The following is a 144,179-nucleotide window of genomic DNA, read 5'->3' on the forward strand; positions in this document are numbered from 1 at the left end:
GGTTCCTGTTTGGGTCGAATTCCTAGGTCTACCCTTGCCCTGCTAGCCTTTCATTGAGTCTATTGCCCAAGCCCTTGGCAAAGTTGTTACCAAGGAGCCTGAGAAATTTTTTAATGCTCGCCCTTAGCGGCGTGTTTGCATTGAAGTTGATCTTTCCAAAGATCTCAAGGATTCTATGGAAATCTAGATTGACACTCAAACCTTCTCACAGAAGGTGCTTTACTTGAACCTACCTAACACATGTTATAGGTGCCAGTCTGCAGAATACAAGATCAGGGATTGCCCTTTGGCTACACCTAGGGTCAAACCCCAGCCTAAAGCGGCGCCTGTCAAATAGGCCAAAGGAAAAAAAAGAAGAATGGGTTATTGTTGGGCACAAGGGCAAGCCTGCCTTGAATCCCTTGGCCCCTAAGCCATCCTATGCAATGATTTCCACAATTCCTCCTATTTCCACAAAAGTAACAACGCTTGCTAGCATGGAGCCACTAGCGGCTTCCATTGCACTTGTTCCGAGGGTTTCGCAGGTTTCAAACCCTGCCGGTTCGCAAGGGATCAAGGCGGCCGTCAGGGCCTCACCCTTGGCTAGGGCTCATACTCCTCTTGCCGTTTCTTCCATAGTACCACCAGCAACAAGGCATTCTCGCAGTCCTCCTAGACATTCAAAGATATCAAGGGTAAAATGATAGGCTGTTAGTCCAGAGGATTTCTCGTCTGACTTCCACCTGATTTCTACCTTTTTGCAGAATAGCTACTCCTCTCTGGAGGACGAGGATGATATGGAAGAGTTCTCATGAACTTCCTTTCATGGAATGTTCGAGGTCTTACAGACCTCCCCAGAAAGTTCTATATTCGGGATACCCGTAATAGACTTGGGAATTTAGATTTTCTTTGCCTGCAAGAAGTTAAGATTTTTGGTTTCATGCTTTCTACTGCATGCCGCATCATTTGGCAGGATAGTGTTATGTTTTCTTCTCAGCATGAAGCTGGCTGAGGTGGTGTAGTTACTCTCCTATCACCTCGCCTTCATTCTACTATTATCTCGCACGGTTCTAACCCCACACACCATATTATTTGGCTTTTTCTCTCTATTAACAATCATTCTTTTGGAGTCATTAATGTTTATGCCTCCAATGATGCTGTGGAAAGGGCACAAATGTGGGTTTGGCTTGTTGACGACTTGCCGCCAGATACTTGGGTCCTGTGTGGGGACTTCAATATGGTTGAAGTGGCTTCTAACAAAGATGGCATTGTGCCTTTCCATTGGACAGCTGGGGAAAGACAAGCCTAGTTTTACATGCGACATAAATTGGGCCTTTTTGATCCCAATACAAACTGTCGCCATGGTAGTGGGGCCTGACACACTTGGTCCAATTTTTGAGCTGGTCCTAACTGCATTTTGAAATGTCTTGATCGTGGTATGATCTCAACGCAATCTCTTTTCTCCTTTTCTGAAGATCGTGATTTGCCTGTCATTCCCCGTACAGATGTGACACTGTCAAACCACTATCCCATTTATTTTGGCATTTCTTGGCAAACAGCTATCCCCAAGGTGGCCAAGTCTCAATTCTTCCTCAACACGTCTATGTTGTTGCATGCTTCCACCATCTCCCACATCCAACGTGTCTGGAACTTGGAGCCATGTCCGCATTCCCATCCAGGTTGGATTCAATGGTGGAATGATGCCATTACCAGAACTGCTTGATTTTTGCACATCTACGGGCATCAGCTGGCTATCTTCAGAAAATAGTCTTATGAAGCCAACACCCTTGCCCTCAAAAAATCCTCTGAATCTCTCACCTTCAACCCCTTTGATGTGGAGTTACAAATTCAGCTTGCCAAGCTTCGCCATGATAAGAAAATTGCTGATAACTATGCTGCCCGAGGAGCCCAAATCAAAGTCCATCTCCACTAGTTGGAGGTTGGCGACAAAGCCTCGAAGGAATTCTTCCAAGCTCTCTGAACCCATCATACCAATGTTGGGATTAAAAAGATAAAACAATGAACTGATGTTCTTTCTAGTCTGCCCAACATCCTACAAGCTTTTGTTCTTCACTATGAGAATGTCTTTGCTTTGTAGGGCAATTCGGTTGTTCAGGAGGAGGCTCTCAGAAAGTGTATTTCTGTTACTCCAAACTGCCTCGTGATTGAGCAATGCAGTTTCTTTCCCTCCAAGACCTTAAAGAGGCATTTTACTCCATGGTGGATGACAAATCCCCTGGGTGTGATGGATTTCCCTGTGAATTTTACAAACATCTTTGGGAGCAAATTGGTCCTAATCTACACAAAATCTATCTTGAAGCATATCATTCTAAAAGCCTAGGAGTGATCATAAATAAAGGCAATATTAAATTCATACCTAAAGCTGGTGATCCTGAGGACATATGCAACTAGAGGCCCATCACCCTCCTGAATGTGTCTTATAAGATCATTGCCAAGGTGCTCTCTCTCAAAATCCACCATATGCTACCTTTAATTGTGCGGCCTGAACAAACTGGCTTCATCAAATCCAGATATATTCTTGACAACGTCATTGCTATCTAGGAAGGTATGGAATGGGCCCGTAAGTCCAAGCAGCAAGCTATCTTTTTAAAGATAGATTTTGCTAAAGCCTATGATCGCATTGAATGGCCTTTCATTTTGGCTATGCTTTAGGCTCTAGGTTTTGGTCCCAATTTCCTTCAGTGCATGGAGATGCTCTTTGGTGATGCTAATGCTTGCATCACCATCAATAATTCACAATCTGAAGCTTTAGGGCTTTTTTGCTCCATTAAGCAAGGTTGTCTGCTAGCTCCAGCCCTTTATGTCCTTTCTACTGAAGGTTTTGGTTATTTACTTGCTCACTCTATGTCTTCAGGACTAGTCCGAGGCATTTCCTTGCCTAATTCTTCCTCCTAGTTAGTCAATGGTCATTTTGCTGATGATTCTTTTCTTACTCTTCTTGAAGATGAAGAAAACATTAAAAATGCTTTAAATTGTCTAGACACTTTTTGTCAAGCCTCTGGCTCTGCCATTCAATGGCATAAAACGCTTTGTTACCGACAGTCTTTCTTGCCAGCTCCACCTTGGTGCAGCCAGTTTCAATGAAAATGGGTTACTCATGGAGAAATCTTCTACTTTCTTGGCGTTCCCTTTTCTTTCCAGGCTTCCCCTATGGAACTTTGGAATGTTGTGCTTGCAAAGATTAGCGAAAGGCTTGATTATTGGATCACTAAGCCGCTTTCTCTTGCTGGTAAATTCCAAATTTGTTCTAAGATTCTAGCTGCCAGCCATGTATACTATTCTTCCTGTTGGGCTCCCTCCAAAGCTTCTTATGTCAAGCTAGAATGTTTGCTCAGAGATTTTCTTTGGGCCTCTGGTTCTAACCATCATGGTTTTCACAGAGTTGCTTGGGATTTCTGTTGTCTCCCAAGGAAATCTGGGGGTCTCGGCCTGCTTTCCACTCGGAACCATGGCCTTGCCCTCTGTGCTAAATGAATTATCAGAGCTATTTCTGGAGATGAAACCTGGAAGATACTAGTAAGGCATTGCATTTCTTTTGGCTTCCCTATTAATAGACCAACGTGGAAGGGGATTGGTTTCCAGAACCTTCTCACTATGCGTGAACTAGTGGTCATACAGGGCTCTTTTGTTATAAAGAGCATCTGGAAAACTTGGAAAGCTATTAAACCTTAGCTTCATTGGGCTGGTGATGAGTTTCGCAATGGGCTATCCTTAAATCAACAGAACATTTGGTGGTCTCCCCTATTTGCCATCCATGGCACTCCTCTTGCCAAGACTCAAGGTGCCAGTGCTTTGCGTTTCTTTAAATGTGGCATCCATACTACCAAGGATATCTTTTCAAGAGTCACCATGAATTTCAGGTCATGGGAGGATATGCAAGTTTAGTACTGCCTTGTTAGTTCCGATCGCCAGACTTTTGACCTTCTGTTGTCTTCCATCTTTGTGCACTTAGTTCATAAAGTGGGGATTTAGTCTGTTTGTCCTTGGTGGCATGATTGGAAGTGGTATCCTGCCACTCCATTTGCCAATTATAAGCCCAACATGGGGTACAGATGGCTTTCGCCCCACCTTCCAATGGTGGACACACTTAATCAACAGTGGCATTTGCAATCTTCGCTTTCTCAATAGAGAAAACATTTTGACATCATTTGGAGTGCCATTACTAAACCTAAGATTGCCCACTTTGCTTGGTGCCTTGCCTTCCAAGTTCTTCCCCTGGGGCCTTGGCTCAAGCACATTGGGCTTCTTGATCTCAGATGCCCCTTCTGTGGTCAACCTAAGTCCTTTTTGCATATTTTTTAGTTTTTCAAGATTGCTCAGAATTATTGGCACTAGATTCATGATTTTTTCAAGCCTTTCAGGCCCAAACCTTTTTCATGTCATATGATCTTGCTGGGTGATTCCCCCAGAATTCCTCGAAAGTTCTCCTAGATTTGGCATACCTTCAGGATGGAAATTTTGTTTTCTCTATGAAAAGATAGGAATGCAATTTTATTCACTCACAGTTTTTTGGATGTTAACATTGCAATGTACACTAAGGCATGCATTTGTAACAATGTCATTATGCAGATACAGGTGCAAGCTAATAAAGTTTCCCTGGAAGTTGCGCACTTACAAGAATTGTTAAATTATTGGGGCAATGCTCCTTGCACCATTGCCAGAGTGCCTCCGGATGCCTCGGTCGATGCCTCTTCGTTTCGCGGTCACCATTCCTGACTCTAGTCCTCTGGCCACCATTCACACACGCCGTGCCCCCAGGGTCCCCGCCACCACTCTCGCAGCGGTGGGCATGGCGGTTGGAGGCACTGCTCCACTTCCCCACCACATGGTGGTTCTGGCTAGTCCCCGACTCCTCCCCCTGGGCGGGCTTCTGGACGGTCCCCGGCTCCTCCCCTTGGACAGGTGCACTCTGGCAAGTTTCCTCGGTTGGCCTTGGCAATTTCTCCTTCGTAACCAGACAAGAAGGATGCTAAGACTACGACTACCCCAGATCCTGCTGATGCTGCTGATGGCTGAACTGTTCCCAGTCTGCCCCACAATCCTACTAATGCGTGGGGATTTCATGATAAAGATGATCCTCCCTCTGTTGGCACTGCCTTGGTAGCTTAAAAGTTTTTTTTTTTGATGAATAGTTAATAGTTTTTGGCTGAGGCCATGTTGTTTTTTCTGGCTTCGGTCATCTGAACTCATTCGCGGGGTGATCCTATATCCCCCAGCCCCTTTTTGTGAATTGTAATCTTAGTAAATTTTATTAATTGAAAAGGACTATTCATCAAAGAAAAAGATATGAAACATATATTTTATGTAATTTATAGGTGAGAAAGAATCTTTTTTTGACCTTAGCTTGCATAATGATGTTATTTTTGAGTCTATTAGGCAAGTTGTTTGAAGACATATTTAGAATGCTGGATGTACTTCTTTGTTTTCAAACAATTATTTCCAGGAAAGTGATATCTTATTCTTGTAATCTGATATAGTTTTTCAGGTGGATATAAATAGTTAAATAATGATGATTCAAAATTTCACTAGATTGATGATAGTATTATAGATGATGCCTCTGCACTCTATATTCATTTGAGGGTAGTCTTTGAGATTCTCATTCCTTATTATAGCATATAAAGAAAGGGTCTTTCGGGTCAAAGTTGTTAGTATGCTATATTGGGCCAATTAATTCATCCTTGTGATTTTGGCATCTCTCTTCATCTTGCTTTTGTGCACTATGGGTATAAAAACAAATACAATTGAACCCACATTATATCATGCAAGGACTCAAAGATTCCATTAAAATGTACAATGATGACAAGGAAGAAGATAAACAAATGAATGACAAAGAAAATAGTAAAAAATTATTTTATACTAATGATGATCAAGGAATGAATTTCAAGGATTTCAAGAATGTAATATCCAACAAGGATCTTATTATCGAAGTGGAACATGGTGAAACTAATAGGATTGATTCCTTCAACGGTTGTAGAAACCTCTAAACAACTTTATTTACATTTTTTCTAATGTAGCTTCCTTTATTGTCAAATAAAATAAGTATTTTATTTTTTGTAAGGTTTTTCACATAAAAAAATATGATTATATTGTAAATATGTATCATACTTGTATCTATTTATCATACTCTTTATAGTTCACAATTTTTGTGGAGAAAGAGTCTTGAATTATTGACTAAATTTATTTATATTAGATCTATAACAGTTTGTTTATCTAATATATCTATTAAAATAATCTTATGAAAATGAAATTTGTTAATTTTGAAAGACATTAAACCTAAATAGAATATAAAAGTAATGCATTAACTAAATTAAAATTCATGTTTGATTGATGATTGTGAAAAACCAATGAATATGGTCATGCATTTTGGAAGAAAACTGAATGTGCAAGTTTATCGATAGTTAAAACAATTAAGAACATTAAAAACCATTTGGAAAAAATAAAAATTAATTTAAACAATATGAAAAGAAAATGATTTCCTTTTTAAAGTATTAAGAATATTCTGCTATAACCTTATCATTGGTGAATATAGGGTTATGAATAGTTAACTTGTGGCTATCTTAATCCTTAATTAAGTCATGCTATTATTATTATATTATTATTTAGGTAGGTAGGTCGGCCTAAGTGTTAGATAGGGTTGTGTCTATACAACATAAGCATAATTAGGTATATATATAGGAGGCTGTGAGTCTTATTTCAGGATCATATTATGAAGTGTGTTCTCATTGAAGATATTTGGAGCTTGTCCCCTCGAAGTTGCCTATTACTCTTAGTTATTATCAAGTATTTTTATAATATTAAATATTATCTCTTCCATTGTGCAAGTTTTCTTGTTACAAGTGGTATTAGAGCATGATCTTGGCACCATCGAGGCTAGATTTTTTCTCAACATCAGAGGTGATTTTGGAAAGAGCACAACTTTTAGATTTTAGCGAGTTTCTTAAATATTTTAAAATACTTTTTGAAGACCATATGAAAGAAGCTATAGTCCAAATTTCAAAGGAATTGGAGAAAATTTGTAAAAAATATTATAGAATTACTATTTCTATACAATTTGTTGAGATCTACAAATGTCTCACCTGCTTTTGAATTGGAGTATAACTTGTATAGAGTTTTTAAATACACAATAGAGGAGCCTACATTTCAAAGCATGAAGAAATTGAAGCAAAAATAAGTAATTTATTAGAAAATTAGGAAATTCTCTCTTAAGGGAGCAAATTTTCTAATTTTTTGGATTTTTTCTAAGGGTATCTTGGCCCTAGTAAGCTACAGTATTAAAAAAAATTTAGATAATTTACATTTCATTTTTATGAATTATTTAAAAAATATTGGTTTCCATCATGATGGGGCCTCCAACAAGAGGAAAAAAGAATGCTACCACATAGAGGAAATCCTTTGATAAGGATTAGGGAACAACATAGGATAGTAATCCCAATGACGAAATAAGTTTGTTCAAGGAAGATTTTAAGATGGATATTTGTGACCTATGAGGAGATATATCAGATATATGAAGCATGTTAAGAACCTATATGAATGAACCAAGGAAGGAGTCTCAAGAAATTAGGGTGAAACCTTCAAGTCAACTAATAATGACACAAATTTTAATACTCCTATGGGATCTAGGAATTTTTTTCCAAAGGTGGATATGCACAAGTTTGATAATAAGAATCCTCTAACATTGATAAACCAAATGGAGATTTTTTTTGAAGTACATCAAACCCCATATGGACAAAAGGTCACGATGGCTTCCTTATATCTAGAACCAAATAAATTCATTTGGTATCTTTGGTTTTGTACTGATTAGAGGAAAAAGGGTCTCAATATATCATGATCAATTTTTAAAGAACTCCAAGCATAATATAGAAATAGTGTGATTGACAACTTAATTAGCTTGCTTATTAAGCTTCAACAAACAAGATCAGTTAAGGATTATATTAAAAAATTCCAAAATCTATCCGTAAGAGTGGATACAATTATAGAGGAGAACTTGAATGATTTGTTCTTGGGTGGTCTCAAGGATCACATTCAACATGAGATATGCATGTTTAGTCCGTTCTTAGTAAGAAGGGTAGAGGAGCATTTCTTGATTCCTAGAAAGAAAGGGGCTAATGTGACAAGAGAAAAAAGGATATTCAACACCTTCTCTTCCTCAACCTACTAGGTTGACTCCACAACAAATTGAAAAGATAAAAAGGGTTATGTTTCAATTGTGATAGTAAATACAGTTGAGGACATAAATGTAGTGAAAATAAATTATTATATATTGAATGTCCAAGTGAGGAAGAAGATGATGAACCCATATTAGAGGAGGATAGGGATTTAAGTGAAGAATCAAATGATTGTCAACTAATCATTTCTTTTAATGCACTTTTAGGTTTTAGTGCACCACAAATTCTCAAGGTAGTGGGTTTCTTAAAGAAGAATAATGTAGCAGTGTTGATCGACTCAGGTAGTACTCATAATTTCATCAAAAACAAGTTGGAAACTCTTCTAAATTTTTTTACTTATCCAACCCTAGAGTTTAAGGTTTTGATTGTAGATGAGGGTACAATTAGTTCTTCAAGGAAGTGTCATAGCATCAAATTATCCATGGGAGATTATCAACTTGATACCTCGATGTATGCAATATCCATGGGTGTAGTGGATATGGTTTTGGGAGTAAATGGCTTCCTACATTGGGAACAATTGAGATGATCTTCCAAGAACTATTCATGAGATTTTAATCAAAAGGAAAGGTAGTGGAGCTAAGGGGGTTGAAGGAAAAATCTCCATAGATGGTAAGCTCTCATCAAATGAAAAACTTTCTTAAGAAAGGAGTGGATAGATTTGTAACCTAGATATGTTCATTAAAATTATCTCAATCTAATGCTCTTACTCATCTATATTTACAAGCAATAATTGATCATCAATCAGTGATTCTTGGAGATATGCCTAAAGAACTTCCTCCTAAGAGGGATCATGACCTTGCCATACAACCGGTTCCAAGGAGCTAGCCAAAAAATATCAGGCCTTATAGGTACCCACATATACAGAAAAGAGTGATAGCGATGGAAATTTGTTTTGAGGGAATGATAGAGGTAGGAACTATCAGGCATAGCTAAATTGCTTACTCCTTGCCTATGGTGATGGTGCATAAGAAGGATGAAACTTGGTGCATGTGTCTAGATTATATAGTTCTCAAAAAGTACACCATTAAAGATAAGTTTCCTATAACATTCATTGATAATTTTCTAGATGAATTAAATGGAGCTATGTATTTTACCAAGTTAGATCTTAGATTGGGTTATCACCAAATTCAAATTAAGGAGGAAGATATTTGTAAGATAATATTTCAAAATAATGAGGGTCATTATGAATTTTTTTATGTCAATTAGTCTTACCAATGCACCATCTACATTCCAAAGTTTGATGAAATCCATTTTTAAGAAGTTCTTGAGAAAGTTTGTGTTAGTGTTCTTTGATGATATATTGATTTATAACAATACTTGGAAAGAACATTTGTAGCATGTAGATCAAGCATTAAAATTACTCAAAGTGTTGGTGTTTGAAAACGTTACCCATTTCCAATTACCCTGATGAGAACAAGATGCATCTAGGGGCAGCTAACTCCCATTATCAACACATCCATTCAGACACCAGGCCAACTATAAGGCATGACCCTTCTTCTACTTCAGGCTCTGCAAAACCTAGGCGGGTAGACCTGTAGATTCTTTATATGGTACCAGTTGTCAAAGCATACACTGAATCTATTATGAAGCAGATAAAAAAACCCTAAATCTTCTACACTCAACCAAGAATCATAAACATGAAATAGCTAAGAACATAACTCATGAAACTGGCAAGCTAAGTGCGGGTTAACATTGAATAGCTTTCAACATAAAAGGGAAAATTGATTTAATATGTTGACAACAGCAAGACCCAAGTATGAACAACAGAACTTAATGATCCTATCTCTGACCAGTGCCTTATCTATTGGGCAATTAAATGAATCATAACCATACATCTCCTGGAAACCTCAAACGTATCTCTACATTAAGATCCCTGATCTATCTTTCACCTTGTGAATAGACATCTGCTACAGAATGAATCTCATACTCAGAAAATCCTATCATGAAATCTGCAAACCCTGTGACAAATATCAAGCAATTACATGGTTCTTTGTTCCATAAGCAAGACATTTTAACCACATACATTTCAAAATGTAATGCAACCTAATTCATGCTCTTTGATCACAAATTAGAAGAAATAACAGAGCCATAATCAGGAGACAAGATTCAAACTGAACTTCAAACTTTTGTTGCACTTTATTTGTTTTCCTTGAAATCAAATACATGAAATGTACAGAAAATAACTCGTAGATCACCTAACAGAAAAGAACTATCTGCCTAAAACTTAAAATGCTGTTCAATACAAGAAGAAATGCTGAAGAATGGTCTCTCAGTGCCAAAACTGGAACCCCTTCAATGGAAGCAAGAAAGAAAGATATAGTAGAGAAAGAATTCCCAGATCTATTCTAAAGATGACAAGTGTCCACTTGAAATTCAATCCTCTGTAACTGAATAACTTCTTCCTTCCATCTCCCATTCTGATTTGATTTTGTTTCATCATTAATCTGTAACAAACTTTGCAAAATATCTTTGCCTAATGATGAAAACCCTTTACTTGCAAAAATATCTGATTTCCCATGAAAAAGCCAGTGAAAATGAGTTTTTACTGAGTAAATCAGAACAAATTCGACCCTAACTGCAATTCCATTTCCTTCTACTGATATCCAGGTCACTATCTTGACAAAAAACAAATCTGAACTTCCTGGTATGAATATGGTTGCACTTTAGATACCTGATAGAAAATATCGTGTAGCTCAAACTGACTGATACCTGTGCAAAAGCCGAATCTAGAATCGGAAATTTTGTCTTCTCCCAATTCCGACGATATATAACATCGCCTATTTTGCCTCCAGGAAACCCCAAAAAAAATCATTTCGAAAATGACTCTTCTGACTGAAAGTTACACCTGCCATTTGATTTTTTATAAAATTTGAAAAATTCTGAAGTATAAACTTAAAAAAATGTCCCATTTGATTTTAAAACTTGACGTGGGCATTTTTAACAAAAAATAATAATAAAATATTATTATTTTTAACTCCACAAATTTTCTTGACCCTTTGAATTCGTGGTCAACCTTGGTTTGACCGGTGCCATGTGTCACTTGCTGATTGGTCTGCCTGATTTGCACCATCCGCCACGTGTCATCACTCCATCGATCCTCGCCATTTCGCCATGGTTATCAAGCGAGCAACTTCCCTCGGCGTCATAGCGACAGCCGCAGGATTGTCCACGTGTCAACATCTTCTCACCCTGATCCACATCACCATTTTTCCGACAGCGTATTCGTTCAAAATGTTTGTCTCTTACCACCTTAAGCAACCGGGTCCCACAACACAGCACACGGCTTCCAAAAGAGCCTCTCTTTAACACACTTAAACAATGCGCAAAGAATTAGATTTAAACAACTAAAACTACTGCCACCCACCCAATGTGGGATAAAGCATTTTGAAATATTTCGCCCTGTAAACACCCTTTTCCTAGCATAGATACTCTCTAATTTGCATTGTGGCTGCCTTCGTATGCCAAAAAAAAAAATCAATCATCACTACATCACCAGGATCAGCCTGTAGACCACTGCAAACCAAAGTAATATCATCTGCCATAATCGTATCGATGTATTGATGATGCTATTGGATCTCCACAGTTGGATCATCAAAAACAAATGTCCCTTTTGCCAATTTAGCAAGACTTTAAAACCTTTGATGGATGCTAAATCACAACCTTGGGTGCTCTCGTATTGAAATCTGACTGCAGGGAGCCGTTAGAGATAAGACGACTGGGCAGGTTTTACATGCATTTGCGGAATGTATGGACAGGAACCAGCAGAAGACTTGCATGTGTTGGCATCAATTTATTTCAAAAACACCTTTTATTGTCTAACATAGGGCTTCCATTATTTGATGTTGATTTCTCACAAGACTACCGACTTCCCTTGTAAAAAATGTAAATGGGTTTGAAAAGTGGCGCTGGCTCTCTTATATCCCTTGTTGCTAATTTCAACGCTCCTCTATCTTGAAGCTGTGAGTTCTCTGCACATTGGCGTCTTTTAAAATTCAGTCAACAGCATATTAATTCTGAAGAAATCACCATCGCAACCAAGACCAGTAAAGAGTACGTTGACAAGCTCTAAATCAAGATGGACGCCGTTATTTTTAACAAAATGAACAAGCTCCCTATTGCATGCTGTGGAGCTGCCTTTTATGTGGCGTGGGGTTTCCTTTTTAATCAGCGCCCTTGGACATTGGGCGTGAGTGCTCCTTAAGTGCGGGCTACTTCCTTTTACATATCGCTGCCTCTACAGCTTGGCTCAGTGTGGAGAGTCTGTTTCAAATCAAAACATTGGTCTCTGCATTTTCATAGCCGAAACCTCCTCCTTTAACTGGCCAACCCCCTTTGGAAAACATGGGCACTTTAACTTATTCTAGCAGCTCTTTCTTTTCATTTCCCTACTGCTTTTAATGAAGACGGGTCCTCCATCTTTATACACTGCCATTTACTCCACAGCTGCCTACTCTGCCTTCTTTAGTGTGGACCTCAAAATTATGAAAGAACCTTTAACTCTGAGCATTATAAGCTCCAATATCACTGACTTTTCTTTTGAATAGCATAATCTGAAGGCATATAATGATGCAAACTTGAAAGCAAGTTCACTAGAATCTATAGTAGGGTTGCCCCATCTGTAAAAATTGCTCTTATATTCTCAACTGGATAATTAATCAATGAACTTAAGTTGCATGGCTCTTTAAACCCTTTCTCACTGGCTGAGATAAATCCTGAAGGTATTGCTTGTCCAACCATTCAAACAACTGATATATCAAATTGATCTTCTGAACGCCTGATACTAACTCAAATCAAATTTGATCATAGACAATCAAATTTAAAAGCTCATTTAAACTCTCTTTTGCAGACTGTCAATTTGGTGTTCGGAGGTCTATTAACTGCCTTTAGAAATTGACCCGAACACCTAATCAGGATCTAAAAGCTGACACACTGATTCTTTTCTCTACATACTTCTACCCTGTCAGATCTCGTCTCATGACGAATTCCTAGTCAAAAGATATTCGCTATTAAAGTTGATCTTTTAGAATTGCCTGCAAGCAAACATGTTAGAAAACACTAAACTGGCTTTGGATTCAGCTCGAAAAATTGGGTAAACTGACACTTGGGAAGACGAAAATTGGGGCATTGGTTCTCTGTCATGAGGAAAATGCACTTCTGTAATTTGGGCTCATGAAGAATCACGGGGCGCAAATGGCGATCAGTCAAAGTTGGCTACCTGGATTTTGCAGATTGGAAACACTGACTGAAAGTGATTTTTGCGAATGGAATTGATTAGGAAAAGTGTGCAAATTGATTCTTCATGACTTAAGAACTAGCATACTTCAAGGATTTCTAGGACACAACACAATGGTACAATCCATTTAGGCTAGCCAATCACACGATCAAAGTTATAACATGCCGAACAGGGGTACGGATCAATCTGAATACCATAGCCGTAACAAAACAATGCAAACTGGGTTTTTGATCATGTTAGCAAACTGATCAAATGGATTCATCAAGGGCTGAAACTTGAAACATGACAAGTATCTGACATCTAAAATGCAACGCAAAAGGAATTTCAACATTTGGGTCAACTGGTCAAAAGTTACAACATGTCAAACAGGGCTTCCCAGAATTATGTGTAAAGTGCATCAGCATGAAAACAGTAACTGACCAACTTTGAGAGATTCAAAACTTAGTCAAACGGACTCGAAATGACTCGAAATCTGAAACATAGGTTTTTGGATATGGATATTAGGTACTCTCAAAGTGGCGAGTTATGATACAATTTTGGACAAAAGATATTCAGGTTCAAACACAACCTCCTGTCGCTGTTTGACACTAGGGCAGAATTGCAAATTTGACAAATGCTTGAAACAGGACTAGGCCAAAAGACTCAGAAAGTCAATCTAACTTTACGAAATTCTTAGGCATGCTGAATGAAAAGTGCTAGAAGCATAAAACACCTCATATGGTTCGAAGGTACAGCCGAGTACAATCTCATTTAAAAGCACTTATAGGGCTAATTTTTCTCAACAGGGTTCAAAATTGACCATGCAATTTTTAGCGCCAACACAAAGATCACCAACTTCACATGAAAGATTAAAGGTGGACCTTAAAAAAGTTAAGGCTATCATGGAATGGCCTATTCCAAACACCATTAAGAAGTTGAGGAGTTTTGTGGGATTGAAAGGGTACTATACAAGATTTGCAAAGAATTATGGTCATATAGCAGCACCATTGACCACTATATTGAAGAAGGATTCTTTTCATTAGAATTAATCTACTAATGTAGTATTTGAGCAATTGAAGGAGGGTATGTGTACAACTCCAATACTTGTATCTCTAAACTTGTGATACTTTTGGAAAGGGGATAGGAGCAATTCGCATGCAAGAAGGTCAAGGAATTTATTTTGAGATTCATTAATTTAAAGGTAAAAAATAGCTCAAATCTATTTATGAGAAGGAAATGGTAGCAATCCTTCACACATTTAAATAGTGGAGACCTTATTTAATGGGTTGACACTTCAAGGTTAAGATAGATCATGATAGTAAAAAATATTTTTTGGAACAAAGACTATCTTCGGAAGAGAAAAAAAAATGGGTCATTAAGATGTTAGGATATGACTTTGAGATTATATATAAGAAAGGGAAGGAAAATATTGTGGCTGATGAACTTTCCGAGAAGGATGAAAAATATGAATCCTTATTGTGCACCCTTTCAATATTACAATCAAATTGGGTGCAAGAAGCCAAAGCAAAGTGGCAAAATGATGTTGCAACAAGTAATCTCATCCAACAAGTAAAAAGTGATCCTAGTAGTTTAGATAATTTTTGTTTAAAAGGAGATATTCTTTGGTATAAAAATCACTTGTATCTCTAAAAGAAGTCCACTCTTAAACACAAGATTCTCATAGAGCTACATGAGTCCCCAGCTAGTGGTCATTTAGGATTTTTGAAGACATATCATCGGGTCAAGAAATATTCTTTTTTGCAAGGGCTAAAAGGTGATATTCAAAAATTATGGTTGAATTTTTGGTTTGTCAAAGAAATAAGGAGCAGGCAATTAAGACACTAGGTCTCTTGCAGCCATTATCTATTCCTAGCTAGTGTTGGGAAGAAGTATCCATGGACTTCATCATAGGACTTCCCAAATCTAAAGATTATAATGTCATCATGGTAGTAGTTGATCACCTCACTGAATATGCACATTTCATTACATTATCACATTTTTTTATAGAAACTACAGTGGAAAAAGTTTTCTTGGAGAATATCCAAAAGCTACATGGTACGCCTAAGGTTATTTTAAGTGATCACGATCCTATCCTTACTAGTCACATTTGGAAAGATTTATTCTCATGATTGGGTACTCAATTGGCTCATATTTTTTCATACCATCCTCAATTAGATGGGTAAAATAAGGTTGTTAATAAATGTTTGGAAGGTTATCTACGTTGTTTCACTTTAGAGAAACAATCTCAATGGGTAGATTGGCTACCTCTTGTAGAATGATGGTACAATACTTCTTTTCATAGCTCATAAAAAATGTCTCCATTTTTGGCACTTTATGGATATCATCCTCCTTCCATCACATCATCATTAAAGGTGTCACAAAGATTTTATGTAGTAGAGGACCAGTTGCTTCATCAACAATAGGTACTTCTAGGACTCAAGAAGAATTTAGTCATGACACAAAATCGAATCAAATAATAGGTGGACCAATATCAAAAGAAATTTTGAAGTTGGGGATTAGGTTTTCTTTAGATTTGAAGCCTTCTAAAAACTCTCAATGAAGTAAATAAAAAGAATAATAAGTTGTCTCCATGATATTATGGACCATACCAAATCATGCAAAAGATTCGTAGTGTTTCCTACAAGCTAGAGTTGCCACGAGCAACAAAGATTCATCTATTTTTTCATGTTTCTTATATCAAGAAGGTGGTTGGGTAGAATAATCCCACTCAAATAGTACTACTAGATCTTGATGAGGAAGGAAGAATAATTTTGGAACCAGAGTGCATTCTTCAAACATGCACAAAGAAGCTAAGGAATAGAATCCTCACCTAGAATCTCATGCAATGGAAGAATTTACTAGTTCAAGAGGCCACATGGGAGGGTGAGGAGTTCATTCAAAAGAATCCACACTGGTTAGCATTGAGGAAAATGCATCTTTGAAGAGAGGGGGCATGCTACACCCTTAATATTGGTGTATATAGGGTTTACAAATAGTCAACTTGTGGCTATCTTAATCCTTAATTAAGTCATGTTATCATTATTATATTATTATTTAGGTATCTAGATCAGCCTAGGTGTTATATAGGATTGTGTCTATTCAACCTAAGCATAATTAGTTAAATATAAGAGGTTGTGGGTCTTATTTCAAGATCATATTCTAAAGAGATATTTGGAGGTTGCCCCCTCAAAGTGGCCTATTACTATCAGTTAAATTATCAAGTATTTTTTATAATAATTCATATTATTTCTTCATTGTGCAAGTTATTTCTTTACATATTCTATGTAGTCTATCTGATATAAGTTGTGCAAATAACATGTGAAGCTACAACTCCTTAGGAGAAATATTTCACATTATGAAACATAAAAGAAAAAACATTTGTACAAAATTAAAAGATGTGCTCAAAATAATTAAAACTAGTGGTTGTGCTTTTTTTGTAGAAAAAAAGGATTGAGAGATCATTTTTTTTTTTTGTAATAATGATATGTAGTTTCCATATTTTATTTGTGGATATATGATTGTTGAGAGTGGAATTATCATTGGTTATGTTTGACATTAATGTTTAGTGATTTATGTTGACATATTTATTTATTATATAGATAATTTATTACTGTTCAATTCAGAGAATGCTTTAGTGGTGATAAATTTTAGTTCACCTATGCTTGTGATCAATATGGGTGGATATTAAAATTGTATACATTCTATATTTTTCATCACTTATGGTTGTGAGAAATTTTGGTTGAGCTATACATATTATGATGCAAACTTTCTATTTCTAGTATTTACTAGTAAACTATCTTCAACAGTGCTCCAATATTTCATTTGGGAAGTTTTGGTGGTGCAAGTTACACTCTCTAATTCAAGATACTTTTTGCAAAAATATATTCTTATGTTCTTGCAGATTTTCTTGAGGATTATTTGCATGTAAGTCTATTTGTTCATTCGATAAAGAAAATGAATCTATTTCTTGAAAGTCTCAATCAAGAAATATATTATTTTAATTATTTACTTATTTTTTAGAGTATTATCAAGTTGATAAATTATTATAAGAGTTATATATGTGGTCTAGCTAACACATATGGTACTGTGAAGTTATTGATTTGAGTAGATATAAGAGAAAAGATCTTAGTAGAATAGATATAGTTGTGATTCAAAAGAAATGCATTGGCATAGTTGATACTTTTAATCTTTTCATCTTAGTTAATTTTTATCTATCATAAATTGATATTTCCCTTTTGATTTATTTCCCTAATTTTAATTGGATTATTGCCCATGTAGGTTTGTTTCCCTTGTTGTAATAGAGAACTAATCTTGAGGTGCATGTCTGAATACATGCATGTATTTCAAACTATACCTTTAACTTGGTTTAATATTTTTTAGTACATAATATTGTGGATTTGATTCCCATTGAGATTATTCCCTCAACTAGATTTTTCTAGATAATAAAGTATTGGTGTTGCATTTTACAGTGTATTTTTATTTAACCTATAGTATATGTGTTAAATTTGATTAGTAATAGTTTACTATTTTAATCTTCTCTCATCTCATTCACATCCCCCAAGTTGCTGTGGTGCATTTTTATTCTTAAAAATTGGTATCAAAGCTAGTGGTCCTCATTTTGAAGCTTAACTGCTTAAGGAGATCTATAATGGCCTTTAAGAATAGTATGAAGATTGATGGAACTAACTATGAACTTTGGAAAGGAAGGGTGATTGCACACTTTATTTGCATGGGTATATTCAAAGGATCCCCACTGAATCCCAAATCTTGAGGAAGAAGATGAAATATAAATGAAGAAATTGTATTCTAATATGATGGCTAAGGAATCCCTACTCAATGCCTTAATTGATACTTAATATATTGATGTGATGGAACATGATATTGTTCATAAAGTTTAGATGAAATTAAAATCACTTATGACTAGAAAAGAAATTCTACAAGAAATCTTATAAATAATAAAAGGAAAGTTGGAATCTATGAGAATTATTGAAATTATGATGTAGCTTAAATTGGAGATGTTGTTCAACTACTGAACTTTTTTACACTTCATAATATTGGTTTGAAGTTATATATAATGTACTTGGCCAACAACAATAGTCACCTTAATCAGAATATTTGAATAACTTGGTGTGTTTGGGTGAAGTAAATGATGAGGCCTGATATTTTTTAAATTAAAAAGAAGCCGAAAATGGGGTCTGACCTTGAAACAAAATGTTGTAAAAAAATTATAGATATAGTAAATATTTAACCTACCCCATTTTTTAATTTTGAAAACCCCCGAAACTAGAGTATCCTAATGTCTAACCATAAAAAAACCCATAACCATAAGCATAATGGTTGGTGCAAGAAGTTGGGTTTCACTTTTGGCCAAAAAATGAAAGTGTTTTTCTTGTTTTTAGATTTTCTTGTCAAATGATGGTAAAATTTGAGGCACTTATAATTTGAATATCATAAAATTTTGGTAATAGAAATAAAAGTGATTAGAGTCTACTTTTTGAATATTTAATTTATTTGAATACTTATATGACATTTTTTTTTTGTTTTGTATCGAACTTTAAAAGTCACGTTTTCAAAATGTCGGTTTAGGACCATACTTGCTTATGTACGAGCACCATAATTTGACACTATACTAAATGAATATTTGTGAATCATTTTAAAATAAGTTACCCATCATGACACAGATTTATGAGAATAATTTACCTTAATTTTAAATTAAAAATTTCATTAATTTTTAATTGACGATTAAGATAATTTCTAAAACCTCTCATGTATAGACACCACAATTTAATAAAAGTCTAACTTCTTTGAATATTTTTTAACTTCAAAAGAATTGTTTGTAGATTGCTGATATGTAAATTAATTTACGAAATATCAAAAATTAAAAGAGGTTTTAAAGTTTTAGTGAATCTCACTATTTTATGTTTAGGTGACACTTTGGATTAATAAAAAATGCAAAAATAGAAAATAAACTCATAACACTATAAAATTTAAATTTCTAAAATTAGAATAGTAAAATATGTAATGGGTCTTCTTTTTGTCAAAAAATATAAAAATTAATATAGTGCTTGAATTGTTGAATAATTTCCTTAGTTAAATTTTGATAGATAAAGGCATAAGCTTGGTCCCACCAAGCTTGTACCAGGCCTTTTCCCAAGGAAAAAATTGATGTGAGTGGGAAATTCATGCCCATGGATTTAGAATTGGGTACAGAACTGATAGTTCAAAAATTAGGTGCCTGATTGTTATTTAGACATTGTAAGAATTAGGCACCCAACAGTTTAAAGTATTGAGTACCCGATTATAAAATTGTGTGCTCTATTATTTAAAAATTGGGTGCCCAATTTATAAATGGGGCACCTGATTCATCCATAGCCTTAAGGTCCCAAAAATTGACCCACAAAATATCAAGCAATCATTCCAATCATTGTTTGACAGTCCCAAGCTGCAATAACAATTTTTTGTTATATTATCTACTTTCTTTTTATCTTTTGCATTTTGTGAGCTCTGATTGATTTGAATTCAAATTTGGTGTAAACATGGGATCAAAACAATGAAGAAAGAAGAAAATAAGAGTTTTGATAGATGAGGAGATTGCAACAAATTGAGAGAAGGAAGCACAATGTCAACAAGAGAGAAGATAAAGAATTAGAGAGTTGAGCAATGTTGGGTCTTCAATTTCAAATATTGTTTTAGAAGATGAGGACATTGAGGATACCACAATGGATGAAGAAGCTAAAGAAGAGAACCCAGTTTGAGATTCAACTGCTCATTCTAATCAAACATTCAATACAAGTGTGTTTCCAAACCTTCGAGTTTATTCTCATGATGAAATTGGTGATTTTGTTGAAGAAGGTTACAATTTAAATGATTTAGGTTTTTTTCATGAGAATATATTGTCAAATGATCATGCACAACAAACTACAATGGAAATGCAAGCCATAAAAGAAATACAAAGAAAAAAGAAAATTAGATTCAAATTCCAAATAAAATTGAAATTGAAATGCCAATTGAAAACCAAAATTATATTAATGTAGACATGCAAACACCGAGTACTAAAGAAACATGTTTGAATGATACTAAAGTGCATGAACATTTCCATTTTTATAATGATTTGCTAGATAATATTCATGGATTGGTTTCATGGAGACAAATTAGGACACATGCTAATAGATTATATAGATAATATTTTTATAATAAGACATTTGGGTTTCAATGTCAATTGATGTTTCAACTAATTAAAATGTCTAAAATGCAAAAAGTAATGAAAATGTAAGGAATGTATGCAGAGCCCAAGATTAAAAGTTGTATCGATTGTTGCTAGTGTCTTAAATGTTATCAGAAAGAGAAGTCACTCTAAAGATAAGAATGTAGCATGATGCGAAATAATAACAACTTTAGTTCAAAAATCAACTTCTGAAAAAAATATTGATTAGTAACATAAGTTGATATTTTAATGCGAGTCATAAAACTTTAGAAAGATTTATAAAGATAAGGGTTAACTATAAATGTGATCCAACAAATAGTTTGTTGAATTGTAGTTGAAGACTCTTGAGATCTGATATGAAATTTACTAGTGAAGTCAAAAGTTTGGTTGAAAGTTTTTTGCATGATAATACTAGTATATCACCTGATTCAAGAGATGTTATTAAATTGAGAGTTGGCAAGAAAATACGTGATCCACATCCTAAAAACCTTTAGGATATGACTCAAACATACTTGTTCAAAAAGGAAAGAAAGATGATAAGGTGTAAACTATTACCATGAGTCAAATATCTTTTGAAAAGTGTAAACCACGATGTGTAAAGATTAACAAGGAAAGAGTCATATGTTTTTGTAAAATTCATGTTAAATTTCATTACCATTATGATGTATTTCAATCTATAAATAGAACCATGTGTAGTAAATAAATGTTGCAGAAATATGGTATAAAAATACCACCTCAAATTATAAAGGGTTTCATATTAGTTTTTTTCTGTAATCCACCCAATGAGAAATATTTTTTTTCTGCATATCTTTCTAGTACATGTGACATGTGTGGCAATCTTGCTTTGTCAGATGAATGTTCACATGAAATTCTTTGACTACTTTTGGAAAACAATTAGTTGATGTAAAAAGAATCAAAACTATTGAATATCCATTTAAGCATGGGAATATTTGAAGAAGGTGTGATTTAGTTACATATAAAGTTAGCTATCATGCATTTAAATGGAGGAGTTCAAGATTGTGATCATACCAAATTATGTTAAATTATCTCAATATGCTAAATGACATGATGGACAATTTTGCATATGTACTTAAATAAGTTTCCAATTGGTACTATACTTTGAGTTGTTGACTTTTTTAAGAACTACACACTTACACCCCAAGATGAAGTATAGGCACAATATTACAATTCAATGCAAGTAGATTTTTTTTTTCATATAGGTTATAGGCATGCACTTCATAGTACAAAAGAGGATCAAAAAATATCTAGAGAGTACCATTTCTATATGAGTGATAATAAACTCCATTCATCTAAGTTTTTCCAATACTACTTTGAGGTCTTTTATGATAATTTAAGAAAGACAAATTCAATCACACAAAATCTAATATGGTCAGATAATTGTATAGGACAATCCAAGAATGATAAAATTTTCTATTGGTTGAGTGGGACACATAGGCAAGCTAATATCCAACTTATGTGGAGTTTTCTTGAGGATGGACATGGTAAAGGAGAACATGATGGTGTTGGTGCATGTGTGAAGAGAGCCCTTTTCCAAGAGAAATTGAAATTTGAGCTAAAAGAAAAATTAAAAAATGCACATGCCATTATGGAATGGTGTATCAAATATTTATAGATAGGATGAAGTTAGAACTCTGAATTTTGTGTTTCTTCTACCTAGTTTGAAGAGAAGAACATCCTTTCAAAATATGACAGTAAGACAATTAGTAGGTAAGATAAATGACATTCATTTAGGAGTTCGATTCTAACACTTGGACTATATGGACTAGGGAGCTTTCTTTTTTTGTTAGTTTTGTCTTGCAGATGAATTGGAAGAATGTGAGAATATAGAATGGTTTGAAGATTTGCAACAAAAATCATTAGCACCTACACACATAGATTGAAGATGATATAATAAATAAAGGCACAAATTTTATGTTTGCATAAGAAGACTATGGTCATATTCTAGACCTCATACAACCTAGCATGTACAATTTAATTAAATTTGTTATGATTGGTATTAAATTTATATTATTTATTTATGTAGATGTCATTAATAATAATCAAGTACATGCAAGTGTACATTATGTTATCTCGTAGGACATGTTTATGTTTCTATTGCACCTGATGATAATGATGAACATGATGAGTATCGACCAGCTAGATGTGTGGAACCTAAGAAAAAATTGAAATGTCATCAAGGAGATGATGATGGTTTTGAGTATCCAATTGGGTGTATCATTGTAGCTGGCACCTCACTACATAGTATACCAAACAAGCATAAATGGTTTACCAATATTTGAAGACTACCTTAGAAAAGAATATTTTACACTATTCTCATTTGGTTGTGGCAACACATGTTAAATTAGAAAGATACAAAGGGAGACCTGCTAATAAGGTACTATGGACAATTTCAATGAAAGAGCATGAGGCAATCATAGATGCATTGAGAAAGAGAGAGGATGCAGATGGTACACTAGGAAGACTATAGAATAAAAACATGTAAGGTTTTTCATTATTCTGCTATTTTTATGTATGTACTTATATAAGTTAAATGTATGAATGTGTTGTCAATAGAAAATTAGAGAACTTATATACATCTTATTTAGGTCTGAAGTACAACTTTTGCAAATTTAAATATTTTTGGTGAATTCAACACCATCTTGTGGAATTACACATAGTGAGTGTGCATTAAACATATTTGCATTATATGGACAGGTCTTATAAATTTATGATTTTACTAACATTTCAACAAAAGTGTTTGTTTTATTTTTTAGCAACTCATTCGAAGAAATGTGTTCAACCAATTTTTTATTTCAATTGAAACATGTTTTGAACATTTAAAAACATGAGTTCACTTCTATTTATGGCCTTCATATTGCATTACATATATATGACTTCACTTATTTTTTAAAAAAAATATATGAGTTCAGTTGTGTAAAATATAGTTCACTTCTATTTATGTCCTATATATTCTTTAAGTACATATATATATGACTTCACTTGTGTTAAATATACGACTTCACTAGATTTTTAAATTGATGACTTTAGTTGTGCAAAATACAAGAGTTCCCTTCTATTTGAAAGTCATTGGTGTGCACTTGATATTAAATTATTTGTCAATTAGTAATGACCTATATTTTTTCATTAATTTGACATTCAAACATACTTAAATTAATGTTCCTACATTTAATTAAAATTATTTATTATTGTTCATATCATATACTTAAAAAATGTGTCATAACATGAATAAAATGTGTCACAATAAACAAAACATGCCATACTTACAACATGATAAGAAAAGATGATATCATACACTAGCATCATAACAAGTCATGAAAAAATATAATACATTCTAATATGTGATAACATGATATATGAAGTAAAAAAATATATAATACATATAACTATCCTAATACAAAATGTATCATAATAAAAAAAATGTATCATTTAAATACAATGTAAAGGTACAAAAATACCTAATCTATCTAATCTACAGTCCTCATTACTCCATACAAAGAGGACTGACTTGGATCATCCTATGTAACACGATGTCTCTAATCAGGTTGGTTGTCATGTGTGACATCTTATGTGGCATCATGAGAAGACAACATGTACATGCTTAATTGAAATGGGTTTCAAAAGCTATGTTGCAAATAAAATTAAATATTTTGTAGCTATTTATAATATTACAATGTGAGATAGGTGTCCCACTATAAGAGGAGGAGGTGCACTATCATAGCTACCAAATGTGGTAGTGGTCAAGTCTTGTAAGAGAATACATACATTTTAAAATTTTGATAAAGATCATAATGGGCTATGTATAAATAACAATACTAACCTCAAAGGATGATGTATGTACCTCCATTTGGCTTAGTCCTATATTCCCATAGACACTCATGTCGACATCCTTTTGAAATCATGGATACATAAACCTTGAGTCAAAATTGTATATACATGAATCAAAAAGTACATAAATAAAAAAGTACATAATTTACACTACAATTTTTTAAAATAAAAGCATATATACCATACTTGAGTACTAGCCAATGTCATAGATGAGTCTAAAGATATGCTTCTACCATAAAGATCACCTAATCTAATGGCCTAGAATTAAATACATAATGATGAATCAGAATTATAGATATAAGTTATTAAGCATACATATGCAACAAAACAATCTTGAAAAAGTGCATATAGTTAGCATTTGAGGTTAAGCCTCACCACTAGAAGCATTGACATGCCTAAGCACTGACATGCCTAAAATGGCCAAAATGTGAAGGACTTGAAAATAGGATATACTTAGGTCTAGATGGAATACTATCATCCATCCCTTATTCATAAAACCAACATACATTATTATACATGAATCAAGGTTGAAGATAAGTTAATAACAATGTGTACATAAAAATAGTAAAAAGTATTTTTCTTAAAAAGTTCATGCTACAGGTATTTGAGACTATGCCTCACTAGTGGATGGATAAGGACCTATAGAAGTATCTAAGTGTGTAACTGATTAAAATCACTATAAAGACAAAAAAATAATAATACATTATCACATGTTATTAAATTCAAGTAGTATAATTCAAAGTGCATACCGTATGATGGATGCCAATGTCTAAAGGTCTCAAAAAAAGACTATACTATCTCCTAGGAGGAACAATATCATCCATCCTTTGTTAATTGAAAATGAACATGCATTATGGTTAATAAAATTAGACATATGTAGAAAGTAAATTATAATGTACTTTATAAATTTTAATTTAATTTTTACCTGTTGTTCATGATTATCTCCATCTCCAAAAAGAAAGTCAACAAATGATGACTCATCAATATCATCACTCGCACCACCATGAGTAGCCCACACCTCATGACCAAAATGACCACACTTGGAAGCATGGCCATCCCATGTTGTATCTGCATAGATCCGGGGGCCTCTGCATACATACCCATAATCGGTACAAATTTATCTAAGGGGATGAATACTGCTCACCTAATCCACTATTGCACTAAATTGTCTAATAGGGGACTCAATGAACTAAAAGAAGATGAAATTTCTTGATGATGGAGAGGTACTAGAACAACTAGTGTAGGAAGAGAAACAAGAGCTTGAGGACATTGGTGATCCCTGGTATTATCACTAAGCTTTTCCTCAAGCCTATCTCAAGGCATCCCTCCACTGACCCCTTGAAATGGTTTTATATCAAAATAATTGGGTTTCAAACCCAATTCAAACTCTTCCTAAAATTTCTTAAGAAATTATATGGGAACCTCATGATTAATGTGTGGTGGATGGTTAAATAGCATTCACGACTGCTTCCAAAAATGTTGTGACATGCGAGGGTGTGTGCACAATCTAATAGCGATATGAGGCTTCTTGTCACTTATATGTTCACATGTCTTTGAGTCTTTAAAATATCTTTTAAATGTCCTTTATTTATTTTTGGTTAATTGACCTATCTATAAAAAAAGTCATCAGAATAAAGGGCATGCATGTTCTTCCTCCATGCTCTAAAGCTATCTATGTCATAGTTTAAGTGCTTTGTAGACTGTACAACACCTTGTGTTGGATACAATTGTTTAATTATGTGTTGTCTTTGATGTTCACAAATGTCATGTCAATTGGCAAACAGAGTCTACCGAGCTCAGTCGGTCAGCAAAGCAATTGCAGTGTCTACCGATCTCTCTCGGGTGTCGAAGGATTCTATGGAAGAAGTTAGTGGTAACTATGCTCACAAGGTTAGCAAAGGAAAGTTGGTACTTACTGAGTTCACTTAATCTCCAAAGGATTTTGCAGAGTTCATAATGTTCATCGAGCTTCAGTCGATTAACACTAGAAATCATTTTTGGAGTAGTGTTTACCAAGCAGGGTCAGCAAATGAAGGATTTCATTATTTTGGGAAATAAAGTTTAATTGTAGCCGACAGAGGTAGTGTTTATTAGTAATTATAAATTATAAGTGAACCGACTTGATAATTTGTAAGCTATATATGAAAAGTCAAGTTGTGAATTCTATGAATGAATGAGCGAGCATGCAAGTGTGTTGATTATGCAAAGAGGAAAGTGTGAGTGAATTTTGGAGAAGGATCAGATATCCTTGAGGAGCAGCAAAGTTTTATTTGATTAGAGAGGATCTAGTGAAATAGAATAGAGATCTATATCAGCAATTCAGTTGCATTTCATTCAAGTCAAGTCATTGTTACTTTCGCATCATTGTAGCAGTGATTTCTAAATCTCTTAACAGAGTTGGTTTAACAACCATTTTGTAAATCCTCTAGCAAGGTGATAGTTCTATTGAATTGTTCTAAAGTACTCTAGCAAGGCCACTCCTAGCAAGGTGATTAAATCATCTAACAAGGTCACATTTAATAGTTTGCTTTGTAACCTTTAACTGGGTTGGCTCCTAATAAAGCTCACTTCAGAAGAGCGAAAATTAGTAGTTAGTTGCTTGGTGGTTTTTCCCATATTGGGTTTCCACGTTAAATTTGGTGTCTCTTGTGTTCATGTGATTTATTTTATGCGTGCATGTTTAAAGATCAAAAATAAGGTAACATACACTACATCTACCAAGTTACAACATTCTTTGTATGGTTACCAAGTGATATTAGTAACTAGTTTTATAAGACCTCATGCTCTACCACAATTCCTCTAGAGTAGGTGGTGTAGGAGGAACAGGTGGTCGTGGAGGTGGGCTGGAGGTGGGGGTGGAGATGGAGGGGATGTGGCTAGGGCTAGGTCCTCACCAAATATGTCATCCATGAAATATAATCTATTGATTGATGGAAGTATAAATAGGATAACAAGATACTGAGAGGGGGGTGAATAAAAATCTTAAGGAATTTTGCTTTTCAACAATTCATTCAGACATTCACTAGTTAACTTATGCATTTGAAAATTGTAATAATAAACTTGTTGTGATATGTAAATTATATGATCTACCACATGCATAAAAATAGACACATAACACAATATGTGTTACCCAGAAACCCTCTAAGGTGAAGGTGAAAATGGGTTGGGGATGATACCCACAAATCTTCACTATTGCAGTAATAAGTTTAACTTTTTAGCATTACAATGTTTGATCATAATATATGATCTACCCTATGATGAGTCTGCCCTATTAATAGCATTTGAGACTACTAGGTCTCACCTTGTTATAGGATTTAACACTTACAATAAATTATGGACTCTTTAAGGACATTTACAAAGATCTGTCAAGACCTCTCTATTAAGAACTAATTTAGTACCTGACTCTTGATAGGTTCTATAAGTTGATTTCATTTCTTCTTCTTGCTAATTGATCCTCTCTTCTAATCTAATAATTCATTTCTTCCCCTTCACTACTCTAATTAGATCACTTGCTCTGTTAAGAGATAGCATAACACTTTCACTGACTTATGATCTGATCTCAATCTTTCACTTCACTATTCACATATTTCTCCTTTTTTTGTTTACAAAGTCTTCTCATCATCCCCTCCATAATAAATATATGATCTAGGTTAAGATTTTCTCTATTTAAAGAGTTTTCTAAAGAGTTTTATAGATGCTTCCATATTTTGCCTCTTCATTAGAATCATTGATCACATAACATAGGGATCTATAATCCACATCATAAACACATAAAACTCTCTCTAACAACCTCTACAAAGATTAATTTTTTCTTCCATGTCATCTTGAAAATAATTTACCTCAAAATCTATATCATTCCTAACTTTCATGTAAACTTTACATTGATTGGTCTTTTCTATTTTTTGATACTCGACTTTGTTGTTTCTCGATGTGTATTGTGCTTGGAACATACTATGTAACTTGACACTTGTATGCTTTGAACATATTGGTTGATGGTGAGCTCAACTTGTATAGAAAATACTCAATGGCCATACGCTTACTTGGCTCCTATACAGTTTAGTATATACATACTTATGTACATAACTCAACCTATATAGAGTAGCTCAGTCGCAGTGATGACCATCTGACTCTGCTAGTAAATGACTAAGTGTTTGACACTAATATTAAGAGATACCAACATAATCTATATATATGTATACAGCATAAAAAATTCAAAAAATTACTATTTAATTAAAATAAATCTTAAACATATAAATCTAATTACATGTCTTTAAAACTATTTAAACATCTTTGAGTACATGTCATAGTTAGGGTAAGGGTTTGCAGTTATGTAATGGAAACTTATTTTGTCATCTAGGTTGGTACTAATGCTTAGTGTTAGGGTTAGGATTTAGGTTATGATTAGGATTTAACATTTAAGTTTATGATTCAAGTTAGTAGTATAGTTAGTGCTATGATTATGCTTAGACTTTTAATTCTAAAGTATTAGGGTTTATATATTATATTTCAATGTTTATATATTTATTTTTATGTGCTTATACTATGTTTTCACTTTATTCACACAAACTTTTCTTTTCTTTATTTAAATATTTCATAAAGTTTTGAATTTGAAAAAATATTGAGATGATTGGATAAGTGGTTTAGAAGATTAATAGATTAATAAAATAAATTATTTGATATTTAAATAAACATTAATAATTAGCACCAAAATTGCATTTTTCACATTTCAAATAGGATGAAGATTCTATCAACCTTGTAAATTTAATATATTTAGTAAACCTAATATTGTGGGTATATCATCCATAATGGATGAGAGATTCACCATAAATAGTATATATTTTAACTTTTGATAAACTCATGGATGTTGTTTCAACCATTGAGGTTTTGGATAATGCATGCCAATGGCTAGTGAAATAAACTTTGATATGATATTTTGGTTAGTGTTTGTGTTTTCATTGATGTCAACCTTAAATCTCATAATTTATATTATAGCATTTGATGATGACAATGACTAAGAATAGTTAACACTAGACATAATTTTTTGGATTAAGGTAAAAATAGGTTTTATAAGGAGATACAAAACCCCAATAAGCTAAAAATATTGAATGACAAATCTAACTTAACAAAGTGAATGAAAAATTATCTAACCCTAGAAATATAAATAACTTGCACATAACTTAAAACCTCTTAAAAATATTGTATTAAATAATTTAATGAAAATCACTCTTAGTTCAGATAAATACTTATATGTTTAGTGCTAGGGTTAGCGTTTAGGTTATGATTACAATAGTAGTTAAGTTTATGATTTGAGTTAGCAGTATAGTTAGTTTTATGATTATGCTTAAACCTTTTGTTCTAAAGAATTAGGTTTTATATTATATTTTAGGTTATGGTTACACTTCATATATGGATTAGGTTTTTAGTTAGGGTTTAAATGAAAAATCTTGAACCTAAATGTTCAATCCCAATTCTATAACCAATAGTCCTAAATATTAAATCTAAATTAAAAAAACCAAACCCTAAATCCTATCCTAAAAGGTATCCTAAATAATGAACCCTAATTATAAATGTGAAACATGAACCCTAATTGCAAATTCTAAATCATAATTGTAACCTTAATCATAAATGTATAACCCTTATAGTCCTAAATGTTAAACCCTGACCCTTTAATACTAAATGTTAAATCCTAATCTCAATTTTTTAAAATGATAATCCTATCTCTATCCCTAAATCCTAAGCCTAATTATAATTTAAAATTTAAAAAAATCCATGATACTAAACATTAAACCCTAATCCTTAATTTTAAATGCTAAACCTTAATCCTAGATTATTAAATCATAATTAGGGTTAGTATTTAAAATTAAGATTAAGATTATGGATTAATTTTTTAAAATTATGATTATAATTAGGGCTTAGAATTTACTTTTTGGGTTAAGATTTTAAATTGTGGAACTTAACATTTACAAAATTTGATTTTACTATTGAGAATTAATATATGTTGTTATGATTTAGGATTTAACATTTTTTATTAAAGTATTTTGATTTAGAATTAAGGTCACAATTTAGCATTTAGGATAAAGGATAGGCTTACATTTTTAATATTATAACCTATAATTTAGTATTAAGGTTAGGATTTAACACTTAAAATACAATTTCAGCATTTGAAATTAGGGATAGGATTATGGTTTGTTGTTGACAACTATGGTTTAGTATTTAGAGTTACAATCATTGTTTAGTATTAGATAATGTTATTTTATTTATTTTAGGTTTAAATGGATTAGGGTTAAGTTTAGGGTATGGATTTACATCAACTTGAAGTCTTTAGTCTTAAAATTAATACAAAGGAGCTCAAGGATAATAGGATTTGAGTGAATTTTTTATATTTTTTGGTTTTCTAAGTTTACAATTTTCAAATTTAGATATATTTTTATAATGAAGTTTATTTTTTATTGTTTTTCCTAATTTGTTAATTTGTGTTTTATTTTAATTATTTTACTTAATGATAGTGTTTATGTTTTCTACTTAAATTTTATGTTTTTAAATTGAAATTGAACCTATAGTTTATCTTTTCTATTAACTATTATACATTTTATATACTAAATTTATCAAAGAAAATAATATTTAAAGTAAATACATGCAAATCTAATTACAGATATAAAACTAATAATCATGAAGAAAACAATAATTTGACTAAATGTTAAAGAAAAAATGAAAAAAAATGAAAAAATTAATATAAAACAAATTGAAATACCTCTAAGAGTGAAAAAAATTGCTTGGGGGGTGGGGGTCGATAGAATGCCTAAAATCGGGTTGCTATCTTCAGAAGTTGCTATCACCAAAATAAATGAAAATAAAATGCCCAAAAAATGGGATATAAGTTTTTACAAATCAGGCAACCAATTTTTAAAATTGAAACAAAATTAGGTACCTAATTTTTAAAATCACATGCTCATTTATGTTTAGTAACGCAATCCATACTCAACATTTGGGAACCCAAAATTTGAAAATGGATTGTGTAACTGATTCATAATGGGTACTCAATTCTTAAAAATAGAGTGTCTAATTTGGAAGAATTCGTATTCCATGAAAAGGACTTCCATAGAATTGAGAATCATCTTCTTGCTATTACCCATAATATATACAAAACTAATAATTACAAAGATTCTAAAAAAGAACCATAAATAAAGGCCACCTAGTCTGAGTGATAAAGAAAAAACAAATAAAAATCCTAATACTCAACAAATATCTAGCTCTCTTTATTCTTCTCCTTCCCCTCTAGCTTGAAAAACAATAGTTGCAATAAGTCACCAATCATAAAACTATACAAGGAACCAATGGTGTACTCTCTTGCCGCAGGAGTAAGTCCTTATTTTTCAGCACAAAGAAGGTGAGATATCTTTATGTTACTCTACACTCTACCCAAAACTTTCTTGAGTAGTACAAGTAGAGGATTAACCTTGTACTAAATATGAGTGGACATGTCATCACCCAAAACTCTAGCATGAAGGTGTCTAAAATAGGTCTCCTATCTTTACAAGTTTCTATCACCAAAACAAATGACAAAAAAATGACAAAAAAAAGGGATATAAGGTTTTACAAATTGGGCAGTTGGTTTTGTTTAAAACGGGGCACCCAAATTTTAAAATTGAAACAAAATCGGGTACCTAATTTTAAAAATCATGTACTCATTTATGTTCACTAACTTGATCCATACACAAGATTTGGGCACCCAAATTTTGAAAATGGATCGAGCTACCGAATCATGATGTGTACTCAATTCTTAGAAATTGGGTGTCTGATTTGGAAGAAGTCTCATTTTGTGAAAAGGACATCTGTAGAATTGAGAATCATCTTCTTGCTCTTACCCATAATATATACAAAACTAGTAATTAGGAAGAGTCCAAAAAATCACCAAAAATAAAGGCCACCTAGGCCGAGTGATAAAGAAAAAAAAAAAAAAAGCCTAATAATCAACAAAGATCTAAATCTTGTTATTCTTCTCCTTCCCTTCTAGCTTGACAAACAGTATTTGCAAGAAGTCATCAACTAGAAAATTGTACAAGGAACCAATGGTGTCCTCTCTTTTTTTCATAGTAAGTTCTTATTTTTTAGCATGAAGAAGGTGATGTGGCTTGATGTTACTCTACACTATACCCAAAAATTTATTGAGTAGTACAAGAAGAAGATTAACCTTGTACTAAATACGAGTGGACATGTCATCACCCATAACCCTCACATGATAATGAAATGTAGATTTTAAATAGTAAAATATTTGTCATTATGGAGACCATTTAATGGCTTAAAAAATACTGGAATGTATGTCCTTGCAATAGATACTTCCTAGGAAGCAAGTCACCCATGAATGCCTAGCCGTCCAAAAAATCATACTGATGAACTAGATTGTGTAGCTTTACCCCAGACAAGAAATTAGGCCTAACTAGTTTTGGAGAAGTCAATTCCAATGGTAACACCAATTGAAGAAAATACATAGTGTTTAAATAGAAAATAGATGTGATATGGGAAGGATAAATAAACCTCTTGGACATTAGTGTGAGAATATCTTTATCAATGACCCTCTAAACTACATGATTCGTTATATCATGTTGCACATTAAAATTGTTGAAGTTGATGAAAGATCAACCCACAACTCCCAAGAGTCATCTGCATGTAAACATCTATCAGAGAAAGAGTGAAGAAAAAGCTATGGAGGCTAGAATTCCCAAATCCATGGATGAGACATTCTTGATGTGCAAAAAGAGAGATCGGTATTATAAAAAATGAATGAATAAAATTAAAAAGAGATCAATCCTTATAAAAGGAGATCAAAACCCTAACATGTAAAACCTAGGTTGCATGATAATAATTAATAAAATAATAAATTATTATATTCCTATAGTTTAGCTTAAGTAAAGTAGAGATAAAAAAAGACTTTAAAATTAAATCAAAATGATTTAATTAATAAGGAAATATCATATTACTCTAACACCAAGTAGCTAAAAACCTAGAAACTATTGTTAAAAGCAAATTAGGTCCCAACAAAAAGGCCTAATGAGGCACCCAAGAACAACCAAATCTTTATAAAGAGAAGAAATAGAGAAAGCCACATGCCAAAAAGAGATGGAAAGAATGTTCCAGAAGGTAGGAACAAAATATGATCATGAAGAACATGACTAAAGCAAGAAGCTGCAAACGCTGCCAAACTACTAATCAGATTAAACAACACTATATATAACATGACTAGATAGAGAAGACTAAGTTTGAAGAGATGATCAATTGAAGATGGAAGGTATATTCATGGCCTCAAAAAATAGGAATGAAATAATGTTTATGTGGTAAATGATCCATCTCACCGAAATGCATAGTTATCCAACCACTACAATCACCTAGTACATAGGATCAAATATTGAATACATAGCTCAGTCCATCAAACCAAGAAAGCAATAGAACCAACATAAACCCCCATAATGTTAAGAGGTAATATATGAACATTGAGACTAAATGCAATATCTCTTGCAAAAAGAAGAATAAGGAACATCAAGAGTGCAAAAGAAGTACAAACAGCTATAATGGCACATGTCATCGATACACCATGAGGTTAATGTAATGGAAGGAACACTCACTTGAAAAAGGAAGATGGTGAATATGGCCAACATGAAACTGCCCAAGAAATTTTATAGTGTCATGCAAGTAAAATAAAAAACAAATGTGCAAAATCCCAAAATGCAATAGAGTGACACTTTATCTTAGTGCGGTTGCAAAAATACTACAAAATAATGTCAAAAAAGGCCAAAAGAGACATAAGGATAATACAATAGATAGTAAAACCCATGAAAAATCATCTAAAAAAAAAAAAAATGATCTCAGGACTTGAAATAAACAAGATATCCATTAGAATGCAAAAATGAAAAAACTTGAATGGGATATGCCTGAAGCAGAATATGGAAAATAGAATGTCTGAAGATATGTCTCATAGAGTGAAAAATAGAAATTATGGCTTTGAAAAACAAAATAGGACAAGTTACTGAGAGGGGAGGGGTGAATCAAGAACTAATAAAACTTTATCTTCTTTCACCAAATAATCCTTTATATAATATTCTGGTCTAATTGCATGCATGGAAGAATGCAATCATTTAAAACATTCATAACACTTTGACACAAGATATGGTGACCCAAAAACCTTTCGAATAGAAAGTAAAACTATGGTAGGGATGATACCCACAAGCTTTAGTACTATAGTATAAAGTTAACCCGTTAAGGCTTACAATTGACTACTTCTAGTGATCTTTCCTATGAGGAGCAATAAGGATTGTAAGATCCACCTTGTTAAACGATTTATGAATATACATGCACTTGGTTAGGAGATTTAGCAAAGACTATTAACTCTACCCTATTAAAGAATTTGACTGATGCACCTATTAGGATGAAACAATGGCTGATCTTTTATCTGCAACTCTGATTAACTAGTTGAGATTCCTTGTATTGCAATGATCACCTGACTATGATACATAAATATCCTTTGTCCCTTATAATACTTGTAGCCTTCTTGAATTTTCACTACTACATATCATATAGTCTTCACATTCATAATTGGATATAGTACAATGCATTACATATATGGGTGAATGCACAAAGTTGGGTCGCAATTCTATGAAACTCAAATTTTCAAAATGAGACCTCTTCAAATATGGGTACCTATTTTTAAAAAATAGGCACCCATATTAGGGTTAGGTACTTGATTCTAAATTTTTAAAATGGGCACCATTTTTTTTCAAAATTGAGTGCATGTTTTTTATTTCAAAAAATTGGTACTCATTTAATAAAAGTAAAAAATAGGTACCCATTTTTCAAAAATTGGGTACTTGTTTCTAAAAATTCATTTTTTTTATTTTTGGGGGAATTTTAAATGTCAATTTCAATTTTTCAAATTTTGATAAAATAAAGAATTTGATTTTTTTATAAATGGGTGCCAATTTCTAAAAAATTCAAAAAGAAATTTTTTTTTTTTTTTGGGGGGGGGGGGGGGGGGCGGGGGTGGGGAGGGGTGATTTTAAATGCTGCTTTTAATTTTTCAAAATAGGTACTCATTTTTTGGATTTCAAATAAAGCATGACCATTTCTTATAGCATGGGGTGGGATTTTTTTCCTACCTCAAATTTTGGTTTGGGAGAGGCCTGGTGAGACCAAGCCTATGCGTTGACCTCTCAACATTTGGCTAAGGCATTGAAATGACAAATTCATGCCTTGCCATAATTTTTAGAGGCTCTTCCCAATCATTTCTTTTATGAAACAAATTCTCATTAGAGCTCTCATTGTCCTAATTTGATAAATATATATTTTATAGTATTATGATTTTATTTACTATTTTTGTAATATTTTCTAATCAAAGGTGGTACCTAAATGTAAAATAGTGAGGTTTACTAAAACTTAAATAACTTTTTAATTTTATGATTTTTCTTAAATTAATTTATATGTCATCAATCTACATATAATTCTTTTGAGGTTTTTTTTTTTTTAATGTGAAATTTTGATGAAATTATGGTGTCCATACATGAGACGTTTCAAAATTTACCTTTATAGCCAATTAACAATTAATAATAAAAAAATTATTCAATGAAAAATTAAGGAAAAATATTATCATCAATCTTTGGAGTGTTGGGTAACTTATTTTAAAAGGATTTTAAAAAATTCATTTATTTGTGTCAAATTATGGTGTTCGTACATGAGTGTGGTATGGTCCCGAAACAAGCATTTTGAAAAAGTGGTTTTTAAAGACCGATACCAAAAAAGAAATCTATCATATGGGTACACAAATAAATTATATATTCAAAATGTAGATCCTGAACACTACAATTTTTATTTTGGAAATTTTTTTTATATTCAATCTCTAAATGCATCAAATTTTGACATCAATTGACAAGAAATTTCAAAAATAGAAAAAACACTTCCACTTTTTTCCCAAATGTGTGACCTAACTTCTTGTACTTACCAATACATAAATCCAAATCATAACTTACTAGAGTTGGATACAATACTAATTTCATCATAATTCACAAAGTCGACCCAACTATTGTAACTTGGGTTCTGAAGAGAAATTCGGTGATGTTTTGATACACGACAAACACTATCAATGCTCAAAAATCTTTGGCACTTTGAACTTGGAGCTCGGTCCATACTAATCACTTCCAAGTAGCTTGAACTTGATCCACACTATGTGACTTGATGAACACTAAGAAACTCAATGGCTGCTAGATCACTCAATTGACATTGCATGACTCAGTCAACACTAGATTCTTATTGTTAACATAGTGAACTCAGTAGATATAGTATAACTTGGTTATCATAACATAGCTCTGTTAACACTATGATCTTCTTCACTTCCACTAAATACCTTGGTAGCCTCTACTATGCTCAATTTTCATTGTACATTATGTTTGAATCTCGGTAGATTCTATGTAGCTCAGTAAACACTACAAAATGACTCAGGTGCTCAGGAGACACTTTGTTCTAATTACTTGGCTTAGGAAAAAATGAATCACTTGGTTCACACTACAAACTGAATGATAGGTTAACAACTATAGAGCTCAATAGCAATGTCATGATAGACAAATTGACCTTCATGTCAAAAATCTTCTTGTTTGGCATTAGTGACAAAAACACTTATCAAACCAAAAATATGAGCTTCAAAACTGTAAGTCAAAATCTTCCTTTAACATAATTATTTGTCTTCAACTTGAATTTGACTTTATGAAGTTATAGCTCAGTAATAGACCTTATTTTTTGATTTTTCAAAATTGCTTTTGTAAAGATATTTTTTGCTTGATAGTACAAGTATCTGTATGATACTATATTACTCACCCATACATATATCTCTCCTACATACATACAACTAGAGTATAGTATACCTTCTTTCTCTTTTTATATTAAACATATTTACTTCTCCCCCTTTCTAACATAAATTCCAAAGGTGTATAATATCTATATATGTTAATATGAAAATGTGACAAGAAATCACAATGTACCTTCAGAATAAGTACCATTGTCTTGTCCCAATTCTCCTATAGTGCTTTGCATATAATGCAATCTCAACTTTTGTTGATAATTTGCTCATGTGATTAGCTATGGAGAAGTTGTTATCATGGATGAGTGTCTTTGCATGTGCAATGTGTTTCTCCAATGCATCCATGTTTGGAAGAATCATGCCCTCAATTTTTGCAAGTGTGGCCTAGATCCTGGCTTCTTTGTTCAATAATTCTACCTATAGATTTGTTAGATATCTAATTTTTGTGTAATGTGCAAAACTATGATTTGGGTCAAGTGATAGTAGGTGTGCACTTGCCTTCATATCTTCATCTATCTTGGATAGTTTATCCTTGATATCCTTTTTCAAGATAGATGTATCACTTAACTTGATAAATAATGAAATAACATTATTAATAGAGGTTTCCAGTGAACCAAGAATACTAGCCAACTCTACTTGATCTATTGTAACTCTCTATGCAACTTGTTCCAACACTCTATTCTTAAATTTTCTATCAGTTCTTTGTAGCAATTTATCCTTTCCATTCACGTCTTCATTGTATTTGTAAAAAATTTATGCTAACTGGTCTAGAATGGGTTGTTTTCCATCAACCTCAATACTCAGAGCATCAATAAATATGCTCTTTATTTCTTCAAGAACTTGATTTTATTTCTTCTTTTCTTCTCTAAGCTTTTTTCTACTAAGCACTCTTCTTTAGTAGTTTACCCATGGTATCCATTTGATCAGGGGTGAGGGTAGAGATATCTCAATTTGGAATAACTATATCTTCATCCAGATGAATTGCTTCTACTTCTTCTTTACCCTTTTCTTTCAAAATGGTAGAAACAATTTGTTTACACTTGTCTAAGACTTTAGTACTTAGTTCAGACTGGTTCTCAACTATCATTGTATAGGCTATGGATACATTTCAAATGGAAATAATTGTACAAATTGATGTACTAGCAACACATGTAGAAATTGTACTAACAACGGGAATACCTTGTTGCTTCTTGGTCAAGCTTGATAATGGAGGACCTTGCTTCTTGACGGATGAAGTGCTAGGAACTTTAGTCAATGTAGCACTCAACTAAATAGATCCAAGGCTTGGTTGGGTGGTTGGTATAGTAGTGGTATCAACAACAAATTCGATGGAAGCTATCTGTAAGCCTAATTGTACTGAGACATTTCTCAGAGAGTAATGAAATGAGGCGATGACTATTGTTGCAATTTTCTCTAAATCAATTTCCTTAATGCTTTGTATCTCTAGAAGGCTTCCTCCAATAGCTTTCTTTTCTTCCTCCTCATTATCTAGATTGACATCATCTAACTCATCATGCTATATTTCTACTTCTTCTTCCTCATCTTCATCATCCTTGTCATCAACATGTACAAAATAGTCATTGGATTTGTGTAACTTATAGATGGTTCTCAATTTAGTAGTAGTTGTCTTCACCACATATTCAATGTCGTTAAGAAATATCATACATTTGTTGAATTTGAGAGTGAACTTCTTCTCATTTTTCTTCGACGATTCCTTCACTTCTTTCTCACTAACATTCGACATGATTTTCTCGGTAATAGACCTTATTTTTTGATTTTTCAAAATTGCTTTTGTAAAGATATTTTCTGCTTGATAGTACAAGTGTCTGTATGATACTATATTACTCACCCATACATATATCTGTCCTATAAACATACAACTAGAGTATAGTATACCTTCTTTATCTTTTTATATTAAACATATTTACTTCTCCCCCTTTCTAACATAAATTCCAAAGGTGTATAATATCTATATATGTTAATATGAAAATGTGACAAGAAATCACAATGTACCTTCAGAATAAGTACCATTGTCTTGTCCCAATTCTCCTATAGTGCTTTGCATATAATGCAATCTCAACTTTTGTTGATAATTTGCTCATGTGATTAGCTATGGAGAAGTTGTTATCATGGATGAGTGTCTTTGCATGTGCAATGTGTTTCTCCAATGCATCCATGTTTGGAAGAATCATGCCCTCAATTTTTGCAAGTGTGGCCTAGATCCTGGCTTCTTTGTTCAATAATTCTACCTATAGATTTGTTAGATATCTAATTTTTGTGTAATGTGCAAAACTATGATTTGGGTCAAGTGATAGTAGGTGTGCACTTGCCTTCATATCTTCATCTATCTTGGACAGTTTATCCTTGATATCCTTTGTCAAGATAGATGTATCACTTAACTTGATAAATAATGAAATAACATTATTAACAGAGGTTTCCAGTGAACCAAGAATACTAGCCAACTCTACTTGATCTATTGTAATTCTCTATGCAACTTGTTCCAACACTCTATTCTTAAATTTTCTATCAGTTCTTTGTAGCAATTTATCCTTTCCATTCAATTCTTCATTGTATTTGTGAAAAATTTATGCTAACTGGTCTAGAATGGGTTGTTTTCCATCAACCTCAATACTCAGAGCATCAATAAATATGCTCTTTATTTCTTCAAGAACTTGATTTTATTTCTTCTTTTCTTCTCTAAGCTTTTTTCTACTAAGAACTCTTCTTTAGAAGTTTACCCATGGTATCCATTTGATCAGGGGTGAGGGTATAGATATCCCAATTTGGAATAACTATATCTTCATCCAGATCAATTGCTTCTACTTCTTCTTTACACTTTTCTTTCAAAATGGTAGAAACAATTTGTTTACACATATCTAAGACTTTAGTACTTAGTTCAGACTGGTTCTCAACTATCATTGTATAGGCTATGGATACATTTCAAATGGAAACAATTGTACAAATTGATGTACTAGCAACACATGTAGAAATTGTACTAACAACGGGAATACCTTGTTGCTTCTTGGTCAAGCTTGATAATGGAGGACCTTGCTTCTTGATGGATGAAGTGCTAGGAACTTTAGTCAATGTAGCACTCAAATGAATAGATCCAAGGCTTGGTTGGGTGCTTGGTATAGTAGTGGTATCAACAACAAAGTCGATGTAAGCTATCTCTAAGCCTGATTGTACTAAGACATTTCTTAGAGAGTGAGGAAATGAGGCCATGACTATTGTTGCAATTTTCTTTAAATCAGTTTCCTTAATTCTTTGTATCTCTAGAAGGCTTCCTCTAATAGCTTCCTTTTCTTCCTCCTCATTATCTAGATTGACATCATCTAACTCATCATGCTATATTTCTACTTCTTCTTCCTCATCTTCATCATCCTTGTCATCAACATGTACAAAATAGTCATTGGGTTTGTGTAACTTATCGATGGTTCTCAATTTAGTATTAGTTGTCTTCACCACATATTCAATGTCGTTAAGAAATATCATACATTTGTTGAATTTGAGAGTGAACTTCTTATCATTTTTCTTCAACGATTTCTTCACTTCTTTCTCACTAACATTCGACATGATTTGCTTCAAATTTTTTGAAAGATGTCTTTGGTAGTCTTTGTTGCACTTTCCCATCTAGGTTTAATCACCTATAAAATTTCATTAGGAATTTGTTGTGCAAGCTCATCCGATGAGTACTTCCATTTCCCCAATCTATACATAAGCATATCCTCAATCTTCTTTTTTAATCACCTATGAAATTTCATTAGGAATTTGTTGTGTAAGCTCATTTGGTGAGTACTTCCATTTCCCCAATTTAGATATAAGCATATCCTCAATCTTCTTTTTCTCTTCTACTTTCCTCGTCTCATACTTAAGAGATTTGAAATTTTCCATCCCAGATCCATCTTCCATTTTCTTCAATTTTTCTTGAAGTGTAGGTGCATCTCTTTTGAAGATAATTTGCTTAGCTTCATCTTCACCTAACTTCACCTTCTTCCTAGACTTGGATGCCCTTCTTGTGAATACAACAAGGGAGGACTTTCCAAGTCTGGTTATGATAACCTTACCTTTCATCCTCATATTTGGAATCCATTGCTTCATCCTCTTCATCATTATCTTCTACATCATCACTTTTTCCCTTGGTAATCATTAGAGGAGAACTTGCTTTCTTTGTGATTTTTAGTAACTTCTCTACTATTTTCCTTCCTTTATTCACTGGTTGAGGTAGCTTGATCTCAAACTCAATTCTTTCCTTTGCCTCATCATAAATTTCAAAATAGGTGGCTTTGGGTTCCATAGGCTCATTGACTAGAGATTTTATGATATCCTTAGTGTCATCGATGTTAACCTCATAATCTAGAGGCTTAACCCATGCCACTCTAGGTTTGACTACCTAAATGTATACTTTTTAATAGTCCACCATGAAATACATATCATCCTTGTAATCTTATACAAGTTTCTGAGGAATCCTAAATCTATTTTTTTATTGTAAATTATTATTACTTATGCTTTATTAAAGTTTTCTAGTTAAATACATTATTTATTAGTTTCTTTTCTAGGAGTAAGTGTACTCTTACATGTTGATTTTTTGACAACAAAAGAGTTTGCACCTACCTTGTCATACTTATCCCCCCATCTACATTAAGAATAATCCACCTTTTGTGGACGTATACTTAGTTGTCATGCTTATCTCTTAGCTCTTCTAAGTCATCCTAGAAGCATCTTAGAGGACTTTATAAATAGGCTCTCCTATTGTATTTTTGTACAAAAATTTAATTTTTAATTGTTGGAATATATTTTCTCTCAAACCATTGAGATTTTCCAAGCCCTAGTTTTCCTTCTTTGGTTTCTCTTTAGCAGGTTATTTGCATGCAAGTGGTCTTGGTGATCTATGAAGTTGGCTTTCACAACTTCTATATGGTATCAAAGAATCCTTGTTGCTTCCTAGTTTGAAGATTTTTGAAGCCATGATTTAGAGACACAAACCCTGGCTTGTTCGAGGTTTTTCTCTTCAATAAGGAGGAAGAGCATTTTTTTGGGGCAAATTTTTTTCAAAAAAAAAGTTTTGTATTTACTCATTTTTTGAGAAAATTTTGTAAAAATATACATACATACATACATACATACATATATCTATATATATATGTGTGTGTGTGTGTGTGTGTGTGTGTGTGTGTGTGTGTTTAACAAAAAATAGTTTTTCAAAAAAAATTAAATTTATCGGCAACTGCCTTTGTCCACTCTAATTTGCTTATGTGCCTAGATCTGTGGCCCTCCACCCCTGTGGTAACTGAGCCCTCACTTCTAGTTGTCATAATTTTTTCTTTCACTAGATTTTTTTTTTGAGCGATTGTCAGTTGATGATCATACGATTGTCAATTTTTTTGTAGTAACTGTAATTTTTTACAGAGCTTGTTTTTGGAGCAGCAGTTTTTTTTGGCCATAACTTGAGCATACGGAGGTCTTTTTCTAATCTAAAAGAAGTGCCAAAAAAATGGTTCTGGGTCGAATATGATGATGATGGTTTCATTTCATTTTGAGTCCATTTGAGCTCCCATTTTTGGTGTTAAAGTAGAGGCTTTAATTTTCTCCTTCTCTACATTTTGAATCTAGGTTCTTTTCTCAGTTTTTGTGCTTTCTAAAGTTCTTTCTTTGGTATTTGAGGGATATTTTTATACATTGTTGGGGGAGAATTTTCTTTTTTGTAATTTACTTTAGAATAGACCCTTCTACTTTCATCTTCTTCTCTCAATGTTGAACCCTTCTATGACCCGGCTAATGCTGCATAGCTATCACACTTGGAAAGCACAAATGGCTAGGCTTCTCATGTCATGAGGCTTATGGTCATGTCTAGATGAGAACCAACATATTATGCAGTGCCCTTTTGAGGTGCTTCAACATAGAAACAAAATGGATGAAGCCATGGGATTGATTGCACTAAACATTTTAGATAGTCTCTTGTTTCACTTGGATGGTTTGACCACTCCTAGGGCTATTTGGACCAAGTTTCACAACTTTTTTGGCATGGTGAATGAGTTCCAGGCACTACAAATTGATGTAAAGTTGACCTCTTTGACACCAACCAACTTCCCCACCATTGAAGACTTCTTGATGAAGTTCAAATCTTTGCGTACAATTTTGCAGGGATGTGGGAAAAACAAAATAGACGACGAGTGTATTTTTTTGATACTATCAAAGTTGTGAGGATTGTATCAGATCTTCTCTTCTACTTTCTACTCCACTATGGATGCCTTGGGTAATAGACATCAAATGCCTTCTTTTGAGACATTTTGTTATTAGTTGACATGAGAACAGGGAAAGATCCAACCAAAGAAAGATACACCAAATACTAATTCTGAACCTCTAGCTAACCATCCCAAGGGTAAAGATTCTTCAAAGTCTACTAAGTCTACCTAAAAGACCAGGAAGAAATCAAGTGAGACCTGCAATTTTTGTGGCAAGGATGGACATCCCGTTTCTAGGTGTTGGAAACATTTGGAGGCTTTAGAGGAAGTCATGAAGGAGCATCATATTTCATCTCCTCATTCAACATCCCCCCCTTATAGGGAAAGGTCATGCTCTCACTGCTTGAGCTATGACTTCTGGGCCTACCTCGATTCTTGATCCTAATGCCTCTCACCATATGACAAATACACGTAAGTTGGTCACCTCACTTGCTCCTTGTGCTACCTCATAAATTTTTTTTGGGAACTCCTCACATCTCTCTAATATGGGTATTGGTTCTGTTGCACTAGCTAGGGGTTCTCTACAGGATGTTCTTTTTGTCCTTGGCATTTTGACAAACCTATTATCCATTTATCAGATTTACCACTCTAGCTCTAGTAAGATAGTTGAGTTCTCACCACATGATGTGGTTATCTAGGACTTACATGATTCTAAGATGATTGTGGCTACTGTTAGTGTTGACTCTACATCTCACCTCTACAGATTTGATGGATTTGAGTCTTTTGATGTCACATGTTCTTGTTTGGTTGCACATGTAGATTCGGTAAGAATACTTTCGCATGAGCATTTTTTCCATGTTAGTTATAGATATCTTTAGTAGATGACCACACAAGCACTTGTTCTTAGGCTTCCCTAGATTTCCTATACAGATGGTGTTTGTCAGGGTTGTGTACTTGGCAAGCAAAATAGGGATTCTTTTCCACTTGGACAAGCCACTCATGCTTTGGCACCTTTGGAGTTGATTCATAGTGATCTTGTGTCATTTCCCACTCCTTTTTCTAGTGCTAGATATGTGCTTACTTTCATTAATGACTTCTTAGAAACACATAGGTGTACATTCTAAAATTTTGATTCATTTTGAGTCTTCAAGACATTTGTGGAGAAGTAATCTAGTCTTTCTATTTGATGAATATGCACAAATAATGGGGTGGAATATGTGCACCAAGCTTTTATGGATTTTTTCTATGAACATGGTCTTCAACATCAATTTTTAGTGTCCTACACCCCCTAGTAGAATGGTGTGGAAGAGAGAAAGAATAGAACACTTTGGGAGATGGCTAATTGTATGATTTGGTCTAGGTCCATGGATTCATGTTTTTGGGTAGAGGTAGTCAATTGTGCCAACTATATTCAAAATTAGATGCCTCACAAGGTGGTTTGACATATGACTCCTAAGGAAGCTTGGTCTCATGCCAAGCCTGATGTATCTTCATTCTGAGTTTTTGGTAGTGTAACATGGGCATTTGTACTTGATGCTTAGAGGAAAGCAATGGAGCGAAAGAGCTCACCCCGAATTTTTGTTGGCTACTACAAGGATGTTAAGTCTTACAAGTTGTTTGATCTTGATTCCAAAGAGGTCCTATTTTGATGGGATGTGTAGTTTGATGAGAGCCTTCCTGCAGTCCATACCCTGCCTCTAGTGCCTCCTTCACTTACCACTCCTCCCTCATCTCTTCTAGTCTCTTCTCTGAATGATGAGGATAATGATCTTGGTGATCCCCATTTACCTCTACAATATGATCCTCCATAGATGCCTGAATGGGCTTTGGCTATAGTTGAGGCTATAGGATCTCTAGTTGGTGACCCTTCCACTTCCTATTGCACCCATTCTCATACTGCAAGCTCAGTCTTCGTTGTCATGCTATTTGTGATGATCCTCAAACATTTGTAGTAGCAGCATGACATTTAGAGTGGGACCATGCCATTGAGGAGGAGTATTCTTCTTTGATGAAGAGTCATACTTGGGATCTTTGTACTCTTCCTAAGGGAAGAAAGCTATTTTGGTGCAAATTGATCTATCGTACTAAGTTTGTTGCTAATGGTTTGATTGATAAGCACAAGGTTCATCTTGTTGTGAAGGGTTTTTCATAGGTTGAGGGTATTCACAACACTAAGAAATTTTCCCCTATCGCCAAGATGAATTCTATTCACCTTGTCTTATCCCTCACAGCTTCACAGGGATGGCCCATTTTTCAGATGGATGTGAAGAGTGCCTTCTTGCATGGTGATCTCACTGAGGAAATTTACATGGATCAGCCTCTAGGATTTTTGTAGGATTACTCCATGGTTTGTAAACTTTGACGCTCATTGTATGGTCTCAAATTGGTCCCTTGAGCTTGTATGAGAAGATGGACTTCTTTCTACTTTCTACAGGCTTCACCCACTACCATTCTGATCCTATGGTGTATATTCAACATCTTAGAGTAGAGATTTTGATACTTTTCCTATATGTTGATGATCTTATCATCATGTGTAGCTCATCCTCTATGCTTTAGGATGTTAAGTGTGCATTGATGGACTAGTTTGAGATGATTGGTCTTGGCCTGCTACACTATTTTCTTGGTCTCTAGATTGCTCTATCCTCTACTAGGATTTTTCTTTATTAGTAGGAGTATCCTCTTGACATGTTTTGATGCTATGACATGCCTAATTGCAAGCTTGCTCCAACACTTTTTCATTTAGGTGTCACCTTGTCTACCTCCTACCCTTCACCTTCAATAGATGCCACTTTGTACTGATAGTTGGTTGGTAGCTTGTTGTACCTGACACACACTCATCCTAATCTCTCCTTTGCAGTTACCCTTGTCTCTTAGTTTTCCCAAGAGCTTCATGAGAGTCATTAGCAAGTTTCCAAGTTCGTTTTGAGATACATCTAGGGCACACTTATGTATGCCATTCATTATACATCAGGGACTCCACACATTGTTGGCTACACTTACTCAGATGATCAAAAGTCTACTTCTAGCTTTTTTTCATGCCTTGACTTTGGTCCTATCACATGGTCATGCAAGAAGCAACATGCTTGTGCACTTTCATCTACAGAGGCTAAGTATAGAGTAGCAGTGCTTATTAGTTAGGGGATTTTATGGCTTTGATAGTTGATGATTGAGTTTTCTTTTCCTCTTGATCATCTCACTATTTTGTGGTGCAATAATCAGAGTGCTATTCATATTTCCTGCAACCTAGTAGAGCATCAGTGCACTAAACACATTGAGTTGCATATGCACTTCATCTGCTAGCTAATCTAGGATGGTTTTATCTCTCTAGAATACATTCCCACTGATGTGCAAGTTGCTGACATCTTTACCAAACCTTTTTCATCACCACGCTATCTTTAGTTGCGATCTATGCTTGGGGTTACAGAAGTTGTCCTTGGGGGGTCTTGTTGAGGCCTTCCTTCAAGTTTTTAGAGGTTGCATTTCTTTGCATTTGTACATGGGTACCTAACATGGGCTTGTTTCCAAGACCCATTATGAATTTCATTGTAGCTATTGTGAACTTAAGTGCATTCCCATAAGTTGTACTTAAGGGGGGGTGTTATTTTAAATTATTATTATTTACGCTTTACTTATGTTTGCTTAGTTAAATGCATTAGTTATTAGTTTTTTATCTAGGAGCAAGCATACTCTTACATGATGGTTTGTTGACAACATAAGGGTTTGCACCTAAATTTTCATACTTATCCTCTCATCTACATGAAGCATAATCCACATTTTGTGGACATATGCTTAGTTTTCATGCTTATCTCCTAATCTTTCCAGCTCATTCTAGAAGCATCCTAGAGGCCTTTATAAATAGGCTCTCCTATTACATTTTTGTACATCAATTTCATTTTTCATTGTTGGAATATATTTTCTCTCACATCATTGAGATTCTCCAAGCCCTAGCTTTCCTTCTTTGGTTTCTTTTCAGTAGCTTATTTTCATGCAAGTGGTCTAGGTGATCTGTGAAGTTGGCTTTCACAAGTTCTACATATTTTGCATATTTTCTTTCAATGTTTCAAAATAGTTATGCATGATGCTATCAAAAATTTCACCCATTTCTTCTATATACTCATCGATCTAATATAAAATGGGAACATCCTTCCTCCATACTACTATACCTTTGGAAGGGAAAAACTTCTAAATAAAGAAGAATAAACATGTTAAAATAGAACCAAACTTACATGGGTTATTCTTTGATCCTCTAATGCTATCCATGTTCTTGTTCAATTGGTTCAACAACAAATCAACAAGGTCAAAGGATAGGTTATTCTTCACTACCTTGTATGCAAGATCAACAACTTCACATGATACACTATTTAACAAACTAGAGTTGTATATCTTGTGTGCAATTGCATGTATGAAAAAATTCAGCTTCATGTCTATTGCACCATTAATCTTCATGCCTCTTCCATCCCACTCGAAAAGAGTTTGCTTGGCCAAATTGACCTAGCATAGGGTTTTTGTTTTCTTAGCTTTTCTTAGCATTAGAATGCAAGTGATTATGTGAATTATTTTTTTTGTGATCTGAATGAGGTGGTCCAACCATAACTGACCATTGTGAACACAACTTAGAAAAAATCTAATCTATTTTTCCTTAAAGTCTCTTGGCATATGTGAAATATGTGTCAAACCCTTGACTTCCAAATGTTGATACTCATGTTTCAATCTACCATCTAGACAATTCTTTGTATGCTTCATTCATCTCTGAGGTTTCAAGTTCTTGAATAGAATAGTAGTAAAATTAATGGATGTCATGCATGAGTAATACCTTTGGTGGAATTTGAGATTGTGCTCCAGCTGGGTTGAGCACCTCTGCAAATACTAGACTGAACTTGAAATTAGGTGCCTTGTAGTCAACTTCATGAACCAACATTTTAGAACCTTTCTTCACTTTGCTACTTGAAGATGCCATGCTTGGTGAAGTTTTTGAAATCTCCAGAATTTTTCAACAAAAAATGTCAAAATTGCTTGGGGGCTTTGAATTCTCTCTTTACAAATATCTCTAGAAATTCATGGTGAAAAAATGCATTTGATTTCTTCCTTTTAATGAATTTCCTCTTTTTAATTGCCATTAATGCTTCATTCTTCATACTCACTTGGTGACAACATGTCCTCAACTTGGTTTAGTCTTTAATGCTTAGAAGATGTCTACAACTTGGTAGAGTCACCATCATTTGGTAGGAACTACTAACTTTTTGTCCATACCTTAAAGCAATATGCAACCCAACCTTGCTTCGTAAGGTCTTGCGACCTGACCTAGCTCAGTAAGGTCTTTTTTTTTCTATCATGCTTGATGATCCCTGTACATCTTGAATGCTGATATGGATCTTTCTTCTTGTTAGTTCGAACTGATGTTAGATTACTTCTTCTAAAGCATAGTTCCTATGATTTCCATAGTGAACTAAGTTGAATTGATTGAGTCACCCAAATCATTGAATTGGGTGTCATTCACTTCATAATCTTGCTTTGCATTCTCTCAAGATTTTGGTGCCCATTTTTGTCTCATATGTTTTTTGATATTGTCAGATTTGGCTTTCTTTTCATCTTCAATTATACCTATGTTCATATAGTTCTTGGCAAGATGTCCAAGTTCTGTACAAATAAAACATCTTTTTGTAATATTTCTTTTCCTCATATGATGTTTCACACAATTTTCTCCAATGTAACTAAATTCAACAAATTCACCATAGTAGTGACATCAACACCATGTATTATAATCTCATCCAACTATTACTTTCATAATTTTTTCAGTTGGGTTCCACTTCTTGGTTTTGCACTCTGAAGATTTGTGTCCTTTCTTTTAATTGTGACATTTACCTTCAAACTTAGGTTTCTCTATGTATTCACTTGATCTATGACTATGTTTATTGTAATTGTAACTCTTTTCATTGAATTTTTATTTTGTATTACTCTAGCATTTTTTTGATGTATGGCCGATCTTACAAAAATGATTGCAAGTAGGCCATTTACTCTTTTGAGCTCCTCGCTGAGATGATTCACCTTCTTCCGTTTATCCTATTCCATATTTTTCTTTTTTTCTACACTAACTTTGTTCATTTAATTTATTCATGTTTTCCTAAGATTTCATTATTCTTTCATAGGTTTTATTTTCAATGCTGAGATCATTCTATTGATTTTCATTCTATGATCTAAGATTTGTAAGCTCTTCATTTGCATTAGTGAGTTGATCAATGAAGTCTATTTGCTAAAGGGATAGTTGTTGAATTTCATTGTTCTTTTCTTTTGCTTTGTCTTTTTAATTCATGACTTCACATAATTTGACTTATTGGATTTCTTTTCCTCTTTTCATCTTTCTAACCTCTTGTTGAGGATTGGAATTATTTTCTAATAGGTTTTTGATTGCTTCACCAGCTTCATGTAAATTTCTTTCTTGACATATGTCTTCAATTATTTCTTTAGTATAGATATTTTCATTCATTTGTACAACAAGATATTTATTTCTTTTCAATTATTGAGAGAGTTACTCATGTTCTTTCTTGAGTTGTCCAATGGCACTTTCTAGATCCAACTTTTCATTATTAATAGCCTTATCTAGCTCGTATACCTCTATTACCTCTAATCTTTCCTCAAGTTGTTAAACTTCTCATGTGAGAACCAAGAAAGCTGTCATACCAATTTTTGGAAATATAAGGTAGGCAAGGTTACTGAGAGGGGAGGGGTAAATCAGGAACTAGTAAAACTTTATCTTATTTCACCAATTAATCTTTCATATAATATTATGATGTAATTGCATGTATGAAAGAATGAAAGCATTTAAAAAATTCATAACAGTTTGACACAAGATATGGTGACCTATAAACCTTTAAAATAGAAACTAAAACTGGGGTGGAGATGATACCCAAAAGCTATAGTACTAGAGTATATAGTTACCTTATTAAGGCTTACAATTGACCACTTCTGGTGATCTTCCCCATTAGGAGAAATAAGGTCTGTGAGGTCCACCTTGTTAAAGGATTTACAAACATACAATAAAGTATGCACTCAATTAAGAGATTTAGCAAAGATTGTTAAGTTTTCCCTATTAAAGGATTTGATTGATGCACCTGTTAGGATGAACCAGTGGTTGATCTCTGATCTACAACTCTAATTTTCAGGCTAAGATTCCTTGTATTAAAAGGATCACCTGACTGTAATAGATAAATGTTTGATGTCCCTTATATTGTTTGTAGCCTTCTTTAATTCACACTGCTACTCATTGTATACTCTTCACATTCATACTTGGATATGATAAAATGCATTACATATATACTAATCTAAATAATAACTTATTGGAGTTGGCTACAATACAAATTTCATCATAATTTAAAAGGTATGCCCAACTACCGTAACTCAGGTTCTAAAGACAAACTCAATGATGTTCTGATACACAAAAAACATTGTCAACATTTGAAAATCATTGGCACTTGGTCCATACTAGTCACTTCTAAGTAACTTGAACTCAGTTAATACTGTGTAACTTAGTGCACACTAAGAAAATTGGTGGCTTCTAAATAACTTAGTTGACACTGCATGACTTGGTCAGCACTAGATTCATATTCTTAACATAGTGAGCACGATAGATATAGTATAACTTGGTTAACATACTATAGCTCGGTTAACGTTGTGATCTTCTTCACTTCCACTGAATAGCTCAGTAGCCTCTAACACACTTGATTTGTAATGTACATTAGGTCTGAAGCTTGATAGACACTGTGTAGCTTGGCAAACACTTTAAACTAACTTAGGTGCCTGGTAGAAACAATGTTATGATTACTTGGCTCAAGAAAAACTGAATCACTTGGTTAACACTACAAACTAAATGATAGGCTTGATAGCAATTGTAGATCTCGGTAGTAATGTAACCATTTGACTAAGTGTTGAGTCATCGATTGACAAATTGACCTTAATTTTAGTAGAAATATCAACCCCATAACTTCCAAGAGTCACTTGCACGCAAAAAACTATTATTGAAAGAGAGAAGAAAAAGTTATGGATGCTAGAATTCCTAGATCCAGAGATGAGACATTCTTGATGAGAAAAAAGAGAGATTTTGTAATGTCCCCACCAATAGGGTTAGTTAGGGACAAGTAATACTTTCAAAATAAATGTTAAAATCATAATAATAATAAAATAACTATATTATTCTACCCTCTAAGTTAACTCCCATCTTAAGGACATCTCTAGATCAAGCTTCTTAGCTCATAGCTACTTCGTCGTCATCCTAGGAGTGCACCCCTTAAGATTCTTCTTGGACAAGCATCCTCTATCCAAGGCTAATGACATATGTGTATGTTTGACAACATCATAATATTCTGGCACGTCAATTATTGGCCATGATGAACAATGGAGATCTTAATATCTCCATGCTCCATGCTTTGATATTGATTTTCATCTGTGATGGACAATGTAGATATTAATATCTCACATGCTCCATGCTTCAAGTTCACATTAATTCTCGGCCATGGTAGATAATGGAGATCTTAATATCTCACATGCTCCATGGTTCAAGTCTCATTAATATCCATGGTGTTAACCCCATGAGCTAAAACAATATTATCCACAAGTATGGTTCATTAATATAAATAAATACATAAATATAATTAAACAAATATAATTCATAAACATACCTTTCTTATCTTCTTCTTTTCCAATATTCACACCCTTTCATAATACAAATCCTTTGAAAAGTCACAACACTTCATAGTTATAATACATTCAAAAAGTCAGAACACTTCATAACTAAAATCCTTTGGAAAAGTCCCACTACTTTATAATTAGAATATTTTTTCAAGAGTTGCAACTATTCATAATTATGACCCTTTCAAAGGTTCACACCCTTTCAATATCATTGACACCTTTTCAAAAAGTCACTTCCTTATTTTCTTCATATTGCTTTCCTCTTCCTTTTTTCTTTTTTGAACTCCTCTCTTCTCCTCCTCCTTTCTTTGTCCTCTCTAAAATAAACTCTCCTCTCTTTAATATCTTAATTTTAAAGAGTCATTTATATTTGTTAAACATCTCTTGACTTTTCATTAGACTTAGTTAATTTATATTATTCAATATTATATTATTTATTTACTTGTGTATTTGTGTTTATTATTATTTATTATTAAATTCTATTTAGAAAATTAACATACTTTCTACAATATTGTCTCTTGTATCTATTTTTATTTCTTTATTTACTCATTGAGATTTTATTATTTTTTAATTATTTTAAATATCATACTAAATATTATTTCATTAATAACGTAAATTAAATAATTGTTATTTCCTAGTTTTATATTTTAGTATCAAGTTTTAATATAACTTTATTATCATTATTTATTTAATAACAATTTATTATCTAACTATTATTAAAATTCTATCTTAAAATGGGGATATGACAGATTTCTATTATCAAAAGTGAATGAATAAAACTAGAAAGAGATCAATCCTTATAAAAGGAGATCAAAACCCTAATAGGTAAAACCTAGGTTGCATGATGATAATTAATAAAATATTTAATTATTATATGCCTAAATTTTAGCTTAAGTAAACTAGAGATAATAAGTGACTTAATAATTAAATCAAAATGATTTAATTAATAAGGAAATATCTTATTACCATAACAAAAACATTGACCAAAGACTTTATCTATAACATGGCCAAAGATTGAATGTTCATCATATTCAATGGCAAGCTTAATTATAGTAATTTATTGTAAAATATCTAGGTGGAACCATCTAAAATCATGACACTTATAAATAACATTTATCATTGCAAAATGTTGTCTATAATCCATCGTTGCAAAGGACCAATAGTTGTCAATTATAGAGAAATAAGGGAATATAGAAAACCCCACATCTAATATAATGGGACACATTTTGAAGATAGTAATTACAAGAGAACATGACATTATTTTATATAAACTCCCATAGCAAGTTTTGTATGGACTGAAACCTATAATGAAACATGCACAAGTTAAAAATCACCAAGATTTGGAGTGAATGAAGGATATACACCATAGTACCATGCAATATATTTTAATTTACAATTTGGTTATGAGGCAATGACATTCACATATTCCACATACTCAGGAGCATATGCAAACTATAGCATACATTTTTTAGATTGTATTTTGAAATTAATGATAAATATTACATATAAAGGAACAAATCATTGACATATATTGAAAGTGATAATTTAAACCCAATATATTTATAATTAAGTACATGCTTACTTGTCATTTATGTCACGCACCAATTTTTTTTTTTTTAAATAGTGTGGAGCTCACTTAAACCATGGATTCACCATGTTTTAGTCCCACAATGCTTTAGAGTGATTGCTACTTTTTTGTATCCTACAAGAAATTCCAAGCACCTTTATTCGAGTAGCATAAATAATGCTTTGTACAATTAAATATGAAGAAAAAACTATTACCCTCCTAAAGTGGACCCACCATACCATGTTGTATAGCCAAAGGGAAAAAACATATGCTTGCAAATAGTAAACCCCAAATAGAGGCAGACACAAACACCTCACACTACAAACTTTTACCATTTCCTACCATGCCTTTTGTAAATAATTGTGATGAGCATTATTTTTTGTTGACCTCCTTGGAAACATATTTAATTTTTATCCTATGTCATATTATTCAACTTATCTTCTATCATATTACCCTCTATATAGGTGTGAGTAATAAAAAAACATTAAATTTGTCTAAGTAACAACCAACTTGTTGCATAATATAATCAAGATTCCAATTCTAATATTTTTTTAGTGGCCTCAATTAGTAGTTGACAATCATTTTCCATATGAATATTAGGGATATAAAGAAACTGAGATAAAATTAGTTTGTGAAAGAAAGCTTGACCTTTTCTATCTATTAGTTATACCTTCTCAAAGGGTTATTTCTTTTGTGACAATAACCTTACCTAGTAAATCATGAGTACACACCCCTTCAATCCTTCCCCTAAGATATTGGGTTCGCTCCTAGGGCACCATCAAAATTAAATTTGACATATGGAATATAGGAACATGACAATTGACATTTTGTGTATCAATTCCACTTTTGGGAATTTTCATGAAAGTACCCAAGGAAGGATTTGAAAGATGGGATTAATCTTTCAAAACTTGATTATCCCATTCAAAAAATAAGTAATATAAAGTTTTTAATTTTTAATTGAATGTTAGAATGGCCTCCAGAGTTGACCATTCAATCACTCTATGAACATGTTGAATGCTATTATTATTCTTGCTTTATATCATCACATTCATTTCCCACCATAACAAAAAAAAAATGTTACTATAGATGCTACTTTCCGTGTGGCAATAAAATATGGATCCTTGTAGAGGAGTGGCCAACCTTTATAGAGGTCCAAATAGAATTCAGTAAAAACATATAAATTCCTAGTTTTGTAAGGACAAATTTCTAACATTCTCGAGAAATATTGACATGAAGAAAAAGATGGTTAGTAGCCTCAATAGAATATTGACATAAAACATAATTAAAAGTGATCATATGTGTACAACTTGTGTAACTTGTCAGTAGTAAGGACACAATTCTTATGCACCATCCGAGTGAATCTCCCATCCTTGGGGGAAAAATGTTTTTCCAACAAAAGACAATTTTTTTTGGAGGTCTCGTAAAAATTTTATTCTTGGATCACCCCATAACCCATTTAAATAAAGTATTTCCTATTTTTGGTAGTGCACAAATCATGTTGTCTTCGAGGTGATTGAAGAACACAATTTTTGTCTTCATGATTTGGCTCAAAAAATTCTTTTGAGATTGATTCATAATTTATCCTAACACATCCTTCCAATTGACCTTTCATGTTGTTATTTCTATTCTTAACACATACTCTACTATATTTTCATCCTAAAAGTATGAAACCATAGGGGAAACCACTTGGAATTATTCATTAGATGGAAAGTTCAAATTCTTTCCAAGAATAAACAAAAAAATATATTTTTCACCATTATGGACTTTTTTTGTAGTGTAAGAGGTCAAATGTCCCTATATGCAACAAGAATATTCTATATAGTGAATCACCTAAGTGGATTTGAAATCTAGTATGAATTTTATAAGATTCTATTGTGTCTGAGCTTGCACATGGTTCCTCAAATTGGTGTTTGAGTTGGATTACATTTTCCACACAACTTTGCCACCAAGGCTAAGTTTCTTTTGGTCAACTAAGCATCCCTTCTTCTCCCACTTTCTTACCATCTTTCATATTGTTTAAAGAAATAAAGGGGAACTTTTTTGACCTTTTTGTATCATGGCATAAAAAATTAGTAATGATTTTCTAAATCAGAGATACAACTATCATAAGGCCCTTCACGAATATGATAAAGTAGTTAGGAATTGTTGATAATACTATTTTGAACAAAAGAATGTTCTCTAGAAGGGAGATCCATCAAGCCTTCCAATAAGAAACTTGAGCCTTAAGCTTTTAACTTATATTACCCTAGTGAGATAGTTTTATATAGCCAATGAAACATCGGATAGCGAGATAAGTATTGGCAAGATCAACTTCTTGGAAGCCAAGATGGTACATAAAATCTCCCTTTAGCAGGTTTAGTATTAAACACAAACACTCTTAATTTTCAAGGATTGATTGAATGCTTAGACACCAAGGAATAGTGGTCAAGCACCAACTTAATTTGTCCAATTTTGCTAATTGTAGCCTACCCAAACAATAGTGTATCATCTACAAATAAAGAGTGTGTTATTGATTTTTATTTATTGATTTATACTAAAATTAGAAAGAAAAAAAAAATTCTTCTTAAATAAATAAATGTTAAAATATTTAATATTTTATATTTGAACAAATATATTTGAAAATATTTAATATTTTAACTATTAGATTTCTCATTCTTGTTTTGTACTACAAAATATCAGTTTTGTAAAATAAGAAAAAGGAAAAGGAAATCTAATTTTTTAGTTTTAAATTCATATATTTATTTAAACTTGGTTATTATTTCAAACTTTCAACATGTTAAGAGAAACTTCACTCCTCTACAATATTTTCCTTAAAATATTCAACTATTAAATAGATAAATAAAAATTAAATATATTAAAATTATAATCCTTGATTCTATTGAATAGAGCTTAGAAGAAATACTATGGAAATTTAAACATCACACTAAGGGACTATTTGTTTGCTGGAATAGGAATAGGAAAATTAGAATTGATTTGGTATTCTTTGTTTGGTTTGCCAAATCAGAATAGAGAATATGGAATTCTATTCCAATTTTACCCCCCAAAAAAGGATTTCAAAAGAAATTTGTTAGGGCCCATTTTTTTATTGGAATATGAATAGGAAAATTAGAATTCATTTGGTATTCTCTATTTGGTCTGCCAAATCAAAATATGGAATATGGAATTATGTTCCAATTTTACCCCCAAAACAAGAATATGTCCATTCCAAAAAAAAGTTTTTATTGGAATTGCTCATTCCTATTCCACATAATACTTTTTGAAATTTTACAATTTTTTAGAGTCCATTATTTGTAGTCTGTGCTCATTCTCGATGCATCATTTTAATTGTTCCCATAGAGGTTGTGGAGTAGGGTTTATGCTCTGGACACATCATTTTCACTATTCCCACCAAGGTTGTGGAGGAGGGTTTATGCTCTAGACTCTAGATTTTGCTTTGTGTGTCATGTGAGTAGTTTGCGTGAAAGACAAGGGTGTGTGGGCTAAGGAGCTGGTGTGATTGACATTTGAGGCACCCAAAAGGTTTTCAAAGGTACCCAAAAAAATTTTACAGACACCCATAGATTGAAGAAAAGAAACCACCACTACAAAAATATTAGACTGGTTTTGCTTCTAAAATGTATGAGAAGGGTTGTTTATTTTATTACAGTTTTTTTTCTTCTTCTCAGCAATAAAAATATCAAAATTTAAACTTAGGATGTCTCATGAATCAACTACTTTATAAATTTCTACTACAAAACCAGAGAACCTAACTATAATAGATGATGAGAACACACCAAAAAAATGAAGAGAATAGATTATAATTATTGTCAATGGGCTGAGGATGGTAACACAAATGGAAACCATTAATATCAAATTTACTAATTACACTTAAAATCTTAGGCTAATGGGAGTAAGAAATAATAGGGCCTTCTTGGTTTATGAGGTATGAAGCATAAGGAGAATGGAAGCTCATGCAGTGAAGGACCCACCTAATATCCTTTCTCTTTCTTCAATTTCTATTTTCCAATCTTTGTCCTTGATCAAAATCACAAGATGGTGCAAATGATGATGCTACAAAATATAAAACAATCTATAGCATTCCAAAGAAAGAGAAAGGAAATATACTATATGTTCTTGAAATGAGGTAGAATAGGATAGTACTACTTTGAATGCTTCTTTGAGCTACCTTAAACTATTATCTCTAATGGCCCTTTGTTTGTAACTATCATTTTATTTGAATCAACTACTTTCCTTAGCTTGAGGGTATTCAGTGTACTACCTTATCTTGTTAGTAATGTGTGTTAGCATGAGGTAAGGGCTAGGTGTTCATGTCGTTCTCTCCTTTCTTCTACCATATCTAGAAGTTGTTCCTGATAAGGCCTGCTACTGTATAGCCTCCTTCTAACTTGATTCTTCACTTTACCATCCTTACAGGAGGATGAGGGTGTTATTTTGGGCCCTTATAATTTCTATCTTTCTCTTCATGCATATTGAAAGAGTTAATTGGAAGAGTTAAAACCCTACCGATCACCCTCCAAATGTGTCTCAAATTTGATAATCTTAGAAGACCCTTCTTTTTCATTCACTACAAGAGATGTTACTTCATCACTAGGTTTTTGCATTGGATGATCACTACCCTTTTTGGTTTTGCATATAATGCCACCCTCTTCTAGTGTATTATTTCTGTGGGAAGATAGTTGCTTCATCAAGCTCCATATGTATGCACTAGATAAATGATGCTCTTCATTGGACTCATCTAGATCTCCTTTTCCTTCATTCAATCTCTGCTTTGAGCGATTCCTCATACTGTAATGGCTAAAACTCAAACAGAAAAATAGGGCATTATTTTTTTATGGCCAATGATCACATTTAGGCCAGAAATTTGCTAGCATAATTAATTAGAAAGATCAACAAAGGTGCATTGTAGAAGAGGGTCATGTTAACCTTGAGCAACAAGTGCTTCATAGAAGTAAATCCACCATCTATTAGGCTAGGTGGGGTCTATTAGGCTAGGTGGGGTAGGAAGGAAACCATAGGAGACTAGTGTAATGAAAAAAATAGTTTAGTAACTAAAAATTACACAACAATATACAATGCTAGCTGGCATTAGGAAGAGCTAGATAGATCTATAAGTAGGCATTTGGAGAGATCCTTAAGACTAGTTATATCTATCATGTAGAATTGGAAAAATAAATAGCTATGGATTTTTATGTTGCCCTCATTTCTCTAGTATTCTCATCATGAAGTAGGATAAAAAATATTTCAGGCGAAGAAAATCTTCTAAAGAATCTAGAAACTTCATAACTCAAAATTTAAATTGAAGACTTGTTTAGGTCTGAGAGTACGTTAGAGGAACTAGAAAGTGTACCAATTCAAATGTCCACCCTTCCTATATAATTTAGAAAAAGAAATAATAGTCTTTTATCTCTTTATTTGAAAAATATTTCATTAGCTATTATAGAAACAAGGGTTACATTTTAGTGTAGTTCCACCACATTTGGGGGTGCTTTTGTTAGGAGTTTGGTAATGTAACTATGCTAGAATTGATAGCTTGTCCAAAAACTATTGTTTATGGATCAGCCAAGCTTTTTAAAAGATGCATGAATAATCTAATAGCTATTGAATGAAGGACTCAATGTATTCAAAGAAAGACTCAATTTATTCAATGAAAGGCTCAATGCTTCTATTTTTCTTGCTGTTAATTTTTCTGATAAAGTCTTTCTAGAGTTGTGTCAATGATTCTCTGTCTGCAAGTTTTCTTAAAAGTATTTCCTTTTACTTTTCTTATGCTTTCTTAGTTAACAAGTGCCTCTATAGGGGGTTCTAACCATGGATCCAATACTCTACAAGTTTAGACTCTGTAAACTTGAGTTCATTTAGGTGAGCTCTGAGCTTGCTAATGCATTGTGTTGCAAAAAGCTTTGAACATAAACCTACAAAATGACACAAGTTTATGCTTCTTCAATACTTCATTATGACTGTGACCAGTCAAAGTATGCTTCTGAAATGTTCTCACAAATATTCTATCTCAAATTGATACTCTTGAAGGGGTATCTTTCTAGAAAAGAAACTAGGTCCCAACTTTATCTGTAGAGTAGGGTCTCAGACCTAACATAATATATCACATGTCAAAATAATGGTGTATGCTTGTATGAAGCTCACCTTTTATGACATGACAAGATAAAATCCATACAAATTTGAATCTGGTATTCAAGAGATTGTTCCTACTTAGGATTACTAGAGTAGCTATATTGTTAGAGTAGTAGTAGTTGTTTCATATTTTATTGTTGTTTAATATGTTATCATCATTTGTGGTGTCCATGGGAGAATAAGTTATAGTAGATGTTGGATGTTGGGAGAAGAAGTTATGCTTCTTTGCTGTCATAATCTTTCTATGTTTGTGTTGTATATTTCTGAAATATGCAATCCATATTGTGGTTCTAGGTATTTTATGGATCCTATTGATGATGTTGAAGTTCAAGGAGCTATTGCTAGGAAGTTGAAGGTCATGTGCTTGCTTGTTTTTTTGCTTGCAACCCTTGCTATGTACATAGTGGCATCTTATGAAGAAGGAAGAAGACAAGGGTGTAAGCATAGAAGAGCTGCTATATTTTAATTCTAGAACAATAATTTGTCATATGTATTCTACAACAAACCTCTTGCAGCAAAACAAATTTAAAATTTTGATAGTTATGATTACAAAAGGAGGTAATAATATCAATGAGAGTTCTGATGGGTTGTTTGTAAAAAGGAAATGATTGTTATCTATACTAGTAAGTAAATAAGATGTAACCTTGACCTAGAGTCCTTTTAACAGAACAAAGGAGACTGTCTAGAAGAGTGAACACAAAAAGCCTTTTGCATGATCTCTGTGAGCTGAGAATTGTGCTTCCCTTTGGAAAGATAACTTATTGGTGAAATGAATAAATTAGCTTTAAGATAGAGTACATTTATGTTATATTTGATTTGAAAATTTACACCAACCATTCTATTCTTACATCTATTAGGAGTACTTGAATTCTAGCATATTTGAGATCCCAGCTAAATTTGTTAACATATGCTCTTAAGTCATTGTGTTGGTTAATGTAGTTAGAATAATATGGGGATTTGGTAGATCTATGTAGCCAAGATGTAGCCCAAAGAAGCTTGTCCTAAAATCATACTCTACTAGTTAAAATTCAAACATCTTGTCAAAAGTAGATAAATTTAAAGATAACCAAATTATGCTTACATTGTAGCCTAAATAAGAACAATAAAAGGGGTACTCTCTTTTATATGTTCCCTTGTATTGATCAGAAAAACTAAAGAGATGAAGGAAAGCATAAAAAACCATACAAATGTTTATATTATTCTGCAATTTTCTGTATTATTCTGTAATATTCTATATTATTATAAACAATCCTCTTCTATATATCAATGGTAATTCCATCACCCTAAAAAAAGTCTTTGGTTGTATATCTCAGCTCCACCTCTTCATTGTTTTGGTAATTTTGGTCTTCAAATAACACAGTCTAATACTCCAATATTTTGTCATAAATTTTCATCTTGTTTTATACATCCAAAAAATTGTTTTCCAACTAACAATTGCTGAAAATGTCATTCACCAATCTCTTGACAACCATTGATGAGTGGCTTCGTGTCACTACTATTGCTTCCATACCTAGAAATATGAAAGTTGTTTGAACTCAAGATATGCAATAAAAATTTCTTGATATACTTCTTGAGAAAGTCACATTAGGAAGAAAAGGAGAACGAGGGGTTTCAAAAAGAAGCTTGGAGCAGCTTTGAAAGGAGGATCAATTTGGATATGAAGATGAATCTTGTAAGAGACAACTTTAATAATAAATTAAAAACATGGAAGCAAGCTTATCGAATGATGAAAGACTTGAGAAATATGAGCAGCTTCGCATGGAATGAAACTACTCAGTGTATGGACACTGATGATGTTGTATGGGAAGAGTTGTTAAAGATAATGTACTCTACACAATATTTATAAGTTAAGTTAAATATCTTTTAATTAATACTAATGAAAGATAAATATATAATACCTTAATTTTGCCTTCATGTAGCAAAAGGATTTCAAGAATGCTAGGGTGTACAAGAGACAACCATTCCTCTATTACAATGACTTAGCAATCATTGTTGGGAATGACATTGTTGATGGAACTATAGTTGCAACAACCCAAGAGAATGAAGATGGCCACCTTTTTGACAAGATGATTGATCTTAATGATGATGGGGGCTTCACTACGCCTATGGATGGAAGTCCTAAATTTGATTAAGGGTTCCTTGGGATGAATGATTCTAGTATGTTTTTTAGACAAAATGCTTCCACACCATCATAAAGCAGGACCAAGAAGAGGAAGGCAAGCATGGCTTCTTCTTTAGATGTGATATGTGAAAGAATACAAGATATATGAGAAGGCATGAGGGAGTCTCAAATAGTAAAAGTTGATAAAGGAGAAATGAAGAAAGATATATAAGCTGCATTTGTAGCCCTCAAGGCCATAGCTAGACTTAGTCAACAAACTTTGATTGTGGCTTATGACACTTTTGTTGAAATCATATTGAAAAGATCACAATTGAAGAAGTAAAGAAGGGAGATTGTTGATAAAAAAAAATTTCAATCATTGTTTTGTCACTAATGTCAAACTTGCTATTTGCTGGAATGCCAATTGCTTATAAGATCCAAGTACTATCACTTAGTTTATTGATGAAGAGGATTTAATCAATAAGATGTAACAAAAGCACCTAAGGGAAAGGCTAAGTTATGGTTTTGTAATGAAGTGCAAGAAAAATGATGTATTGACAATATACTTGAAGATGAAGAGGTTGGCCACACTTAGAAACTTTAAAAGAATAAGTTGTAATAAGGTTGTTCACAAAGCTTGACTAAAGTCATTAGTGGGAGCTGAGCAAGTTAGTTCATGCCGAGCAATTTATCAATAAGTGCCAAGTAAATGAAAAGTCTAGTGTGTGCCAAGTGGAACAAAAGTAGCTGAGTGAAACTAAAGGTGTTGAGCAAGTTCATGTGCTAAGTTAGACATAGGTGTCGAGCATTAGTAAAACTTAGTTGATGCCAAGTAAATCCTCAGTAGGTTCTGAGTAACACAATCTGTGTCAAGTGTTAGAAAGTCAATAGTGTCGGGCTACTACATTATTTGAAAATTCAAAGATTTTGTAGATCTTAGACGACAAGTTTGTTACCTTGAAGTTTGTGAACCAAATGGAAGATAAGGATGCTTAGCTGGTGGCACAAAACTCTAGGAAAACCATTTTTGGGGGAATTTAGGAGGATTCTACATGATGATTCTAGAAGAAACAAGACAAGGGATAGATACATTATATCCCACCTAATCTATTCAAACCCTAAAATAAGAGAGGGAAGAATTGAGTCAGAAAAAGTATTCTAGACTTCTATTTAAGGAGTCATAGGTCACAAAGCAAGAGGTTGGTCAGAGAGAGCATGTAGTGTTGAGGAGAAGGCATTGAGAAGGTAGAAGAGTATAGGGACTCTACTTCAATAGGTGACCACAGAGATGATTGCATTGGCATAATGAGCATGGAGACTCAAGGAGACAAAGCTTGAAAGGAGGACAAGCTATCAAAGCTGCAAAGACTGAAAGCCAAGTAAGTTTGTGAACTAAATTATGATATGAAATCTACAAGCTATGTTGTGAGTTGTATCAGGTCAAAAGCCCTTATTGTTAATCTCTAGCAATTGTAACTGTTAGGAAAAATCTTATGGACTTAGGTTGGTTTAATAGCCATGTTGTAAATCCTTTAATAGGGTGACATTCTAAGTGAATGTTCTAAAGTCCTTTAACGAAGCTCACTTCTAACAGGGTGGTTGAAATCCCTTAAATGGGTCACATTTAATAGTGTTTTCTGTAGCCTTTAATAGGGTAGGCCTTTCATAGGGCATCACTTCAAAAGAGTGAGAAAGGAGTAGTGCATGTTACTAGTAGTTTTTCCTAAATTGGGTTTCCATGTAAATCACTGTGTTATGTGTTGATCTTTCATGTCTTATTCCTATGTGTTTATTTTATAGTGACTTGCTAAGATGAATGTTTAAGCTTGGATGCATTGATAGTTTAATGGGCTCACTATACTTAGTGAAAAAGTTTTATTAGGGCATTTGGACCTTGCATAACTAATTCACTCCCCCTCTTAGTTATTCTAAAGCATTTCTAACAATTGGTATGAGAGCCATCTACTGATTTTATTTTAAGGTACTAGAAGTAGAAAAGATCAAGATGCCCAAGAGAGAAATTCCCAAGATCAACAAGGACAACTTTCCTATATGGAAAAGTTTAATGAAGCTGGATCTTGGATCCATAGGTGATCATGCACAAACCTCAATTAAAGTGGAACATGTTGATCCAGTTGGTGCCCCTACTACTGAAGATATAAAGAAAAAGAAGGAACACAATCAGGCAATGCTGGAGATTGCCTCTGCCCTCAACTATGCTGAATTTGATGACATCAAGGGATGTAACTCTGCATTCACAATATGGAAAACCTTGTTAGATATCTATGGAGGAGATTGGAATGTCCAAAGAGAAGAAAGAGAAATCCTCAGAGGAAATTTTGATGGCATGAGAATGGAGGGAGGTTAGAACATTGCTTAATATACCTCTAGAATAAAGGAATTAGTAAGTGCAATAAGAAGTTTGAGTGGTCAATTAGATGATGACACTATTAATAACAAATTCTTGAGAGCCTTGCTCCCCATCTATGCTATTAGAGTATGATCCATCCAAGAGTTAAGATGTGTACCAGGAAACAATCTAAATTTTGAAGGTATAGTAGAAAAACATACTGCATTTGAGTTATCCAACTATAACTATAAACCTGAGAATGTTGAATCTGCTTTCAAAGCCAAGTTGTTGTTGAAAGATGCTGAAGAATTGAAATCAAAGTAGAAGGGAAGAAAGACAAAATATGCATCCAATGACAACAACATAGATGAAGAAGATGTGGAAGAATTGGAAGCATTATTAGCTAGAACATTTCATAGAGGTAAAGGAAAATTCAAAGGTAAGTTGCCTATCATTTTTTTTAATATCAATGAAGTAGGACATATTGCTGCAAGGTGCGCATAGAAAAAGAGCTGCAGAGAAGGAAACAAGAATAAGAGTAGAAGAGAAAATGATAACAGAGATTACAAAGACAAAGGTAAAAAGTGATACATTGTTGAAGAAGAGGATTCTAATGAAAATAATGATGAGGTAGTTTATGTAGCCATGAAGGATCAGTTAGATGAAGAAGAGCTTACAACACTAGTAACCTATGTAAACAAGAATGACAGATGGATCATAGATAGTGGGTGCTCACATCACATGACAAGAGACAAAAGTAGGTTTGTTAACTTTACTCAGTATGATGGAAATAGTGTTAGATTTGGAAATTATGCTCCATGTCAAATCAAAGGAAAAGGTTCCATTAAGTTTACAAAGAAAACTTCATGTGACAATGCATATTATGTTGAAGGATTGAACTAGAATTTGCTGAGTGTCTCACAATTAGGCAATGTAGGATGCAAAGTAGAATTTGGAAACAAAATTGCAAAAATCTATGACATTGATGGAAATTTGATAGGAAAAGGAGACCAAACTAAAAGTAATCTGTTTTATCTAGATATGGAAGATGCTGCCTATTCTATTGTAAGATTTGATGATGTGTGGTTATGGCATAAAAGGCTATGTCATGTCAACATTTATAATCTGATAATATGTAATGTGGTTAACATTAGCAAAATGAAGAAATTCAAAGGTTTACCCAAATTGAAAAAGCCTTACAATACAATGTGCAAACAATGTCAGCTAGGAAAGATGACCAAGTCAAGTTTCAAAAGAAAAACCTATACTTCCAAGGAAGTACTAGAGTTAGTCCATACTAATTTATGTGGTCCAATAGAAGTGTAAAGCTACAAAGGAGATACATATATAATGTTGTTTGTTGATGACTAAACTAGGATGATGATTATTGTGTTCTTAAAGAAAAAATCTAATGCATTTCAAATGTTTAAGTGGTGCTTGGGTAGGGTTGAGAAGGAAACAGGGAAGTGTCTGAAGTGTCTAAGATTAGACAATGGAGGAGAGTTCACATCAAATAAATTTGAGACATTTTGCAATGACAAAGGAATCAAGAGACAAACATCAGCTTGTAGAAATCCCCCATAGAATGGAATTGTTGAGAGAAGAAACAAATCAGTGATAGACTTTGTTAGAACATTGATGATGGAAAAGAATGTTTCTCTAAAGTACTGGAGAGAATTTGTAAGTACAGCTATCTACACCTTGAATCGAGTGAAAATCAAGAAAGATAAAAATGCAACACCTTTTGAATTATTGTATGGTCACTCACCCAATGTAAATCATTTTAAAGTATTTAGTTGTAAGTGCTATATTCATAAAAAATCTAGAAATGGAAAGTTTGATGCAAAGAGTAATGAAGGTATATTCCTTGGATACTCCATTAGAAGTAAAGCATATAAGTGTTTAAATACTAACACTAACAAAATTGTGGAGAGTGCAAATGTGAACTTTGATGAGCATATAGAAGTTCAAGTTGAAGAATCCAAGAGACTAGAATAATATAGAACCTTTTTATATTTCTATGAAGGAATGTCTACTGAAGAAGAAGTTTTCAATCAAGTTGGGAATCAGCAACAAGTTTTAGTTTCAGGTGAGTCACAACCAGTGAATGTTGAGCTACATTTAGAAGACAATTTGCATAATGAAGTTAATGCACATTCTGATTCTAAAATTAGTACACATGAAAGAGATGTAGAGATACCTAAAAGAGATGTGCATAGTGACTCTAAAGCTGAAAGACCAAACATGGAAACAAGGACAGAACCAAGGTTATCCAAATATGTGAGAAGACATCACCCTATTGAACAAATAATTGGTGACAAGGAAGCTAGACCAATGACGAGGAACAAACTAAGAAATGAATCATGTCTGCTAAGAAAACTTGATCCCAAAATAGTGAAGGATGTACTACTACATGATAACTGGTATAAAGCTATGGAAGAAGAGATTGATCAGATAGAGAAGAACAAAACCTATACTTTAGTTCCTAGACCTGCTGATAAGAATGTGATTGCTACCAAGTGGGTATTTAGAAACAAGTTAGAGGAGAATGGTGAGATCACAAGAAATAAAGCTAGATTAGTTTGTAAAGGTTATGCACAAGAAGAAGGACTGTACTATGGGGAAACATTTGCCCCTGTTGCAAGAATAAGAGTGAAAACTCTACTTGCATATGCTACATAAAAAGGATTTAAAGTCTACCAAATAGATGTAAAATCTGCTTTTCTGAATGGTTTCCTTGAAGAGGAAGTCTATATAGAAAAATCAAAGGGATTTGTTGATAAGAACAAGGATATGGTTTGCAAAGTGCATAAAGTACTCTATAGTTTGAAACAAGTGCCTAGAGCATGGTATGAGAGACTTCACAAATATCTTGTGAAAATAGGATTTGAGAAAATAAATGACAACATCAACCTGTATATAAGGGAAGAAAAAGGTAAAGATATTTTGATATTTGAGATTTTTCTTGATGATATAATATTTAGAGGAAAAGATTTCGTATGAAAACACTTTGTTGATCAGATGATACATGAGTTTGAGATGTCAATGTTTGGAGAAATCAAATTCTTTGTTCGATTGCAGGTACATCAATCGAAGCATGACATATTTGTGACACAATCAAAATATATCAAGGAGATACTCAAAAATTTTGGCATAGAAGATTCAAAACTAGTTAGTACACCAATGTTAATAGGACATAAGTTATCTAAGAATGATGAGTCAGCTGAAGTAAACCAAACAATGTATAGATCAATGATTGGAAAGTTACAATATGTTGTACACAGTAGACCTGACATTGCATTATCTATTGGGATAGTGGAAATATTTTCTACAAACCCAAGAGAAAATCATCTTATGGCTATCAAAAAAATAGAGGTATCTAAAAGGTACAGATGATTTTGGTTTATGCTACAAGAAGACTAAAAAGTTTGATTTAAAGGCCTACACTAATGTAGATTGGGGAGGTAATATAGATGACAAAAAAATGTACCAAGGTAGGATCACTTTTCTTAGGCAAAAGATTAGTCACTTGGACTAGTAAAAAGAAAAGTTTTAAATCATAGTCCAAACTGAAGCTAAGTATCTAGCTACTGCAATCAACTACACCAATATTGTATGGATCAAGCACTTGTTGGAAGGTATGAAGGAAGAGATAACTAAACCTGTGATACTGTATTTTGATAACACATGTGCCATCAACATATCAAAGAATTCTGTGATGCCTACCAAAATGAAGCATATTACAATCAAGTATCACTATGTAAGAGAACTGGTAGAAGACAAGCAAGTTAAGATAGAATATGTTAACACAAAGGAACGAATTGCTGACATCTTCACAAAACCATTACCTAAAGATGCATTTGAATATCTTAGAGGTAAGTTAGGGGTGATACCCCTAACCAAGGCTGCTTAAGTAATAGTAATCATGTCTTGTATCAAATGAGTTGATTGTTGAAATGATATAAGTTGATGCAGACGATACTTACTTTAGGTTTTTCCAAAAGTAATCAAAGTACTAAAATTCCAATAAGTCACAAGCAAGGTGATTGAGGGAGAAGTTAGAGTTCTTATAAAAGCTATACTTGCATGATAAGATGTGAAAACAATATGTCTTTGGCATGTTGTCAAAGAGGGAGATATGAAAATAAGTAGAAACTAATCAAATCTAGAAGATCAAAGGGAGATAGCAAAAATTGATCAAACATGAAGAAGGAGAAATAGCAAAGAAGAAACAACATAGAGGGAGAAATAGTAGAAAATAATAGAAACTAAGAGGGAGAAGTAGAAACAAAGAAATCAAAATGACAAATCTAAGAGGGAGTAGATCAAAGAAATTAATATGTATCAATAAAGAGGGAGATATGAAAGGCAACAAGTTTTCTTTTTCGCATTTAACTTACTATTTTATCCTAGTCAACATTTTGATAACTTGGTTGATCAGTTTGGATTGGTTGATCAGTTTGGTTTTCCATCAATGCCAAAGAGGGAGATTGTTGAAATCAGATTTGAAAGATCATCATCATTGAAGAAGTAAAGAAGGAAGATTTTTGTTAAAGAATGTTTTCAATCATTATTTTGTCACTAATGTCAAAACTACTATTTGCTAGAATGATAATTTCTTATTAGATCCAAGTACTATCACTTAGTTTATTGATGAAGATTATTTAATCAATAAGATGTAACAAAGGCACCTAAGAGAAAGGTTGAGTAATGGTTTTGTAATGAAGTGCAACTATCAATTAAGACAATGGTAAAATGATATATTGACAATATACTTGAAGATGAAGATGTTGGCCACACTTAAAAACTTTAGAAGAATAAGTTGTAATAAGGTTGTCTGCAAAGCTTGACTAAATTCATTAGAGGGAGCCAAGCAAGTTAGTTCATGCCGAGTAGATTATGAGTAAGTGTCGGGCAAATGCAAAGTTTAGTGTGTGCTGAGTGGAATAGAAGGAGCGAAGTGAAATTGATGGTGTCGAGTAAGTTCATGTGCCAAGTTAGACATAGGTGCCGAGCATTAGTAAAACTTAGTTGATGCCAAGTGAATCCTCAGTATGTTTCGAGTAACAAAGTATCTGTTGAGTGTTAGAAAGTCAATAGTGCCAAGCTGGTGCATTATTTGAAAAGTTAAAGATTCACTAGATCTCAGCCGACAAGTTTGTTACCTTGAAGTTTGTGAACTAGATGGAAGATAAGGATGCTTAGTTGGTGGCAAATAATTCTAGGTGAACCATTTTTGGGGGAATTTAGGATGATTCTAGAAGAAACAAGATAAGGGGTAGATACATTGTATCCTACCTAAGAGAGGGAAGAATTGAGTGGGAAAAAGTATTCCACACTTCTATTTAAGGAGACATAGGTCATGAAGCAAGAGGTTGGTCAGAGAGAGAGCATGTAGTGTTGAGGAGAAGGCATTGAGAAGGAAGAAGAGTACAAAGACTCTACTTCAATAGGTGACCACAATGATGATTTCATTGGCATAATGAGCATGGAGACTCAAGGAGACAAAGCTTGAAAGGAGGACAAGTTGTCAGAGCTATAGAGACTGAAAACCAAGCAATTTTGTGAACTAAATTATGATCTAAAATCTGCAAGTTATGTTGTGAGTTGTATCAGGTCAAAAGCCCTTATTGCTACTCTCTAGCAATTGTAATAGTTAGGAAAAATCCTATGGACTTAGGTTAGTTTAATAGCCATGTTATAAATCCTTTAATATTGTGACATTCTGAGTGAATGTTCTAAAGTCCTTTAACCAAGCTCACTTCTAACAGGGTGGTTGAAATCTCTTAACTGGGTCACATTTAACAGTGTGTTTTGTAGCCTTGAATAGGGTGGGCCTTTCACAGGGCATCACTTCAGAAGAGTGAGAAAGGAGTAGCATGTTACTGGTGGTTTTTCCCAAATTGGGTTTCCACATAAATCACTATGTTATGTGTTGATATTTCATGTCTTATTCTTGCATGTTGATTTTATAATGACTTGCTAAGATGAATGTTTAAGCTTCGATGCATGGATAGTTTAATGGGCTCATTATACTTAGTGAAAAAGTTTTATTAGGGCATTTGGACCTTGCTTAACTAATTCAATCCCCCTCTCAGTTATTCTAAAGCATTTCTAACAAATTTTACTTTAGAACCTACAAAATCTTGGGGGTTCTTAGAGATGAGTCCAAATGAGAAAGAAGAGTATGTCCGATATAAATTTGAAGGATTGTAGTGATTTCCCATCATGGCATTCCATGTTTAGTTAATGTTTCCATTTTGACTTTATCACACTTTTGTAATTATGGAAGCTTCAACTATTCTATGCATGATTAGGTTTTCATCTTCTGCTACTATTTTTTATGTATTGGTTTCTTCCAATTATAACTTATTTTCATGATTAGATTCACATTTTTTGCTACTATGTTGTGCATGATAAAATTTTCATCTACTGCTACTATTTGTAGTATTGTTTTCTTCCAATTATATCTGTGAAGTATAATTTTATTTGCATTTGATTACTTTAGTCTATCAAAGGTTTTCAACATGATCAAATTTCTTTAGTCTATGAAATGTTTCCAATTATAACTTGTTTGCATGATCAGATTTTCATATGCTACTACTATTTTGTGCATGATCAAATTTTCATCTGCTACTTCTATTTTGTGCATGCTCAAATTTTCATCTGCTACTACTATTTTTAATGTATAGTTTTCTTCCAATTATATCTATGAAGTACAATTTTATTTGCATTTTATTTCATAAGTCTATCAAATATTTTCAACATGGTAATTTTAGGCATACCCTGTAACTTTTTTCATTTTACACATCTATCTATAGGAGTAAGATGTCTGGAATTTTTTGTTTACATGAAGGAAACAGGGCAACAACTGGGGTATACACTCTTATCTAACTATTTTTTTTATGTGTTTGTGTGAGGAGAATATATATGGCTTATGGTTTAATATACATCTTTGTACAAGTTCTTGCATCTTCACCATTGTTATTTAGTGTTGAATGCTATCATTTATGTGGATTGTGGAAATATGATAATGTTGACTATGCATTAGTTTTGAGCTGGATTTGAATTCTTCATATTTGATTGAGCAAGTGATTGCTAGGGTGAGACCTTGTGCTTTGAAATTGTACTATTTGTTAGTGGTGTTGCTTATGGTTTAATATATGTCATTGTACTAGTTCTTGCATCTTTACCATTATTGTTTAGCATTGAATGCTATCATTTATGTGGATTGTGGAAATCTAATAATGTTAAATATGCATTAGTTTGATTGAGTAGATTATTTATGAGGTGAGACCTAGAGATGTGCGCTTTTCAATTGTACTATTTGTTAGTGATGTTGCTTATGGTTAATATATGTCTTTGTACCAGTTCTTGCATCTTCACCATTTTTGTTTATTTATGTGGATTGTGAAAATGTGATAATGTTAATTATGCATTAGTTTGAGATGGATATGAATTCTTCATATTTGATTAAGCAGATGATTGTTGGGGTGAAACCTTAAGACGTGTGCTTTGCAATTGTACTATTTGTTAGTGATGTTTCTCACCCTTCCTATTTATCTTCAATCTAGTGTTTGATGTATTTATGTAGAGGCTAGAAAGAATTGCTTCCATGTTATCTTGGATGACTGCTCAATGTTCAAAGGTAGTGCTTCAAACTTAGGTGGGTGTTTTAAGAGTCATAACTTTTCACCCCTTTATTTGTACCTTGAAAATCCTAATAGGAGCCTGTATTGACAAAGTATTGGTATAACTTGCATCAACATTTAGAACCAACCCTCTTTTTCACACTCTTCTGGTGAAATTGACTTCTAGGATTTAGAATGACACAAACACATTTGAAGATATGATTTACACGCAATCACACATTTAAATTTTCCCTTCACTGTGGTATTTGTGACTATAAATTTTTCCATCAACACTCTAACTACAATTTTTATATGTCTTTGTGTGAGGAATATAGATATATATATATATATATGGCTTATGGTTTAATATAAGTATGTGTACTAGTTCTTGTGTCTTCACCATTGTTAGTGTTGAACGCTATCATTTTCTCCAAAAATCTAAATGCCTCTAGCAATTTGTTCACACTACAATAGTCATCAATAATAGTTGTATAACTTATACGGTTGGCAATAAGTCAGTGATGTCAACACCCCTCCAGCAAAAACACCATCCTATTATATTATGCTTCTCAATCTCTCCACATCCTATCTTTGCTTTGTGATATATAAAATGCATGCATTGGTATGTTATATATATTATAGAGTGTTCAGGCATTTGTGACAATATATAGTTGAAAGTCACGTGTCATGTGTCAAATGCTATAAGTCACAAGGTATTTGCATCGCTAGCAAGATTCGACTAAGAAGTCACAACATAGTCCATTAAATATAGATATCATAATATATTTTACACTTTTGTAGTAATTTCTCACTATATTTGTTCATTATTTATATAGGGTCGATGGATTTGACAACTTTTCCAATGTGTCGGTGTAGTGTTGGACCTGTAGCAGTGAAGATGTCATGTACAAAGAATAATCTAGCGCGTAGGTTATTGTTTTGTACAGATAAAAGAAAGGTTGTTACTAATCTTTTATTTTTTTATTTGTTATTTTATTATTGTGGAAAACCCTAATGCAGTTTTAGAATATAGGGGGATAATGCCTACAGTTTCTTTGAGTGGGTCAAAGATGGCTCATCTACATCAACCACATCAAAATCTACAAAAGAAGATAGGAAGGGTTGCAAGTTGTGTATTTTGTGAGAAATAAATGCTAGGGAGATTGGTTCCATGGTGAAAACTAAAATCGTGTTTCAATGTAGGCTTAATTCTGTTGTCTTTTTTATAAACACTCTATTAGTGATGGTGATTCTAATTTTAGTAATGAAATAACCATTTTTTTGTAAAGAATCATGGAGACTAAACCTTTTATATCATTTTGTATTAAATGATGAAAAAATTTTACTAATTTCAAGAGTATATTATTGTGTATAACATTTTTATGTTTATATCTATTTATTTAAAAATGTTGAAGTAAATTAATTTCTTATTAATTTCATTTAATAAAATAGAATGAAAAAAAATTATTTAAAAAATATTAATTTCTTATCTAATTTCACTTAATAAAATATAATGAAAAAAAATATTTTCTTTACAATAAATTGAAATAATTAATCAAATATAATACTCTATTAAAATAAATAATATATATTAAAATATAAACTTAACTGTATTCCAATGCCAATTTTGTACAACCTAACAAGGGAGTAACATATTCCCAATCAAATATCAGGTGAACCAAACAGCAATGGGATTGCTCTTTTCCATTCCCATTCCCCATTTCCATTCCTATTCCAATTTTCCATTCTAATTTTCTATTCCTACGACAACAAACAAATGCACTATAAGACTTTTTCTGGACTAAAAGTATTAAATAATCAAAGTTGATTTAATTTTCAACCTTAATTTCTTTCTTAGTATATGATGTTCTAAAAGGACTAAAATTTCCAATGTCTATAATTTACTTCAACACTTGTGCCTTACAGTAAAGATAAAAATTTGTAGTTTGAAAGCAACCTAGAAATTCAAAGCAACCGACATGCCGATGACTTTTCTTCCATTGTATGACTTAATTGTATCTACTGATCTGACATTTTGTCAATAATATCGGGCGGAATGAAAGTTGTTGCAATTTCTAAGAAAAGGGGAATCATTTACTGCATTTCATATGTATGAAAACAACCCAAAGAGCAAGAAAAATGGAGGGCACGATGGATAACTTATTCTAATGTGAACCGTCACTTCTCGTTGAAATCTACGTTCAATATTGGGAGGCGGGAGGAGTCTCATAGCACTAGCGAATTACTTATTTATCATTTTCAAATCTACTTTGTACGATCAGGAACAGCCTAGTACAGAATCGTGGTGTGGACGATGGATTGTCCCTCGCAAATTGTCAATGATATCAAGAGGAAGCATTTTCCTTCAAATTGCTTCGAAACGGGTAATCAATTCTTTCCAAACATGGAATCAGTTTGTCGCTGTACTTATATGTGATCATGAAGTCTTAGAAGGCAGTCAGATTTGGGTAATATTATGAGTGGCTTGAGAAGAGTTGTATTAGGCGATCGTTTGCATGTGAAGCCTGCACGTTGTATATGTGATTGATGATTCTGCCATTCTGTCGAATCATTGCTAAAGTATTGGCATTTGGCAATATTCTCCATGTATGTGCTTGGTGAATTTATAAAAGGAGCAACATCATCGATAAAACTACAACCCAAAACAGCAAAAATGTTAATCCAAGCTAATTTTACTCTCTTTAGACAAGATTGATCACTAAAATGGAAAAGTTGCTGTAACTTTCAAAATTAGATTATCATGTAAATTCAAGAAGTGAATTATTAAAAAAAGACATATTCTTCAATCTCTTTCAAGAAAGAAATACATAGAATAAAAAAAAGACAATCATAAATCATAAATCCCTCTCTAAAAAATATACCAAAACCATCACCAAAAAACTACCCCCAACCATCTAAAGAGAAAATCTAAAAATAAAATTTGAATTAGTCCAAAAAGGATGGTTACAAGCCAAAAAGGGAAGTGCAAGCAGGAAACCAATAGACAATTAGTTAGTGGACCTAATATTTATTCAATGACTAGATTAATAATAATAATTTTTTTAAAAATTTTGTATTAATAATTGAGAGATCAAAAAGGACACACAAAGGAGGGAGACGGAGCCTCAACCTACGAAATGGAGAGAATCAAAAAATCATTCCACAAAAAGGAGTGATATATACAATTACATATTAAACAAAGTATGTATGTAGAAATCTACCAAGCTGAAACTAATCATGTAGAATATCATCTTCAAATTTATCAACCCAAGCTATCCAACCAAGAGGCCCTTCCATCCAAATAACTTTCTTTTGAACCAGCAGTTGAGAGAAGACATGGAGATTTTCAGCACCAAGATTTTTGTTATCTTTAATCTCTTGCAAATTTTTTGCAAAAGCATCATCAAAAGCCATCTGGTTGTCCACAATACTAGCTAGCTAACAACCGTTCTTCATTTCATAAATGAACATAAAAGCATGCCCATCATGAAGGAATCTAAGCAACTTCCTTTTTTCTAGGTTCAACACATAGCAGACCTGTGAAGCAATTTTAAAACATGTGAGTTTTCAATAAAACCCAATAAGAGACCTGCAAATGCCTTAAAATTTAGAATCATTTCTAGATTTCCAAATATACCAAAGGATGAGGGATGAGAGAACCTACCAAAACAAGTTAGAACCTTTGCAAAGGCCTTCAATAAAACCAGTAATGATATCAAGAGTGTAAACATATTTACTAATGCAAATTTCAAACATAAGCCAAATTTCTCTAGCAAAAGTGCAATAAAAAAAGATGTGTCTCATAGTTTTAGGTAATCTGCAAATAGGGAAAATGTCAAGGTTGGCTTGCTAGTTTTTGATGGGGAGTCTGTCAAGTAAAAGTTGTCACTTGAAACATTTCATTTTGGGCTATATGGGGGCTTTCCAAAGCTTTTCAAACATTTTTTACCAATCAGAAGGGGTAAGAGAACAATACCAAATGTTATTAAGATGCTAAGTAATAGAGGTGTCGTGATTAAGGGACTTGTAAATATCCTTCACTTTAACAGAGGTAAGGAGAGAACCATTCTGCCATCTAAAAGAAAGATAGTAGTGTGAATCCACATCAGTGGTGCGAGGAAGGTTAAGGGGGGCATAGGCCATCTTAATAAGGTTATAGGTATGCTTATGAGAGGCAAGGAGATCAAATTTATTAACAAGGTTATCCCAGCTGATAAGTTGGTTATGCTCCAAGATATCCATGATATAGTTAATGCCTTTATTAGCCCAAATTTTGGTAGAACAACCCTTACTCAAGGCAAGGGGTTTACCTCGATGAAGAAGATTCCACCATATTGATCACTCACCATGCAGAGTATAATTAAAATCAAAAGATGAGTTATCAATATGGTGACAACTATTCTCCCAAGCCTTCCAAATGGGTCTAAAAACCCAAGTTCCATGAACAGTTATGGGGAACTTGCCAAAAATCAAATCACAGAAAGGAAGATTATTCCAAGAGTTGGCAGCCTTAGGAACACCATACTGAATGTTATTTCTACTAAGCACTTTCCAGGGCTCGTTACCATCTAGAGCTTGGAAAATCCATTTAGAGGCTAAGGCCATACCCTAAAGTTTAAGATCTTTCAAGCCAAGCCCTCAAAGATTTTTCTCTAGATGGCACCAGCCCCATTTGACAGAATGGACCTTTATGTTTCCTTTGCCATCTAACCAAAGAAAATGACAAATGGCCTTTTGAATTTCCATCATCAAGTAATTATTGAACATCCAAACCAAAGAGTAGTAGATATTATATGAAGAAATATTATTTTGACAAACTTGGACTCTTCTAGCAAGGGAAAGGAGTCTATTATTCCATTTGTCAAAAATTTCATCTTTAATCTAGAGCCACATATCCTTAAGAGAGGGATTCACAAAGAAGGGAATTCCAAGATACCTAACAATCTTGTTAGGACCTCCCCAGGAATACCCAAATTGGTCCAGCCAATCTGGAGGCTTATCTTTCCACCCCAACAAAATGGATTTGGAGTTGGAACTATGAGCTCCAGAGGCTTTGTTAAAAAAAAGAAGCTTATTGCTAAGGCAAAGTAAATTATTTTGATTAAGCTCCAAGAAAAGAGAAGTATCATCAGCAAATTGAATGTTAAGAAGCTTAGAACCATTAGGAAAAGATATACCACACACACTAGGTGAGATGGTATTTTCTTTAAGAATATAGTGTAAGGCATTAGAGGCAATAACAAAGAGGGCATGGGCAAGAGGATAAGCCTATCTAATATATTGAGAAAGTGGAACAGGATTAGACAAGGCCCCATTAACATCAATGAAGGAAGAGGCATCTTGAACAAGAATTTGAATGTAATTATAGAAAATATCAAGGAAACCAAAAGCTTTTAGCATCATGATGATGAAGTCTCATTCAACTTTGTCATAGGCCTTCTCAAAGTCAAGGAGAAGCATAGCAACTTCTTGATGGGAAGAGTTGGCCCAATCCATGGCCTCCCAATTGATGATAAGGTTTTCAAGAATAAATCTTCCCTTAATAAAGCTAGTTTGGTTTGAGAAAATAAACTTTGGGAGAATAGATTTCAGACGAGAGGCAAGAACTTTATAAGGATCTCATAAGAGACATTAAGCAAGGTAATAGGGTTCCAGTTCTTAACCAAGGCTCTGTCAATGTCCTTAGGAATTAATTTAATAATGCCAGTGTTAATAGAAGTCCCAAGAGTACCATTTGAGAAAGCCTCAAGATAAAGGTCATGAAGGTCTTTAGAAATCTAGTACATATTAGCTTTGTAAAATTTGGCAGGAATGCCATCCGAACTAGGAGCTTTGTTATCTTTTAGATTCTGGATGGCATCAACAATTTCTTATTACAAAACTAAGCTTTAAAGAGTAGGGATAACATTATTTGAGATCAACTTAGGAATGAGATCAATGCACCTACATCTCACCACTTTTGATTCCTTAGTATCCTCAGAGGTGAACAGGTTTCTATAGAAGTTTTCAAAGCTAAGGAGCTATCATGACCAGTAAGCAACTCTTTATCATTATGTATAATTCTATCAATCTTTTCTTTGCTTTGTTTCTCCTTGAGCAGGTTAAAGAAATACTTAGATCCTTTATCACCAAATTGAAGCCAATGATTTCAGGCTCTAATAAAAGCACCCCTAGCTTTCACTTGTTGATGTTTCCTAAGGGAGTTCCTGGCAAGGGAGACATATTCAACAAGTTTAATGGAGTTAAGTTGGCATTGGATGTTATTCTCAACCAAATGAAGCTTATCAGCAAGGACATTCTCAACATGTCTAAAATCTTTAGCCTTCTTTTGATGGAAGGTTTGGAAAATCCTAATCCATGAGGATATGTTGAGGTGCCATCTATTGGTATGGGAGAGGGATTTTTTTTTGCATATTAATAATTCTAATCATCTTGATGGAAATATTCACATCTTGATCACCAAGAAGGGAGCTATTAAGTATAAATTTCTGAAAAAAAACAATGGGAGGGTAGGTTAAGGTTTCTAAAATTGATTGTAGAAAGGATAGGGTAGTGATCATAAAGAGTGGTTAGAAGAGAGGCAACACGAGAGCCAAATTAGTTCAACAAAAAAGAGAAGAAATTATTGTTGGCATAGAATCTATCAAGTTTGGAATAGATGCAGTTAGGACCCTGTTGGAAATTACACCAAGTAAACCAAGGGGTTGTGTTATTAGGTTTATTTCCTTCAAGGGGGTCAAAGAGATGAAAATGATGTTTAAAATTATCCCAATGAGGTTTTTTATGGCACTTCCAATCAAACAAAATACCCCCAAACTTGTCTTCAAGATTCTCTATCATATTAAAGTCCCCAGCCTAGAGCCAGGGGATGCTAGGGAGGGATATCATGCAATCCCAAAGCATAATTCTTTTGTTATAGTTATTGGAAGCATAAAGGGAGAAAATTTTGAAATGAGAGTTGTTAACATTAAATGAAACCCAAATAGCTCTTATATAGGGAGAAATACCAAAATTAGTAATATGTTTAGTCCAGTTAGGGCTAATGAGGAGAGAAACACCTACCTTTCCTTTGGTATGATAAGTAACAATTTTAATGGCATCCTTACTAATGTAATTAAGAGCAGTGTCAAGATTAAACCCGACTACCTTGATTTCTTGAAGCATCATGATGTCAAATTTCAAATGGCAATCCATACATTTTTTAATGATAATCTTTTGGTTAGGAGACTCTAAGACTCTCACATTCCATGAAATAACCTTCATTGAGAAGTTTTTTTAGTAGAGCTAGTAAGGAGACCATAATCTCCACTTTTCTTCAGCTTCTTAGAACCGAGGGGCCTCCCCTTTTTCTTAGACCCAAAAATAATCACAACATCTTCTTCATTACTACTATTACCAATATTTGAACTAGGACCCTTAGGTTCCATTGTGGAGTTCTCAGGGACCAAAATAGATTTAGCATAGATAACCTCAATGACTAGATTATCCCCTAACTCCTTGAGGGAGGAGGAAGAAGCCTCAGGAGGGTGCTCTATAGGGAGATGTTCAAGGTCAAGAGTAGGAACCATAAAAGTAGGATCAATGTAATTAGAGACCCTACCGTCCTCCATGGGAGAGTCAACATTGTTAAAATCAATAGATCTAGGAGAAGATATAAAGGAACTAGTTTTGGCTTTAGGCAAGGAGGAATTAAGGATTTCAAAACTATTAGCATGGGGGTTAATGGAGGGATTTCACTCTGAGGTTAATTGTTGAAAATTATTCCACTGTCATTTCCGTCGGCTGATGGTCTAAAACTCATCAATAAAGGACACTTCCAAGGAAGAAAAAACAATAGGCTTTGAAGACTTACTAAGAGGAATCCAAGGGTTGGTATTCTCAGTAGGAATGGCTTGAGCCAGGATAGTTCCAAGGGAAGAAGATTGGTTTGCATTAATACTATTATTATTTTTATCATTCTTTGAATTGGGGAGAAACAAAGGGGTTTGAGATACCTCCATAGGGGTAACAGGTTTAGGCATATCTGGAGGGGGATTAACACTATTGGGGTTACCTGTAGTATGCTTCTTCCTATTAGCAATAATTGAGAAATTTTTTCTTTGATGCCCTTCCTTCGTATAGAGAAAACACGCATTTAGACCCCCTAAAATCTCAACAAGGCAAGCAAACACTTCACCACCAATATTGAGGTTCAAGTTTGGGGGAATATCAATCCTTGGTTTAATTGAAATCAACATTCAAGGATCTAAATTGGGCACCAAATGAGATGTCTCATCAATACGAATGATTTTCCCAAACTCATCCATCAATTGTGGCAAAAATTTCCATAGAAAGGGAGGCACATCCTTAACAATAAGCCATCTAGGGAAAGACAGAGCAAGAATTTCCTCATTAATCGCATCTTGAGACCATGCAAGGGTGCGAAAGGATGTTTTTCCAACAGTCCAATAATGCCTTTTCGGGGCCTCAACCTACAATTCATGATTACTAAAAAGAATAATATATAAACCCTTTTGAACTTTCCTACAGAAAGAAATCTTTAGGCCAAGCTTCAAATTCCATAAGCTATGAAACCAACCATCCATGAACATATAGGGAGGGCATTTTTCAACATCCACACAAGAGAAGAAGATAGTGGTACATCCTAACCTAGTTTTTTCCAACGAAATCTCATGAAGCATCTCATCATTTTTTATAATGAAACTACCCCTCAAGTCATTAGCTAGGCACTTAACTTTGGCCCTAGATTGCCCGCACTAAGTAGTTGAAACAAATCTTGCAGTAGGGGAGACACCATTACTAGGTGGAGCCACAGTCTCAATGAAGGTTCTCCTTGGCAGAGGGTCTAGGACACTAGGATTAGAGGGAATAGGAGAATGGGCCATTTCTAGATCCATAAAATGAAAAAATGAAAACAAAAAACTACTTGCAGAATGGAGTGAATGCAAGCAGTAAAAACAAAGAAGGGAGCTAGAAGAAGTTACACCATGTGGAGGAGAGATCTCTCCTCCACATCACGACTGTCAGAGGATGTGCGTGGAAGGGGAATACACATCAAAATAATTTCACTCCAATTTTTGTTCCCATATAATTATTTTAAAAATCAAAATGAATAAATTTAATTTTGAATCATTCAAGTATTCTTTTTAATTCTTATTCTAGTATTAGTTCTTCAAAAGAGGGGAATAGAGCTCATAAAACATCTCCTCTTTCCTATAAATTTTTTTAAGTAAATAATTTTTGTGTTCACAAAGTAATACTGACTATTTTTGGAATTGATAGAGTTGGTAGAAATTTTATTTGATTAGTTCACTTCTTTTTCTTTTTAGTTATTGGGATTAGTACTAATAATCCAATTAAAGTTTGGATGAGAAGGCTTGGGAACTAGACTTTAAAAATATTATATGCGAGATGGATTCAATAATTTTACTTCACTACAAGTAATGAAATTTTTATGAAGTCTTCTCTATAGTTGATTTTGTATATGGAACAATTTTTTGTGTGTTTATGAAATTTTGATTCCATCTCTTATATATATTTAATAAAGAGTAGAAATATTGTTGCTAATTATTTGTTCAATGAGTAATAACAACTAAATTATTATAAACTAAAAATCATTATCTTAAGATTAATCTCTTTAATTTCAAAACCTCTTTCATAATTATTTGATTTGACATTTACCTTTTAGTTAGATTCTCTTAACATTTTTATGTTTGTATCCTCCTCAATCCTAGGTGGATTTTAATTCTATAAACTTTAATCATGATGATTACTATTGAAAAAAAACTTTATATAATTTTTTCCCATACCAAATTTTTAAATTTTTAATTTTTATAATAATTGAATTCTATATGTGTGATCACAGTGCACTTTCTAATAAATAAATACCAGATGTATGATCAAAACCCACATGAAAAACATGCAACAGAAGATAAATAGTTTAGTCAAGAAGAATCCCAACTTCATTGTGTGTCCCTAACAAGTTGTCAATAGTATCAAGATGAGGCATTTTCATTCCAACTAATAAAAAATGGTGAAGTCTTCAAAAAAAAATTAATTTATTTTTTGAATTTTACAATCATTTATGAGCACAACCCACGTAGATAGTCTTGTTAAAGCACCAGTATGAAATCTACTGAATAGTTAGAAATAGATGAGGATTGTAAAGAAAAATTCTTACAACAATATGCCAAAACATCCATTCAAATGAGAAATATGGAAAGTCAAGGTACACATCAGCAATGGAGTTGAAAATTCAAGGCATTTCATTTAAACAACTGAAAAAGTTGCATACTTCATTACAAACTCTGATTTCAATGTTGTTCGGATAAATATAAAGCTCAAAAGATAAACCTTATAAGTATTCATTACATCCATTCAATGAAATATCATCATAACTGAATATGGTACAAAGGTACATTCCTAATCTTTGCATATACAACATAAAGAAAGAATGAGTGATCAACCAATAGGCATTTACAACTTCCAAGTATTTGTTGTCCTACTCTTGAGTGTCTTGTTTCCGAACAACATCTAACTATTATCTGAAATGATGGTGTGGCCTAGAAACTTTTACCATGCCAACCACAAAGAAATACTCCCCCGAGGTTCTTCCTAACAATGAAGACTCTGTGACCCTGGTATGAGAAGGATAGCTGCTCAGAAAAAGATAGATCAGATGGATCTGGTACAGTTGTGAAACTTACTACAAACATCCATGTGCTAAGTAGCCTAATCACAAATATATGTCAAGGGAAAAAAAAAACATTCTACACATCAACACATATGCAGAAAGTAATGAGAACATATTTACCCATATGTACAAATCAGCATATCTACTCTATGCTTCAATAAAATTGTGCATATCTAACCGTATGCAATGTCAGAAAAAAAAAACTATTGCAACTAAAATAATAAAAGATGGCTTGGCCAAGCATTAAATTTGTAAACATGATGCATGGAGATTCAAACCGTAATGAATCCTACCACACAACACTCAACAGGTTGAGAGAAGCAAAACAAAAAGTATCTATCCCCACCCTCGCAATGCCACATTACACCCTTCCATAAGGATTTAAACAACAACACTCAGTCCATCAACCAGTATCAACTATCTATCTCCAAATTTACTCATTTATATATAGTAAACTTTGCCAATCAACCAATTAAGTTTTAACATGAAGTTGGAATATATGCTTATTCAGTCATCTACATAAAGATAGTGAGCTGTGCTTAAGTACTTTTACATTACTAAATCTATGTGAAAACTAAATCAAATATCAAGGAACTCATAGGCTATAGAATCATAGAATAAAAAATATTTACTCTATTAAGTTTGATTACTACCCTACAAGATATACAATCTTTTACTTGCTCAAAGAGTGAAGTTAATCATTTTTCATGAAAATAATTAGCACAGATGAAAATAATAAGCACATGAAAATATTCAGCACACATTGATGAAAATATAAATTATATTTAACTAGAAATACTAAATTCATTCCCGGGGTTAAGCTAGTGAGACTTATGGTTAACATTGGCACGCACTAATTCATAAGAATTCTATAGTAGATAGGTAAGTGACTTACGTTTTCCGAAAATGACATTTACAACAGATAGGTAAGCGATTTATGTTTTTCAATATGACATCTATAGAAAATATTAAAAATGAAAAAATAATTATATCAATCAAACACATGTCTAAATGTAAAATATGTTGATTTACTATCAATTTTTTAAAGAAAATGTTTGATAATTTCTCCAAGCAAATAGTTGTTAAGAGTCTAGAAATGTGGAGAATTTAAGAATGTCCTTTAAAAAATTCTAATGTTTAATAGCTACTCAAAGACTAGTAGGTTGCTAAATAAAAAATAGATATAAAGAAAACCCTTGGTGATATAAAGACCATTTAACGAGAAAATGATACAAAAAAAAACATACAAATAAAATGTCACAATACTAGCATTTCTATTTCCAAAGCCACATGCACTAGTTAATAAACATCTAAAGAGGTATAGGTATAGTAGAAAATTCTCAGGATAAAATTTCCTTACTGAGTTGGACACATTGCTTGGAAAAATTGAAAAATAAGACCAAGAACAAGGAACATTTGCTCACAGTCTAGGGAGAGAGTGTGTGTGTGTTATGCAATGGAAAAATTAGTGAAACAAGAAAATATAGAGTTCATCGTAACATTTCACTTGCTCCCATTCATTAGAAGATGGAGAAAAATCATGTAAAGTGAGTCAGTTCAATTTAATCTAAAACCATAGAATTTTAGGAGAGTCATTCAATATGTGGTCTAAGTCTTCCTGTACACCCCAACCCCTCACACATAGACATAAGAAGTTAAACATGACTAATGTAAAACAAAATATAGAGAAAACACCAAAACTTTGTAATTTCCTTTTACAATCAATTAAAAACTACAGAATAAATTAGAGACTAAATGTATCAAAGAACTTGGTACTCATTGTTGTAAAATTTGAGGTGGGGGATCTTTCCTGCTAGCACGTTCACAATGGCCCTCCCTTTCCAAATCAATACTCACAAAAAGAGCTTGTTACAAAGGGTTGTGGTATCAAGACCAACTTGTTAAGCCGCCAAAATCTCCCTCCCCCAAAACAAAAACTTTCCCTTCTTTAATAAAAACCCACAACCGCTTCTAATTCTCTCCTACTTGCCCCTGTTTTCCAGCCACAATCACTACTCCCACTATTTGTCATAAATTTTCCTTGTATCCCCTCCATTATGGATGTAACTATCCCAAGATGGTTAGTAAAGTTATTCTCCCTATTATGTTTTTCTTCACTTTCATTAGGTCTCACCTCTATTTTATCATTTTTAAAAATAGAATTGATGAAATCATTTGCACAAGTGTGTGTGTGTGTGTGTGTGTGTGTGTGTGTGTGTGTGTGTGTGTGTGTGTGTGTGTGTGTGTGTGTGTGTGTGTGTGTGTGTGTGTGTGTGTGTGTGTGTGTGTGTGTGTGTGTGTGTGTGTGTGTGTGTGTGTATAATAAATAAAAGACTTAAACTTTAAATGAATGGAATTGATCATACACATTTCATAGTCATTCTTTCCCAATAATAGAATAAGATGAAGATATTATCTATTCACATGTACACTCATCACATTTAGCCAAATCAAGTATCGCTATTAAAAGAGTTAAACAAAAGATTAAATACAACATGATTTGAAACTGTAATAAACTCTAAGTGGTGTGTATAATCTGCAAGGATTATCCATTTGTCCCCTTCCAAAAAGTTAACTTTTCTCTACCTCAACCACACCCTCGCCTTCGACAACCTGCAATCACTCAAACACTCACAACCAAAAGAGAGTCAGTAACCATCAAAATAATAACTGAATTTATCATCACGACATCATACCATCTACATAACATAAATCATTACATCATCATGTAAATGACATCCAAACATAAAACAAAAATGTAACCCAAACTTTTGATGTGTTATTAAACTAGTTAACCATGCAAAATAATCACATCATTAAGTAGTCAACATAACATTACTTAATCCTAATTAATCAAGGTTTGACCAAGTCAAAATTAACAAGGTTGCCACATAATCACCATGTAGGCATAAAAAAAGAAGTCGTATGACGAGTTGTGACATCCCTCCCCTCTAGGAAAAGGAATCATCCCAATGATAATCAAAATAACAACATAACAGTGTTCAAACTAAAGTCATATAAGCAGTAAACATGCTACTCAAAATAGATGAGGAAAAGACTATTGTAAGTCATCTGCATCCTCCCAAGTGGTACTATCCTCGCCAAATCGATCCAACTAGACCTTTTACTAGATAACATCTTGATCTCATACCTAGACGGTACGTTGCTCAATGAGTCTGGTGGGTTCAATTGCCACCACTCCCATATCCTAGAACTGAAATGCATGCTAGTCAAGCACATGAGACATGTCAAGTTGATATGCCTTAAGAAGAGATACATAGAAAAAATTATGAATATGGGAAAGTGTAGGTAGTAGTGGAAGCTGATAAGCAACTAGGTTGATAACCTCCAACACCTCAAAAGGACCAACAAATCTCGGTGCAAGCTTTCAACTCTTTCCAAATGAGATGGAACTCTTTTGTGGTCTAACTCTCAAAAACACCTTATCCCCTAAAACTACCTAAAAGTGTGTTTCTTATTAGCATAACTTTGTTGTCAATCAGTTGCTTCCTTCAACTGACTACAAATCAAGACCATCTAATCCTCCATTTCCTTTAGCATTTTTGAGCCTACTATGATCCAATCCTCTAACCTTATCCTAGCTAATAGGGGTATGCCACTTACATCTGTAAAGGGATTCAAAAGGTACCATGCCCAAAGATGAATGATAGGAGTTGTTATAAGAAAACTCCAATAATGGAAGATACTCCTCCCTTTTGTACTACTGATCCATGTAGTACATCTGCAATAAATCCTCTAACACCTAGTTAACTCATTCAGTTTGACCATTTGTCTCTAGGTGATAGGCAGTGCTGAAATTCAACCACATACCCAAAGCAGAGTTCAAGGTAGTCCAAAATTGAGAATTCGTATGGGTGTCCCTATCTAGGATAATGGTTTTTGGAATACCATGTAGCCAAAATATCTCCTACACAAATTTCCTTGCCAAAACTGAAGAACCATCTTTCAAACTACTAGGAATAAAGTGGGAAACTTTAGTTAATTTATTAACTATGATCAAGATAACATCATGCTTGCATCATATCATGGGTAAACCTTGCACAAAATCCATACTAATAACCAACCATTTATATTGTGAAATCTCATGTGGGTACAAAAGTCCTACTGGGCGGAAATGTTTAGCCTTGACACGTTGGCATTCCAAACACTAGGCCACATACTCTGTCACATCCCACTTGAGTCTTAGCCAAAAATATAGTGGTCTCAAATCAGACATCATCTTTTTTATCCCAGGGTGCCCAAAAATAGAGTGTAATGCATCTTGTCAAGAACCACCTTTTGCAACCCTTCACAGTTGGGAACATATATCCTATTTTGGTATCTAAGTAAACCATTTTCATCAAAAGAATAATCCACAAATAGTGAGTCCAAAGAATCCACATCCAAAACTAATTTCACCCAATCATAATGAGTAGCTCCAAGAAGATATTGAAGAATGTACTCCCTCATATGAGTTCTAGAAGTAGTAATAAATGTGATATGTCATTTGCGACTCAGTGCATCTACCACTTTATTCTCCTTCCCTTTAATATACTCAATATCAAAATCATACTTACTAAGAAACTAGAGCCATCACCTCTGTCTGGCATTAAGATTTGGTTGAGTAAAAATGTACCTCAACCCCATGTGATCAGTTTTCAACTCAAAGGGTTTCCCTAATAAGCAATGCTACCACATCTGCAAGGCATGCACTATTGTAGCCAATTCTAGATCATGTGGCACATAGTTTACCTCATGTTGTCTAAGCTTCCTAAAATCATAGGTGACTACCTTACCATCTTGCATAAGTACACCTCCCAATCCATCCCCTGAAGCATCTGTCATAACAACAAAGTGTCCATTTGGATCCGGAATCACTAAAATAGGAGAAGATGTAATCTTTTTCTTTAGCAAATGAAATGCTCTCTCACATGCTTCTATCCACTCATACCATTTCCCCTTTCTCTGCAAAGAAGTGATAGGTGCTACAATTTTTGAGAACCCTTCCAAAAACTTCCTATAATAACCTGCCAATCCCATTAAACTCCATACCTAACTGACGTTCTGAAGAACTGGCCACTCAAGAATGCCTTTAATCATTTTTAGATCCATTGTAATACCATTTTTTGATAAGATGTGTTCCAAACAATGGATCTCCTTTCGATAAAATGAGCACTTTGAGAGTTTCCAAAATGTTTCTTCTCTCTAAGGTTGCAAAAATATATGCAAGTTCTCTTCGTGCTCCTCCACAATCTTAGAATATATCAAAATTTCATCAATAAAAATTTCCACAAACTTATCAAGACAATCTCGAAAGAGACTATTCATCAGGTTCATGAATGTTGCAGGGGCATTCATTAGTCTAAAAGGTAAGACTATGAATTCATAATGCCTGTACCTTGTTCTAAATTCTATTTTGGATATGTCTTCCTCCTTGATCAGAAGTTGGCGATATCTGGATCTTAGATCTATCTTTGAGAAGGTGGTAGCCCTTTTCATTTGATCAAACAATTCAACAATATGGGGTAAATGATATCGATTATTTATGGTAACCTTATTCAACATACAGTAATCAATACATAGCCTTAAGGAACCATCCTTCTTTTTGACAAAGATTATAGGTGCTCCCCAAGATGATACACTTGGTATGATAAAACACTTGTCTAACAGTTCCTGCAAATGAGTGTTTAATTCATACATCTCAGTAGAAGTCATGCAATAAGGAACCTTTGATTGAAGTTCAACCCCTGGTACCAAATCAATAGAAAAATTGAACTCTCTTTTTGGAGGTAGTTCTAGAAAATCATCTAGAAACATATCACATATCCTCTAAATGAGGTGGGGTTTCTTCTTCCAAATCCTTAACAAGTGCCACATACAACTGACACCCCTTTCTCCTTGTTTTCTTCGTTTGCATAGTAGAGATGTGTCTTAGCTCAAGTGGTCTTTTGACACCATTTAGTATCACTGAGTGCCCTATATCATCGTGACATTCAATTACCTTATCCTTATAATTAACTAAGGCCTTATGTTTACTTAACTAGTTAATGTCTAAGAAGACATCACAAGAACCTAAAGGAGCTACAAAAAGATTGACCTCTATTTGGAAGTCATCCTGGTACCCCTTATACCTGTCATCCTATTACCCCTTGTTATCTTGATATCCTCTATTATCCTAGAATTTACTCTTATAATTTTGGTTGATGGATTTAGATGACGTCACATGCTTCAGTCTTTGCTCCTGCTTAAGAGAGTTACACAATGCAAAGTTCATTATTTTATGTTCGTGCATATTGACTTCACTGTAAATCTCAGGTTTCAAATCTATCACAAATTTTTGGGTTTTGAATAATTCATCATGTTGATGCTACAAAACATACTTCACCAAATGAAAAAAGCGCTCATGATACTATGTGACATTCATGTTCCCCTAAACCAATTTATAAAATTTTGCAGACTTCTTATCATAGTAGAGTTGTGGTAACCACTACTTGTAGAAATGTTGAAGAAATTCTTCACAAGTTACCTCTCCATGCTGAAATTTCTTTTCAGTCATGAAATTCTCCCACCATGTACTTGCCTTACCCATGAGTTGAAATGTAGCCCAAACTACTCAAGACTTCTGTGTATAGTTCTACACAACAAAATATGTTTCCATACTTGTAATCTTTGCCTTAGCATTTTTCCTAGAAGCTCTACCATAAAAAGTGGGTGGTGTGATCTTCTTAACGTCCTTTCTCAAGTTAGTCATAATCTACACCCTATCTATGTTATTCATAGCCATTTAGTAGTTAGCTTCCACTTTCTACTCTTCCTCTGACCTCTTGAGTTCTTTAGCCAACTGGTCATCCTCAATTTTCTTCCTACATTCCTCCTCTTGTTGATGCAGGACTTCTAAGTTCTAATCCTTTGCGTACTTCCTTGCCTCCTCATTAGTATGCCTACCTTGAACATTTTGTTCCAAGGTATCCATCGTTTGTCCTTGATATTGCAACAATGCCCCTTGCTAAGTTAGGAGTGCCACAATCTAATCAAGTCTCTGATTGGGTTCATCACCTCGTGGACCATCATTGGATTCACTCTATGATTAGCTCTTGTGGCCATGGTGATAATTCAAACACCTGCACATGTTTGTGATAATTAGCATAGTAACCCCAAGGCTTAGGTTTTAAACCTTATGATCTGATACCATATGTAAAGACTAACTCTTACAACAATATGACAAAACATCCATTCAAACAGGAAATACAAAAAGTCAAGATACACATCAGTAATGGAGTTGAAAATTTGAGACATTTCATTTAAACAACTAAAAAAGTTACATAATTCATTACAAACTTTGATTTTAATGTTGTTAAAATAAATATAAAGCTCAAAAGATAAACCTTATAAGTCTTCATTACATGCATTCAATGAAATGTCATCATAATTGTATATGGTACAAAGGTACATTCCCAAACTTTGCATATACAACATAAAGAAAGAATGAGTGATCACCCAATAGGCGTTTACATCTTCCAAGTGTTTTTCATCATACTTCTGAGTGTTCCATTTTTGAACGATGTCTAACTATAATCTAAAATGGGGGTTGTGGCCTAGGCACTTTTACCACACCAACCACAGAGTAATACTCCCCTGGGGTTCTTCTTGACAATGAAGAACTCCTCGACCCTAGCACGAGAAGGTTAGCTTCTCGAAACAAGATGGATTAGATGGATCTGGTGCAGCTATGAAACTTACTACAAACATCCATGTGCTAAGTAGCCTAATCACAAATATCTGGTAGGGGAAAAAAATAACATTCTACACATCAACACATATGCATAAAGTAATGAGAACATATTTATCCATATGTACAAATCAACATATGTACTCTATGCTTCAATAAAATTGTGCATATCTACCCATATGCAATGTTAGCAAAAAAATAGTATTGCAACTAAACTAATAAAAGATGGCTTGGCCAAGCACTAAATTTGCAAACATGATGCATGGGGAGTCAAACCGTAATGAATCCTACCCCACAACAATCAATAGGTTGAGAGAAGAAAAACAAAATGCATCCATCCCCACCCTCCCAATGTCATATTACACCCTTCCATAAGGATTTAAACAAAAACACTCAGTCCATCAACCAATCTCAACTATCGATCTCTGAATTTACTTGTTCATATACAATAAACTTTGCGAATCAACTAGTTAAGTTTTAACATGACATTAAAATATATGCTTATTCAATTGTCTACATAAAGCTAGTAAGGCATGCTTAAGTACTTTTACATTACTAAATCTATGTGAAAACTAAATCAAATATCAAGGAACTCATAGACTGGACATTCATAGAATAACAAAGATTGACTCTACTAGCTTATATATATTTATATATATATATAAAAAAGCCGAGAGTTATCCTTCTCGAGGTGCCTATTGCACTTAGTTAGATTATGAAAATAGGTGCCTCGAGAAGGATAACTTTAAGCGCTTATATATATATATATATATATATATATATATATATATATATATATATATATATATATATATATATAAGCTAGTAGCAGACACGGCGCACAATTAATAATATTATTTGTTTAAATATATTATATTTATTTTTCTATTATTATTTTTATTTTTAAAAATATTATTTTAATTTATTAAGGTTATTTAATTATTAGAATTAATAACTTTAATTATTAATAAATATTAAAATAAAATTTGGCATAATGCATTTGAATAATTAATTTTGAACGACTTGATAAAATGTTAATCTTTTAAAGGGTCAATATCAATTTTATATTTTTATACATTTTATTATTAGTTTAGATAATTGTGCATAGATAATATGACATCTAAGATATGAATGAGAGCATAAATTTTATACATAATATACATATCAATGTCAGCAATTTCATAAATTTTATTATTAGTTTTGATGATTATGCATAGAAAATGTAATATCAGATATCGTAAGTGTACCTTTAAACATCATTGGAAGAGCAAATTTTTTTTTTGTTGTTGTTCATAAAATTCACATAGATGAAAAAAAATGTGTTCATGAGTTGAATAGTGAAAATAAATTATTCATGTTGTTGTTCATAAAACTTACATAGATGAAATAGGAAATATAAGCCCAAGTAGAAGTATTCAGATGAAGTATAGCAAATATGAGAAGAAACTAAAAAAATAACATTTCTCCATAATGATATAGTTGCATCGCATATTCCTCAGTGATAAGGATGGTGTTGCGACCTTTATTAGAGCAATGATCGTGGAAGACTTTGTTCATCATTTCTAGAAATGCATCTATTTTTGGAGATGTGTCACACATAACTTTGGCAACATCTGCCATTTCCATTATTTCTAGTTCATCAACAATATCAATTGACAATGCATCATTCTCCAAAGCTTTGATTATATGTGAGCACGATTCCTAGATTATTCGTTTACATTTATCTAAATCAGTCTCAAAGAAATTATTTGAGGTTATGGAAGCAACAAAACTTGTAACAATGATATTTGACTCTCCAATAGAAGAATCCATAGCTCAGATGATATGCTACAAAATTTTAAACAAATATCAATATAAAAATATATAAAACCATTATAAGATATAATCAAATACAGAAAACACAAATTAAATCTAGCACTTTTACTTAAATATAGACCAAATAAAGTCAATACAAATAAATTTTAGTTCACTAATTTTAAAAGTATGAAACAAAATCAAATTAATATTGAATGATAATTAGAATAAGTAAATTATATTCATTGATTTTTTTCTTTCAAATTATATAATGAATCTTTTATTTAATAGTTTAAATAAAGAAAAGTTATCCATAATATTGTCATCAAATATTAAGAGACATTGAAGCAAAAGTAAATATAACTTGTAAACATAAAGTGATATCATTGAATGAATCAGTACAATAATTACTTAAAACATAAGTACAATTAGTTAAGATATAATTATTACTTAATACATCATTACAATTAATTAAGATCTATAAAAATAAAATATCATGAAAAAAAGATAGGATTTCTCAAAATGGAATAAATTAAAATGAAGAAAGTTATTTTTATCATTTATCATTGTATAATAGAGACATTTTTAAAACATGGAATATAGTAGGAAGTGTTACAAACAAAATACTAATGTGTCGAAAAAGATTTTTACAGACATAACATTTAAGAATAACATATCACATCAACTATCTTCAAGGCGCTTAAGTCTATTTTCTTCATCCTTGCACTTGGAAATTTGTCTACCCTTTTTCATTTTCTCATAATGATCATATGTGAAAGGAGGCATTATTCTCAAAAAATGCAGAGATTTTACACGTGAAACTGCCACAAATGTCAATCCCGCTCTTTCTCTTGGTCCTATATCAATTGTTACTTTGCGAAGAGTCAATCCTTGAGATTTGTGAATAGTCAATGCCCATGTCAACCTCAATGGCAGTTGAAGTGTTCTACCCTTCTGTATTGGTGGTATTGGAATTATCTTAGGATTATGATCTTCAAATGGTAACCCTGAATAACCATCAAACTCAACCATCACATATGTTGGAGGCTCGGGTGAAGCACTACCTTGCTTGTAGACAATTTTTTGAATGTATCCAAGAGCCCCATTTACAAGACCAGTCTCTATCCATACATTTGAAGTTAGCATGACCCTTGAATCCTTACATATTAACAACTCTAGATCAAGCTCATCATTTGAACAGTCATCTATTGTATTAATAGTACTTTCTTTTGATGCAACACAACGTGCAACAAGATGCTTCAATGAATGTAGCATTTTTTTTATTATGAGCATGAACATTTTCATTTGTTGAGAACAAATGAACATCATTATCAAATTCAAAATTTGTTGCAATATCTATGTTGATAGGGGTCCTTGACATTAGTAACCTCCAATCATCAATTTGTGGGTTTGCATCTCTTAGATTCGTCAAAAGTTGTCGAAATCTTTGTTGGTCAATATCTTCTCCATCTTGTCTAAATATCTTATCTAATGTGACAACAGTCTTGAATTCTTGCCACAGCAACTTTGTGCGCTTATTACTGTCATATGGTGCTCTATCATTGACAGGAGGCAATTGGCCCAAATCTCCCACCAATATTATAGATACACCTGAAATACAATTAACAAAAATAATTATTTTAAAAACTATGTATTAATTCATAAATTTGATTCAAATATAGTATATTTCACACATGAGTTAGCTATTCATGATGCGAAAATAGAATCTTTACCTCCAAAGCTTATATGTACAGATTGTGGGAATGCTTGACATAGTCGTGAATCTATATTTTCCAACATGTTTTGACCAATGAAGCTCATTTCATCAATCAAAATATATTTTATATGTGACATTTCTTGTTGAAAACTTGTGAGTCTTGCTCCTTCCAGCTGAGAAAAATCTCTTATTGGTATCTTCAATTTTGAATGAATTGTAGGAGCTCCTATATTGAATGTTGCAAATCCTGTTGGTGCAAGTAATAGAAGTGGAGAATGGGAGGGCATTGCTGTATTTTGAAGAGATTGACTAATGGCACCAATTAGATATGATTTTCCTATTCCTGTTGTTCCTTGAATTATCAAAAATAATGGTTCTACATTTTGATTTATGTGGTAGTGCGTCATGATTATGTTGACTGCCTTTTTTTTGTTTCTCACCAAGGGTCATGTAGTTTATCCATTGAGGAATTTCATCATAGATAAGGCACCCATGATTCTTCATGTTACTTACGAAATTGATTGCTCTGGAAGTGTACTCTTCTCCTTGATAATCAATATACCAATTTGTTTGTCTATCAACATCTCTTCTCCCCAACATGTCTATTTCTGAGCAATGTATATTTTGACCTTGGTGCAACCTAGATATAATCTCCCATTCATGTTCTGTAGTATTTCTATGAACATCTTCATTATCTTCAAATTCAAAATCATTTGGGTTTTCAACATTTTTTGTAGATATTGTACGTTGAACATGCCAAGGGTTGTAAGTGAATGTCTCCAAACTTTGTATGATAGAGGCATCATCATGACCAATATCCTGTTCAATATCATGGAATGGCTTGTAGAGAAGTAACTCTGATAAAAAAAACTCAATCCATTTACCTGACTCACGTGAAGGGATAGATACAAACCTAGTAAATACTCTGACAATTGTAGCTTTTTCCCTAGGCTCCCATTTGTTCTCTCTTTTTCTCTTAGGATTATATATCCATGATCTAGCTGCATCAATTAATGTAACACCTTCCGTACATAATAGCCCTTTTTTATAACCATCAATGAAAGATTTTGTTTATTCTTCATTATTCTCTTCATCATTTTCATTTTCATTATTTAGAGTTATAGGTTTGAACATCTCAAGTGAGACATTTAGATTGACAAATCTTCTACTACACTCCACCAATGGAAGCTCTAATAACATATGGAAAGTTTCTTGAGCACCAATATCTCTTTCTACAATTGTCTCAGTTAGAGGCCTCCTATATGCCCATGCTGCTAAATCATCTGGATTTTCCATATTGGATAGATGCATCAACATTTGCTGGTATGTTTCTGATCTTTTCTCTGCTTTTGCTGCATACTTGGTGATATATTTTATGATAGTATGTTTAGAAAGAACAGGTTGCCAATCTATATTTGCTCTGCATAATTGTAGTATGTGGCAATTATGTGAATTGACTCTATCATCATTTCTCATTGGTTCAAATTTTTTTCCCTCTATTTCCATGTCTTCATATAATTTTTATCCCCCCAGGTTTAATGGCTAGGGAGCATTATACCTACACTCCATGTAAGAAATATTATATTAAGCCCTGTCATTTTGTAGTAATTATTTATATATATTTAATAAATATTCATTGGGATGAAATAATTACCTGCAAACCATCTTTCCCCTTTTTTTTCGTAGGCATGCACCCTCCTTACAAATTGTGTGTCGCTCCACACAATTTAATATTTCCTCATAGTCATAGTCCAAATCCACCTCTGCAAGTTGTTTGTGTTTTTGAGACATGGATGTTGTTGAAAATTGATCAATGCCTACAATTAAAGGTAAGAAAAGATAATTACACTAATTAATATCACATTACATGAATATATATAAATATTTATTAACATGCCTATATATTTGGTTGATGAGGATCATTTCTAGGGATCCATGCATGAACAATGGAGTGAAAATATCTTTCAACACTTCTTCTTTCCTCATCATTTGACCAGTCAATTTTATTCACATCAAGTTCTCCTTCAATCCATATGAATCCATGTATGTGTGGGGACCCCCTATGTTGCCATTCATATCTACACCAAAAGTCCTTGACATTCATTCCCTTTTCTAGAATTTCTTTTCAAAACATTGAGTTTCTTAAGTGCATATAGTGTGCAACTATGTGAGGATAGTCAATAATATTTTGTCTTCTCCAATTCTGAGCTTCTCATGGATTAGTTGGCATTTTTCCTAGCATAAGTGCATGAAAATCAAGCCAATACATATCCGCTGCACTTAATGTGAAAAATATTGTATGAGTACCACTTTGATGAAGCAAATCTGTCAATTCTGCACAAGATTTAGTCCAATATGATCGTGTTCCCCTTAAAGATGTCCCAAATTGCATCAATTTATTTGCTAGATTAGAGTGGGGTTTTTTTTCCATATGTTGTCGCAACTCATGGATGGTAATGGGCATATCTTTAAAGCTTCTTTTCACAAACACTGACGATGAGTTTTGTGCACGATGTCTCATGATCATGTTCAACACAAAATATCTAAACCTCGGATGTTTGCCAAAATAATGATCTCTATAACGCATCAGATGTTTCACAAATTCATGAAGATAGACTTGCCATAATCATGGCTCTAACCAATCACAACTTCCATCAGGAAATAGTGTTGGAAATGCCATATCAAGTAATCCTAATGTGACATATTCATTAATGGGAGATACATTGATACTTGGCCAATCTATCAATGATGTTGGATGCACATCAGGGTTATTGACCCATGCATGAATAAGTTCCATTTCTTTCTAGGCATTAGGTGGTCTTGAAGCCATTGATTTTGTATGATCTATTATATTTCCTTCATCTGACTCCATGACTAGACCAACAAAAACAATCTCATTTTTATTTGAATCAAATTCCATATTGACTATCTTTAATCTAGCAAAGATATTTTCATCTACATTTCTAGGTAGATCATTGAGAGCATTTTCATTAATTTGGACATCTGAATAAAATTTATCATGCTCTACTTTGTATTTGAGTGCTTTGTAGACATGATCCCTATTCATAGTAAAATTATAGTTTGTTCCACGTTGATCTCTTCATCTAACAATAATAATTGGCAAATTGTCTATTGTGTGTGGAAATATATTGGAAACATGTTCTATATTTTGTGGGAAACTTATTGTATGCCCTTTATATTTATATTGACCACACGTCGCATGTGTAACTTGAAGTATGGGGCTAACATGTGCAATTAGCATTTCCTCAACTTGGGTCAAGTTCGCAAGCTCCTCAAGTTGTGGCCTTGGATCCATATTATTTAAAGAAGAAAATCTACTGTTTCCCTTTCCTTGTCTACATCTATTGCATACTAGACCTTCTGATGTATGAAACACTTTCATTCATAGATAGCTTTCCTAAAAAATATAACACATATGTGGCATTCTCAAGCTATCCAGTTGTTGTCGAAACTGCATTTGGAATGTATAGAAATTATCCTGAAGAAATTCAATTGGGTTTTTTATGTTTTCTCTATTACCTTGTCCACCTAAATTTATCTTGTTTTGGCTTGTAGGATGAGGCATTTCAAGAACACACTCTATTGTTCTTGAATTTTCATTGTGGTGACTCATTTCCACAAATGTAGGTAATGCTTGATTGTACCTCTCACTTGATTCAAAATCAACTTCATGTCTCCCTTGTGTTTCAAAATGAGATACTTCATCAGATGTTCGCTGATGAGTAATTCTATCTCTATTATGTAATTCCAATTCTTGTAATGGCAATTTTTCCCTTCTTCTAGCATAATTTAGTCATCGAACTTCATTGTTCCTTCTTCTTTCTTCTTCTCTTTCAGCTTGTGTCATTTGTTCTCGTCATCATCTGCGATACTCTCTTTGGTATTCTCTCTGGTATGCTCTTCGTTGCTCCATTTGGTATTGTCTTCTTTCTTGATCCGATTGGAAATTCATACTTGATATATTCAATTCCATGAAATAAATTTGTAACCAAACATTAAAAAAAATAGTAGATCTAGTAAACTATTTTTTATAAAATTGGTTTAAAATATCACATAAATTTAGTGGCATTGTGTTTTAGGATAAGATAGATATTTATTCATTTCTAATTAATATTTGAACAATTCATATAGAAAGAAACTTTTTTGTGGGTAAGAGAAGAAGATCTACAAATATACTAAATACCAAATAGTCCCGTATGTATAATACTAAATTTATTTAAGAGAAAGGAAAAAAAACATACATTCATCAAAACTGATAAGTCGAACATACAAATTTATTAAAAAAATGACAATGTCAAATAATATGACTCCTAGATTTCATTATAGTGATGCAAAAACATGTGGAATTCATCAGTGAGGAAAAGTTTGTTTTTTCCATCCATGTGCTCTTCATCATAGTGGATGTCTTTCATAAACTCAAAGAACCCAAATGATTTCTTCCATGCGTCATGAATTTCCTTTGTATATTGTCCCATCTGTAAGATTTGAGAATCTTGGACACCTCGAACATGAAAGCTCGCAGTATGAATTTCATCTATAATTTTTTTACAAGACTCAGAAATGATTGTTCCCAATCTATCCAAATAATTTTGAGCAATTTGATTTGATTGCATTGAGTCGTCTGCAAGAAGTGGGCTTGTGATAGTGTTTTTAGAATTATTTTGTTGAGCATCCATAGGTAATTTTTTTCTGATATCTATAATGTAAGGATTTAAAATGGTTAGTATCAAAATGACAAATAATAATAGAATTCCCTAAAAACTAAATTACCCCACCTCTTCCTACTCCATATAGTAAATAAATCTAAACAAATTAAAAGGTTTTCTAATATCAATAATTTGAGAGCATATCTAAATTTTAACAATATAACATGAAAAATAGTATAATCTAAAATTTGATATATTAAAAATGATCTATTTATTAAAAAGATTACTACTCATTAATAAAAATTAATGTATCATGCATTATAAATATATAAATTAATTATAATTGTACATGTGTATCTATGTTTATTTATCTAAACTTGGATGTTTGATAAACTATATAATGGATTGGTTTCAAATCAATGAGCTTATCTAAATTATTCTACTACTATTTAATATCATGATAGTAGTTGATAAAACCTATAATAGTATAATTAGCTAATCTCAAATCCATCTACTTTTATTTAATAGTACAATAATAGTTCATAGGACCTATAGCGTATAATTAATTGATTAAAAATTCTTCTACTTTTGTTGAAAATCTTAATAATAGTTTGTAGGAGCTATAACTAATATAAATCTCATCTACTTTTATTTGACATCATGATAATAGTTCACATCACCCATACTATATAATTAGTTGACCTAAAATCTATCTACTACTCTTCAACATGATGATGATAGTTCATAGAATGCAACACTTATATAAAGATTTAAAATCTTACAAGATCAAATCTAAAAACAACATTGAACCCATCTACTACTACATTTTTTATTCTTGTTAAAATATTTTGAATATTAATTTAACTAAATCATAATTTTATACTAATATATTTCTTGACAAAAAATTATTTATTTTAAAAAATTTAAAAAATTGTAAAACATATAATTATAAATAATTGCAAACAATTACCATTATTAATCTTCTTCCTAGATTCTTAAACTAGATTAGTAATCCTGCTATTTTTAGCTCTAAAAGAAGGATGTTAGAAACTTAATTATATATCCCATGGTTAAAACCTAAAACTTTGAAAGCTCTGTGTCCAAATCATCTATCATGTGTTTTCCATTTCCAAATAGCTTTGTAATGTTATTTTAATAATAGATAGAGGAATATAATCATTGTTTCAAATAATCTAATGAAAAAGTCAAATTAATTAATACTATAATATCTAAATTCTAAAAATCTAATGTTTTGAATGAAGAGAAAGAAATAGAAAGAAATCTGTAATTTTTCAATTGAGTAGAATTTCTAATATAACAAAGTTTCTAAGGAAATTTAAGGAAACTATGCAAATTTCAAAATAGGAAAAAACTACACAATAAAAGTTTCTAAAATGGAAGAAATACAAATCTGAAATGTTTCTAATTAAGAAGAATTTCTATTCTATCAAAGTTTCTAAAAAAATTTAAGTAAACTATGTAGATTTCAAAATAGGAAAAAACTACACAATAAAAGTTTCTAAAATGGAAGAAATACAAATCTACAATGTTTCTAATTGAGAAGAATTTCTATTCTATCAAAGTTTCTAAGAAAAATTAAGGAAATTATAGAGCTTTGAAAATAAGAAAAAACAACACAATAAAAGTTTCTTAAATAGAAGAAATCAAAACACATAAACATACATACTCAAAATAATGATCCTGTTGCTCAATCCAATGTTGAATAGAAATCAGAATATTGATCCTGTTACTCAATCCAATGTTGAATAGAAATCAGAATATCGATCTTGTCATTCAATACAATGTTGAATAGAAAACAAGATAGGCTCTTTCCATATATAATGTTGATGTGTGATGGTTCAACTTCAAAGAATTGAAAACATGTAACACGTAAAAATTGAGCATAAGGCAAGACATTTGGTTTTCTTGTCATAATAGATTAATGTTGATGTGTGATGGTTCAACTTCAAAGAATTGAAAACATGTAATGCGTAAAAATGGAGCATAAGGCAAGACGTTTGTTTTTCTTGTCATAACAGATTATTGGCTTTCTTCTTGCTGGAGTGAATGATGAAGAAATATATTTAGAAACATATGAATGTGTCTTCACACTGTCAACAATAAACTATTATTTGATGATGACCTGGCTTCACCTGACATTTGAAATTAGGTACTCACAAGACGCATGTTTAGTGTTTGGAAATATCGAATCCTTCAAACAAAAAATATAGTGTGGTTAATGAGGGAATGGGACACATCAATGTTAAGCATTGTTGGTCAAGTTTGTATGGAATTTCAATAAAGGACGTGGTATAATTGTTCAACTACCTTTCAATTTTTTTTAAAATGTTAGATTGTTTACAACGAAATGTACTCCCATTGTAGAAGCCTCTCGGCTTAATAACAAGTTTGTATGGAATTTCAATAAAGGACGTTGTATAACTGTTCAACTACCTGTCAAATTTTTTTAAAATGTTAGATTTTTTACAGTGAAATGTGATCCCATTGTAGAAGCCTCTCGTCTTAATTAAGTTTTATTACTGCTCTACAAGATATACAATCTTTTAGTTTCTCAAAGAGTGAGGCTAATCATTTTTCATGAAAATAAGCACCACGCATGAAAATAATAAGCACATAAAAATATTTAGTTGAATAAATACTAAATTCATTCCTGGGGTTAACCTAGTGAGATTTATGGTTAACATTGGCACACACTAATTCATAAGAAGTCTATAGCAGATATGTAAGTGACTTACATTTTCCAAAACTGACATCTACAGTAGATAGGTAAGTGACTTACGTTTTCCAATATGACATCTATAGCTAATATCAAAAATGAAAAAATAAGTATATCAATCTAACACGTGCCTAAATGCAGAATATGCTCATTTGCTATCAATTTTTTTAAGAGAATGGTTGATAATTTCTCCAAGCATGCAGTTGTTAATAGTCTAGAAATGTAGAGAATTTAAGAATATCCTAAAAACATTTCTAATGTTTTATGGCTGCTCAAACACTAGTAGGTTTCTAAATAAACTAAAAATATAAAGAAAACCCTTAGTGATATAAAGACCATTTAACGAGAAAATGATACACAAAAAACATACAAATAAAACATCACAATACTAGCATTTCTATATTTTAAGCCACATGCACTAGTTAATTAACATCCAAAGAGGTATAGGTATAGCAAAAAAGTCTCAGGATGAAATTTCCTTACTGAGTTGGACACATTGCTTTAAAAAATTGAAAAATAAGACCAAGAACAAGGAACATTCACTCCCCCTAGTCTAGGGGGAGAGAGAGGGAGGGGGAGAGGGAGAGAGAGAGAGAGAGTCACACAATGGAAAAATTGGTGAAATAAGAAAATATATGATTCATGGTAATATTTCACTTGCTCCTTGTTGGCATGTTAGTCAAGTTTATTATTAATGATACACACTTATTCAGATTGTATATAGGTACCAAGCTCTTTATACAACTATCGGTGTTTGAAAAATATTTCAGTTGTCACCAAGTTCTATAGGTTCTACTAAGTCCTTTCGACAAATCTTAGTGGTTACCAAGCAATCATAGTTATAGTGAAGATCAGCAGTGTAAACTGTGCATCTTAGTGTATGCTGAGTTTACCAGTGCAAGCCGAGTTGTGTAGTTGATGCAAATCCCTAAAGACCTAACCCAAAATCATAGTGTAGATGGTTAAAATATGGTCAAGGGGATCTACATCATGAAGAAAAAACACCCAAGTGATCATACTTGATCAACTCCCACATAGACTTCAAGGTTTCAAAACAAAAGAGAAAAAAATCGGTTTTGCTGTCCCACTTTCTAGACCTGTACTCAATCATTAATAACATTAAACCCAGATATTATTTGGAAAATTCAACCATTGAAACTTTAGAAAACTATTTTTTCTAAGACATATATCAAAATTAGAAAGATCCAACAGTGCATTAAAAAGTTATTACCTTTGCACTAGGAACATTTTTTGACTGTCATAGATAAGTCACATCAACATACTTGACAGCTTTGTTTCAACCACTATTCTATCCAAACTCATAGGGTCCTAACTTCCCACATAAAAAAAGAGACCTCCTCACACCTTCTACACAAGGTCTAAATATTCCCTTAAACACTCCACCAATCTTCATGGTGAACAAAGCCCACTTTACTTGACTGTCCCACTTAAATCTGCATTTTGACTATCATAACAGTCACTATTCTTTCATCCACATGTGAAAAACTCTCTCCCCTGCATCTCCAATCATCATGGATTGATAATATACATTATAATGCATTTTTCCACCAAGTTATACCCTTTAATAAATCTGGAAACATTATATATTACATTTTCTAACTCACTATGAACCCTAGGGCAGATTTATGATTGTTTTCACCAAATGTTTGATAACTTCTTCAAATCAAAACCAAATCACTTCTAATTTGATTCAAAATAAAGAAAATTAAAATTATAATAATAAAATGAAAATAATAAATTAATATCATTCCATTTAAGAATTCCAAACAATAAATTTCAGACTATCAAAATGCTGCAAATCTGAAAATGCACATGGAAAATAAACTTTATTGCTTCAAAACTCACAAATCCGACCAAACTCCAATACCACTCCCTAGAAATGACTGATTAAAATTTATTTATATCCCTCAATACCTTATAGGTCTAAATCCCACCTAAAACTAAATTATAACTACCAAAATGCAACTTTTTAGCAACTTTGACAACTTTTTATGACATGAAATGTTGCTCAACATAACAAAAAGTTGAAAAACTCAACCCTAACCATTGTATCACCTTAAAAATATCAATATGGTCATAAGATGACCTTATAAACTCATTTTATTCATAAAACATCTATTTTATCCATTTTCACCCCCTAGACTCATTTCTAGCCCTTCTAGGCCTAGTTTGTCAAAAGTGACAATTTTATAAATTTTGATCTTTCTATCAAATTTCATTTCATAGTTTGGCTATATTGGCCATATTACAATTTTTTTGGACCTCATAGGTCAAATTAAAAATCATATTCCAAGGATCCATTTTTTATTGCCATTGTGGGCTGCTTAATTGCCTAGGTGCCCTACACCATACTCCACAACTTTGAAACATTTCGAAGTCCCCTTGGAAACCTGAAAGTACAAAAATGTCAAAAAAAAATTAAGGTCTTCATCTTGAAATTTGGAAAATACAGATCCTCATGGACCCATGCAACTCTATGCAACTTCATCTTGCACCTAGGCTTGTTCTCCTTCATCAATGTGAGTATCGCTTGGCCATGTTGCACCATCATAGCAATCTTCATTTTTGATCCATCTTGTCCCATCTCCATGCTAGGAGAAAAATATTTCATGTTTTGAGCCTCCTCATGTCTCATCTCTATAAATATATTTTCTTCATTGAAGGCTTCTCCCTCATGTGCTTCAAAGACTCCTCCATAACTCTACCATTCCTCTACTATTGCAGAAAATTCATTCCACAAATCCAACTCATGTTCAAGACCTTCTAGGTCTTTCTCTATGTTCTCTCCTCCAGCATCTACCAAGACTTCTTCACAAGCCTTTACACCTCTCATCATAGGTGTATCTTCCACTCTAAGAGTACCCTTCCTATTACCCTCTTCCCGTCTCTTCATTCTTGCTGCTGAAATTAGTTTTTGAATAGGCCATTTCATCTTCCACTTTACCCTCAAGTGCCAACTTGTAGCATCCTTAAGAATCTCTTCAAGTCTCTTCAACCTTTCTTGACCTTCATTCAAGGCTTTCTTTATAATCTTTATCTTCTCTTTTCTCTCTTCTTCTTGCTCTTCCAAAACCCTTCTTAGGCTTCTCAACTCTTCTTGCCTCATCCATTCTATTACTTTCTTCCTTGCATCTTCTTCTTGCTTATTTTTTTCTCTATCCTCTCTCTCCTTCTTATCACCATAGAGGTACTCCTTCAATGCCTTAAAAATTTCTGTTTCACTCCTTTTCAAAGCCATCTTGTCACACCAATCTAAGATTCATTAGATATCCATCCACCACGAGGGTTGAATATTACAACTTTTTGTTATGTTGAGCAACTTTGACAACTTTTTATGACATGAAAAGTTGCTCAACATAACAAAAAGTTGTAAAACTCAACCCTAACCATTCTATCACCTCCTTCATATCAATATTGTCATAAGATGACCTTAGAAACTCATTTTATTCATAAAAAATCTATTTTATCCATTTTCACACCCTAGATTTATTTCTAGCCCTTCTAGGCCTAGTTTGTCAAAAGTGACAATTTTACAAATTTTGATCTTTCGATCACATTTCATTTCATAGTTTGGCTCTATTGGCCATATTACAATGTTTTTGGACCACATTGATCAAATTAACAATTATATTTCAAGGATCCATGTTTCATTTCCATTGTAGGTTACTTAAGTGCTTAGGTGCCCTGCATCAGCAGTGTTCACTAAGTTCGCAGTGTATGTGATGCGAGTCCAGTGTTAACTGAGCTACATAGTGTTAACCAAGAGTGATAGTGGTTACTGAGTCATAAAATTTAAATCAAGAGACTTAGTTTATATGATGAGTTTCACAGTATCTACCGAGTCACCAGTGCAAACCGAGTTCAAGACTACTTGGAAGTGATTAGTATGGACTGAGCCTCTATGTATACCAAGTGCATGACAATGATGAGCATTGACAGTGGATGCCAAGTATCAAAACCTCACTGAGTTTGTCTTCAAAGTAGAAGCCGACCATAGGGGTGTTTTTCTAGTCGACTCCTTAGGATTTTTCCCTAGTCCGCTAATAAAGAGGTTTTTTTAAAAGAAAATTTTGTATATAAATATGAGTTTCATTTTTTACAATTTGCATTTATGTGAAATCAAGTTATTGTCTTTTGAATTGGGTAGAAAGAAATATTTGACAAACTTCAACCTATTTTCGAATTTTGGAGGAAGAATTTACGACATGGGCAATAAAGATAAAAGAGCAAGTAAATATGCACGAAGAAGAACTAATGAACAAGAAGATGAAAATCGTCAAAAAATGCTAGCAAGATACTATCTTAGATCAGGTACACATGCACAATCTTTTTTCCAATGTATTTAATTAGTTTATTTAGTTAGGATTAGGGTTTAAATCCAATTAGGAATATCATATTTATCTTAAATTAGCATTACTAGATTAACTTAATATTAAGAGTTTATTTGAAATTATGTTCATATTTAGGCCATTAGGGTTTATTCAATTATGTCCATATTAGTCCTTAGGGTGAATATTACATTATGAATAAATTTAAATTATGAATTTATTTAGCATGGGAATTACCTTGTTTATTCAATTATGTTAATAATTTATAGTCCATTAAGGTTTATTAGATTATGATTAAAATTAAATAAATGAATTTGTTTAGGACGTAGTCAACCAGGACAACCTATCAACATTGGAGAAGGTTCATCCCAAGTTCAAACAGGTACATGTACATCTCTTGCAAGTATATAATATAGATCTTTCTAGAATTCTAGGTCTCTATCAAACTTTATATCTTTAATTTTTAAATTTAGTGAGCGATATTTCCCCTTATAAACTTACTTGATTTTATTTGTTATATCATGCACGTGCAATTCTAGTAGATGATGAAAATGTTGGACATGAGGAAATTGAAGATGAAGCAATGGATATTGAAGAAGGACCATTTGAAGGTTAGATAATTTAATCGAGTACATAATATTTCACTCTTGAGTTAAACATGTATATATGTATACATATATGTCCCCTAAAGAGATTGTATCTTAAGACTTTGTTTCATTTTTTCTTGTGCAACCCAAGATGAAACAACAAATGAGAATGTTAATCTAGCTCAAAGATTGAAGAGAAAAATTAATCATAGAAACATAGATCATTTAATTGAAATGGATGTGGAAACATTGAGAGAATATGCTAATCAACCTACACATACTACGAAGAGGAAATTGAATAAAAAGTCTAAAGACATAATTGCACAATTTGAGAATCTATCAATAGTGGAGAAAACTCAACTATTATCAATTTCACTTCTCAAAGATGAATTAAAAGAGCCACTGAGACTATTGGGTATAGATACAAGTATAAAAAAGATGAGGACTTCTAAACTAGAAAAAGATATTGTTGAAAGTGTTAAGGAAGGGTTACATTCCATTGGGAAAAAAACTAGATCTGCAGATAAATCCATTGCACGAAGAGTGATACTGACATCTATTTTAAATAAGAAAACATCCCAAAATAGACAGATCTCTTCATTATCATCTCATTTTGGGTATAGTTGGAAGACAGTACTACATTATATGAAAAGGAGAAACAATTTGAATGATAGTACATTAGAAGGCAGTTGGGCACTAATGTGTAGAGCTACTCGATCTGACATGATTGGGGAAACAGTTAAGAACTTAGTTATTTGATTTTGGATTGATAATACTCATCCTTCACCAAATAGAAGAGATATCATCAAGCAGAGGATTGGGTCTAAGGAATATATTCAACACGCAAAATATTGGTTGGATGTCACTCAACATGAATTGTATCTCTCATTTTGTAATTTAAATCCTAACATAAAGATTGGACAAACAATGTTTGAAAGATTGAAGCCCTATTTTGTGAAGATAAATAAATCTTTTGAAACATGTTGTTGTCGATATCATGTTGAATTTGATTTGTACTATGAAGGGTTTCAAAAGATGATAGAAGAAAGTGGTGAAACTTCTCAAAATACTTTTCCTAAATGACCGAGTCAATTCATAACATCAATCTTATGTGACAAACCAAATGATTGTGTCCATGAAATAGATTGCATAAGAGGAACTTGTGAAACATGCGGTAACTTGACTAAATTTCCTTTGAGATAAGAAGATACTAATACGACAAGGATGGTAAAAATGTAAGAGATATAAGTACATAAAGTCAGAAACAAAATCTGGAAAAGAATCAACAAGGTTAGAATATGTAGAGGATGAGATATCGGCTGGAGAATATATGTCAAATTTTTGTAAATTGATTCAACCATATATACGCCATGCATTTTTTTCTAAGTGGCAAGAAAAACAATTTCAAACACTAAATTATAATGCTAAATTATGATATCACTCATTTTTTAATATTTTGATATGATGGACATGTCATAAATGACATTTTTATATGATTCTTTTGATATGATATGCATGGATTATATATATATAATCTTATGATTTAGCTTGTAAATTATCATTTATAATATAAGGGTTTAGAAATTAAATTTTAAGATCTTGAGGTTAGGGTTAGGGTTTAGATAATTAAATTTTAGTTTTAGGTTTAGGGTTAGAGTTAGAATTATGGTTAGGGCTATGATTTAGGATTGAGACCATGATTAAAGGGTTAGGATCATGTGGTTGGAGGTCCCAAGTACCTGAGTAGAAATTATAGTCTAGATCAATTAGGGTTAGTAAAGCAGGCAAGTTAGCATTTAGGATTTAGGGTTATAGTTATGATTCTAGGGTTAGGGTACATTGGGTTTACATTTCTATTAGTACTATTTATAGGGTTAGGATATGGGTTGACATTGGTATTAGTATTATTTTTAGGGTTATGGTTTGTACATCAAGGTTTAAATTTATGGATCTAGGATTATGATTAGGGCTTATAATTTAGGATAAGGGTTGGGGCTTATCATCTAGTATAAGGGAACTTACCATTATAATTTATGATTAGGGTTAGAATAATGGTTTAGTACTTAAAATTAGTTTATATCTAGCTAGCTTTTAAAATTAGAGTTTAGCATTTAAATTTAACAAATTTTAGGATCTTAGTGTACATACATCTTGATTCTAGGGTTTAGTATAATTTAGGGTCATGGTTTAACATTTATGATTATAGGTTATAGGTTTGTACATGATCATTGCTAGAAGTATGGTTAGAGGGTTAGGGTATGGGTTTACATTATGTTGAACTAGAAGTATGATTTTGAGGGTTAGGATTTGTATTAGCAATAAAAATTTTGATTATGGTTTTAACACATAGTTTAAATAAATTTATATAATTAAAGTTAGGATCAAGTATTAATATGATTTACTATTTAAGGTTGGGGTTTATCATTTAGACATCTACGGTTCAAATTGAGATTTAGAAAAGTTTTATGGTTTCAAGTGTGCATCTAAGATTAGGGGTTATAATTTATGATTAAAGGGTTTTGCAGTTAGGATTATGACTAGGTTTAGTATAATTTAGGGCTACTGTTTAGCATTAAGGAACTTAAGAGTTAAAATTTAAGTTAAATATATTTAATCTTTACATGAACATTAGATTATATGATGTGTATTTTTTTATGTAACTTGTATATTATTTAATCAAGTTATGTTCTTATAATTAACTTTTATTAATTAAAGGTTGTAACATGTATTCTTTAGGTCATACACATTCTAAGTTATATACATTCTTATGTATGTATATTTATGTTATATTCTTACCTAGATGAAAATTAATCTCTGACATTCTTATATATGTATTTAATTTAGGATCTGGACCCAAGTTAAGACATGTGATTGAATTATAATATAGTTAATTATATACTTAGATTATTTTTAAATTCAATTTACAAACTGACATTATAGTTAATTCTAAATGAGGCCTAGCCAAGGGATCCAAAGAACTAATCAAAAGTTTTACTAAGCAAACAATAACATACATACAATAATTTACAATTATAAAAAATATAAGAGATTGCAAATTCCTTAATGAGCACATTTACATTTCATTTTTAAATAATTATAAGTACTAAAAGTAAAATAAATAACACATCCACATGAAATAATATTAACTAGACTTCAGTTTAATCCATTTAAATAATTTATATACATTTGTTTCGAATGCCACTTGGAAAATTAATTTGGAATGCACAATCATCCATTGTACATGTCATAGGGTATGAAAGGCTGAAAGAATATACATTTATAAAATAGTTTACATCATCCATTTTTGGTCCATGAAACAAAGTACAATACAATTTAAGTAAAATCATTTTAAATAGTATTAGAAGTTTTTTGTTTGGATCCCTTGGCGAGTTGTTATGTGATTAAGTACTTAGTTATATATGTTTAGGGTTTTATTGTACATAACTATATGGTTAGGTCATGATTATAGTTTAAATAATGAATTTAGGTTGAGGTTATATGGTTTTAGGTCAAGGTTATATGGTTCTAGGTCAAGGTTATATGGTTCTAAGTCAAAATTATATTTATTTGTAAAATTACATGTAACTTAAACGATAAATTTACATCTAATCTAATCATTCAACATTGTAATAAATACACAAATTAAATACATTTCAAAACATCTAAATTAGTAAATTTTTAAATAAACTTTAAATTAAAAGACAATATTAAATACTTAGATCTAGTATAGATGAAAATTATCTTTAAAAAAATCTTATTTGTGCATTTAGAGATTCATAATAACATTAGAGGCTTAAGCATGAATAGTAAAATAAAATATACAAAGAAACATATATAAAAAATAATAAAATATACGAAAAAACATATAAATTTTAACTAAAACAATAGAAAAAAGGAAAAAACAAATGTTTCATACCTTTTTTAGATGGTCAATAAAGCGGATGCCAGTCTCTTTCCAACTTTCGATCGAAATAATGAGGAGAGAATTCGACCGCGCCGCTATTTATGCTAGCAGGTTTCATAGTTTCGATCGAAACTTTAAAACCATGGGGAAACCCGCGTTCCAAGTTTAGATCAAAACTTTACTTAAGTTTTGATCGAAACTATTCGGCGCAGTTAGTTTCGATCGATAGTTACTTTCTATCGAAAGTAACTAGTTTCGATCGAAACTTTGAAAAAGAGTTTCTATCGAAACTATACAGGTAATTTTTTGGATCCGCGCTTGTTTGGAGGAATTTCTTCCTCCGAAAAAGTGTAACCCACTATTGTGGGTTCACCCAGAACTAGAATGTCTTCATGTGGGCCAACTTTGTAATATTTTTGGTAACTTGTATTGTGGCTGACTTTGTATTTTGTATAACTAGATTGATATATATGTAATTAATTGTATCATATCCAAAGTATGAGTATGAGCATGAAATAAATGTAATCATCAGAGAAGAGAAGAAAGAGTGAATTTAAAAGGCTACAACAGTATAAGGAGTAGCAAAGACATATCTATCACAATAATGTGATTAGTACTTAAAAGAATCTTATTCAACAAACCAAGTTGCAGATCAAAGATCATCTACTATTTCATCCTAATAGGTGGATCAATCAAATCCTTTCACAAGGTAGACCTAACAGTCTTTTGTAAATCTCTTTACTGAGTGCTTACTTAATTGTATGTTTGTAAATCCTTTCACAAGGTGGACCTAACAATCCTTATTGCTCCTATCAGGGTAGATCATCAAAATTGGTCAATGTAAGCTTTAACAAGCTAACTTTATACTATAGTACTAAAGTTGTGGGTATCATCCCCACCCTAGTTTTACTTTCTATTTGGAAGGTTTCTGGGTCACCAAATCTTTGTGTCATAGTGTTATGAATGCTTTCATATTTTTAGTTTCTTATGCATGCAATTAGATCAACTTATATGTGATGAATTAAATACTAATTGTATTGTTGGATTAAGAGTTCAAGTTGTTGAAGTTTTAGATTTTACTTATTCACCCATCCCCTCTTAGTAGCTTAGCATAACCTTGACTATTTTCAACAATTGGTATCAGAGCATTGTGGTTCTTGAAAGAAAGATTAATAGCTTGAGTAGAGAACAAGGCTATGGAGATATTTAGACTTGACAATGAAAAGCTAGATTTAGAAATTGTCATTGCCCAACTCAAGAAAGCAAAGGAGAAACTCTCGCAATCACTAAAAAGAAGAAAAGAACTTGCAATTCAAATAAATGATCATCTCTACATTGAAGAAAGAATTGAATACCTTCATTCAAGCAATTTAGATGAAGCCAATGAAGTAATCAAAGAACTTCTAGAAAAGAATGGTTCCCTACAAGAAGAGGTAATAAAAATTAAAACAGAGCAAGAAATTCAGACAGTAAGGTTATGTGAAGTCATGGAACAAAATTACAAGAAAAAAGAAGAGATAGATGGAAGGAACAATGAAATTTAGAACCAATCTCTTCACAAGTAGACCTTTATTGATTAGCTCTCCAATGCAAATGAGGAAATCACGAGCCTATGATTTGAAAATGAAAGAATGAGAAATGATCTAAATTCTGAAAGGAAAATCAATGAAAGAATGAGGAATGATATAAATTCTGAAATGCATATCAATGAAAGATTATAGAATGATTAGAACTATGAAAGACAAGTCAATGAAAGAATGATGAAATCACAAAAGGACATGAATCAATTAAATGAGTAAAACCTCTATAGGAAAAAAGGAAAAGAAAGAATTTGATATACCAAAGAAGGAGAATCGTCTAAGCAAGAAGCTCAAAAGAACAAAAAAATTACTTGCAATCATTGTGGTAAGATAGGTCATACATCAAACAAATGTTGGAGTAATTGAAAAGAAAAATTCAATAGAAAGTTCTACAATTGCAATCAGCATGGTCATAAGGCTAATGATTGCAAAGAGAAACCAAGATTTGAAGGCAAATGTCACAAATGTATGAAACATGGACACAAGTCATCAGAATGCATGACCAAGGTATTGAATCCAATAGAGTAAATTGTGAAAACAATATTTGGTTGAGACTACAAAACCTAGTGCAGATGTCATTATTCTAGAGAATTTGGACATATTGGAATAAATTATGTAAAACATCATTTGAGGAAAAGAGACTACTAAAAGATGTTTCATTTGTACAAAACTTGGGCATCTTGCCAAGAACTACATGAATACTAGTAGAATTGAAGATGAGAAAAAGGAAAATGCTGATAACATCTGAAAATAGATGAGATAGCAATGGGTTTTTAAGTCTACCAAGGACACAAGTCTAAGTAATGATGATCAAGTCACTCAAGAATTGGGTGACTATCATTTCTTCTTTAAGTTCTCAAAGGAGAAACTAGAACTATGCTATCAAAGAAGACATCCAAAATAGTTTTAGATTGAAAGAGAAAAATGATCCAAATCAGTATTCACGATACAAAGGGATCACAAAGTACAAGTGTCTAACAAGTTAGCTTCTCTACCGAGTGAGGTTAGATCATAGACTCTATTGAAAAAGGTCGGGAGTGATAAAGATTTTTATGATTACCGAGTCACCAAGACTTCACTAAGTGTTCAATGCAAGCATAGTGGATGATAGTCTATCAACATGAAGTCAATCGATCTACCTTTCATACTGAGCATTTATGGAAAATTTTCAACAAAATGCAAGAAATTGAAATCATTTCTCACTATGAATTTTTGAGTGCTATTGTGAACGTGCAATCTTTAGAGCTTCCAAGTGATATGAGTGAATTTCTAGTGAAAGTTTTCGAGTTCCCTCAAACCCTACTAAGTGAAGATGGCATCCGGTAGCATCAAGGTTAGGAAAGGATCTAACATGTTGCTTTGTGGAGTGGAATGGAAAGCACCAGATTTCAAGCTCACTCCTACAATTTCCAAAACCCTAGATCTGAGTGGAGCGTAGTCTCAAATCCCTCCAAAGGTACTTCTGATCAACGATATTCACATTCATTTCAAATGTGTTATCAAGAAATTGGTACTATGGAAATGGATGATACCCTAGGCCAACTATGTGTAAATGGAATTTTGAAACCCGAGTACCAACACCAAGAAACCAAAGGATTAACTCTTGTCCCTCATATGCCTCACAAATTTCAAGTTAAATGGATTATGTTTATCCTAAGTATGGTGCATAATGGTTAGTTATGGTTGGAACAACCAGTGTTGATCACAAAGAAGATGATTCATCGAATCACTAATCTCCCAATGCTAGCCAAGGCCAAAATGACAAAAACCCTAGTAGAATGGGATGACAGAGGAATGAAAATTACTAGTGTTTTTGATATAGAATTGAAGTTTGGTATTCATGTCATTGCACATAAAATATACAACTCTAGTAGTTTGAATAGTGTATCATGTGAAGCTATGGACTTGGCATACAAGGTGGTAAAGAACAATTTGTCATTTGTCCTTGCTGAGTTATTATTGAAATAGTTCAAAAACAATATGGAAAGCATCAGAACTTCAAAGAATAACTCATGTAAGTTTGGTTCCTTGTTAACTCGTCTATTCTTTTATGTTCAAAAATTCTTCCCTTCAAACATTACTATTGTTTGGAGAAAAGATGTGACTGTGTTATATCAAATAAATGAGTTTATTTCTAAAATGGAGGAAAATTATAATAGTATTATGGATAATTATTTTGATGTATTCATAGATAAAATGAGTAAGAAGTTTTGAATCCCCAAGAAACTAGTAGACGATTATAAGGATGATTTATGTTTCATGGTGGATTGTGACAAAGTATATATTTAGGCAATTAAGCCTAGAATTGCATGGGTAAAACCTCTTGGTGATGAGGTTAATATTGATAAAACTAAAGACATCATTGAAGCTCCTATCAATGAGCCAGTTGATTCTAAGGCTACGTATTTTGGAACATATGTTGAAGCAAAGGCTAGGATTGAACTTGAAATAAAGCTTCCTTAGGTGGTGAACAAAGGGAAGAAGATAATTACACAACTAAAATCTAGTTCAACCCTTTTGTTAACTGGGGGAGAAGGTGAGGATGTGGAAGCAAAGGATGAGGTAGAATCTTAAGAAGAAGAGCCACTAAGGAAGAAAGTCAAGGTGATTATCACCAAGCCCCAAAAGCCATCCACTACAGTTTTCACTAGGAGATTTTCAAGGAAGAAATCTAACAAGGAAGGAGGAGATATTATATTCAAGAAACCTCCATTTACCTTCTAAGATAGATTAAAAGATCTAGAATTAGGGACAGTTGAGCCCAAGGTTCAATCGAGCACAAAATTTTGAGTAAAGGTAAAGACCTGGAGGAAGAAATTGATTTAGATGAGAAAATTGTCATCCCAAATTGGGACATTTCTAGGCTTACTTTAGACCAAATGTAGTTATTTGGTGAACTCCTCCAAAAAAATGTTAAACAACAAAAACTAGGAGAGGAGAGAGATAAAGAATTTAAAATAATTGAAGATGCAAAGAACATTTTGGTAGAGGCCATAGGTATTGAGGTTGACTCTTCTCAACCAATTTTGTATCAACTAGAGGTAGTACAAAAATTCAATGAAGATACTGAGGGACAAGATAAGTTAGTAAAAAAAGTAGAGAAAAGGTATGACAATAAAGTGTTGGAGCACATTGCTCAACAGATAGTCATTTATCAAGTAGAACTTTCTACAATTTTCGGTAATTTAGAAGCATCTTGTACAAATGTGCGATCACTTTTTGGAAAGCTTTGTGATGTTTTTGAGTTTACCAAAGAAATAAAGGACAAATTGTCAAAAATAGATGAAGATTTGAAGGCTAGTGCTCAACAGCTACAACTTGACCCTAGTTCAAGCTTTGCATATTTTCAAATGATAAGATTTTTGTCAGATATGCAAGCAGAATAGCTTAGAGAAGAAGCAAGGATAAGATCCACATTCATAGAAATACAAAATATGATTCTTCCCATCATGGATGCAATATAGAAACATATTGTACACTTAAAAAAATCATCCATGACAATAATTTCTCCATTGTAGATCATATGATAGAATTGTCAGCAGAGGTTCAAATTGCACTTCACATATGTAAGGTCCTACAAGACAATTGGGATAAAACCTTGGTGATCATTCTCAAGGTACATTTAGATTTTCTATCTCATTTTGGTGTTACTATGTCAATTAATAGAATAAATCTTTGACATTAATATCAAAATGGGGTAGAAAATATATTGGAGAAAGACATATGTTATGGGGGAGATCATGCAATAAGCTGTAAAATCAATTGGGGAGTAACTTCTATATAGAGAGAGATGTTATATATAGCAAGAAGATGAATAGTATACTGTATGAAAGAACTTTACCATGTACATATATATACCTTACAAAATAAATTTTAAAAAATCTCAAAAAATAGTCTACTCTATTGGGCTAGTATCACAAGGTGATGAATAAAAGGTATTCAAGAATATTTTTGAATTTAGTTTTGGCTGATAAGTGTTTTTGTCACTAATGCCAAGGGGGAGATTATTGACATATCAATCAAGTTTGTTATTAGTGACACACACTTATTTAGATTGTATATAGCTACCGAGCTCTTTGTACAACTATTAATGTTTGCCAAGTATTTCAATTGTCACCAAGTTCTCTAGTTGCTACCGAGTCCTTTGGACAAATCTCATTGCTTACCGAGTAGTCACAGTTATAGTGAAGATCACCAGTGTAAACCGTGCATCTCACTGTATGTCGAGTTTACTAGTGCAAGCTGAGTTGTCCAGTGTTGACTGAGCTTGCAATATATGTGATGCGAGTCTAGTGTTAATTGAGTTACTCAGTGTTAACAAAGAGACTCAGTTTATCCTGAGCTCGAAGTGATAGTGTTTACCAAGTCATACAATGTAAATCAAGAGACTCAGTTTACATGACGAGTTTCACAGTATCTACCAAATCATTAGTACAGACCAAGTTCAAGAGTACTTGGAAGTGATCAGTATGGATCGAGCATCTATGTCTACTAAGTGCATGATAATGCCAAGCATTGATAGTGGATGTCGAGTATCAGAACCTCACCAAGTCAATCTTCGGAACCCGAATGTCTTCATGTGGGCCGACTTTGTAATATTTGTGGTAACTTGTATTGTGGCTGACTTTGTATTATGTATAATTGGATTGATATATATGTAATTCATTGTATCATATCCAAAGTATGAATATGAGCATGAAATCAATGTAATCATTAGAGAAGAGCAGAAAGAGCAAATTGAAAAGGCTACAATAGTATAAGGATAAGCAAAGACATATCCATCATAGCAAGGTGATTAGTACTTAAAGGAATCTAATTCAACAAACCAAGATAAAGATCAGAGATCATCTACTCTTTCATCCTAATAGGTGAATCAGTCAAATCCTTTCACAAGGTAGACCTAATAGTCTTTTGTAAATCTCTTTATTGAGTGAATACTTAATTGTATGTTTGTAAATCCTTTCACAAGGTGGACCTAGCAGTCCTTATTTCTCCTAATAGGGAAGATCATCAGAAGTGATCAATATAAGCTTTAACATGATAACTTTATACTACAATACTAATGTTGTGGGTATCATCCCCACCCAATTTTACTTTCTATTTGGAAGGTTTCTCGGTCACAAAATCTTTATGTCACAGTGTTATGAATTCTTTCATGTTTTCAGTTTCTCATGCATGCAATTAGATAGATTATATGTGATGAACTAAATGCTAATTGGATTGTTGGATTAAGAGTTGAAATTGTTGAAGTTTTAGAAGTTATTGATTCACCCCTCCCCTCTTAGTAGCTTATCATAGTCTTGAATATTTTCAACACTCCCATTTGTTAGAAGATGAAGAAAGATCATGTAATGTGAATTAGTTCAATCTAATCTAAAACCATAGAATTTTAGGAGAGTCATTCAGTCTGTGATCTAAGTCCTCCTCTACACCCCAACCCCTCATACATAGACTTAAGAAGTTAAACTTGGCTTATGTAAAATAGAATGCAGAGAAAACACTAAAACTTTACAATTTCCTTTTACAATCAATTCAAAACTATAGAATAAACTAGAGACTAAATGTATCAAAGAACCCTGTACTTGTTGTTGTAAAATCTAAGCTAGGGATCTTTCCTACTAGCCTATTTGCAATGACCCTCCCTTGCCAAATCAATACTCAGAAAAAGAGATTACTCCAAAGGGTTGTGGTGTTAGGACCAACTTGTTAAGCCACCAAAATCTCCCTCCCCCAGAACAAAGGCTTTCTCTCCTTTAAGAAAAATCTAAAACTTCTCCTATTCTCCAACCTGTCCCTATTTTCCAACCACAATTGTTGCTCCACTATTTGTTATAAATTTTCCTTGTATGCCCTCCATCATGGATGTAACTATCCCAATATGGTTAGTAAAATTATTCTCCTTGTTATCTTTGTTTTTGTTTTCCTTAGGTCTCACCTCTATTTTATCATTTTCAAAAATAGAATTGATAAAATCATTTACGTGTGTGTGTGTGTGTGTGTGTGTGTGTGTGTGTGTGTGTGTGTGTGTGTGTGTGTGTGTGTGTGTGTGTGTGTGTTTGAGTGCGCACGCATGTGCGTGTGCATGTGCGTGTGCATGTGCGTGTGCATGTGCATGTGCGTGTGCGTGTGTGTTTGCATGTGCGTGCGTGTGTGTGTGTGTGTGTGTGTGTGTGTGTGTGTGTGTGTGTGTGTGTGTGTGTGTGTGTGTGTGTGTGTGTGTGTGTGTGTGTGTGTGTGTGTGTGTGTGTGTGTGTGTGTGTGTGTGTGTGTGTGTGTGTGTGTGTGTGTGTGTGTGTGTGTGTGTGTGTGTGTGTTTGTGTGTGTGTGTGTAGTTAAGAAAAAGATTAAACACAACATGATTTGAAACCATAATACAGTCTAAATGATGTGCATAAGCTACAAGGATTATCTGTTTGTCCCCTTCTGAAAAGATAACTTTTCTCTACCTCAACCACACCCTCACCTTCAACAACCTATGATCATTCAAACACTCACAACGAAAAGAAATTCAGTAACCATCAAAATAATAATTGAATTCATCATCATGACATCATATAATCTACATAACATAAATCATTACATCATCATCTAAGCTAGATCCAAACATAAAACAAAAATGTAACCAAAGCTTCCAATGTGTTATTAAACTAGTTAACCATGAAAAATAATCACCTCATTATGTAGTAGGCAACATAACATTATTTAATCCTAATTAAATCAAGGTTTGACCAAGTCAAAATTGACAAGGCTGCCACATAATCGCCATGTAGGTGCAAACAAAGAAGTCATATGAACAAGGATACAAATCACCTAATGTGTTCCTGAAGTTGAGGTATGCTTCTCAAATGCTTAAGCTAAGGAACATAATGCCAAATACCACCATATATAAATGGTTGTGTTTCTGGCTATGAATTATCTTGCAACAAACATGAATGAAGCACTGAATATAGTGATAGAAACAGCAGCAGATCTGACCTTGTTGATTAGTAATTGACTTTTTAAAAATTCTTTCAAGCCTAGTGTTGACCCAATATGATAATACTCTCCTACCGATTGTGATGGTATTGGTAATTGTAATTCAAGCCATGGAAGGAGCAATGCATGGGAGGCGATGGGAAATCATCTCTGTCACTGAGTCTCTTGGATGATTCTGAACTCAAATTTCTACTTTTCATTACAGTTTTTATCTAGAATCACAGATGGGTAGTTAATCTTGGAAAATTATATAATACTGAAAACCCAGATTAAATCAGGTCATAGTTTGAAGGCTAAATTTAGAAACTCTATTAGTTCTCTAGTAATGCGGGAGACCTAGATTATAGTTTTTAATTAATTCTCTTAGTGCAGTGTCACTTTGGTATCAGGTGAAAAAAAAATTCGTTGGGCACGGCTTGCTATGTTCTTATTCTTAAGTTTATGTTTTAAACTTTCTCTTTTGGTATTCACACATCAATTATTTGCTTGGCATTTTCTTGGCTTCTATTCTTTGGTTTGAGATAATTCATATGTGCAATGACCTGTACCAATAGGCCACTAAACAAAACCCTAAATTTAATACACGGCTAAAGTATATTGCTGAAATAAGGAAATAATAGTGCCAATGTATTCATTCAATGAAACCAAATATTTTTACAAATGAAATGTCAATTTTCAGCACTAAAACATTATGACATGGCACATTACAGAGAAACCCTAACTGGCTGTATACAATTGAGAACTTGTTGCAACTACAGATTGAAATGAAGAACCTGGATTGATCAAATGGAGGAGACTGAATGCTGAAGATGATATGATGAAAGTGCAACTCCAACTGAAACTCCAAACCAGCAATTAAGCACGAGTGAAAGGACTAAAATATCCTTCCCACAGCTACAATAATTCAGGTGATTTTTTACATCATCAAAATTGCGTACCAATTGAGAGTTTTCGTTCTCAATGGCCAATTGTGACTACTTGCAGAAACCCTATGCTCCACAACGCACATAAGAAAAAATCAATAATAAATCTCGATGATAGGCAATGAGCCCTCAATGCCTATTTTTTTTTTTTTTTCTCGGTAGGTCGGCCTCCTTTTTATTTATTCATTGCTTCTTCCAGCAACCTCTAGAAGACTGATTTATTTAATGATTTTATAAAATATCACCTTATTGAGTTAATTAAATATAAATTTATCTTGTAATCTATTTTTATTGATAACTTTATAAATAATTTAACTCCTCCAAAAAATGGGGACATTACAAAATGAACCCAACTTCTTCCTGAATGTAGGGTGTTTCGCAGACAACATGTGTTTGATCAGCGTTTCACAAAATGTAAATTTAAGGGGTGTTTTACAGACAAAGAGGTAAAAATGATCAGAACGAAGAGACCAACTATTATGGAAGTGGAGGAAAACAAGGACCTTTTGGCAACCAAGGATTTTCCCACAACTCCAAAACGTCCCTTTTGCTCGACTTTATCATTTATTCCCATTGCTGCAGCCAAATGATCTGCATTTCTATATCTTTTAATTTTTCATTGTGGCATACATCAATTTCTAATCCTACACAAAAATATTTACTCGACTAGGTATAGTTCTTCAAATAGGGTTTATATACATATAAGCACTTCATAGTAGTGTTGACTTGATTTGATCATCAGTTGACATCATATAATTTCACTTATTTCAGCTCTAGCAATGGCAATTGATAAAGTTGAGTATGGGTACATTTTGTAGGATTATCTAACAATGTTTATTTATCTACATTAATCATGAGTAAAGTTGAATGGTTATGTTAAAACTATTAAACAATCAAAATTGACTTATTTTTCTAAGCTTAATTTATTTCTTAGTATATTATGTTTAAGAATGGATATATAAAACTAATGGAGGAATCTTCATGTTCTCATATAAAAGTATCATGTTTCTAACATCATATCTTTGACTGAATTCAGACTAAAGTGTTAATATAGAGTGAATGATGATTTAAGAGTTTAATATACTATGAACCCACAAAGAATGTGATTTCAAAAGTACAACCTCATCTAACTACCATGAACAAATTTTTTGTTAGAATTTTAGAACAAATTCCTATCTTATATATTTTTTGCCTTCTTCTCAAAATGTGTGATTATTTTCCTAGTACACACACATATTATCATTGATATCTTTCATTTCAATCTAATTAAATTTTGTTATCTTCTTTGTCTTTGTTTTTCAATCAAGTTTTTCATCAATTTATATCTAAAAATCTATAGGAACTCATAAGCATGGACATTTTTATCCATATCAAGACAAGATGGATCACTAAAATGAAAAAGATACTCGAACTTGTAAAATTAGAATAGCATGTGAATAGGAAAAGTGAATTATAAAAAGAGGAGCAACTCATGCATATGGAGTCATACTCTTCATCCCCTTCAATAAAGAAATGCATAGAGTGAGAAACCTGATATCATAAATCTCTTTCTGAAAGAATACCAAACCCATCACCAAAAAACTATTCCCCATCACCTTAAAAAAAAAAAAAGACAAGTAGAATTTAATTTAGTCCAGAAGGGAGAGTTACAAGAAAAAAAAAAAAAAAAAAAAGGAAAACCAAAAAGAAAAAGAAAAAAAGAAAATTAGGTAATGGATCTTACATTTATTCAATTACTATATCAATAAGTTTAGTTTTAAATTATTCAAGCATTCTTTTTAATCCTAGTTCTAGGATTACTTCTTCAAATGCGGGAAAGAGAGCTCATAAACGATCTTCTCTTGTATACATTTTTTTAAAGTAAAAATGGGTGGTTTTTGCAAAGTAATTCTAAGTGTTTTAAGAATTGATCCAATTTGTAGAAATAGTACTAGATTTGTTTACTTATTTTTCTGTCTAGTTATTGGGATCAATACTAATAATCAAATGGAACTTTCCATCATTCTTGTGATTGCTAGAAAGCTTGTGAACTAGGTTTGAAAAAATGTTATATATGAAAGATTCAATAATTTTGGCTTCACTACAAATAATAAAATATTTCTAAAGTCTTCTTTGTAGTTAATTTTATATTAGGAACAAATTCTTTGCAATTAATTAAAATGTTGTTACTAGTTATTTGACTAAAGGAATAATAATAACTAAATTATTATAGACCAGAAACCCTTACCTTAAAATTAACTTCTTTAACTTTTAAACCTCCTTCAAAATAATTTAAATTGACACTTTTGTTTCTTCTTTAGATTCTCTTTAACATTTTGATATTTGTATCCTCTTGAAACCACAATGTAATGAACTTTTTATAAACATTCTAGCTGAATTTTGATATTTTTTGATTAACTTTTTTAGTTTAAATTTATAATTTTTAAATTTAATTATAAAATCAATACATTGTACATAGTTAGACACAAGATTTTTAAACTCTTCAATCAATCGAATTTCATGGATTATAAAACTTGATAGTTTTTTAGAGTTATATTTAGTATTTGATGAGAGGCTAAATACTACTGCAATCAATTTTTATTAACTCGTTATTAAAAACCTCTCTTTCCACCAATTATAATTCAATATTTTTATTTTCTATGTTTTCAAAAAAAAAATTAAAGTTCACATGCTATTTTTTAAGTTATAAAATCATAAAATGTATTTATCTTTATATTCATTGGCTAATGGATACAAGGTCTAATTTCATGAAAAGATGACAAAATTTTAGGATGCACTACCAGCATTTATAAAACTTTATCATTTTTCAATTAATTCTTAATTTCCAAAAGCTTTATTCCTCTTAACAACAATAATTATTTATCAATATTAATATACATGATACATTATACAATTTATTACTATTAATGTGTCTAATTCTAATGTATTTCAAAAATATATTTATATTTCTTAAATTATTGTTTAATATTTTTTAAAAGAAGAATATAATATTATGATAATATATGTTTAATTTATTTTAATTTTATGTTTCTATTTTTTTGTTAGTTAATGCCGATAAGCATTCTACAATGGTAGATTGGGGGAGTGAGATGATGTGAGTGTGTTAATGTTAGCTATTATTCTTATAGGTTAAATTTGACAACCATCTACATTTCAAAAGTTTAAATCTTATTATAAATAGAATATAGTTTTACAAATAATTTAATAAATAGATCATAAAATATTCATTTAAATTATAGTATTTATAGATATAAATCATCTATTTTTTAAGAAATTAAAATAAAAAGCTTAAATTAGTAAAAAAACTAAACAAATGGAGATGAAGGAAGTATAAATAATTTTAGATGTTGTAAATTAAATTATAATTATTTTGTAGTGGATATCTATCGGCATTTATTTAGATAGATTTATTTAAGATATCTATACTAGTCATAAATCTTTTTCCACCTTATTTCATATTCAAAAATATAAATTCATTTTATTTATAGTCAAAATTATTTAATTATTATTTAACTTATATAAATATATGTCTTTAGTAAAAATTTAAATTGGTAACATTTAAAATAGAATTAAAAAATATCATAAGAATGCAAGTTATATAGTTTTAAAGTTTTACTTCCTAGTTATATTGAAACAATACAAAAATTATTTCTAAACTTAATAATAATCTTAATTAATTTAATAAATAACTTTTTGACTATATTATAATTAAAATAATATAAAAAAAAGATAGTTATAATTATAAATATAAAAAGTTTATATTACTTAATCATCTTTTATAAAATAAATAAATTTATTAAAATTTCTATATATACAATAATTTTAGTTTTGACGATTATTCAAAAAAAATCCTTATATTTTTACTAATTTATTTTACGCTTTATTAAATTATATATGAGACATATACTAGCCATCGTATCATTTATATCATTTTAATTGTGATTGTAAAACATTATACTTTTGTACCTTTTAAGATTTTTAATATTATATTTTACAAATTAATTTTCATTCAACTAAAAATATTATATATATTTATATTATATAATCTTTTAAGAAATGATATTATATATAATATTATTATAAAAATACTATATAATATTTTTATTAATTTAAATATTCTATATATACTTTAATATATTTATTAAATCAAAATTAAGTTTATACTAAAACTAAAACTAATTGCAAATACTAAGTCATTATATGACACTTGTTGCAATTCAAAACTATTTATATAATTTTACACATATATAATTACTATACTTTTTTTTTTCTAATTATATATATATATATATATATATATATAATCATAAGCCACTTTCTATTAAATAAATAGAATATGTATGATCACAACCACCATGACCATGAGAAACATGGGGCGGAGGATAAATAGTTTACTCCAGAAGAATCGACACTACATTGTGCATCACTGACAAGTTGTCAACAATATCAAGCAGAGGAATTTTCATGTCAATTGCTTAAAAATGGCTAGTCTTCAACAATTTATAATTTATTCGGCAAATTTTACAGTTATATATGGTCACAGCCCATGTATGTAGAAACAGATGGAAGAGGTGATGAGACAATTTATTCTATTAGAACTTGCATAATAATATTTGACTGGATCGTCATGTTAAATCACCGGTATGAAAGGTACTGAATCGGTAGAAAAATGTGAGATTGTTTCTTAGATGCTTAAAGCCGATGGGCATAACGCTAAATACCACCATATATAAATGGATGTGTTTATGGATATGAAGTATCTTGCAACAAACATGAATGAATCAGCAGTAGATCTGAGCTCGTTGATGAATAATTAACTTTCTAAACAGTCATTCAACCGAATATGAGATGATGGGAAATCATCTCATTGGCTCTCTGGGATTATTCTGAAATCAAAGGTAACTGGGTTATCAAATTTTTGCTTTCAATGATGGTTTCTCTCTTGAATCTCAGATGGGTAGCTAATCTTGGAAAGGTATATAATTCTATAGTAATGCTAAAACCTAGATTGTAGTCTAGAGGTTTACTTTTCTATTAGTTCTCTTAATGTAGTGTCACTTTGGTATCAGGGCAAAAGTTTTTCTTTTTTTGATGAATAGTCCTTTTTCTATTAAAAAATATACTAAGATTACAATTCACAAAAAAGGGGGCCGGGGGATACAAGATCACTCCATGAATGAGTTCACATGGCTAAAGCCAGACTTAGAAACACGGCCTCAGCTGGAAACAACAACTATTCATAAAAATAAAAATAAATTAGCAACCTCAGGCTGCCAAGGCAGTGCCAGCTGAGGGAGGAAGATCATCTTTATCAGGAAAACCCCACACATCAGAGGGATTGTGGGGTGGACTGGGAATAGTCTAACCATCATCAGTAGCAGCAGGAGTAGGGGTAGCCTCTGCATCTTGAACCTCTTGCCATGGAGGAGAAATCACTAAGGCCAGGCGAGGAAATTTCTTGGAATGTGCCCACCAAGGCCCAAGAGGAGGAGCAGGGGACTAGCCAAAACCACCACAGGGTAGGGAAGCAAAGCAGTGCCTCCATCTACCATCACCACCACTAGGAGAGTGGTGGCGGGAAGCTTGGGAGTGCAATGTGTACGAGTGGCGGCTTGAGGACTAGCACCAAGAACAACGGCCACGATGTGTTGAAGTATCAGCCAAGGCATTCGGAGGCACTTTGGTGAGAGTGTAGGGAGCATTGCCCCAATGGTTTAAGAGCTCCTGCAGGTGAGCAACTTCTAGGGAAACTTTGTTAGCTTGAACCTGGATCTGCATAATAACATTGTTACAAATGCATGCCTTAGTGTACATAGAAATGTTAACATTGAAAAAACTATGAGTGAATAGAACAACATTCCTATCTTTCCACAAAGAAAACAAAATTTCCATCTTGAAGGTATCCCAAATCTGGGTGGACTTCTGAGAAATTCTAGGGGAATCGCCCAATAGGATCATGTGCCATGAAAATGGTTCATGCTTGAAGGGCTTGAAAAAATCATGAATCCAAAGCCATTAATTTTGAGCACATTTACAAAACTAGAAAATATGCAAAAAGGACCCTAGTTGACCACAGAAAGGGCATCTAGGATCAGGAACCCCAATGTACTTGAGTCGAGGCCCTAAGGGAAGACCTTGGAAGACAAGCCACCAAGCAAAGTGGGCAATCTTGGGTTCAATAATAGCACTCCAAATGGTGTCAAAACGTTTTCTCATTCAGAAAGCAAAGATTGCAAATGTCATCATTGGTTGAGCGTGTCAACCATCGAAAGATGAGGCGAAAGCCATTTGTACTCCATATTGGGCTTATAATTGAAAAATGGAGTGGCAAGATACCACTTCCAATCATGCCACCAAGGACGAACAATCTAAATCCTCACTTTATGAACTAAGTGAATAGGGATGGAAGACAGCAGAAGGTCAAAAGTCTGTCGATCTATACTGACAAGGTGGTAGTGGACTTGCATATCTTCCCAAGACCTGAAACTCATGGTGAATCTTGAAAAGAGATTCTTAGGATTTCAGATGCCACATTTGAAAAAATGTAGAGCATTGGGACCTTGAGTCTTGGCGAGAGGAGTACCCTAAATGGAAAACAGGGGAGATCACCAAATATTCTGTTGATTCAAGGAGAGTCCATTGCAAAATTAATCTCTAGCCCAACGAAGCCAAGGCTTAATAGCTTCCCAAGCTTTCCAGATGCTCTTAATAACAAGTGAGCCCTGTATGGCCACTGATTCATGCATGATGAGAAGGGTTTGAAAACCAATCCCCTTCCATGTAGGCCTGTTAATAGGGAAGCTGGAAGAAGTGCAGTGCCTTACCAGAATCTTTCAGCCTTCATCTCCATAAATAGCTTGGATAATCCATTTTGCATAGAGAGAAAGGCCTTATTTTCGAGCGGAAAGTAGGCCAAGACCACCAAAATCTCTTGGGAGACAACAAAAATCCCAAGCAACTTTGTGGAAACCATGATGGTTAGAACTAGAAGCCCAAAGAAAATCTCTGAGAAAATGTTCCAGCTTAAGATAGAAAACTTTGGAGGGATCCCAATAGGAAGAATAGTACACATGACCAGTGGCCAGAATCTTCAAACAAATCAACAATTTACCAACAAGTTAAAGCGGCTTGGTGATACAATAGTCGAGCTTTTTGCTAATCTTGGCAAGAACAATATTCCAAAAGCTCCATGGGAGAACCTGGAAGGCAAAGGGAATGCCAAGAAAGTGCAATATTTCCCTCTGAGTAACCCATTTCCATTGAAACTGGCTGAGCCAAGGTGGAGCTGCCAAGAAAGACTGGTGGTAACAAAGCATTTTATGCCATTGGATGGCAGAGCTAGAGGCTTGACAAAAGGTGTCCAGACAATATAAAGCATTTTTAATGTTTTCTTCATCCTCAAGAAGATTAAGAAAGGAGTCATTAGCAAAATGACCATTTACTAACTAGGAAGAAGATTTAGGCAAGGAGATGCCATGAACCATCACTAAAGACACAGAATGAGCTAGAAAATAAACAAAACCTTCAGCAACAAGGACATAAAGCACTATAGCTAAAGAGAAACCTTGCCTGATTGAACAAAAAAGTCCAAAAGCCTAAGATTGTGAATTATTGATGGTAATGCAAGCATTAGTATCATCAAAGAGCTTCTCCATGGACTGAAGGAAATTGGGACCAAAACCCAGGGCCTGAAGCATAGCCAAGATGAAGGGCAATTCAATGCTATCATAGGCTTTGGAAAAATATATTTTTAAAAATATAGCCTGCTACTTGAACTTGCGAGCCCATTCCATACCTTCCCAGATAGCAATTATGTTGTCAAGAATATATCTAGACTTGATGAAGCCAGTTTGCTCAGGTCGCACAATTAAAAGCAACATGTGCCTGATTTTGAGAGAGAGTGCCTTGGCAATGATCTTATAAGACACATTTAGAAAGGTAATGGGCCTTGAATTGCATACATCCTCAGGATCACCAGCTTTAGGTATGAATTTTATATTCCCTTTATTTATAATTGCTCCTAAACTTTTAGAATGATATGCTTCGAGATAGACTTTGTGCAGATCAGGACTAATTTGCTCCCAGAAGTGTTTGTAAAATTCACAGGGAAATCCATCACAACCAGGGGACTTGTCATTTTCTATGGAGTAAATTGCCTCTTTAAGGTCTCTAAGGGAAAGAAGTTGCTCATAAAAAGCACATTGCTCAATAGCAAGGAGGTTTGGAGTAACAAAGATACACTTTTTGAGAGCTTCCTCCTGGGTAACCGAATTTCCTTGCAAAGCAAAGACATTCTCATAGTGATGAACGAATGCTTGCAGGATGTCGAGGAGACTAAACAAGACACCCATTCCCTATTTGATCATTTTAATACCAACATTGGTATGACGTGCTCGGAGAGCCTAAAAAAATCCTTCAAAGCTTTATCGCCAACCTCCAACCAGTGGAGACAAGCCTTGATTTGGGCCCCTCGGGCAACATAGTTGTTAGCAATTTCCTTGTCATGGCAAAGGTTGACAAGTTGAGTTTGCAAATCCACATCAAACGGGTTTAATGTGAGAGCCTCAGAGGCTTTTTTGAGGGCAAGGGTGGTGACTTCATAAGATCATTTTTTGAATATTGCTAGCTGACACCCATTGATGTGTAGGAACCAAGCAGTTCTAGTAATGGCATCATTCCACCATTGAATCTAGCCCCTTTGGGGATACGGATGTGGCTCCAAATTCTAGACACATTGAATGTGTGAGATGGTGGAAGCATGCATCAACACAGATGTGTTGAGGAAGAATTGAGACTTTGCCACATTAGGGATAGCTATTTGCTAAGAAATGACAAAATAGATGGGATAGTGGTAAGATAATGCCGCATATGTCAAGGGAATGACAGGAAAATCTCGATCTTCAAGAAAGGAGAAAAAAGATTGCGCAAAGATCATAGCGTAATCAAGATGTTTTAAAATGCGGTTAGAGCTAGCTTGAAAGTTGGACCAAGTTTGCTAGACCCCACTACCCTGGCGGTGGTTTTTATTGGGATCAAAAAGGCCCAATTTATTTTGCATGTAGTACCAGGCTTCTCTTTCCCAATGGTCCAACAAAGAGGCAGAATGCCATCTTTTTCAAATGCTACTTCAACCATATTGAAATTCGCACACATGAACCAAGCAGCTGGAGGCAAGTTGTCAACTAGCCAAACCCACATTTGGGACCTTTCCATAGCATCATTGGAGGCATAAACATTAATGACTCCAAAAGAATGATTGCTAATGGAAAGCAAAAGCCAAATAATTCTATGCATGGGGTCAAAACCATGTGAAATAATAACTGAATGAAGGCAAGGTGACAAGAGAGTAACTACACCACCTCGACTAGATTCATGTTGAGAGAAAAACATAACGGCATCCTGCCAAATGACACGGCATGCAACAGAAAGCATGAAACCAAAAATCTTAACTTCTTGCAAGCAGAGAAAATCTAAATTACCAAGTCTATGATAGGTATCACAAACATAAAATTTTCTAGGGAGGCCTATAAGACCTTGAACATTCTATGAGAGGAAGTTCATGAGAACTCTTCCATATCATCCTCATCCTCAAGAGATGAGTAGCTATTCTATAAGAAGGTAGAAATCGGGTTGAACTCAGATAGAAAATTCTCTAACCCAACAGCTTGCCATTTCACCTCTGGTATCTCCACACGTCCAAGAGGACTACAAGAGCACCTAATCGCTGATGGCACTATGGAAGAAACTACAAGAGGAGTACGAACCCCAGCCAAGGTAGAAACCCTAGTAGCCACCTTAATCCCCTATGTACTAGTAGGGTTTGGAACCTGTGAAAACCCTATAATAAGTGGTGTGGAAGCCGCTTACGTCCCCATGCTAGCTAGTGCTAATGCTCTTGTGGGGATAGGAGGAACAACAGTGACCACCGCATAGGATTGCTTGGGGGGCAAGGGATTCAAGGTAGCCTTGCTCTTGTGCCCAATAGTAACCCATTCTTTCTTTTTTCCTTTAGCCTATTTGGCAGGCACTTTAGGCGTGGGCTTGACCCTAGGTGTAGCCAGAGGGAAATCCCTAATCTTGTGTTTTGTGGAATGACACCTATAACAAGTGTTAGGGAGGTTCAAGTAAAGCACCTTCAGGGAGAAGGTTTGAGCTCCAATCTAGATTTCAACAAAATCTTTGAGATCTTTGGAAAGATCAACTTTGACGCAAATGCATCTCTGTGGGTGAACATTAAAAAATAATTTAGGCTCCTTGGTGACAACTTTGTCAAGGGCTTTGGCAATGGACTCAATGAAAGGCTAGCATGGCAATGGTAGACCTAGGAACTCGACCCACACAGGAACCCTAAGCTTTTTATCATCCAAAATTGTGAAGTCTTAGGACCATTTTTGGAAAATGAGGAGAGATGAGTACACAAACAAAGGTCCATTTGTAAAGACCACATCTACTTGGGAAGGGTTAGTGAAGCAAAATAAAAAACAAACCTTTGGTAAGGTTTTGCACAGCATCAAGGCAGACACCATGAGGAGTCCAACACTTGTTAACCCATTCTCTAAGCATAGCTTCAGGAGGAGTCCTACCAACAAAATAACCTATCAAGGTATGTTTCTCTAACTAGTCACATGCAGCATCAAATTCTTGTGAAGGAAGGATAATGTCAGGATTACCTCGTGAAAAACCTTCAGGACAAACTTGTTCAAGCATTTTTTCTATGGCGGCACCATGGCAGTCTGAAGCAACAACGTGAACATGAGAAACATTTGGTTCATTGATGGCCGGAGCCATAATATCCTAGCCTAAAAGCTCCTGCAGTAAATGTAGTGTGATGAGTGGGACCTATAGAAGGAAAGCTCAGACAAAGAGTCGTACACAAGAAAACTAAAAGTTTGCATGAAGCAAGAAACCCTAGCCATGAGTGCATATTAAATTTTTTTCTTTTGGGTAGAGCTTGTTTTTCCTTTTTCAACCCAAATATATTGTTTGATCTTTCTCATTTTGTTTTCATGCATCAATTTTTAGCTTGTCATTTTCTCTAATTCTGATCCTTGGATGGGGATTATTGATATGAACCTTTCTTCTTTATGAATGTAGGGTCTTTTCTAGGATTTATAAATGTTAGCACTTCACACTACTTTTGACTTGGTTTGATCATCAGTTGACTACATATAATTTCAATTAATTCAGCTCCATCTATGGTAATTGATAAAGTCAAGCAGAGGTACATTTTATTGTGTCACCTAACAATAGTTATTCATCAACCTTAACCATGAATAGAGCTAGTGGACAAATCTTTGTCTTCTAATATAAAGGTATCATGTTGTGAAAATAAATCACAAACTATTAAAATTTTGCTTAGCACAAAGCAATGCCAAGTGATAGACTTGCTCAACACTAGAGGGTTCTAAGTGACTCGGCACTTAAGGCAAATGACTCAGCACTTAAGGCAACTCGGCACAATGTATGCCAAGTTAGCTCAGTAGTGAAGATGTAGAGTGAACTCGGTCACTGTTGCAAGGTGATGCTTGACAAAAGAGGATGCCAAATGAGCTCGATAATAAAAACAAAGAGAGAACTCAGTCAAAGACTGAACCAAGTGAGTTGTAGACCAAACTTATAACCTAAATATTTCCACCATTAAAATGCAGAGAGCCAAAGGATGAAGCTTTCAACTATGAACTTCTCAAATGAAAAATATCAAGAAATGATAAATAGAAGAAAGGAACAACAAATATTTGTATGCATGCTTGCTTGCTTTCTTTCTATTCAAATAAGATAAATTTATTACAAAAAATCTAGGAGCATTCAACTTCAACTAGAAAAATCTTAAAATCTTCAAACTGGTAAAACTTAAAACTTACAGCTCTAATGGCTGCATACAACAATGCCTGGAGGAATCACTGCTTCACAAGTTGATTCAAAATAACAAACTTACAAAATAACAATAGGAAACACATGCAATAGAAAACATGAAACTAACATCCTTCTATCCTTTGAACTTTGACTTGATCTGCTAATCGACTTCTTTCTCTACTTTGTGCTCTTGAATTTCTCTGCTCTACTCTCTCCAACTTTTATACTTACATCTGAATGCTTGAAAGAATCAGATTCATTTCTTTTTTTCTCTTGGAAAAAATAGTTTCCCTCTCTTTTCAAATTTGAACTCACCTACTTGTATTCAATGTTTCTGACTATTGTGCAGGCTATCAATGTGGTTGGTGAGAGTTTGGCTCCAGGAGCAAATGACCTACTTCATTAAATTTCTAACACTCACCCTTTATCCTAAGCTAAAAAAACAAGGATCACTCCTAATCCAAATCAACTACACCAAGACTCTCTCTTAGATGCATAAAATTTCCAATGCTTAATGCCTTTGTAAAGATGTCTGCTAGTTGTTGCTCAGACTTGCAAAATTCAATCTTGATATCCCCATTCTCCACCAACTCTCTGATTAAGTGATATTTGATCTCTATGTGCTTGCTTCTCCCATGAAATATTGGATTCTTAGACAATGAAATTGAGGAGATGTTGTCACAATAAATTGTTGTTCCATCCTCTTCCCTTTCATTCAAGTGTATCAAGATCCTTCTTAACTAAATAGCTTGACATGATGATAAATTCACTACTATGTATTCAGAATCTACTGTAGATTGAGCAACAACAGGTTGCTTCTTGGATGCCTATGAAATTGTACCCAATCCCATATGGAACATGTATCCAAAAGTGCTCTTTGTATCATCTAAACTTCTAGCCCAATCACTATCTATATAACCAACCAACATGAAATCATTTTTTGTAGTATACAAAAATCACAAATCCCTTGGTACCATTCACATACCTTAGGATCCTCTTTCCCACTTGCTAATGGGAATCCTTTGTTGTTTCCATAAATTTAAAAATCAAACTTATTGCATGCATCATATCTGGTCAAGTTGCAGTCAAATACATCAAACTTCCAACCATACTCTTATATAGTTTTGGATTCACACTTTTACTACAATCTTTCTTGCTCAACTTTAGAACTACTGTTGTTAGTGTTGGGGATGCCTTATTGTTCTGGATTTTGATTCTCTCCAAGATCTACATTGCATTATTTTCTTGAGAGATGAAAATGCCATCATGCATTTGTTTTACTTCTATGCCTAGAAAGTACTTCAAGAGACCAAGGTATATCATTTCAAATTCATTCTTCATGGCCTCCTTGAACTCACCAATTAGGAAATTATCATTTCTAGTAAAGATCAAGTCATCAACATACAAGAAAACAATCAACACATTACCATTTGCTACCTTGATGTACAGTGTGGGCTCACCATCATTTTTGCTAAAGTCATTGCTCATCAAATATGGGTCAATCCTATTGTACCATTCTTGTGGAGCTTGCTTGAGCCCATATAGAGCTCTCTTCAATCTATACATTTTGTGCTCTTCACCTGCAACTTCATAACTAGGTGGTTGGTCCACATAAACCTGTTCCTTCAACACACCATTGTAGAAGGTGGACTTCGCATCCATTTGATATACCTTCTTTTTGTGCTGGACTGCAATTGTTATGACAACATGCACAATTTCCATTCTTGCAACTAGGGCATATGTCTCATCATAATCTCTACCATACTGCTACTTATACCCCTTGGTTACTAAACATGCCTTATGCCTATCTATTTTTCCTTCAACGTTGCATTTGGTCTTGTAAACCCATTTCACTCTAATCACTTGTTTCTTGGAAGGTGAAGTAGTTAATTCCCATGTCTCATTTCTTTCAATAGCATCTATTTCCTCATCCATGGCATTACACCATTTGTCTTCATTTATAACTTTCTCAAAATAAATTGAATCACTACGAGATAATAATGCCAAATTTACATTCTTGTCATAATCTTTCTCATACCTTTCATCTTAGTATATCTCCCTTAGAATTTTATTCTCTCTTGGCAATAGGGAGGCAAGAGTGGGATCTGAATTCTCAATATTGCTACTACTATTGTTTTACATACTAGCTCAGGGCTATCTTGATATACTTGGAGTTGTTACTTGACATGTTAAGGGGTACTTGCCTTTTTGCCTTTGCTTGCAATCTATGTTTGCTACTCCATCATCTTGTTGATCACCAATGTCTTCTTCTTCCTGATCAATAGTAGGCACTCTACTTGAAGTGCTTGAGGATTCATCTACTAAGCCATCCCATGACTGATTTTTAAGAAACTCCACATCTCTTGAAATGATGATCTTCTTGTCAATTGGACCACATAGCATATAAGCCTTTGATTATGAGTTGTACCTTGTGAAGATGCACTTCATACCTTTTTCATCTAGCTTTTTCCTTTATTCCTTACACACATGTTTATATGCTACACATCTAAATACTCTCAAGTGTTCAACTATCCATCTGTTCCTTGACCAAGCCTCAAGAGGAATCTTATCACAAACTAATTTTGTAGGACAACTATTAATTAGATATAATGTTGTTGCTACAACTTCTCCCCAATATTCAATTGGGAGTCACTTTGCTTTCATCATGCTTCTTGCCATTTCAACAATGGTCCTATTTTTCCTCTCAAACAGTCCATTTTTCTGCAGAGTATAGCTAGTTGTCAGCTCTTTCTTGATGGCATTCTATCTACAAAAATTTACAAATATATTGGAGGTATACTCCCCTCCTCTATTTGACCATAGGACCTTAACATAGTGTCCACATTCTTTTTCAGCCAGGGCTTTAAATTCAACAAATTTGTCAAATGCCTCAAATTTGTTCTTTAAGAAATACACCCATGTCCTACAATTGCAATCATCTATGAATGTCATAAAATAAGTACTCCCCCCAATAGAATTAGTTTGCATAGGGCTTGCCAAATCAGAATGCACCAATTCCAATGGTGCTCTAGCCCTTCTAGAATTTCCAAAATTAAAGGGAAGCCTATGTTGCTTGCCCAAAATACAAGCCTCACACGTGTCATATGAATCTACTATACTTGGCAAACAATCTATCATTATTTTCTTGGACAACAAAATTAAACCCACAAAACCAAGATGTCTATACTTGAGATGCCAAAGCTTGGAGGGGTCTTCAATTATGCTCCTAAGAACTAATTGCTGATTTACTATTTTACATGCATGCTTGGGAGGTGCAACACTAACTTGAAAAGAGAAGCATGTCTCTATCTTCAATGAAAATATTTTTTTCTTTATCATTTGGACTGCTACAAGTAATCTATTTCTCCCATCCTTCTCGTGAATGACACACTTGTCATTTTCCATCAGCACTTTGTATCCATTTTGAATGAGTTGTCCAATACTCATCAAATTGTGCTTCAGATTGGGGGAGAAATACACATTTTGTATCTCCTTCTCACCTCACTTGGTGCAGACCATGATAGATCCTTTTCCCACTATGGGAATGGTTCCATTATTTCCCATCTTAATTTCAAACTTAAATATCTTATCAATGCAATAAAATAAATTTTCATTACCACTCATGTGGATGCTACAACCATTGTCTAGGTACCATACCTCAGGACTTCCTTCTTCACCAATGTTACTCATGATGAAGGCTATGAGATTGTTTGCATTTCCCATCTTTACATCAGCCACATTAGCATTTTTCTTTGACTGATCACCCTATATTTTCCAACATTCCCTTGCATAATGCTCATACTTATGATAGTAATAGCATTCAAGATTTCTCTTATTAGAGTTGTAATTCTTCTTATCTCCTCTAGAGCTATTTTGAGAGCTACTTGCTCCCTCCTGGTTGCTTGTTTGTCCTGAGATTTCTACACCAACATTCCTTTGAAAATTCCTCACATTACCTCTACTTCTTGAGCCTCTATCAGAGCCATTTCTTCCTCTCCCCCTACCTCTTAAATTTTATTGAGCCTTGAGAGACTACTCTTGGGAAGTCATTGCAGATCTGTTGATTCAGTGCTCATGGGTTTGAAGAGTTTCCATCAACTCATCCATGGTCAATGTGGTGAGTTCCTTTTCTTCCTCTATGGTCATTCACAAGATTATCATATTTCTGAGGTAAACTCCTCAATATGTTTTCCATAATTCTCTGCTCTTCATAATCTTCTCTATTTGATTTGAGCAAGTTTATCAAAGTGGAGATTCGTGAGCTGAACTTTGTAATAGGATCATTGTCCCTCTTCTGAAGGTTTTCAAACTCTATTCTAATCATCTATAGCTTTACTACTTTGACCTTATTAGTCCTCTCACAAGGATATCCCATGCTTCTTTTGCATAATTTGTTGTTGTAATCTTGGAAAAAATTGTCTCTGTCATTGCTACCTCAATTAGACTTAATGCCTTGGCATCCTTTCTCCTTGACTCTTTCAAGTAAGTATTTTGTTGGTTTGTGAGGGTAGAATACACTACTAGGATTGTAACATCATTAAACCCATTGATCACAAACTCTCACAAATTATTTATAACTATTATGATTTTCATCTTCTTTGCCCATGTGTCATAATTTTGTCCATTAAAGGACAATGGCTACTACCATATTTTTCTTGCATCTCTTTCCATGTCAAATATCCCAAAAAAAAATGCCCCAACTCACTATGGATGTAGGGCCTCAAAGCTCTAATACCATGTGAAAAATAAATCACAAACTATTAAAAAATTTCTTGTCACAAAGCAATGTCAAGTGACAAACTTGCTCGACACTAGAGTGTGTTGAATGATAGGACAGTGTTGAGTAACCTCGACACATGAAGGAGTCAAGTGACTAAACACTTAGGACAAATCAACATAGTGTATACCAACTAAACTCAAGAGTGAAGATGTCGAGTGAGCTCGGTCACCATTGCAAGGTGATGCTTAGCAAAAGAGGATGCCAAGTGAGCTTGGTAGTAGTAGCAGAAAGAGAACTTAGTCAACGACTAACTCAAGTGAGTTGTAGACCAAACTTATAACTTGAATATTTCCACCATTAAAATGTAGAGAGCTAAAGGATGAAGCTTTCAACTATGAACTTCTCAAATGCAAAATATCACACAATGATGTATAGAAGAAGGGCACAACAAAGATTTGTATGCCTACTTGCTTGCTTTTCTTCTATTCAAATAAGATAAAACTATTACAAAATATATGGGAGCATTCAGTTTCAACCAAAAAAACCCTAAAATCTTCAAACTGATAAAACTTTAAACTTTAAACTTATAGCTCTAATGGCTTCATACAACAATTCCTAGAGTAATCACTACTTCACAGGTTGAATCAAAACAACAAACTTATAGAATAACAAGAGGAAACATGTGCAACTACAGACTAAAAACTAACTTCCTTCTATCTTTTGAACTCTGACTTGATTTGCTAATCAACTTCCTTCTCTACTTTGTGCTCTGCTCTCTCCAACTTTTCTTCTTACATCTGCATGCTCAAATGAATCAAATTCATTCCTTTTTGTCTCTTGGGAAAAATAATTTCCCTATCTTTTCAAATTCAAACTCACCTACCCATATTCAATGTTTTTGACTATTTTGCAAGTTGTTAGGTTGGTAGGCGAGCATTTTTTTCTAGGGGCAACCAACCTACTTCATTAAATTTTTGACACATTTTTTTAACATCATATCTCTGATTGGGTTCATACTAACAATTCTCCAAATATATCTACTAAAGCTAATGTAGAGTGAATGGTGATTAGGATTTTCATGTAATGTGAAACCACTAGATATGGGCTAGGGCAAAGAAAGAGATTTTAAAAGTAGAACCACGCCATTCTAACATAAATAAATTATTTCTTAGATGTTTTGACCCTTGTTGCAAGATTCGGTTATAACATTGTTGGTAAAACCCTCTTAAAATTGATAAGCAATATTTTTTTTTTCCTCTCACTCTTTCTGTATCCTTTGCTAACATCTATGATTTTTCATTGTTATCAAGCTATATCTTATAGAAGTACCTCAGATTTATATGTTTCTTAGCATGATGTAATATGAGATTTTCCCTACATTTGAGTTGTGAAGACAATGTTCTTCATAGAAAGAGGTTGGATGTCCTAATAAGACAACATAGGTGAAAAATGGGAAGACCTAAGTAAGTAAGCCATTTCATATATCTGGCCATGCATGTTATGTTTTAAATGAATTAAGAATCAACAAGTGTAAATGGATGATGTGTATTTTTATAGGTCTTTCATATTTTTCATGTTTAATGCTCAGAATGAGACCAACCACACAAATGATGGGGAAATAATTTTGACAAAACATTGTGGTAAGGGAGAGCAGCTCGTACTTGAACTGGTTCTAATGACTATGATAGGTGTCGTTAACTTGATACTTACACTTACTAATTTATTCTCCATTTTTTTGATAGCATTGCACCGATACTTGTGACTTTGAAGTTGTTAGTACAATGATGATTACCTAAAGTTGAATGAAATGTACCCTCGGATCTAAGGAGTAACCAATAATATGATGCCACATTGGTTGTAGAAGTATGGGTGTCCTTTTTGCATGACCATTGGTCTCACATGAAGTGGCATCATAATGGATGTCATGGACTTGAAACCTTAGTTATAATTAGACAACTAATCAAGTAAATTAAGAGTGATTTGAAGTTTCCACGATGAGGATGAAGTTAGGGTGTTCAAGTACTAGGTCCTCTAGCCTAACACTTTTCTAGGTGTTATTTCATAAAACAAAATTGTTCTTTATTCACATTTGGAAATATCAATGTTTACCTTTTGCATGATTTGATGAAATGTCAAGACTCCTTTTAATATATTTTTTTATTCCCACACATATTTAAAGGGGAATGTAAGACAAAATGAATATTTTAACAAGGATTTTTTGAGTAAAAATATTGTTATTGTATATATGTTTATGTATGTATACAATAGTTTGAAAACACCTCCATTTATAGTTTTGATTTGATAAAATGGGAGAAGGTTTGAACCATTAAAAAAAATTGTTATTGTATATATATGTAGGTATTTATGTATGTATGTATGTATGTATGTATGTATGCATGTATATAATATTTGGAGAAACACCTTCATTCATAGTTATAATTTGATAAAATGGGAGAAGGTTTGAGCCATTAAAAATAATAACATCAAGTCAAAAGGGGGTTCACAAGAACTGAATCTCCAAAACTAACACTAAGAGAACAATATAAACCAAAAAAAAACTAACACCCAACAACTAGCAACCAACAACCATTACTAGCACACAATACTAGAGTAGAAACTAGGACTAGAGGCCCACTTGAGAGGTTTGGATGAGACCAAATGCATAGAAACCAATTCAGTTGTAGTCACCATGTGAAGACTCTCTTCTCAAGCTTGTGACTTTCATCTTTGTATTTGTTCTTTAGTTTCCTATCCTCTAGACTAGCCTAGAAACCCTCAATAACCTTTTTCATTTTTTCCATGGCCATCCTATATTGGGTATCCATTTCCAAGAGTTGTGCACCCAACTGAGTCTCAAATTTCTTCATTGAAGCAAAGTCATGTAGAATTATTTTTCCTCCTCTGGAGGTACCTAAGCTTTGAGCTCAACTATCTATTCTTCAATAATTTCCTAATTATTGAGATATTGCAAAAAATCCTTCCCAAGCTCCCACAAAGCATCATCTCTCTTACCCTTTGTCCATTCTTCAACCTTGTGTACTACTTCCACCACGACTTCTAATTTCTTAATTTTCCTCATAGTTTAGATATGCATGTTGTATAAATAAGTATCAATGGGGCAAGATGGATTTTCACAAAGTAGAAGCTCTTCTTTTTGTCTTTGATACAAGAAAGTCTCTCTTCCCAATTTTGGAATGCCATTACAAAATTGAAATTTCTATTGTTCCACTCAATTAGGGATCAAAGGCTACAAGAATTAAGAATGTAGTTTCTTTATTTTTACTCCTTAGGCTCAAGATATATGTTACATATAAATAATGGTCCTTTGGACTTGTTACAAAGGCTACATTGAATAGTTGATTCTCACTTAGTGATATTCAAGCTCATTTCCTTTAAGCGCATCTCTAAGAGCTAACAAAGAAAGCAAATTTTACAAGTATTTAAAAAAAAACAGTTTGTAGTGCTATTGTTAGAAAGGGTAGAGCCCCATTAGCCATTTAATTTCATACATCAATATGCTTCGCTCTTTGTTTATCTCTTGTACCATTTTCATTATGAATTTTTATAGTAGCAAGTACTCATTAACTTTAATCCATATTAACTTGGATCAATACTTACGCTTTGAAAGGAACGAACATTCTTCATCCTCTAAAGTCAAGTTAGTAACATCTCGCAACTAATATTATTCTCATTTCATTTTTTTAAAAAAATATTAGATTTAGTATGGGTATGATTCTAGGAGACAATAATTTTTCGGAACACAAATCTAAGACAAGCTTAATTGGACTTGTATTATATTATAAAGGCATTTTGTGGTATTCTTAGTTATTTTGTGGATTAGACATACCTTAAAAAAGAATCTTGTGAGCTTAATTACAAAGAAAAATCTTCAATGATTGTACTCCCCGGAAGAACCCCCTCTTCCTTTTTTTTATACTTATCTTTCTTCATTAAATTCCCTCCTTTCCATCAAATTTTCCTTTTATCTTAATGCAAATTCAAAAGGTTCATCCATCATGGATACTTTTTGTGATGTGCTTATCACGAAGTTGAAACTTTAGTCCATATATAGGATCAAAATCATCATTAGCTTTTAGGTATATTTATTAAAAATTTGAATCCTCAAAAACTATTCTATATAACTTCTACCTATTGATCACTTCCCACAAAAATTTAAGAAATATTTGAACAACATTTTTTGTAATCTAAGAAAAAATCTGGTCTCAAATATTTTTAAAGAATTTTATAAAAAAATGCTTATCTTTTTCTCATCTTCTTCTCAAACTATGCAACTTCTTCCACCACAAGGTTGCATGCAACTTATACTTGGATACATAAATATTTGCACTGTCATCAACGTCTTCCATTTCAAAGTACTTCTCTAATTCTTATACATACTCTAGAGATGAATATTCATTGAGGTTACTTTAAAAACTATAAATATAAATATTTATCATATAACTTTATCTCCTTGAAGGTTCAATAAGTCTCTCTATTTGGTAGAATTCATTAGAAACATTCCTACTAAGGTCATTGTTCCTCTTGCCACTACCTCCCTAATTCACATAAACTTCCTTCTAGGTCATTGTTCATTTCTTTGATACTAATTTAAATTACTTTTGAGAGCACTCCAAAGTGTCCTTCTCCTTAGTCTTGTAATCAAAATACCCACTAATTTATAACTAAAAATAGATTATCAAGTGAATCAGACAACTGAACTATAAAATGATACCAACTCATGCAAATAGTAATATACTACAATCTATTTGGAGAAAGAAATACATAGATATAATTGAAACCCCATATCTTAAATTACTTTAGAAGATTACTAAAAACTCTACATCTCATTTCCTAGAGAGAAAAGAAAATGGTAAAATTTGACTTAGCTTGAAAATAAGGGAAGGGCCAACAAGGAAAATAATAGGGAGTGAGGTAGTGTGGTTGTCACATTAATTACAATGACTATATTATTACAATTAGTTTTGGGCTATTCAAATGAGGTCAATAGAGTTTATTAATAGTTTTGTTAGTGTATATAGACATTTTAAAAATAAATATTGGTGATTTTTCACAAGGTAATCCATACGGCATCAGGATTAATGGATTTGATAAAAAATAGTGTTAGAGTAGTTCACTTCTTTTTCTCTTTAGTTATGGGGTTATTACTAATAATCAAATTAAAGTTTCAGTCATCATTGTGGTTACTCAAAACACTTGTGAACTAGGTCTAAAAATGTTGTATGTAAGATAAATTCAATAATATTGATTTCTTTATGAATGGGGAAATATTTCTAAAGCCTTCTTTCTAGTTGACTTTGTATGTGGAACACATTTTTTGCATGTATTAAAATTTTGATTTTATCTCTTTTATTTATTTCATAAAGAGTACAATATCTTTACTAATTATTTTATTGAATAAACAATAATAACTAGAATATTATATTTTAGAGATCCTTATCTTAAGATCAATCTATTTATCTTCTAAAACTCTTTTAGAATTATTTTAATTCACAATTTATTATTTTATTTAGATTCTTTTGTTATTATCAATGTGATTATTTATCCTATATCTGAATTAATTTTTAATCCATAAACTTTAAATGCAGTAATTGGATACAGCTATCCAGCAAAAATCTAAATCTTTCACAAAGAGAGGCTGGGCTTGGATTTTTTTGTTAAGTCTTTTGTATAATGTTTAAGTTTCCAATGATTGAACATATGCTAACATGATGGCTTCTGAAAAGCCTTCAAAAAACTCTTGAAAATAGAAAAATTAATATATTTATCTTATTTTCTAATAATGAAATACTACATGTGTGATCATAATACAGGTGAAAAACATGAGGTGGATGATAAATAGTTCATTTCAAAAGAATCTCCACTTCAGTGTGCATCCTTCACAAGTTGTCAACAATACATGCAGAAGCATTTTGGCTCTCCTTACTTAAAAGTGGCAAGGCATTTATAAATTTTTAATGTATTTGCCAAAATTTATAACTATATATGATCACAACTCACCTTAAAATAGAGCTAAATATAGCTTGTTCTATCAGAACTTTGTTTAATAATATACCTGATAGTGATTGTGTAATAATTAATTGAATGTAAATCAATTATATGTGAAGATGATATCTTGTCTAGAGTAGATTCAGAGATATTGCTATGGTGGATATTTGATGCTACTGTTGGAAAAAAAATAACCAGATTTTTTTTCTTGAGAAATTTTTAGTAAGATTTTTAGTTTTTATGCAAATAAAGAATGTACTGAAATATGCATAAATTTAGGGTTTAGTTTTATTTGTTTTAGTTTTATTCTCTTGTAATTAAAACTTGTCTAGGTACATCTGTATCTACTTTTTTGCTAGTTTTTCTTGTGGGTATGAATCCTTTATATTCAACCATTTAGAATATTTTTTAGAAGAGTGTTACAATAACAGTTATATTTTTAGAATTTATTTTTCTGTAAAATCTACATCTGGTATCAGAGCTTCAAGATTATGAAGGTTTCAATATTGCAAACAATACTTTGAAAATTCCAAAATTAAATGGAGTTGATTATCAATATTGGTCAATCAAGATGAATACTTTTATGATAGGAAAATATTTTTGGGACAGTGTTAAATTAGGATATGAGAATTCTAGGGATTGGAATTGTCTCTAAGGAAATGACAATAGAATAAATAAGGAAGCTAAAAGGAAAAATGAAATGGCTCTATGTCACATTCAAATGGATCTTAGAAAGATCTTGTTTCCAAGACTAGAATTGTTCATGCCTAGATAGCAGTGAAGCCTGGAAAACCCTAAAAGATGCTTACCATGGAAATGATCAAATTAAGGTTGTAAATCTACAAACCTTAAAACCATAATATAAAAAATTGAAGATGAAGGAAATAAAGAATGTGGGAGGCTTTTTTATGAGTCAAAGATGTGATCAATAAAATGGCAACTTTAGGTGAACCTATGACCCAAGAGCATGTGATACTAAAGATATTGAGATCTTTAACCCCAAGATGGAATGCTATAGAAATTATTATAGAAGAAAGAAAAGATTTAGCCACCATGAAGTATGATCTATTGGTTGGATCTCTCATGTCACAAGAGGATAGATTGAGGGATACTTCTACCAGCATTAAATAGAAGGCTTTTGGATCTCAATTGAAAATTTGAAAGAATGATGGTGGTAGTAGAAATAATAACAACAACATTGGCTCGAGAAGGGGTCAAAATCAAAATTCTTCAAGAGGAACCAGAGGATGAGGAGGTGCTCAAGGAGGAAGTGGAAGAGGTAGATTTGATAAAAAGAACATTCAATGTTATCATTTCAATAGGTATGGCCATTTTGAAAGAGAGTGTAGATTGAAATTAGGTAATAATAATGCTAATTATGCTCAAAAACATGAATACCCTTCCTCAAGTAATTTATTTTTGTCTTTGGAAAAAGCTAAAAATAATGTGAATGATGTTTGGTATTTGAATTTTGGATGTTCTAATCGAATGTCTAGTAGTAAAAAAATGTTCTCAAGTTTTAGATCCAATATTACTCTTGGTAATAACAATATAGTTGAGGTTGCAGCAAAAGGAGCAAAGAATGTTCAAATAGAGGAAGGTATGAAAAGTGTTCAAGATAATTTTTAGACTCCATTTGGATTTTGGATGTTCTAATCAAATGTCTAGTAGTAAAAAAAAATTCTCAAAGCTTGATGATGGTTTTAGATCCAATATTACTCTTGGTAATAACAATATAGTTGAGGTTGCAAGAAAAGGAGCCAAGAATGTTCATATAGAGGAAGGTATGAAAAGTGTTCAAGATAATTTTTATACTCCAAAATTCAAGCATAATTTATTAAGTGTTGGGAAGTTATGTGAAAAGAGTTATCTAGAGTGGTATTTGAGAATATGAAATGTACTATTTATGATAAGAATCAGGGAAATAAATTGATTAGAGTTGTTCCTATGACAAAGAATAAATGTTTCCTTTGAAGTTTGGTGAAAATGACAATCAACTTGTCAATATGGCTTATGAGGATAAAATTTTGTGGTG

Source organism: Cupressus sempervirens, chromosome 4 (assembly GCF_028749045.1).
Source record: "Cupressus sempervirens isolate cs-2001-9-10 chromosome 4, ASM2874904v1, whole genome shotgun sequence".
NCBI classification, from domain to species: domain Eukaryota; kingdom Viridiplantae; phylum Streptophyta; class Pinopsida; order Cupressales; family Cupressaceae; genus Cupressus; species Cupressus sempervirens.